General features: G+C 44.8%; 4 protein-coding genes across 7 annotated transcripts; all 4 read left to right on the forward strand.

The window, feature by feature from the left end:
• Positions 1–588: 588 nt before the first annotated feature.
• Positions 589–66,407, forward strand: PPP1R16B (protein phosphatase 1 regulatory subunit 16B). Its single transcript, XM_087750349.1, has 11 exons — positions 589–716; positions 20,259–20,661; positions 49,449–49,519; positions 51,572–51,717; positions 53,982–54,085; positions 54,403–54,527; positions 56,587–56,712; positions 57,059–57,134; positions 58,176–58,305; positions 58,824–58,992; positions 60,197–66,407. Exons 2-11 carry the CDS (start codon positions 20,415–20,417, stop codon positions 60,716–60,718), a joined length of 1,716 nt encoding a protein of 571 aa, XP_087606475.1. The 5' UTR covers positions 589–716; positions 20,259–20,414; the 3' UTR covers positions 60,719–66,407.
• Positions 66,408–67,166: 759 nt separating this feature from the next.
• Positions 67,167–75,252, forward strand: LOC104009587 (protein FAM83D). Its single transcript, XM_009461598.2, has 4 exons — positions 67,167–67,699; positions 70,588–70,755; positions 71,653–71,777; positions 72,144–75,252. Exons 1-4 carry the CDS (start codon positions 67,247–67,249, stop codon positions 73,096–73,098), a joined length of 1,701 nt encoding a protein of 566 aa, XP_009459873.2. The 5' UTR covers positions 67,167–67,246; the 3' UTR covers positions 73,099–75,252.
• A 312-nt stretch (positions 75,253–75,564) lies between these two features.
• LOC104009553 (protein FAM83D-B) lies at positions 75,565–81,365 on the forward strand. The gene is made up of 4 exons (XM_087750194.1): positions 75,565–76,237; positions 78,127–78,294; positions 78,884–79,008; positions 79,256–81,365. The coding sequence occupies exons 1-4, from the start codon at positions 75,785–75,787 to the stop codon at positions 79,644–79,646; spliced, it is 1,137 nt and encodes a 378-aa protein (XP_087606320.1). The 5' UTR covers positions 75,565–75,784; the 3' UTR covers positions 79,647–81,365.
• Positions 81,366–82,456: 1,091 nt separating this feature from the next.
• DHX35 (DEAH-box helicase 35) lies at positions 82,457–115,296 on the forward strand. 4 transcript variants are annotated; one of them, XR_015703073.1, is made up of 23 exons: positions 82,457–82,507; positions 84,764–84,897; positions 85,272–85,364; positions 86,185–86,262; positions 88,556–88,660; positions 89,924–89,985; positions 90,604–90,673; positions 91,238–91,297; positions 93,333–93,445; positions 93,796–93,892; positions 94,975–95,133; positions 96,417–96,627; positions 98,376–98,500; positions 99,268–99,322; positions 104,439–104,534; positions 104,946–105,040; positions 105,672–105,749; positions 106,924–107,053; positions 107,759–107,840; positions 108,389–108,460; positions 110,844–110,982; positions 113,519–115,057; positions 115,198–115,296. XR_015703073.1 is itself a non-coding variant. In XM_087750327.1 (22 exons), exons 1-22 carry the CDS (start codon positions 82,468–82,470, stop codon positions 113,561–113,563), a joined length of 2,139 nt encoding a protein of 712 aa, XP_087606453.1. In that variant the 5' UTR covers positions 82,457–82,467; the 3' UTR covers positions 113,564–115,296. The 4 variants fall into 4 exon arrangements, 3 of the variants coding, with proteins under 3 accessions (XP_087606453.1, XP_087606454.1, XP_087606455.1); XM_087750327.1 differs by having other exon boundaries at positions 113,519–115,296; XM_087750328.1 differs by having other exon boundaries at positions 110,844–110,955; positions 113,519–115,296.
• The last annotated feature ends 25,600 nt before the right edge of the window (positions 115,297–140,896 follow it).

Genomic DNA, 140,896 nt, shown 5'->3' on the forward strand with positions numbered 1-140,896 from the left:
CATTGAGTTGGGGGTGGCTTTTAGTTTCTCCTAAAAAATGCTCTGCGACCCCATCCCTAGCATCAACTCGCTCTGTGGCAAACAGGAACCTGCTGCCGGGCTTGGCTATTTATGCTGAAAAAAGGGCAAAACGGTTTCTAACCCGGATATCCTCCCCAGACGTCCAACTTCAGCGCAGGCAGCAGCAGCCCACATCTCGCCCCCAGCCAAAAGTCAGGGCAAATCTTGTCTACGGCCGCCGCGCTCGGCAGCCTCGGGAAGGCCGAGGTGCGACTGCACCCTTCCACCAAAACTTGAAGACCTTTCTTTTTTTAATATTATTTATTTTTATTACCCCCCAGCCACACAAACGGCCCCACCCGCCCGCATGCGGACGAGCCCTCGTTTCCCGCAGGCCCTCCCCGCACCGCGGGAGGGAGGACGCTCCGCACCAGCCGCTCCCGCAGCATCCCCGGGGATGCTCCTCGGCCCCGCGCCCTCCACCTGCCGGGGCGGCGGGGCGGGCTGCGGAGCGCCGGCTCCGCGCCTCCTCCGCGGCCGCGGCTCCACCTCGGGGCGGAGCTGCGGCCGCAGCCGGAGCCGGAGGCGGGCGGGGGCCGGGGCCGGGGCTGCGCGGCGCCGCTGCCTGCCTGCCTGCCTGCCTGCCTGCCTGCCTGCCTGCCGGGGCGGCGGGAGCGCGGCGGCCGGGCCCGCTGCGCCGGGCGGAGCTGCCGCGGGTGAGTGCGGGGCCGGCGGCGCGGGGCCGGGTGGGCGGCGGAGCGGGGAGCGGGGCCGGCGGGGGCAGCGGCCGGGAGGGAGGGATGCTGCGGGCGCGGCGCCGGGGCTCGCCGCTCTCCTCCCCCCGGAGCGGTGCGTGTCCTCCCCCGCGGGGTCCCCGCCGCGGCCGGGGCAGCGGCTGCAATCACGCCGCGGAGTTTCGGTAACTCCAGCCCTGTGCAATCCTAGACCGGGCTGGCGAGAGTCACTTAAATAATGTAGCCCGCTTCCTTCCCCGGGTAGCACCGGGCACCCGGCTAATCCCTCGATAAATTGGGCTAACCTTGTCTTGGACGCACCTAATGATGAGGACGTAATTACCCCTTTAAGGCAGTTTTTACTCCACTGAATGACTGGCGTTAGTGTTTAAGTACACATTCGTACGTGGGTCATCATGCAAAACCCAAGACACTGAAGATGTGAATTTCTTGCATTGTTCGTGGCTGGGTTTTGCTTATTGCGTTTAGAAATCTCGTCCCTTTTGGCACGATTTGGGTGGGGAAGAAATACACTGGAGGTAGCGTAAATATAAGCAACCGTAATTCCTGAAATGGCATCAGGATTGCAAGTGCTGGTTTCCGTGTGAGGTGAAGGTCTTTCTCAGAGAGAGTCTCCTTCAGATACAGGCAGACCAGGCGAACTTCGGCCCCTTCTCCAGCTCCAGGGTCTGAGGTGTCGGTGGTAGAGATGCTTTCGGTTGACTCTGTTGACAGGCCAACAAGTTCACGTTTATATCTTTGCTTACTTATTGTGAAAAGATCTCTTCTGTAATGTGATAACTGCTCAGGGAGGAGGAGTGTGCTTCAAGCTACAATGGAGTAGCAGAGAAAGTGGCTTCTCACAAATTGTCAAGCAGAGGGCTCACAAACCTGGGGGGCAAAAAAACCCCAACCCTCTCGGTTTGAGCCCTCCTGTGTTCCCTAACAAATGCTCAGGGAGCCCCGGGAGAAGCGGCTGCCCCAGCTTTCACCTTGACCCAGCCTTCCTTGACGCGGGTGTCCCGAGCCCTGCCGTTACTGTTAAGTGCTTTTTCACAGATGGAAGGGCCAAGCGCGGTTATGGTAGAAAGCAGAAGGGGTTTTTCTGGCTGGAACTGAATTTAATCTGGCGGGAGATCGTGTTCGTTGTGAAAGACGTAATGTATTAAATCCTGAATATGAAGAATACTTTTTCATTTATGTTTTTCCCTTCCTTGTTTCATCTCTACACTATGGGTTGGACGAAAAACTGCGGGTGATATTGAAAATACTCTTATTGCATTATTTTTATGGGTTTTGCTTCAGGTCCTGAGATCTCTCATGCAGTTAAAAGAAAAAAAAAAAAAGTGCTTATTTTCCTTCTGACTGGAAAACATAAGTGACTATTTCATAAGAAAAATAAGGTTTGAAGTATTGAACTTCAGATATCTGTGGTGGATGTGATGAAACGCTGAGATACCGCGTCTTCTTTTTGCCATCAAGACCACGTGTCCAGGCTGCCTGTTTCTAACAATGTCTTGTTGTTGAGTCCGTCGTTGCAGGAAAAATGACTCTGTGTGAGTGTGCTGGTACCAATTGTACCAGCTCCTTGGTGCTTCTGCAGCCACTTTGTTGGAACCTTATTTTCCCTTGGTTTAATAATTTATAAAATGCCTGTTGCCTCTAGGCACATTTCATCCAGTAAGAAGAAAAACATCAACCAGTGTTTACTGGTTACGGAGCCTGAGGTTGACAAATAATGAAGCTTTTGTGGATGAGGGGATGTCTCATTTTTATCTTATATAAACTCACGAAAATGCAGGGTTTGTGCTAAAAGTCTTCTGAGGATGTTACTCCTTTCTTATCCCCATCCTTAAAAAGGTCTCTTGCCTGCTAGTGGCCAAGTGGGTTTTAACTGTGACCTTCCTTAACCTGTTTTTGGGTCTGCTTCTCCTTTTCACTTTTACCTATGTCTGACTCAAGCTTGGTAGCTCTCAGGTATTTAATGGTTGTGAATTAAGATAGCAAAATCAGGTCCTACATCTTCACGGGCTTGGTTTCTTTGGCATGAAAGAGGTCAATCTCTTTTTGGGCAATAAATTGCCCTCTCAAATCCTCTGCCAGATACTTATGAACCACTATCATTAACTGCATTTTGAATCACTCATTGAGCTGGAGGGGGAAAATTGGCCTGCAGTTCATCTTGTCTCCTTTGAAACTGCTAAATGATGATTCAGTGACCTTAGTGGGCAAATTATATCACCAGCTAATTGGCCTAAGAAGAAAAACTTGCCTGATATCAGACAAACTGGCTGCTGCTGTTCTTCACTCTGAAACTCTCTGCTGCCTCAGGTGATACCTCCAGTTTCAAATACTTACGGGTTTTTTTTTTTGAGGCACTGGGAAGGAGGTGGAAACTCTTTCTGGTAGCCATACCTGTGCCTGGCATCCACTCCACTCCAGCAGGTTTTGAAGGTATCGTCCCTTAAAGTATAAAAATCTTAACATTTCAAGCTTGCCTTCTCCTGTGGATAGCCCTTTCCTCTTCCTCCTCAGAGGGTGAAACTGCTCACTGGGGCGTAATGTTTTTGGAGGACTTGGGATCCCCAGCAGAGCTGAATTTAGGAAGGAGGTGAAATCATGATGCGGGGTCTCCGCTCCTCACCTTGCTGTCCCCCTCCCTGCTTTGGCAAAGCCCTTTTCAGGAGCGATGTGCCTCTCCCCAGACGTGCCTGGCAGCTTTGTGGGCCGACGCTGGGAACGCGGGTCAGGATTAGACCCCGCATGGGCAACGAAATGTGCTGTATGGCTGGTCGGGGCCAGGGAGAGCGGGACGGTGTGCTCTGCCAGCGCTAATGGTCAGCCTGACCTCGCTGCTTGTTTGCTTGCTGAAAATAATTCAGGGCTGCAGCTTCTCTGCAAGGAGGGCTGTAATTGCAGGCGAGTGCTGGTGTAGAAGCATCCAGGCATGGCACGTTCAGCCCTCCTTGCTTAAAGAGCTGCGGGAGTGAGCCGGGATGTGTGAAAGGGGTCAGCTGTTGGCTTTTTACAAGGCTGTTAGTCGAGTTACACCACCTCCTAGGATGGCCTTGCCAGCTGGCTCATCCTTTAGGGAAGTTTAGAGGCTTATCGCAATCTTGCTAGAAATCTGTCGTCTTCTATTAATCTACTTGTCTCTCCTCATCTCCGTTCCACGTGCTCCCTCGCTCATTCATTTCGACAGCACCATTCTGCCTGCGCTGCTGCCGGTTGACACCAGCTGTGCTGCTCGCCGAAGTCTTGTTTAGGGCATGTTCATTTGTAGACTGTCGCTTTTTGCTGTCCAACGTGGTTTTTCTTCATATATATAAAAAGGTATTCTATTTTTAAATTTTTTTTTTTTTGAAAGGACAGCAGAGCCCAGGTGCTTTGCTGGCTGGTGTGGAGGTGCAGGGGAGCTGTGGTATCCAGCACAAATCAGGCTCCAGCTCTGAGTAACCCAAAGCCCACTCCTGCGCCAGGTCCTGCTTGGTGGCGGGCTCAGCGTGGAGCACAGCGTGCCTTGCCGCTGGCAGCAGCGTAAGGAACTGGTAATTGTGGATGCGAACCACCAGCTGCCTGCCCCTTCCCCTCTGAAATCAGGATAGTTCCCACTTCAGGGGGGTAGTGCTGCACTTTGCTTGCACAAAGAGCACAGATGAAGGGCAGTGGAAAAAACTGTTGGACTTTGGGAGGGAAAGGAGGTGAGAGGGGTGAACACTGTGCCCTGCGTTTCATAGCAAAGCGGGAAAGCATTCATCAGTGAGAACTGATGATACTGGACTGAGTCTGAACTTGGCGGCACCCCTCAGCACCTCTGCTGCCTGGGCCAAATGTTACTTTCAGAGTAATGCTTTTCTTCCTAATGGACCTTTTCCTTGCAAGTCTCACAGAAGCGTGTCGATACTGGGGTTAACAGCCACGTAGGCACCAAGGGAAAAAAAAAAAAAAGAATAGCTTGAGGAAGGCTAAGCCTTAATACCCATACAAAGCAAACAAATGGTGTATCGTTTGACGTGGATCAGGTGAGCTGCGAGATCTCTGGCTCTAGAGGCCCAGGTAGGAAACACAAAGCCTTTGACAAAGGTGGCTTGGCCGCCCCTGCTTCCAGAGACAGCATCCGCGTGCTGATGCAGGTATCGGTGCTGCCGGGAGCCACGTATCTGCCTCTCCCCTCACCTTTCACAGGGATGCTCCTTCTCCTGCACAACACGTTGTTTGCTATCCTTGAATGTTGCTAGCTGGCAGGGAGAGAGATCAGTGTGTTTTTCCAGAATAGTCAGCTGATTTCATCCCATGGGAAGTGGTTGAAAAGCAGGAGACAGGTGGGTTGGCATTCCTGCATTATGCCTTCCATAATTCCAGCAGGAGATGGATAAACTGAGGAGTGCAGTTGCTGGGTACTTTTCTATGTTTGCATTTGAAAAGGCTTGATAGGCTCTGATTAATGAGGCTAAATGGAAGCTTGGTAAACTCAAATGAACCTCAAACAAAAATGGCTTTATAAGAAGACTTTTGGTTGTGTGCAAAGTGCAGATTGTGGGTTTTGTCTAGTGCTGTTTGGTTTCCGCATGGGCTGTCCCCCTGCCGAGGTGTGTGCCTGTCGCCTGCTGCAGGAATAGTTGCTGTGCAGCAGCTCCTGCCCCAGCGGTGTCTGTGCAGACCCTCCTGCAAGCCGTTGTTTCTTTCCTCGTTTAGGTTAATATAATGTTTCCAAATTTGGACTATCACGGCTGCATCCTGGAGCCCCCCATGTCCCCATACCCAGGCTCTAATTAAGGATGCTCTAAAAGTGGCAGGCCAGCTACCATGGCCTTGCAGATCAAAACCATTGGCCTAATCTATTTTTAAAGTGAATTAAACTAGAAAAAGATACTGCCACTCTAGAATAAGAAGCCACCTGGGGAGTTAACCCAGAATAGTTGTTCTGCTTTGAATTCGCACCCTATCTCACTTCAGAATAACTTTTCTTTCCATACATGCAAGCTCCCTAAGTGCAAAATACAGGGCATGACTTAAGCAAGATCACCCAACAGAGCTAGGAAAACATCGTATTTTTCCCAAGGTCTTCTCTGCATCGCCTCCCAGCAATCCGCACAGCAATCCGCACACGCTCCTTAACTTAGGCATCCTTTTCTGTAATGAATCTGCCCTGTTTCTTGCTTGATCCCTTGCAGAGATCTGCGTTCCTTTCCCACCCTCACCTCTTTGGTTTGCTGTAACACCCTGACTGCCAGCTCCCTGCAACCACCTCTGCTCTCCTCCCCTGTCCTCGGTGCAGCTGTTGTGCTGGTCGCACACAGCGAAATAAGCATCCCGCGTCCTCATCCCTGCAGAGGTCCGTGGCAAGATTGCGCAAAGATCTTTTCTTAGGCTGGCTGGGACCTTATCACCTTTCTGGGTGAGTCAGTGTGAGCGCTGGGTAAGAGGCAGCATCAGGTCCCTTTTTCTAAGCTGGAGCTGATAACCTGAGCTGGGCAGAGGTGGCAGGCGTAAATTATTTGCAACGGCTGACCTAGGCGCTGCTCTCGTGCTGCTCTCATCTTGCGTTGGCTGGGAGGAGGAGTAGGGGTATTTGCATGTTTTGAGTTGTGCTGAGACACTCTGCTGTTACACTGCTCCTTCGGATTTGTCAAGCTGAAGTTAAATGTACATAATTTTAACATCTCATGATTCTTTGGGGGCTGACTCATGTTTTTTTGGCCTGAATGAATCATAGCTCTTGAACTCCATTGCTAAATTCATTATGCAACAATTACAGGGTTGGAAATGCCACCCTAAGTGCACACAAACAAGCTGGCATCAATTTTCCCCTCCTTTTCTCTCACCCTGTGTTGCCAAGAGACCTCCCTTGTGAGTTTACTCATTAGCTCTTGCTTCTGCTCCATAGGTGAGGGGCTGCTTGGCATCCTGTCTTGATGCTTTGCCCTTCAGCTGGAAGGGGCAGGAGTTGCAGGTTGGGTATTTCTGGAAGAGAAGAGAAGGGACAGCCTAGGAGGGAAGGCTGGAGATGCACAGCTTCACTCATCGGAGCCAGTTGCCTTAGTTTTGTCCCAACTGCTCCATGTGACGTTATGGTACCTCTAATGATCCGTATGGGAAAACCCCAAGTATGAGGCATTGCTCTACAGTGGCTCCGTGTGGCAATATTGGATGCTGGCTGTGAAAGTGTCCGGTAATACCCACCATAATTTTCCCTACTTTATGGTGCTAAGCTGAGATTTGGGGATTTGTGTAGGGCTTGGCTTTTTATTACTGAGGTCTTGAGCAAGAGTTCATCTGGTATGTGAAATTCAGAGGGGCTTTGTACTGGGTGGGCTTTGCTTGCTGACTTGCTTAACCCCCCAAAGCAGCCGGTGGGAGCTGTGCTGTAGATCTGTCAGCGGGATGCAGAAGGGCCATCTCCACCATCTGCAGGATCAGATTTCTGGCTTTAAGATGCCCCTGCTGCCTGAATTTGACTTTCACTACAAGACCACTGATTTTTCTGCCATCCAAATAAAACTGCTTCTCAGCACAAATATTCAGCCGAGGTACATACAGAATGGCAGGGTGGGTACCTGTGCCCAGGAAGCCATCCAGAAAGTCTTCCTTAGGAGCAGCTGATCATCCCAGCTGAAGTTCTGGCCCTTAAATCTCTGTATCTTTGGGAAGAGTCTCTCCCCTGGGCAGGTCTGGCTGTTTGCACACCCGGGCATGGCTGCACATCAAGACAGCAGAGGATGGCTAAAGCTTGTGCTCATGGGTGGACAAGCAGAGGGACCTTGGTTCTCCTTGGCCTGTGGCAGCCAAGCAGATGACAAGCCCTAGTGCTTGTAATCCCAGAAAAGGCAGAAGCAAAGTAAGAATTAGACTGATGAGGTGGAGAGCAGTACCAGCAATTCTGGTACCATGTTCATAGTCAAGTTAATGTAAAGTATCCAAATTCATATTTTCAAACTAAGGTGTGGTAAATATTTGATGAAACTGAATGTCAGAGCAGCAAGTCAAGCCAACGTACCATCTCTGACTGTGGCCAAGAGTAGATGCAGAAAACATAGAAAGTAGGGCATGTATGGTGATGTGTAGGTTGGTAACTGCGCCTAAAAATAAGGTACTTTAGAAACATAAAATCTGCCTTGCAAGCAAGGCAGTGGCAAGCTGCTCTGAGTGTCTGATTTAAGACTGAAACTGGTGATGTTGGCACTGCAGAAGGCTGTGCTAACATTTTGTTAGCATTTTGCTAGCAAAACATTTTGTTTCAATCTGGTGGTTTGCCTCTAAGATAAGGCAAGTTACTCTGGAGCTGCGCTTGGGCAGAGGTGGAAGCGAGAGGCGGTGGTGGGGCTGTTGGCGGAGATGCTTTTCCTCAGCCAGGCCCTGCCGGCAGCAGCCTGCTTCCCGTGCAGGCTTTCTGCTGATGCACATTTAAAGGAGCCTTTGTCCTCTTGAAGTATTATGGTTCAACTTTCTAGAAGATGCACTTATAGTATTCCTGCTGGCTTCAAGGGAAAACACTCTCGTTTGCCCTGCGGTAACAGTATCTGGTGGTGCTGATCTTTGCTACCTTTGTGGTGAATGGCCTGATACTGGTACCCTATAGCAACTATACAATGCTGCTTGTCGGCATGCTGCAGGGAAGCCTGACAGTGTGCTGTAGGTCTGTTAGTGTGAGATCAGCAGCCTCAGGACCCGCTTCTTGCATGCTGGTGGCTGACCTTGACCTGCAAAGGCTAGGTGGACAGGAGGATGAATTTTTTTGAGTGGAGGGGGGTGGCATGTCCGTGGTTTAGCAGTGGAATAAGTACGTCATTATGGAGTTCCCCAAGGTGTGAGGGCCATGCCTTAGATAACAAATCCAGATGTTCAACATGTATGGAGCAAAACATCCCACGCTGTAGTGTGGATAATTTATTTTTCCCAAAGTCTCACCTCTTTACTCTCCCAGCAGAGCCTGCGGGCACCCTGCTGGTCCCTGCACAGCAGAGGCAGGTGGTCAGCACCATCCCGAGTAGATGTATGGGCTCCCTGACGGATGCAGGATGGGTCAGAGGGCACCTTTTTGTGTTATTTGGTTAAGATCTTTTAAGGATTATTGGTATGGTTATAGATACGCTCAACAGTGTCCATAAGCATTAGAGTTGAAAGCATTTTGTTAGCAATAATTAAATACAACTGCTATTTAAAAAGGATGAATCAGATTGTTGGGAAAAGCATCCTCTCTTAAATCTCCCACAAAATCAATATTCCTCTTGTCAGGTGTGTAGCAGACACTTTCAAATCCTGCCAGTTATATCCAAGCCCACCACAAAGCACCACATCATCCTGGCAGCAGCGCTTCTTACCAGTCGCCCAAAACCTCTCTTCATGCTACGGCGAGCTGTTTGGCATGTTTGGCTCCGGGACCTGGATGCTCAGAGTCAAGTGGTGGTTGTGCCCAGCTGGTGACATCTGTCCCATGGCCAGGGACAAATGCCTAGTGCTAGTGGGCTCCAGTGGTGTTTACTCCTGTGGTCTTGCAGTCTGGGGACCTCTCCTACCTTCTGCACAAGCTAGTGCTTCCCGCTGGACCTGAGCGTGGGTCACTCTGTGCTACAGTCTAGATGTCCAGCTTGGAAATAGTTATTATCTCTTGATGTCAATGTCATTATAGCAAACTCTAGTATGGATGTGCAGGGACAAGTCTTTTCTTGCATACTAGCATCATCTCCCAGCGTGAACCGAACATGCGTTGTCCCTTCCTCCCATCTGATTGTTGTTGTGGTGGCTTTGTTGGCTGATGGCATTGTCACCGTGGTGCCATAAAGCTGGCAGAATCACGCCTTTGCCTTGGAAAGAGAAGAGCAAGGCAGGACGCTCTTCTGGTGGTAAAGAAACCAGAAAAAAATTAAAAATAGAGGAACGTAGTCCCATCGGATGGTAACTCCCTGGGGGGATGCTGTGTCCCCCAGCCTGCTGCAGAAAGGCACAGCCATGGTGGGCTGCATAGCTGTACGGGGGCAAGTGGGATGCTGCTCTCGCTGTCACCTCTGTGCGATGCACCGAGAGTGGGCATCCCCTGGGAAAAGCACATCCCTGTCAATAGCCGAGAGCCTGCGAAAGTCCTGCTGCTGAAACATCCCATGTTGGCACGGCTTGAGGTGCCTAGGAGCTGTAAATGGAAAATCCAGGCACTTATCTAGCTTATTGCTGGGCCAGAATAGGGCTGTTCCCAGGATTTTTTTTTTTACATGGGCCAAATTGTGTGTAAGTGGCTTTAAACAATGGAAGGATTTCTGTTAAAAAGACTGGGGTGCGGGCAAATAGGGCTTTAACTTGTATGTTAAGGGAAGGGTGTGGGCTCTTGCAATGGTGTTTTTGAGATTCTGTTGGAAATTAGCTTTGGTTTTTTCCCATGTCTTATTTTAAAGCCTGTTTTGGGGAAAAAATTGTTGTCGTTTTTCAAATTACAGATCTCTAAATGTGTAGTTTAAAATGTCAGGAAGGGGGATGCAGTTTTGGAAGACTCCACACATCTGTCTGTTGCCGGGCTGATAAAAAATGGAAGCTTTAACCAGAAAAACAAATAAAAGGAGGTAAAGCACTGTCACAGATGGGTCGGGCTGCTTTCCCTGCAGGTGTCTGAATTTCAACCCACACTCACATATAATGTGCTGTGGAAAAAATAAATGAAGAGCCGAATCGGAGACTTATGCCCTCAATTAATTTTCGTTCCACATAATCGGAGCTGCTGCATGCTTTTCCTTCAATATTTAACTGCCTAGCTCCGGAGATGGGGCTGCTCTCGTGCGAGGGAAGTTGGGATTCGGTTCATGTTTGCAGAGAAATCCTGTTCTGATCTTTCTTTCTTTGCCTAAGGGCAGGGATCCTGCTGCTCCTCTGATGCTAGAGATAAATTTTGTTAGCAGATACTTTTCTTTGGGAGAGCAAAGGGGAGAGGGGAGTGGTACGTAATGAATTCTTGAAGGAATAGAATTTCCTTGTCTTCAAGCATCGTCTTCTCTACAGGCCTCTGTGCTGCCTTGAGCCCGTGTCTGTGCTGTCCCGGGTACAGTCAGTGGGGAGCAGAGGGGAGAGCTTTGCTCATGGTTTGATGTGTACAGTCCTCAGCTGTGGTGGGGTGACCCTGGCTGGACGCCAGGTGCCCACCAAAGCCGCTCTGTCGCTGCCCTTCCTCAGCTGGGCAAGGGAGAGAAAAATACAACGAAAAGCTCGTGGGTTGAGATCACTCGCCAATTACTGTCACTGGCAAAACAGACTCGGCTTGGGGAAAAAAATTAATTTAATTTACTACCAATCAAATCAGAGTAGGATGACAAACAGAACCAAATCTTAAAACACCTCCCCCAGCCATCCCTTCTTCCTGGGCTTAACTTCACTCCCAATTTCTCCACCTCCTCCCCGCCAGCGGCGCAGGGGGACTGGGAATGGGGGTTGTGGTCAGTTCATCGCATGCTGTCTCTGCCGCTCCTTCCTCCCCAGGGGAGGACTCCTCACGCTCTGCCCCTGCTCCAGCGTGGGCTCCCTCCCACGGCAGACAGTCCTCCATGAACTGCTCCAACGTGGGTCCTTCCCACAGGCTGCAGCTCTTCACCAGCTGCTCCAGCGTGGGTCCCCCGCGGGGTCACAAGCCCTGCCAGCAAACCTCCTCCAGCCTGGGCTTCTCTCTCCACGGGGCCACAGGTCCTGCCAGGAGCCTGCTCCAGCACGGGCTTCCCACGGGGTCACAGCCTCCTTCGGGCACCCCCCTGCTCCGGCGTGGGGTCCTCCCCGGGCTGCAGGTGGAGATCTGCTCCACCATGGACCTCCATGGGCTGCAGGGCACAGCCTGCCTCACCATGGGCTTCCCCAGGGGCTGCAGGGGAATCTCTGCTCCGGCGCCTGGAGCAGCTCCTCCCCTCCTTCTGCACTGACCTGGGTGGCTGTGGGCTGTTCCTCTCACATATTCTCACTCCTCTCTTCCAACTGCTACTGGTGTTGCACAGGGTTTTTTGCCCTTTTTTAAATATGTCATCACAGAGGCGCTACCACCATTGCTGATGGGCTCGGCCTTGGCCAGCAGCGGGTCCATCTTGCAGCCGGCCGGCATCGGCTCTGTCAGACATGGGGGAAGCTTCTGGCAGCTTCTCACAGAAGCCACCACTGTAGCCCCCCCTGCTACCAAAACCTTGCTACGCAAACCCAATACATCATCTAAGGAAAAAACCGAATGGGTAAAATTAGTGTGTGCTCTCTGCAGATTTACAGGCTGCTGAATAGTTTTCTCTATTGCACTAGGTTAAAAGGGGACGGCTTGTTTTGGTGTGTAGTTTGAACTTGAGCCCCAAACTTAGTTTCTGACTTTTAACTTGATTCAAAATCACAGTTAAATTTTCAAGTTCAAAGTAACAGAAATGTCCCTCTCCCTTCTCTGCGGCAAGCTGATGGCCAAGAGCCCAGGGTGTCTGTTTTTACTGATTGACCGATCGACCTGAAAGCACGAGGCAAACCTGAGGTTTCACCTTCAGAAAGCACAAGGGGGTAGGTTCTGTAGCTCCAATGCACCCTCGAAGGTGCACCCAGCGCCCGGTCTGGAGCTACGCCTTGCCCCGGGGCTGGAAGAGCCCGCTCTGCCTGTGGATGTGGAGGGAGAGCCAGCAAGAGCAGAGCTTGGCTGCCTCGTCTCGGGAACCTGGGTGATAAGGACGCTAGGGAATAAAAATGGAGAGGGGGAGGAAGAACCGCAAACTTGTAGTGAACGTAAAAACTATCCACATAAAAGTTCTGGATTTGAAAATATACCCAGGCAAGGACAGTTTAATGCAGAAAAGTGGCAGCCTTAAGAGAGCTGTGTGGAGCAGACATAGAAAAGAGCATTTGCTTTATGGAGCTTCTAGATAAAGGTTTTCTAAAACACCTCCAAGTCCTGCTGCCTCGCACTGGGAATTGGGCTTAAGGAGTAGCTTTGCACAAGAACCACATGGAGGGAAGCAAGTGCTGGGCTGGTCTACCTCTAATGCTCTGCCTTGCTCTGAAATCATGCGTGTAAGCTCTGCTTGGGCTTGTGTCCTACTAAAGCAAAGCCCTTTGTGGCTGCAGCCGTGTCCACTGAACCCAAACACCCAGCTCTTCAGCTTAATGCTAATGATAGGAGCTTAATGACTGGCGTATACACGTCTGGGCACCATCACCAGAGTTGTTTTGCTCATCACTGGGGTGGCACTGGAAAGAGCAGCGTGTTTCCAAGCACGCTGATGTGGGGGAGGACTGCTTGGCACAGAAGGTCTTTTTTTAAGGAAGCCCACGTTGAAATATTGATAGGAAAAAGAATGTATATTGTGCTGTGTTGAGTGTTTACAGGAAATAATATAGTGAAAATACTGAGGGGCTTTCCTCAAACAACTGCCAATATTGTTAGGAGTGGAACAGTTGGGAGGAGAAAAGAATGAGGCACTTAAAATTTTCTATTATGAGCATTGGCTCCAAAGACATTTTTTTGACTTGCTGTTTTGCTTTTTTCTTCTTGCTTGTATTTCATTCCCACTGCTAGGAAGGAGCTCATTGAAGAGGGAGAGATTATCTGGAACTAGAGATAAAGCAGCCAAACCAAAATGATTTTAATTCTCTGGGGAAGAATTTAGCTTTAAATTTTGAGCTTTCTGTTAAACTAGAAAAATAACTTATGTTGATACACCTTCACCACCAAACTTACCTTTGCATCAAGCAGCAATGAAACTTCCTTTGCTGCAGATGGGTAAAACAATATCTTCACTTTAAAAAGGTAATTGGGGCACAGATTAAGTTACTTACTTTGCATACAAGAAACCTGTGGGAAAGCCAAGAATCTCTCCCGAAACTCCCAATTTCTGATGAGATCTTTCACCCAGAAGACTTCCGTACCTGCTCTTCCTCACCAGCACTCCAGGGTAGGCTGTAGGAGTTGTGTTCCCTAAGGGATCTTGGCTGAAATATATTTTTTTTTTTTAATCTTTTTTTTTAAAGTCGTGTTTCCTGCCACTTTCCCCCTTCATTCCTTCAGGAGGAACCATTCATTTGGTAGTGCTGAGCATCTGCTGCTTAAAATGCTGCAGAAGCCCTGAGTAAAGAAAGGAGCTATTTGCTTTTAAGACACCAGTGAAATTAAATCATGCAGCAACAATTTTCATAATTTTCACTCCTCCGTGTGGTTAACCTGCGGGTGCTGTGGGGCTCGCAGCATGGTGCAGGGAAAAGCACATGGTGCGTGCAGGAAGAATTTGGTACCAGAAGCAATAGCCAGAGCTGTTAGAGTGGTACCGAGGGACGAGCAGGGTTTCACCAGTACCTCACGGCTGGAGCACAGGACTAGAAATAATAATCCTGAGGTGGTGGTGTAGCTCTTACAATGAGTTTGCTGCCTGAAGTCAGGCAAGTGACCTTGTTCTATATTCATCTGTTCATCAGTGGATGCTCTTGAGTTCTGGAGAAGGCTTTGTTGCATGTTATTTTGAAAGTACTGGCTGAGGTGTATGTCAAGGTGTTGTTTAATGTGCTGCCTTGGGCTGCATTCAGGGTGCGTGTGTTACCACCGACAGGTTTCTGACTTCAGCTTTGCTATCAGCCCTGACATCCCGGAGGAGATGGTGGTCAGTGCCCACCTGCGTCGCAGTCATTGCACAGAGATCCAGAGAAGGGAGATGGTACACCAGACAAGGGTGTGATGTTAGAGAAATAAAAATTTCAGTTTCAGACAAGAAAGGAATCCCTTCAGGAAGCTGGAAATGCTGTGTTTTGAATTGCTGACCACTGCAGCCTTTCACTGCGGGTGTTCTCCCCTCCTCTTCCCCTGGGCTTTGTAGGAAATGTGGCTGTCCTGTAGCGTTGCAGGTGAAAACAAGTGTTTGGGGGCCGTGATTCCTCAGAGGGGCAGGTGTGTCTCTTGTGATTCAGACTGCCTTTTCCCAGTTTGCTGTATGGCTGCTATTGGTATCTGACCCTCTGTCTGCCTCCATTTGGAAGAGTCAGTGGCTGAGTCCCCTGTTATAGGTGTGTAAGGTTTATAGCGGTTTGAGTAGTTGGGTGGTAGGGCTTGATGCAGTGTCCTTGTTGACAATGCTCTCGTGAAATGGTTTTCCAAAAGGCAGGAGGTGAGAGAAGTAGTGAAAGAAACCCTGGTTCTAGGCTATGGTCTTTTTAGCATGAAAGACCCTCTTGTCTTGATGCAGTTAATTTAAAAAAAAAAGCAACCCTACAAACCCCAAGAGCTCTTGATCCAGAACAGGGCTCACTGTTCCCATCAGCAGGCCAGAAGAGGGGTTTGGTTTCCTATCTTCCCGAGGGTGTTGCAGATTGCTGCAGGGAGCAGCTTGTGTGACGGTGGTGGGGTAGGGAGCGCCTTGGCAGAGCCGGCAGGGTTACATGCTCGGCAGGGACACAGTTTAGGAAATGACTCGGAGCCTGTTCTTCTGGAGAGGGAGGAGGGGGACGCTGCTGTCCTCCTCACCCCTGGTCTGGGCTGCGGGGAGGGAATCGACCTCAGCTCTGTGTGTGGTCAGCCCCATGGCACATCCACACTTTGGGCAGCCCCCCCCCCCCCCATGTCCCCTGCCTTGTTCTCCCTCGGGGACAGTTGAACTCCTGTGCGTTTCTTTCCCTGCTGCTCCTGCCTGTCCCTTAATCTGTCACCTCCTTCTCTCGGTGGCTTTCTGGCTGTCTCTGGACGGTGTTATGGCTGCTGGGCTGCCACTAAGCTCTTCCTCCTCATCGGGCAGCAAGCAATGAAGAGCTGCTCTGCTGCTTCCTCCAGACCTTGGGGAGATCCTGGCCAACAGCAGAAACAGCAATACAGAACATGCGTCTTTGGCCGTTTTGTATCACCAAGCAGTGACAGGTGATGCCTGAAAGAGAAGCCTGTGAATTCTTCATTGGTGCTCGTTGCCAGAGGATGGGTTCAGCAAAAGGGCTGCGATGGGCAGCATCTAGCATTTCATGGGGCAGGAATAGCACAGATTGGCCTTGGCCCTCGTAGGAAGCAGAAGGGGTAAATTTGGCAAATCCTCACCTTGCCATGGTGCAGGAGTTGACTCTTGATGAAATAAATCAGTCAGCTACCTCCTCCGCAGGCTGCTTGTGCTCTCAGGTCCCTGCTGTAGGCTCTCAGGCTTGGTCTCCGATTCCAGCTGAGAGATTAGCTTGGGGTGGGGAGGACAGGGCTATTTCTGTCGCTCTTCATGCCACCAACTTGATTTTACGCCACAAACACAGACGCCTCACCTAATCAGCTGGGCCCAATCCTGCAGGTGCCTCCCCACAAGCGATCCAGTGAATGAGAACAACTTCAGCAGTAGCTGCTCACATACCTGGGTCTTGAATTTTAACTTTGCTTGAAAGATGCACAACTTAGAAGAATCTCTGGTTGCTGAACTGTTTCATTTCAAGGTGCCCCATTCAAGGGTTGCTCTTCCATGGTTTGTGTTGATTTTTGTTTTAAGTGGAATAAAACCGAAGTCAATTGATGACACTTAAGTGAAGGGCTCTTGTAAGTGTTTGTGTTCTGCTTCAGTGTCATGCTGTGCTTTAAGTAGTGCCTTGGGGAGATGTGATGGAGGATTTGCAGGTCTTAGCTCCAGCTTCATCATCTCGTGGGGAGACAAGCATGCTCTCCAGCATCACTCAGCTACGTGGCTGTTTTAATGGATCCAGCTCCAACCTCAGCAATATTTTGGCAAAGTGTCTGCAAGTTGAATGGTTGGTAGGAAGGTTGAGGCGGGCAGCTCTGAGTGTGCTGGAACAGGAAAATAAGCGCACTTGTTTTTCTCCTCTGTGGGATGCAAGTGCCACCCTCTATATGTGAAATGGGAAGAAGTGTGAGGAGACGAAGGACCCTCCCAGGCAGGGTTGGTGGTACGGGGTATGCAGCTTGTTGCAACCAGTGACTCAGTAAACTCTCACTTCATAGAATCACCGTCTCTTCTTGTATTGCAAGTGAGTAACCAGTGCCCTGAAAGTCCTTTTAAGCTTAGTGAGATGAATCTTGTACTAAGGCGAGACAAAATGCAACCTTTTTTTAAAAAAACTATCGTGTTTACCAACACTTGCATGCCCTTTCTGGGGACTGATCTTTGACATGGTTGGAGCAGGTCTTTCTCTGCCACAGTGCCGAGAGGACAGTGATGGCATGAGCACAATACAATAGCGAGCGTCTCGCCTTCCTTTCGGCCCCTGAAATAGGCGCCCGTTGTCCCCATGGGGCTGGGGGCCACGTGCGTCTGGCAGGATGCTCTTGTCATGGTGGCAGATCTGCCGAGGTCATGGAAACTCAGCTTGGTCGAACATGAGGAACGACACTTTTTTTTTTTCCCCTCTTCTTCTTTAAATAAAACAGAAACCAAAATGTGATGACTTGCAAACCACAGACACCCACACAGCTGGCTTCTGTGTCGCTTTGCAGGTAAACAAATGCTGGGGCCTGAAACTGTGCTATAGTTAGACTGACCAGTTTGTGCAATGAGAAGTCAATGTGCCATTTTTTTGGTACAGGGAAGAAACTAGGTCATTGGAAAACAGGCAGCCAGAGTGATGGAACCAAAGTCTTTCTGAGGCTCTGGGGTCCGTGGGGGGTGCTAGGGGACTTGTATCTAAGTCTGGGAGAAGTTGAGCCGTGTCCCCTTCAGGAAGACCTCTCAGGGTGACCTCTCTGCTTCTTTAGAGGTTCATTTGCTGGTTGGTTTGAGGAGATGCTGGTGTCTGGTACTTCCAGAAGATGTCTCTTGGTGTTTGTGGATCTCCCCTCTCCATTTCATTGCCCTCTGTAGGCCACTCAAATCTCCCTTCCGTTCTGTTGTGAGAGCAGAGGAGCTGTTGAACGACGAGGTGTGTGCAGGAAAGCTGAAACACGGGCAAGCAGAGCAAGCCACACGTCTCCTCTCCTTATAAATCAATGTCCTGTTGCTCTTTCCGAGGTGCGGTCCTAATACCACCAAGAAAGCTTCTAGCTTTTTTTGGGTAAACAGGGAAATGCTGAAATAAGGTTTCTTTGCTTTAATAAACTTGCAGAATAAGGTCCTTGTTTCTACTTCAGGTGTGTTTTGGAAAATATTTGTTCATCTTTCAGCAAACAATGGCAGAAATGGCCTGGAAAAGGAGCAGGGTGGGAGTGCCGTGTGTGGTATGCCGAGAGGCATTTCCTGCCCTTATCTCCCCTCCTTCGAGGTATTGTAAACGGGGCTTCAGATCTGCAGCCTGTGTTACTGGAGCAGAGATCGCCAAAAAAGATACCTTCCCAGGAATGCCTGCAAGAGGCAGGAACCGTGCTGTGTGGAGCCGAAAGGTGGTGAAGAGCTTTCCAGCCAAGTGCCTGTGCTTGGAAAATGCGTCTGCCCCAAAATGAAAGCTTTTTGGCAAGTGGGCTGCATTTACGCCGCTCTTGTTGGCAGGGTTTCTGGGGGCTGTGGTGAGTCCTGGCTTGTGGGGGCTGTGGGCAGGGGTCAGGGAGAGCTGCGCGGGGGTCTCATGCCATGGAGGAGCCGTGGCACGCTTCCCTCGCTTTCCAGTGGCATGCTAAAGTCATGAGTTGATATTTTCCATCTCAGGCAAGTGTTTGAATTTCTAGGTAGTATCTCTCTTATGAAAAACTTTGCAAGGATTTGGGCTTGTCCCTATGTGAGGCTAAAACATTTTTTTGCAATCTTAAGTTCTTATGGGATGGAACAGGGTTTTTAGGGTTTCACGATAGACCTGAACAAAAAAATAAGGTTTGCAGGTGCTGCTGAAGCTGCCCTTGGCCTTCTGTTGGCCATTTACTGGATAAAGCGACTGCCCGGGACCTGCCTGTGTGCTCAGGCTGAGTTTGTTTGTTTTCAGTTCTCAAACCAATTATCTCACGGAGGAAATGGCATGCTTCGCTGTCAGTCTGCTGAGATATTTATAGGTAAGGTCAAACCCCTGTGGAAGGTCTGTAGCAATGTTTGAAAGGAGTGGATGTCTCAACCTTGTGAAATTCACTGGGACGTGGTGGATGTGCTGCATGGCGTGGCCTTTTCCCTGCAGCTCCTCAGAGGAATGCCTCCCCAACTGGGCTGCTTTGCCCTCTGAAGAGGGATGAACGGTGGCTTTTCCTAGCTTGGCTGGATGGGGTAAGGTTTGGTATCCTCCCCACATCTCTCACCTCGGTCTAGCTACCTCTTTTCTGCTGCTATTTTTCCCATAGATGCTTTGCATCCATTGCTTACGAGACTGTTGCTTCGCTTTTGGAGCAGGAGAGTTGAGCAAGGAATAGTTTTAGCTGCCCTGTTGGGGCTTTCTCAGGTGCTTGTGAATACTTAAACACAGTCTCCTTTCCCCATCAACTTTTTTTTTTTTTTTTTTTCTTCTTTCTTTCTTTCTCCAAGCTGGCTGAACCATAAGAGCTCTCATCTCATACGTGTTTATTTGCAGCTTACCTCGATTTGGCATGCTCACCTTGCCATGCGATGTGTTTTGCATGGGTCTGTTTGGAAATGACTCATTCAGTTAGCTTGTGACATTGGCTTTATTTCAAATGCACCTTTCCCTGTTGGACTGCACCTTAAATCTGGGACGTTTCTGTGGAATAGATGATTGGGCGGCTGCCCGTGGGTCCCCCCGGTTGGTGGCTCTGCAGGTAGCGCTGCTCAGAGGTCTCCGATGTGGTCACACCGAGAGTCTGGGACTGTGATTTAACTGCTCTCGATGCTGTGCTTGTGGAGCCTGTACAGCAAAACCAGAATGAGCTAGTGTGTGGTGAAGAAAAAACCTAAAGGAAGAGAGAAATGAACACAAACCCCCATGTTTTTAAGTAGCTGAAGTGGTTTAAGTGGTAGTAATACCTCCATAGGAGCCACATCCTATCTGTCTGCCCTCAGCTAGGGCTGGGCTGAGAAGGGGCCAATGGATGAAGTAGAAGAGCACAGATAATGCTTCTGGTGTGTAGAGCTCCTCTGGGAAAACCTGCCTGGCCTTGGGGCACTGGACAGGTAGCCCATGCATCTCCAGCCTCTGCTTTCTGGGTTATTTGTGCTGGGGTGGCCTCATCTGGTGTCTGTGGCTGCCCTGGGCTCTGCCACTGCAGTCTTGGTCCCCTCTGCCCGTATTTTGCTGCTCAGACTGAAATGCTTCAGGGATGTGGCTGCTGGTGTGCATCAGTGCAGCGCGGTCCTGACTGCAGTGCTGGGGACACCTGTAAGGGGGGGTGATGGACTGGAAGGGGCCAGCTGGAGGGAAGGATGTGTCGTGTACTTGAATCTCTCCTGAGTTGTCTGAAGAATGATATCAAATAATACGGAAGATCTTTGCTCATTAAGACTTTCTTCTGCTCCTAAGAGAGGGCTGCCTTGAACTATAGATCTGAACGAATTGCACACTAAAACTACGGCTTAATCAAGAGGGTTTTGCTTGGGTGAAAGGTGGAATCATAAAGGCCAGTGAGAACAACCAAGCAGTTAAGCACAATTAAGTGAGCTGCCTTTTGAGATGGTAGGTGTTGCCTGTTGCGTTTTCCAATGGTCTGGTCTTGGTTGCTTGTCTGCACAGGATGATGAGACTTGATCCCTCACACTTTCTTCCTCGTTTCAGGTTTCTACCGTATTCTCATCAGACACTGCAATGGGTCCTTCCCAGCTCGGCCTCAAGATGCTGGTATAGCAGCAGGCGGCTGCAATCCAGAGGACCTGTGGTGGGACATCGTTTCCCGCTGGGACATCCTTCACCCCCCCTCTCTCGGCAGAAGCAATGGATGCCCATGTGGACCTCCTGACAGAGCTGCAGCTGCTGGATAAGGTGCCCACGCTGGAGAGACTGCGGGCAGCCCAGAAGCGGAGGGCTCAGCAGCTGAAGAAATGGGCGCAGTATGAGAAGGAGATGCAGCACAAGAAGCGAAAGCATGAAAAGAAGAGAAATGCTGTTAACCGAAAGAAAGTGTCTTTTGAAGCCAGCGTTGCTCTGCTGGAGGCTTCTCTGAGGAACGACTTGGAGGAAGGTATGGCACTTGTATCTGGCAATTTCTTCGCCTGGCTACGTGCAAGGTCTGTGGTGTGCAGAGGCATCTGTGTTGACACCCATGGACTGGACTACCCTTGACGTGGTGTCGGTCTCTAGAGTGTTACTATCTCTGATATAGCTATAGGGACCTCAAAGCACTGTGTGACACCAGCGTTACCTAGATTGACATCAGGAGTGGGCGCACGAGTGCCAGGATAGGGCAGGAGTTATGAACGAGATTTGGGGAAAGGGAGGTGGTTTTCGTCCCTTTCCTTTTCACACTTTCTACTTACAGAAGGTGTGAAACACTACTTTGCCCTCTGGGTGTGCCTCTTTTAGTGGTTTTATAAGTCTGTCACAGGGATTTACATGTCAGTGTAAATCTCTTCAGCTTCCTTGCTTGGGGGGATGGATTGAGAGCTACATGGATGTATGAATTTTTTCCCTATTCAAAATACTGAAAAGCATGGCTTTGCTTAATGCTTCCTATAGAAGAGAACTGCAAATTCTTCAGAAATTGGTTTCATTGCACTATTTCAAAGTGGATCAAAATGCTTTGCTTTTGCTTCAAAATCTGAAGGGAGGAAAAAAAAAAAAGTCTAAAAGTCAATGCCCATTAGCCTCAGCACAGCACGGGGGAAAGCCTGTAAGCTCTGGGGAGCCAGAGCTTACTTCTCTGCAGAGAAGTAAAAACATTTCTTGGAGGAGACCTGGAGCAGCCTTTGGGGTTGCTGCTCTGCCAGGTAGCAAAATCGATATGATCTTCTTCATCCCTTGGCATGGCAGAGACAAGGGAGATGCTTGGGAAACCTGGCCAGTTGAGCTGCATCTCTGCTAGTGAATGTTGCTCTAGTTTCCAGAATCTTTTGCAAGAAGCAGTATATACTTGCTGGGTATGTGGGTGGAAGGCAAGGACCTCATCTTGTCGTGTGAGGAATCTCCCCAAAGTCATGTCCCTCTTTCTGAGAAGGCCTTTTGTGCACCGTAACTTGTCCTCGTGTGTGTGTTTTGCACCTGTGTGGAAATGGAGCCCTTTGGTGGTGGACAGCGATGCCTGTCTGGGTGATGCGTTACAAGTGTTTGCCAAGCCCTGCTGTGTGTCTGTGATTTTGTGTGCATTTGTAGCCTCTCTGTGAGAGCGCAGACCTGTGATAGCGCCCTGGAAACTGCAGGCTTTTATTTGTTTCTTCCTTGCTTTAAAGGTTTGACAGTTACTTCCAGCACTTTGCTCCAGTGAACCTGTGTTTCTCTGAGCTGTTGTAGTCTTCTAAGAGAGCCCCAACAGTGAAGCCAACTAGAGCCCTACTGTGAAATTGTGTCTGTTGGCATTGCCTGAGATGACAGATCTATGACTTGTATTGCCTCTGCCTGTGCTGGCAGATACATGGCAGGGTATGGCTTTGGGTTTTGTACCCAGCTGCCCACCTGTGACAGGTCACAGCGTTGGGGTGGATAACCAGTGTTTCATCGTCCTCCTCTTAGTGCAGCGACGGTGCCTCCGCTCAGTGCTTGGGCTGGAGGGGGCGATGGGGCCAATGAGTCTGTGAGAGGCCCAGCCCTGTAGTTTGGCTTTCTGCACTTTCTGGCTTTGGATCTGGGCAGTTTGGAAGGAGGAAAGCTCCTTCACTCTCTCCCTTACAAACACTTTCTTATTTTGTGAGAGATGCACAAATGGCGGAGGTGTTTGCAAACACGGCACTGGTGGAGGGTAGTTGTGCACCCTGATGGCAGCAAGCAGGCAGGGCTGGCACGCGTTCGTGCAGCGGCATTAGCGCACTGGTGTCAGAGGTCCTGTGGATGACGGTCTTGCACCACATGGGGACAGGGATATTTTGCTGTTGGGGGTGCAGGAGTTGAGCTTTCAGCTCACGGCTTCGCTCTTTTCCCCCTGTAAAGGAAAATCCATTGCTGCAGGTCTCTTTTGGTACTACAGTCGTGTTGATGTCTTTCTGTAGGTGAGCCCAGGTAGCAGGCTTTAACCATTGGTTGCTCTTTCCAATGTGATGCTGGTTACACCAAATGTGATAAAGACACTTCCCTGCTTGGTAGAAAATCAACCTCTCCACTCACCGGAGAGGGCGGGGGCAGTATCCCCAGTGCCACAGGTGCTTGCCCTGTGTAGCTGCATTTTTCAGATGCCTCAAGGTTTTAAATTTGATTTGTTTTGTGTTCAATTAATTTAAGTCCTAAAAATAGTGTGTGGGCAGGTTCTGTCCCTGCTTTGCCCCCTCTGTAATGTGGGACCAGTATAAAAGGGAGGGGACAGTCAAACCCAGATGCCAAACTGGGAAAATTTCTTATCAAGTGCCCTATGCCAAAGTGAGGGAATTTGTGGGCTTTTGGAGGTCCCGGGTGATTATTTTGGTGTATGAATCATCTTTTGTTTCCATGTGGGAAGTGGAGGGGGAGGTGAAATACAAATGATCAAGAAGTTGAGAAGTTAGCATGAGGAAGGTTGGAGAGCTGGGGGTGCAGCTGGCATGTGTCACCTCTGAGCCATCTCTGAGCAGGCGTGCCATTTCCATTCTTTGTTACTTTTCTGTGCTTTTGTATTGTATTTTTAACGTTCTCACTCCTGAAGTGGGAGAGGGGATGGCAGTAGGCACTGTGCAATGAAACTGGGGAAAAGAAAGCGGAGGTGGCTAGTGAGTTGGCTCTTTGTCCGGAAGGTGTCTTGTGCTGTGGCGTAACCTCCTGATGGAGGCGGTGGGTTGAGCCCTGTAGGATGGAGGCTGGGGGTGCAAAACCCTGCCTTGCTCTTCAGGGAGCAGCCCCGTGTCCCTCAGGACCTGGACGTGCTGACTTCACTGTCCTTGCCTGCACCTTGCCCAGGTGTAATTGAAAGAGCAGCGCTAGTTTTGCTAGGTTCCCGTGTGCCCGTGGGCATCCGCAGCACTTTCCCTCATCCCCATTTCCTTCTGCCATCAATGGCGTGGCCACCAGGCTGAGCCACCCCGGCTTCCCACCTAGCCTGTGACCCCTCTGGCTTTGCAAATGTGACAGCCTTGGAGAAGAGGACTTCTTTCCCATATAAGCAATCCAGGTTTGTCTATGGTTGATGCGTCCATGGCCACTATGCGTGTTGCAGAATTGCTGTATCTCAGCATGGTGGTGAAGCAGGACTGATGGCAAGGGCTCCTAGGGAGCATCAGCCCCAGCGTGGGCAGGAGCTGCGAAAGGGTGATGGCTCCTGCCTGCTTGTTCCTTGCATCTTCTGCAACAGATCTGTCAAAATATCCCAGGTTTAACAAACAAGCTGCTATTAAAAGCTCCTTTGGATCTCTGCTGACAGAACCAGGGTAGGGAGCACACCGCAAACGCGCTGGTGGCAGATGTGAGCAGATGGTCACGCTGGGGAGAAGTAGGTGATGGGCAGTGACCCCAGACCGATGACAGCGGTCCCCCTGGGCTGCAGTGCGCTGGCCCGGACCTTCGGTTTGGAGAGCTGAAATGTCTACAGACAGTTCATGGGTGAGCTCTGAGGTGAGAGCAGAGCACTCCCAGTTGCCACACCGGACCCGCTCCGCTCTCCCCCGTGGAGGAGCTGGGAAGGGCCTGCTGTGGAGGGGCATCACGCACAATCACTGTTCTAAGTGGAAATATGTTCAAGCGCTCGCCCAGCTCTAGGCACAATCTGAGCTGGTTGCAGGGGGACGGTGCAAAGGGGAGGAGACTCGGTTCGTGCAGAGCTTACAGGGAGCGGCAGTGTTGTGTACAACCTCTGGGCTGTTCTAATGGCTGCGAAGGAGATTTGCTTTATAATGCAATAAAGCAATGCTTTATAAGCTACCATACTAATTGCGAAGAAATTGTGAGGGCTGCTGAAGGCTGTGGCCCTTTGAGGCCGCCCTGCAAGGTGATGGACTGAAACCGTGGGGATAAGGCTGGTCCCGCTGTTCCCAGGGCAGCCCCGTGTCCCTGAAAGCAGCCCCTGCTGCTGCAGGGCTGTCGTGTCCACATCTTTCTACATCACTGAGCTCCTATAAAAGCAGCCCCAGAGCACGGTGAGAGGAGCTGGTGTTCTGTAAATCGAAAAAAAGAGATCCCAGAGGTGGGTAAAGCGGCTGCCTGTACAGACGTGTGGCATTTGCTGCCTGGAAGTCGCTTTGCACACCCGGCCAGTTTGCAGGGGGAGCTTCCACTTGAATGACAGAAGCTGGAAGTGTTCGTGTTAGCTGGGGGGTGAGCTGTGTTCCCTTCAGTGAACCAACGGAGACATAAAGCCCCCGAAGGACCGATTCACCTTCCAGCAGTGCTGGAGGTGCCCTGGTTTCTCCTGCTCTTGGGTGAGAGCTGCCTCCCCGGCCGTGGCTCCAGGAACCATCGCTGCAAAGTCATTCAGCTCCCACCTTCTGGCACTTGATCCTGCAAGCAAAACTTTGTCAGAGCCAGAGTGCTGCATAAACCAGCGTTTCTGCAGAAGTTTAACCATGCAGATCCTTATGGCTGGTGAGCCAGCAAGTGAATGAAAACTCAGGTTTTATGACCTTGGACTTGGCATCCAGCAAAACAGTTCCCGTTAGCAGAGCAGCGGGTGCAAGCTTGGGGCTCGCTGGGTCCTGCGCCAGCATGGAGGAGATTTCCTCGGGGAAGGTATAAGTATTGCACAGCTCATTCATATATAAATACATCCCCCACGTTTCCCTTCATGCCAACCCTTAAATCTCCTGTAAGTGTGCAGTAATGCTGAGCGTGATAAACCCTTTTAGGAGCCATCCCCAGCCCCCTACTGTGCTCCCTTTGCACCTTTCTGGAATAAAACCAACCTTGTCATTTGCAAAGGCACTTTAAAAAGAGGCCCTAATTAGTGTCTATAAATTGCTTTCTTTAACCTTTCCAAGTTGATGTGATCTGTTCCCTTGTTACTAAAAACCTTTTATGAGGTGTCTTAATTTTCCACCCACATTATTAGTCTCCTGAAGTTTTTTACATGGGGTTCCTGTGTCCATGTCTATGAGCAAGTGTATTTATCTGTCTGAGAAGATTTTTCTCCTGGGTTTTGTGCCCTTTGAAGGGCTCTGAAAAAAAATCTCTTTTATTGTCAGCAGTCTGAGTGTATATCTGGGTATTTGGGGAATGACTCGAGTCAGAAATTAAAAGTTTCTATTCAATAATAAAGGTGTTTCTTGAGTTTTAAACTCCATAGGTGTGGAAATGAAAGCTGTCCTCTTCGGGAAGCTGGGCATGGGAGCTCTTGGCAATGATGGTTTTTGTTAATTTTTTTAATGGTAGTTGGTATGTCTTCCAAAAGCAGATTCACATATTTGGCCACATTTAACTTGGCTTTTTCATGCAATCTGGATGTGATGCCAATGTGGGGTGGCTTGCATATGGCAGCTAACTAGATGGCATCTGGGAGCACGAGCAATATTGAATATGCAACTTTCTCTGTTGTCATAACAAGTAAATAATCTTTTTTTTTCCTCTGACTTCTTGGAATTTCAGTCAAGTGGGAAAATTATTTCCATTTCCATAAGAGCTTGAAATGCCAAATTTCTGTTTGGAAATTAATGCTGAAAGTCCATCTCAGGTTTTCCTGGGATGAGGCCCTCTCCCTCCCCAAATCTGGAATCAGCTTAAACATTTTGTTTCAAACCCTTTCTTTAAACAAGAAAGTTTGATCAAAAATACTTTAAAAAAATTTAAATAACAAAATGTGATATTTCCTTAACTTCAGAGTGTATTTTATAAAATGTGACACCAGCTGTTGTAGAAGTGCTTTGGTTTCAGTGGGTCAAGCCTCCTCTTAATCCCTTTCAGAAGGATCAGGGTGTCTGTTCTTGAGGCGCTGGCTGGTGCATGCACTGAGCATCGCTGCTTGCTGTTTCAAGACGTGTGAGTTGGGAAACAGACTCTTTCCATACCTACAGACCAGAAATTCTGCATCTTTTGAGTTTCTCGATTACAGCAAGGCTCACAGCACAACCATTCTCCCTCCTGCACCCCGCGCAGTGAGCAATTGCTTTTCTTGACTAAAACAAGAACTGAAAGTGTGCACGCAAATGCGCTCTGACTGTCCTTGCTAAGAAATGGTGATGCAGGGATCCTGGCTGGAATTTTTTTGATCAAAATTTAAACAGCCCCCCCAACCTCTTGCAGGCCTGGCTGCCCACCCCTGCCTCTGTGGGCACATCTTTCCGCTTGCACTGTGTTTCGGCAGAGCGCACCTTCTCGTCTTGCCTGATGGAAATGGGTTGGCTTCACATCGTTTCGGTTTCTGGCTTTTACACATGTGCCAGCTTCCACTGTTTCCGATAGCACTGAAAATATTTCTTATGTATCTTGTAATAGTACTACAAGATAATGAATAAACATTGGATTCAAACTACTTGTCCCTCCAGTAAGGATGGTCTGTTTGGATTCAAGGTGTTTTAAATCAAACAGGGATTGGCCAATGACTGTTGCCAGTCCCAGATTTTGTTTATTACTAGAAGTGGCTTAAATCACTTAATTGGCTTCTAAAATTTGGCTACATTGTGTTTGGGAGGGGAAGCTCGGAACCGGTGTCTCCTTGGTTGCATGTACCCCTAAATGCAAACTGGGCATTTCTTTGGTTTATTAGTATTGTCGATGGATGCTTCTTAATGCAACTGTGAGTAAGGAGTGTTCCCTTTCGAAAGGAGATCTGGGCAATGGGGAGTAAAGGCTGAAACTCTTAGGGCTGTGCATGCAAGGTGCAGTAGGTAGGATATGTAAGGTCACCATCTGCTCCGCAAACCCTGCCCGGCCAAATCACAGCAGGGAGAGCTCAGGACGCAACGGCTGCCTTTGCCGAGAATGTCAGGACTTTTGTCAGCCGAAGGCAGATTATCAATGGGACCTTAATTAAACCAGGTACCTGGGGATGTTTGTGCTTGCAACCAAGTGCTAAGTCACTGGCGTTCAATGTTTCCCTTCCCTGTCCTGGGTGCTCTGCTTCCAATGACGTGGAGGCAGCCTTGGATGGCTGCTTGTGTTATGATACCTACAGGCTGCCAAATGTCGAAGCCAGAACTTCCCAATCTGAGCCTGATAATACTTGCTGATATATTGGTGGCTTTTTCTAGCCAGTAACTTCCCAGCTTGGTTGTCCTTGTGATTTCCCTGGGAGGATCACTGCCTGCTACCTGCACAAGGGGGACCAAGGTGTGGAAGTGCAGCGATGGCCATGGATATGGGGCAGATCAAGCACTGAAAGCAGCACGCCTGGCTGCCTGCTCGGTGGGATAACAGCATGGAAGGGCTGACACTACAGCCCAGCCAGCTGCTCGCTCCGGGGGGCTGTGACATGGGGTTTCTTGCAGGCAATGTGTTTCTTGCCTGCCTGGCTGCCTTCCAGGTGTGTGCTGTTTCCTCTGCTCCGATTAACTGTGTGTTTTGTCCCACTCCAATAACGAGAACCCAGAGAGCACAAATAGCAGCTCAGTGGGGGACTTCTGGTATCTTCTGGCAATAAGCAGTGGCAACCTGGAGTGAAATATCGTCTGTCCTCCCACCTTGGCCGTGATCTCCAATAGCCAAGGCTCTGCCTTGCTGCGGTGCTGTGTTGTGATATCTAATCCAGTTCTGCCAAAAGGACGTAAGATGTTAGCCTGATGACTCCCGAGAGCTCGCTGGTACCTGGAGTTTTGCAGCATCATTGTGTTTTCAAGTGTATTTTGAAAAAACCAAAAAACCCCAACCCAAAACCCCTCTCTTCTTTGCAAATGAATATTGGTGGGGAGATGAGTATTGTTGGAAGTGAAGCCTTCTTGCAGGGCTAAACCTCACGTGGCTGCTTTACCCTGATGCAGTTGAAAACGCAGTGCTTGGGTATAGTTTCCAGACAGGAAGAACTTGGCTGTAAGCTGTGGCTGCAGGCTCTGCTTTCTGCACCTTCTCCTGGTCAAGGAGAACTTGAAAAGTGGATTAAATCTATTTTTTTTCCAGATTTAAATTCCTGCCTTTCTGGATTCGGGTCAGCTCAGCTGGTGTAGATTTCTTCCTCCTAGAATCATGGAAAATAGAGGTTGAGCGGGCCTCGGGAGGTCATGTAATCCACCTCCTGCCCCAAGGCAGGATCAACTGTATCTAAAATGCTTGCTAATGAGGTTGGAGTTAGGTATCTTAGTGTATTTATAGGCATCTATGCAACACGAGAGCAGATACCTGTGCAAGCAGCCCTGCTTCTCATTCACTTCTATTTTTCCTGCTTTCTTATATTTATCCCCCTTTATTTTGCTTTGCGTCCCATCCTTACACTTACTGACTGCGAGTTTTCCTACTTCCGTGAAGAATGCTCTGATTCTTTCTTTAACAGCAGTTGCTATGGCAGCTGGTTCAGGCAGTGCCTTATAACCTAGTGCAGAGCTGCTTTTACATACACTTTCACTGCTTGTTTTTCCCCTGGAGCCTGGCCAGATCTTTGGGAAACCTTATCACCGGCTGCAAATGTCTTGACAAAAAATTAAAAAAAAATAAAAATTAATCAGACTCTGGCACAACTGTTAAAAATGTCTCCTAAGCCTTGCCTACCTTCTAACCTGTCACCTAAAGGATGCTAAATAGGCCAGGAAGCAAACTGTTTAATTCTGTCTGCTGATGCCTTTGTAATCAAAAGCCAAGATGCAATCAAGCACCCTGTACTCCTTGTAATTCGGGGAACAAGAGCCCACGTGCAGCTACTAGCAAGCGGATGCAGTTTCCACGGAGGTCCCTGCAATTTGCAACTGCTTATTGCTGAATTTGGACCGCGGATTCCCTAGATAGCGTGAGGTAGACTGGCTATAAATGTTACTCATGTAGAAAACTGGCTTTAGTTGCTTGGTTGTGTTTCTCGTGCTCCATATACGTTTTGTAACAGTTTGCAGCATCTGTCAGTTTGGCCAAGGATTTCAAGCTAGATCTCAGTTCCCTTTTTCCTGGTCTCGTCTGCTGTGCCTGGCTTTGATTTCAAGGTGGCATAGAGGAGTGGTCCCTGTCTTGAGTGTAAGAGCACCAAGCTTTGAATTGCAGTGGGAAACTTCCAAAGTCTCATTTCAATTTGTGCACCTTTACCTGGGCTGACAAGAGAGATCGTATTAGTAAAAAAAACAAACCCAAAACCCAAAACTAACCATGAAACAAAAAAAACCCACTTTTTTTTTTTCTCCTAAGGACTACTGCTATAGTGTCCACTCCTAAAAAGGGGAGACTAGAGCAGGAATTAACTTGAAAGTCACTCTCACACAGTTCTCATTGGTTGCACCAGCAACCTGGTTGGCAGCTGATGGTTTCCGTAGTAGAGAAGCGTTATCTGCACACAACTTATATTTTGTCCTGTGTTACACCTACATCTGTCTGGAAACATCCACATTTTGAGTGGGTGGGGAAGATTCTGGCACCCTCAAAGTATTTTCACTCTGGTCTGATTCAGAGCAGCAAAGGTTGGAGATCAAGTGCTGATACTTGCATGGTTCCGGTTGAAATGATAAGGCTTGAAAGTAGTGAGACATGATGGCTTGGCATATCCAAACAAAGCCTTTCAAATTACCCAATCTGAAGAATCCTCTGTGTAAAAAAAAAAAAAAAAAAAAAAAAAAAAAAAAAATCTATTGCAATAAAAGCAAAATTTTACCAGCAGAATATTCTTGAATGAAGCATGCAGTCCTTGCACAGGAATGGAGCAGCTCTGCTGCACCGAGGTTTCATTGCTGCAGGACATCTATGGTCTGCCCAGCGGCTGGGGAAAAGGAAGTCACCTGGAAATCCATGCCAGCTCTCAGCCTCTTGGAGCGGGGATGAGCAGTGCAGTAAAGGACAGCCATTTCACTCATGTTAAGGACATGGAGAGAAGAGCACTTTCTGCATCTGTCTACCAATGTTGGGTTCAATTCTCATGTGTTGTCAGTGGAGACAGGCGAGATCCAAACTGGGGTGGCTGTGATTAACCCTCTGGAGAGTCCATCAGCTCTACAGAGACCAGGACCTAACTTAGAAACCTGGGGCTGGATGACACGTGGCACTCCTGCGGAGAGCGAGTTTCAACCTACTTAGGAGCTCAGACTCTTTCTGTGACTCTCGAACTTTTCAGACCTGGTTTATTTTTTTCACTTCAGATCCTGTCAGTTTGTCTTTGATTAGCAAGGCCAGAGCAGGGCTCCTCAGGAACTTAAATGGGACTCGGCTTTTAATTAAAATTTTGGTTTGGTAGCCTGAAATAGCAGGCATTAGAAAGAGCCAGAGCTGCAGCGAAGGAGGGCAGTCCCCGTGGATCTGCAGTGACATCCTCCTGGCTGTCAGGCAGTTGATCACAGGGTTTTCTTTCCTCCTAAAGCTGATGCTGTCAAAACAATGATGCAAGTCCTGAACGTGATAGGAAGCTTCAGTCTAGGCTGTAACCAGTCAACTTCCAACCTGCTGCTGGATGCTGTGGCAAAACCACAACATATCTGGGCTGGTGGGTGACAGCAGGTCATGGAGAGATGCTGGAAGTCCATTTTGCTTTTATTAGAAGGGCCAGTGAGTTTAAAATTTCATCTGAAAGGGCATCTAAGCAGGATTCCCTGTGTGCTTTCGTAGTAAATTTATTCTTCCATAACTTTAATCATGCAGTTGTGAAATAGCTATGAACAAGCTGCCGCTCTGCCCCCTGACCCAAATTATTCTCATAGGTGGCAATTTTCCATCACTCTTCAGAGCAGGGAAAACTGTCATTTGAGTACTGGTCAGCATTGAATCTGTAGCATGGATTCAAGATTTGGGTCATCATTGCATTGTATCACTCAGTGCTCTGAGCTTCCCATGTGTTTAGTAGCAGGAATATTTGCAGCGTTGATCTGTCCAGTTACCCTAAGGGGAACAAGAGAACGGGAAATATTTCTTGCTTCACTTGCATTCAAAGACTTCTCTTCTAGCTGAAGGGCAATATTTGTTGACCGATTTCCTCCTGTGAAGTGGGATTGACAGCTTGAATTGCAGCTAGAGGTGGAAGGAGCCATGCCCGGAGCAGTGCAAGGGTGACGAGACAGAGGTCTGGCCGTCTGGCTTTGCTTGATCCTTGTATTAGTCTCTCAGGTTTGAAAGCTTCTAGAAACACGTTGCTCGTTCAGCCTTCCTGGACCAAGCTCTGATAGGAGCACATTCAGCTACCATTAACTGGGGGCTTCTTGTGAATCCCTGAGGATTTTGGCACAAATCTCTAAAGATATTTGGGTATTTTAGCTTCTACTGAAGTCAGTTTAGTTTGGTCACGTAGCGCATTTGTGCTCCCTAAGAATACAGAGTCCATCTGAAAAATGCTGACCTCCTTTCTGTCGCATGCCAGTATAAAGACCACCCGGTTAAGCACTCCTACCCCACACTATTAAAATATATTGACATGGCATTTTGTCCCCCTTGGGGATTGCCGGGATCAGCACCAGGAGTTCCCAGCAGCAGTGGAAACATCTCATCTCTTTGCTGTGGGGAGGAGTGGTTTCCTGTGGCAGCCATTACCCAGCTCTGGAAACAAACCCTGGTGCCCTGGGCTCCCCACCCTCCTCCTTCCCCTCCCAGAGGAAGGGGCTGTGGGTTTTCCAGCTGTGGAACAGGAAAGAAGCAGGGGATCCTGTTTACCTACCCACTGAGCTGCTCGCATCTATTTAAAGCTCCTCCTTGCAACGCGCTCCTTATCGCTGTGGCACCTTGTTCGCCAGCTGTCCTGTCTGCTGTGCCCTCTGGAAGGAGCTCTGTGGAGGTCCTGAGATGCCACAGCTGGGATGCTGGAGAGCATTTTGAAACCCAGCAGGCTGATTTGAGGGGTTAAGACAGCAACACTGATTGCTGTGTAACTGGGAGATGAAAGTAACAGCTTTGTCACCCACAGACCATGGGGTCTTGGCACTGGAGGGCAAGAGAAGGATGTTTATTCACACTGCAGTGGGCAAAGTTGGTCTTGCAGTTTTGCCCTGTCGCAAAGCAGTTTCTGTCTTAGATCCTAATAACATCCAACTCAATATCAGCTCCTTGGGAGGTGTCAGATAGTGTCTGACCTGTGCATGAACCTGCGGTTCTGGTGAGACTCATGCAAAACCTTGGCTACATTTATTATCTCTCTCTAAAATATGAGAGGACATTGGGCACTGGCTGTTTTGTTGTGGACATCCCTTTGCTCTTTTTGGGAGGTCTGAATTCTCCGCAGCTGGGGTAGAAGCCTGCAGTGTGGCAGACGTGCTGGGTGGGAGGCCACCTTTCCACAGCGGACAGGAGATGGCTTTGAAGCAGGAGAACCAGGAGTGCCTCCTGTGCACAGGACCTGGGAGCGCTCTGCATTTCTGCGTGCTCCTGATCCTACAGGATGGTCTCGCTTCTGCACCGGAGCAATTTGTCTCATCGTTACAGCTCCAAGGGCTTTAGCAAAGGCAAGCAGGGTGACAGAGCTGCGATTGGAGAGGGTTTGTTGGTGGAAATGCTTGTGGGGTAGGCGAAGGGAAGGCTGGAGGTCTCCTTGCCAGAGCAGGATGCACACAACGCAGGAGCAGGGGGAGCGGTGCAGCCTGCCCCTGGCTCTGGGGCAGGCTCCTGGAGCAACAAAGACCTCGTTAGGTTCGGCACAGTTTGTGGTGTACAGAGTGATCGCATAAAATGCTGACTTGTGGGCTTAGGCATTTAACCTGAGCAGAAGTGTCATGGGCTGGGGGGTATTTGCTTTGGAAAGAAAATGCGTGCCTGTGTTTGTGCATCCCCTGGGATGCGCACAGCTCCAGTAAGCAGTGGGACTGGCAGGAGTGTGCGGGGGATGCGGCCAGGGCAGCCTTTACCGAGACTGCTGGTAGGGGAGATTTTTGTGCTGTCATCAGCCCTGGGTTGATCAGTGAGTCGTTCCCATGGGGCTTGGGGAGAGTGGGTGCGCAAGGGGCTCCGTGGGGCGCTTTACCCTGCCAGCCTGCGTGCATCTCGCTGTGAAGGCCCTTGCACTGGTTGGCCCCAGTGTTAATGAGAAGCCCTATAGCTGTGCTGCGCATGGCAGAGGGTTTGCAGCTAGTGGTTAGAAAGTGACCGGTGGAGCAGGAGCCCAGGTGCCCAGCAAGTCACTGAGTGGCTGCATTTAACTAAAATTAGCCCCTTGTAAGCGGTGGTGGCAGCTGTGCATAATAGTGAGCTGATCTTGCGGGGGAGAGGATTTGCTGGAGGAGGTGATGGCTCCCAGGTGCCCTGGCAGCACCACAGCTGATGCAGGTACTGGGAGTTGTATTGGGCTTCCCTTGGGAAGGCGGGCACAGTGCCCCTGGGGCGTGCATGCATAGTGTTCCCAGAAGATTCAGCGCTGTGAGCATCCCTGAGGGGAGCACCGACATGCCCTGCCTTAGTCCGAATGCCGGCTTGTATCAAGGACCATGCAACCACACTGGCGTGCATCCTTGGAGCGGGATGCTTGGGGACCCACTCATGGGCACAGCCAGTGCTTGAACAAAATCCCTCTTGCGTGGCCCTTCCTGCTGTCTGAAATGGGTTGAGCCAGAAGCCTTGGTCTGGCAACGCGGCTTCGACCTGCCCATAATCAGGACAAGCTGCCTGGTGCAGGGACAATGGCACTGCCAACAGGCAATGAGCATCACTTACTCTAATTAAATTTTGGGGGGCTTTGTTTAATGACCTATTTTGTTTTTTGGACAGCTGCTTAACTGGCCAAGTAAGCTGGGGGGATGGAAGCTGTCCTTATTTAAAAGGGTCTACCCTTAGCCTGTAAATCTGGGCCAGATCCACTGGTACACGCTGGCTGCTTTGTACGACCCTGGTAAGGAAAACAACCATAAATGTCACTTTGTAGCTGTTCTGTTTTGCTCGATGAATCTGGATCAGTGTCTTTCTCCTTCCTAATCGGGTTAGTTTTCTTTTGATCTACCCCTGTTAGGGAAACCTAAACTGATTTAGCTATTCCCATCCATTTTCCATTTGCCTGATTTCCATTCCACAAGGCCATCTCGGCTCTACCCTAATTACTGTTGAGTTGTCTGATGCTGTAGAAGGTGATGCTCGGGTGTATAACTTTGTAAATCTTAGCTAATATTCACTGGGAATTTTTTGCCAGATGTTTTGTTTTATTTTTGGGCAGATTAGTTTCAAATTGGCAAATGCACTAGATTTAAGGAGAAGACAATTGCTACTAGCTGTCAAAAAGAAAACACTAATTATCAATCATGTTTTATTGAGTCTCTGTTGAACTGATTTGCTGTCGAAAACATCATTTTCTTGTACTCTGTCTTCAGGAAATCTGATTTTTGTGAGTTCTGCTCTCTTGATAACGGTGATGTATGCTAGAGCATCGAAGAGAAGGAAAATAAGCTTAGGATTAAAATCTGTGACACCCTGGAATTTAAATCACCTGTTTTTAGGAGCATAAAACTGTTATCTGTGCCGTGTGCCATAAAATCATTGCAGATGCGCGTTCCTTGTCGCTTCTGCATGTAAATCCTGTCTATGCACGTGATTTGCAGCGCTTTCCTGGACGCAGCAGGGTTTAGTGAATGCGGTGGCTTGTTTGTTTGCTCTGAATAGGCCCCGGTTTTGAAAACGAGCCTCGAGTTACTGTGAGACAAGATAAGAATAGCTGGGGGAAATTTCAGTGTTCCTGCCTCAATCCGGGGCTTGGCTGTGGCCCTGCGCTTCCCGTGACTCAGAGCGGCAGCAAGGCAGCGGCTTCCTCTGAAATCATCCGGGTTTTGCAAAGCTGCTGGTACAGTCGTTAAGTGAATCAGGTTTTTAGTGAGTTATTCTCTGCTGCAGTTGCGTGTGATGTCTAAAATATATCTTGCTGTGCTCCTGTTGTCTTTAACGCGCTCCAGTAGACTGCCTGGAAAGGCAGGTGGAGGCGAAGGGGCATCTTCCAAAGAGGCTCACGTAGCCCTTTCCTGACTCCACACTGATTTCGTTTATCTCTTGTGATAAGTTGAGCAGGGGTCAGCAGTTTTTATCAAGCTATTTTTCTTGTGAAAGGGAAGCGTTATCTGTGAGGGGAGATATGGTACCCTGTGTGACGTGGACACATGGGGGCTGATCCAGAAATGTGGCCAAATAGGATGTGTCAGCGGGTCAGCATAGCCTAGCCCCTGTCTCTCGCTGCTGGTTTAGTCCTGGGGGATGTGCTTCATCAACAGCAAATTTCTCCTTACTTCCAGCAAGAATATCGGAAAGGAAGGGATTGCCAGCCAAGAAGCTGGGCAAACCTTGTCTTTCAAATCTAGTCCACTGTCTGAAGAAACTCCTTGATTTAAATACTCTGGGTGGAGGAAGGAGGGACCAGACTGTTGCAAAGCATCTCAAAACTGCTGACAATGTAAGGACCTCCTTATAAGAGCTCCTGCTCCTCCTGCAGTTCCTTGAAGAACCTCTTTCTAATGCTCTTGGAATTTTACTGCAGAATAGAAATCCAAGGGAGGCTTTGCGCATCTTGCCCAGCTGCTCTGGGGCTCAGGTCTATCTGAATTCCCATCTGACCAGGGCTCTCGTGACTGGTGCTGGTGGGCTGCTGCTGGGGTGGAGGAGATGGCTTTGCCTTACGTCTTGTCCCCTTCCCATGGTGGCTCTGCAGATCACAGCTGCTGTGATTTGTTCCTCTCCACCTGTGGTGGGGATGGCCTTGCCTGAACCTCACTTATGTGTGCTGAATGTTCATCTCTGCTTTTATGGGTGTTTTATTTACTAGAAATCCCTGGTACGTATGTTCTCCTTTTTAATCTCTTTAATACTGTTGTGCATTACAGGCGCAAAACACCTCAAACCAGTTTGGTTTCTTGGGTCTGTCTAGAGAAACAACCCTCTTGAGGAACAGCCCCACTGGGGAGCAAGGCTTCAGCAGTGAAGAGGTTAATGCGGTCTGTCCTGAAAACTATCTGTGCCTCATGCCAAGCCTGATTGTCATCTTGCTCCTTTTAGCCCCCACAGTTGTTCTGTCCCCAGAGCACTGTATGTGGCCATTTGATCTATGAGGGATGCATGTTTGTTGGGAAACTGTCCCTTGCTTCAGCGCTCCTGGTGCCCTGTTAGGTGGAAGAGGTAGTGACAGAGCCTGCTGTTCCTTCTTGTGTCCTTCAACCAAAACTACGTGGTGGTGCGTGGAGATCTTGGCCAGCAAAATGTGCTCTGTCCCCTAGTAATAGGTTGCACAGATTGTGCAATTTATGCAATCAGGGCCCACTTTAACTCGCTTTTTGCTGGTGATCCCCTTCTTCCCAGGTGTGCTGGATGGAGGAAAGGTAATGGTCCTGTCGGGGTGTGGAGCCAAGCCAGATGTTACAGCTCTAGAGCTGGCAGCAGCCAGGGCAGAAGAAGCGTGCAGCCTTCATGCAGTCGCTTTTCAAAGGGGAACAGCTAGAATTTGGTTCAAGGTTTGTAGGTCAGGTTTCCATTATACAACTGTACTGGTTGCAGCTGCTTGTGTGAGATCCAGACCTCGTTGGATGCTCCTGGTCTGGCAGGCTCCTTTCCCCGGGCATTATTCTTTATGATGAGATGTACAGAAAGAAACAGGATTTCTCTGTTGTAGCACTAACTGAGGTGGTAATGGGGGCTTGGAGTGGGATTTGCTTCAGTCTGTGAAATGTGGGAAACATCTCAGCAGCATTTGTTACAAACAGCTGCTTGGAAAGCAATTTTTTTAAGACTGTTTTTTCCAGACAAAGATAGGACCAAAACCAGTTGAGGAGGGATCTTATAATTGATCACAGCTCTGGTAATGAGGATCAGATCTCCTGCATCTCCCAAAACAGGTACAAGTGCTCTTGGCACAAGTCACACTGAGCATGTGGATCCCTGCCAGTGTTTGAAGGACAGGACTGCTTGTGTGAGGAAGGTTATACCCCTGGTTCAGTGAGTGAGAGTGCAACCCTCCCATTTCATTTCACAAGGGATAAAATGGTCCATGGTGTCTCCAGGAACCAGAGCACTTTGATTCCTGTCCTCACGACGGTCTGTAAGGGCCCTGTCACCCTGGCTAAGCAGCCCCGCTCCTGTTCCTGAAGGACTTGCTCTCGAAAAGGGTATTGAGTAAGACGCTACGGACCTCTTCTGCTGGATGTTGGTCAGCAGAAAAATATGTGTTCTTTCACCAGAAGCTGCCAAAGTTGCTCAGTTACACTCAATGCTGGAGATACTGAATTTTGGTTTTAGTAGCAGGAAAAAGTAGGGGAGTGCTGAATCTGGCCCAAGCGGTTGCATGGGACTACACGTCTTCCCAGGATCGTGCATGAGCCTCAAACCAACTCCTGGTTCCCTGCGCTGCTACTGGGATCCACCTCTGCAACCTGTAATTAGTACTGTCAGCAGAGCAGTGTAAGCAGCCACTTAGGCATGAATTACTTCAATGAACTTACTAAGGTGGGTTTAGCTACTAAAGCATTTTGTTGTTACTATAAATTTTTAAGTCAAAATATTAGACTGTGGAATCGATGGGAGATGACGCAAAGCTGGAGCCTGGCTTTCCTCTTGTCTTAATGTTGAAAGTGTGGGGTTTTTTTAGGTAATTTAATCACACAGTCTTTTCCCCTCCATTGCACAGAAGCAGTGATAGCCGGCAGCGTGGCAGGAGAGCATAAGGAGGCTCTCTCCCTGTTTGCTCGTACGTAGGTGTAAGCGATGCGGTGAGTGCAGGGCAATCTGCCATTCAAGCCCAGAAGATGGATGTCACCTTTCTTGCATTGTGACAGCTAAAAGGTGGCCCATGATGCTTGGGCTCTTGTAGTGTTAAATATGTAATGAAAAACTCCCTGATGTGAGGGATCTGCTGGTGAGGGAGCTCTGTTGGAAGAAAACAGGATGGAATAAATTGGTTCATTAACAAAACTGGTTTTAATACAGAAGTAAGCAGAGTTTTCACCACTGTGGAGAGGAGAATGGTCCTGCCATTGCTAATGGCAAAACTTAATGGGGAATTTTAATGACTGTTAATTATTTTGAAAACTGCAGTTTTCTTGGGAAATGCAATATGCTTCGGCAAACTGAAGCTGTTCTCCAGTGTTGCAGAAAGGAAAACTACAACTCCTCTGAGCTGACTCTTGCTGGAGGAAGTATGGGAAGCATTTGACTTGCAATACTAACATGGAGAGTTGGACAGGGTCTTTCATCCCAGGACAGGAGACCTCCTGAAGGGACGAAGGGAGAAAAGTGGGTTATGTTGTGCTCTCTCTGCTCCCGGCTGTTGCCTGTAACTCCTTGTTCCCAGCATCGAGGAGTTATATCTTCAATGTTCAGAGATACTGCTCTGATTAGTGGGATGCTTTAAACCTGCATAAGAGCTGTAGGAGTTACGTATTTTTTAATTTGGTGGTTTAAACTATGTATTTTGTTAGTATTAATAAGCTCAGTGTGTAAATACAAAGCAAAATAAATAAAAGTCACCGTATGCACTGAGACTAAAGCGCTCATCTCAGAAACAGGATGAAACATCAGTGGCCTGGTCTGAGGCGCTAAGACAAAGCACTTTCTGGAGGACAATTTCAGCTATTATCTTCTTTAAGTTAAGTAAAAGACTCCTAGATTGACCCCGAAGGCTGTTAGAGCAGTCTTGTAAGTGTTGGGAGTCCAAAGCTCGCATCCCCGGTGTGAGCTGTGCCCGTGGGTTTGGACCCCACACCTCCCCTCTGCTGAAGGAGCATCCTTGTTCCTCTGCCACGATGTACACAACTCCTTAGCAGTTTGTGAGATGGAGCTGATCTTTTCTCTCTGCCCAGCTCTGATCTGAAGGGTTTTGCTGAATTCAAGCCATATTCTGCAGATGAAAGTTTTAAGCTGACTGAGGTGGCTTTTGAAAATGCAGGAGCCGCGCAGTAAAAAGGAAAGTGCTCCCGACCCTGTGCCCAGTTTGTTTCTTTACTGCATCAAAGTGCAGGAAGCTCAGCAGAGCTGCCAGCAAAAGCTGTCTTGCTTTGAGTTTGCATGAGGCTGGCACTTTGGTGTCTGTGGATATGTCAGGGATGGGTGAAGGCAACAAGTTGGACTTTTTTTTTCCTTTCTGAGAAATCTAAATGACCTGTCGAGCTCCCAAGCTGCTTCCCCATGGGCTAACCTCTCAGCAACCACGGAGCTATATTGCATCATCCAGCCTGGGAACACTCATCTTCTACTGCTTGATGTGGTGGGAAGCAGAAATCACATAGAACTTGTGACAGAACAAGTTGGAGAGAGTTTTCAACTTTGTGTGATGCGGCAGGTGAAATAACTATTAAAACAAGGTGGTCTGTATGCAAAGCCCTTGACAGTCAGGTTATAGACCAACCCAGGTTGTATCATGGCGTGCCCACTTGTTTTGACCTAATTTAAAGGTCTTTTATGCAGTCTCTGTGGAGTCATAGAAGGGGATTTCAAACCTTTTTCAATGAAATTAGGAAATGTTAAGGAAATTAACTTTTTGTCTACTATTATTCTTTTTTTTTTTTTTTTTTTTAACTTGGATGCTCAAGTTAACGGGTCTTAAATTTGGATTGCACGACTAGCAAGCTGCAGAAAGTCTATGCCATGGCCTTTACTGAGCAGACCGTCCTCAACTGGATCAGGCCCAGGGCCCACGAGGTGGATGGTCTCCAGCTTCAGCCCCTGGCTGGGACGACAAGTGTCCTCTGTGCACAGCAGCCGTCACCCAGATTTCTTTATATACCTTCTGTCAGGCCTGGCTCATTGATTATAAATATTACTGTAGTTGTGAAAAACTTGCATTTCTGCCAAGCTCAGCTGCTAACTTCTGATTCAACTCCTAAATGTATGAACCGATTTGCACACAGTGCTGAATACCTTTGATGATGATGTTGATGGATAAACTCTCTTGACTTCTCTGACAAGGGTTCGTTGGTTGCCGAGGGCTGGGAGAGCTGTCCCTGTGGCTCTCTAATCTGTTTGGTTATGTTGAAAACAAATTTGCAGCATGGAGAGTTGGGGTGCACAGGTATTTCTTGGAAATGCCCCTACTTGGTATGCGGTGGTACAAGGATCACCTGCACCCCCAGGCCAGGTCCCGCCAAGGGGCAGTGTGCCGCTAGCTGTGGGACTTTGTGCAGTTGCTCAGTGGCCCGTGACAGCTGCCCGCTGCCTCTGCGCCTTGTGCCGGCGTCGCGCTGTCGCGGGCGCTGCGAGGCAGCAGCTGCGCGGGGGTGACGCTCAACGTCGGGGGTTGCTTTGGGATTGGAGGTGTTTGACCTGGAGAGCAAATTGAATGTGCTTTTTTGTTAATACAAAGAAGAAGTTCTAGACTGTGTGATTTGGCTGTGTGTGATAGGTGCTGAAATGAAAATTGAAAGAGAAGTGGTTTGAAACTCTGGGGGAATAGTGGGATTTGATCAGCCCCAAAAACTTGCATGCTTCTGGGACCTGGGCTTGGGAGAGGGGGGATAAAAAAGAGGTTGTCCTGGATGGGTTGCTGGTGAAGATCAGGGATGGTTGTCAAATGTAGGCTTGGCGACCAAACGTGCTTCGTTCTCCACCTTGGTGATGGCATCATTCCTGATTCGTAATTAAATGAATCGTGCTGCCACACTGCAAGCCCTTCGGATGACCTTGCTCCCCCATCTCTTGCAACTCGCTCTCCTCGTCCAACTCAGGTCCTCAACGTGGTCAGCAAACAGGTCTGAGCCAAGCAGTGGAGACCTTCCCGAGGGAGCGATACCAGCCAAGAGCTGCTGCCGAGCCACAGCTTTAGTTTCTCTTTTTAAAATACCCATGGACACAATTACAGAACACTGTCAAATACAAGGTTCACCTTGGGGTCTGGTTGCCGTTGAAGCTGTTAGCATTGAGACTTCAGCTGCTTTGCTCAATTCCTCTTGGCAACAACCGAGAGGACGGGGGAGAGGAAAGGAGAGTTTTCTGGTGCTTAAGGGATGGAGCTGGGACCTGGTGCTCGAGGGCGCTGTCACAGCTGTGCCATGGACTGTCACTGTGACCTTGGCAAAGAAACCTGAGCCTCCAGAGTCTTGGTCTAACTCGGGCTGCGATGTCACATCTGTGAAACGAGGCAAATACCGATTGTAAAATCCCGGGAGGCAGCCTGGAGCTTGCTCTGCTAACGGCAGCAGCGCTTTCAAAGATCTCCGGATGAAAGGCTCTGTTGAAATTCAAATCTCTGAATCGTGTAGAATTTGCTGCTGAATAATTACAGGTTGCAAAAACAGAAGGGCTGCTAAGGATCAGCTGATCCTTTTCTGGTAAAGTTCAGGTTGCTGCTAAATTTGTGTGAAAGTTTTTTCTCTAGCGTTTGCTTTTTAAAAGGAAACCACAATCTCTCTTTATTTGACCAAAAAAAAGAAAGAGGAGGACTTTCTGCTTTTATAGACATTTCCCTTCCAGCACTGTGTGGCAATGCAGTGTTTCCAGTAAGAAATGGTGCTGTTGAGCAGGGGGTGATGTTTTAGCAGATTACACTTTAACTCCTGGCGTGCCCCCTGCAGTATCCCGCGTGGGGTAATGGTGTGAGACACATCTGGGCTGGGTGTGACCTGGGGCTGGCACCGGCTCCTGCTGCTGCCGTGTCACACAGAGCTGGTTCTGAGAGGGCTGCATTGCAGAGCGTGTCCCGGCACACCGCACTTCTGCCTTACGCAGGCTACGTGGCACCCTGTTTCATGAATGCAGTGATCCATGGGAGCTGACCTAAGGATGTGATTTGGTCCTGTATCTCTTAAAGATCTTCATCCTAAACTTAAGGGAGACAAAGTTGGAGGAGAAAAAAAAAAAACCCAAAACATGCTGATCAACGTTAGAGTGGATGCTGCTGAGAGTGGAGAAGGTACCGAAACAGCCAAAGCAGTTGGAGCTTCTCTAAAGACCAGGGCAAGGTTAGAGATGCACAACAGAGAAAAAGGGTCTCTGAAGTGGGGCAGGCTGAGGAGCAGAGAAGGGGGAGAGCCCGGTCTGCCGGCGAGCTCCTGGGCTGCAGTCAGCAGGCTGTCACTGCAGGGAATGGTTTGCTATTAATTCAGGGCAGCTTGAAAAGCAGATATGTATTTCCCCACCCCTCCACCAAAACCTCTTTTCCGTTACTCTAAATAGAAAGTTTCCTGTTTTATAATTGAGACTCTTAAAAAAACATTCATATGGTTCAGGTCAACATACAGCTGCTTAGCTGAGGCCATAGGATGCTTGAAATACGAGCTGGGGCAGAGGCTGTTGACTCTGGAACCTAATAACACTTTCAAATGGCAATATGAACTATTTCCTGCTACACAGAGTGTATTAGAGTATCCTCTTGCAAATACTGGCAGGCTGGCTCTGCGTGGAGCTTGGCGGGCTATTGCAATTCTGCTCCTCAGATCACCTGTTATGTTATTGTGTTAATGTAACTGGGGAAGCTCTTCATGCACTCGGACAGCTGCAAAAGTTTACTTCCTGACACCATCGCTCCTTTTTATCTAAACACTTCTTAAGCTGTAATTTCTATTAAAGCCAATTAATTTTTTTTTTTCTGCATTTCCTTTTTGATACCATGACAGATTTATTTTCTAATAATAAGCTTAGTATAGACATCACAGGTGATGACTGCTGCATGTCTCAGTAGATAGGTTTTGGTCCAATACATCAAAAGTGGTTTCTGAACAGGTATATAAGTGGGATTCTCTGTGCTGCTCAGATAAAAGGCTTTGATGTTGTGTTGTCTGAATGGATTTGCATGTGTTGTCATGACTTCCAAGAAGAGCTTTTTGTAGGAAGAAAGCTGGAAGTAGCCACAGCAGTAAGAGAACAGGAGGTCCTGGTTGAGCGTTTGCTGACTCTGTAGGTGCCCTTCATCTAAATGCCTGAAACACGAAGGGAAGTGAGATGTGTTGCTTGCCTGCTTGCATGCGCCAAACCCAGTGTTTCAGGTGTGAACTCAAGAGATGGGGGATGCAGGTTCCTGTCGAGCTGCTGCTGGAGGACGTGGCTGTCCCCCATCCCTCACTTTCTGTTGGTGTTCCCTGCTCAGGCCGCTGGCTCGTGTGACTCTGACCGCAGTGGGATGATTCCCTCTACACGTTGTTGGTGCCTTCTGCTGAGCACCATCGCACCCTAAAAACCAGCATTGCTCTGCTCATTGCTACAGGTTCTGAGTCATCCTTGGGAAGCTTGGCCTTGGTCTCCTTGATCCATACCATTTTTTTTCTATTACTCTTTAAATTGGCACCATTCAAATACCAAGAAAACAAGAAAAACGTGGGATGCAGTAGGGTTTGGGTGCCTGGCTGTGGCCCATTCAGCCAAGCTGCAGCTGTAAGCAGCTGTCCCCTTACAGTATTCTTCTTGGTGCTCTGGTACTACAGTGCTGGATAGGTGTCAAAGCATAAAGCAAAAATTGATGGAAATAGACACAAAGAGGGGGAGAAAGAATTGGACCCTATGCATGAAATAAATGTATGAGTTGTTGACAACTTTCACTTGCTGTCAGAATAAGATTTGTGTGCGAACCGGGCCCCAAGCTCTGCAGGAAGAGCCTGCCACGTGAAGCTGGCTCCCTGGGGCTAAGGAAGGGTATGCCCTCTTAAGCAAGAAGCATCAAATCAGAAATCGATTTTCCTTGAGAGAAGCAGCACCTGGGCTGAGTGTAGCTGCATGAAATGTCCCTGCCCGTGTGAATATGGCACGAAGCAGATGAGGCTCTGCTGACCTCTTTCCAAACTTCCCAGATTTTGTGGGTATATTAGAAGGAATGTGTGTGCCCAGTTATAAACTCGGTGGGAAGTGTCTTAACAGGCTTTAAACCTTCCCAAGAAAGCTTGGTGATCAATCATGATGGGATGTCTCAGTTGCTAGCTCAGCAGGCAAACTGGGCCATATTTATTTTTAGGTGTACTGAAGCTGTGTTTTTGGTTTTTTCCCTGTGGGTTTTTTTGTCTTTCAGAAAGCGTTAGGGAGGTGCAGAGCTTATCAATGGACCAGGATGGGCTATCAGTTGTATGTTGCAGGGAGTGGAGGATAAGGCTCAGTAAGTTCATCCTGTGATTGCTGAGGGTTTAGATATTCTCTTAAATATCAATATCATAGTATGCTGTGTTAGGAAGCTGGATGCTTTGCTGGCAGAGTGCTCATAGCTGCAATGCTGTTTTCCTGGCAACATTTCTCCTTTGTAATAAATATCCCTGCAAAACCATAGCAATAAAAATGCAGCTTTGAGTAGCTGAGTCCATCCATCGGACCATGCCTGGCAGGCGGGGGATCAGTCTTTCTAGACCTTTGCCAACACACCTATGTGGCACAGACACCAAGTAATGCTGGGCAGAGTTTCTTCCGCTACGCTGGGTTTTTGACTAAAGCTGCATTTGGCTGCCAGTGACTTCTAGCAATGTGTAAAAGTGTGCATCTTAATCCAAGTGAAACTTCTCTTCATTTTATTCAGTGAAATCAGATATAAGCATACAGGAATTATTCTACTGCCATAGAGACCTCAGTGCAATAGTAGCTTTTAAAGGTGGCCTGAGAACCAGAAAGTGAACTAGAAGAGTTTAAATATTTTCAAAAACAAATCGTTGAGTGCAAAGGATCAAGATAAACCTGGATTTGTAAAAACTAATGGCCTGTGTGTGTATGTAAACTTGGAGTACACAGATAAGCCTGCTTGTCAGTATGGACAGTTTGCCACTATATATTTTTGGGAAGAATCAGGACCTGCTATCAGAAAGGTGTCTGGGGTTTTTTTCCCTCCCTGGTATCCATATCCGTTTCAGTTGGCTTTTTCTCTTATGAGTTATTGAGGTATGCAAACACTGGGTATAGATGGGAGTGTAATAGTATCCAGAATTTTATGGTGTAGCTTATTGACTTAGGGGGAACTGCACTGACAAAGGCATTTTTTCTCCATGGAAAACTCTTCATCTGGTTTAGGAACTCTTCTGGAAAAGCTGTTTCTAGTGTAAACTCAGTGGGAAGGAACACTGATGAAAAACGATAGTGCTGTAATCTCTTCAGGTGAGAGAGCTCATTACCCCGCATTGAATTTTCCTTAGGGCCTTTGCCGTGTTTTTTTTGTCTTCCCTCTGATTTATAGGTTTTAGGAATAATAAGCGAGGTTTGGACATGCTTGGTAGGAGAGGGAGCTCCTGAGAAGTGGGTTTGTTGTGTTTGGGGAGGAGAATCTGTCTGAGGCTGCCCCAGGACATGTGATGGAGGGTGACTTAAAACCTAGGATGTATTTTCACAGCTGTTGTGGGAGCTTTTTCCATTTAACACAGTACAGATGTGAATGATAAAATATAAATTGAAGATTAATGTACACCATCTTGGCGTGTGAGAGGTTCAATTATAGGCAGGGCAAGCAGAATAATGGAAAATACATCTGAGTGATTGTTCAGTTAATATAATTTGCAATGAATTATTCACAACCATTTGTTCACCCAGCTCTTATTGTAATAATTTTCATTCCTTCATTTGCTATGCGTTTGGAACTGCTTCCCACAACTTGCGCTTGACATGTAATGAAGTATATCCGCGCATCCAGCCCCTTCTCCCCACCTGCCCCCCGCCTACATGCAAAGGACAACAGATTTCAAAGAGCTCAGCGTTTTAGGCACTGAGCTCTCCTTAAGAAGTTAATCGTAAGTGTTAAAGTGGAGGCTGCTGCCTGCTGAACCTGCCGATGTGACCCATAAAACCCCATTCTGTTGGGCTCCAAGTGACCTGAGCTCGTAGAGGGGCTTGCAGAGGACCCATTTCCGTGCTATGCCTTGTGCGTATGGGGGGGATCTTCCTCGCATGGGTGGTGTGCTGAGCCTTGAGCCAACAGAACACTAGCTGGCGTCGAGTGATTAATCTGTGTCCTTGCGAGCTGAAGCATACGCTTCTTACCTGTATGGCATCATTCGTGCCTGGAGGCGGGAGGAGAAGGCGTTGGGCTTTGCAGTGAGGCGTGCAGCACCGGCAGGCTTAAAGAGAAGCACTTTGCTTGCTCAGGTCCCTGTCCCTTATGTTGTGCATTAAGCAGCGGAGTGGGTCGGTGGCAGTGCCACAGCCCTGGGAGCTGAGGGTCTGGCTTCCAGCACTGCAAAGCATCGCAGTTGTGCTCCCCGCCCCTTTCTTATTCTTAAGGCACTGGAAAACTCACAAATGCACATTTCTCCTGAAGTTTGTCAGAAAGGAGGACTTGGTCTTCCTGGCCATGTGGGAGGGGCTGTTCCTGGGCACTGGGCATGGGGAAGATGTCCATGTCCTCCCTCCACATCCCTCTGCAGGTCTGCCTGCAGGGAGCATGGGCTGATGAAGCTGCTCTTTGCCACCCCATGCCCTGCTGCGGGGGGTGATGGGTAGGAATTGGGGCTGCATTCTGCTACGAGCTTGGTGGGACGCTGGGTAAATCCCCTCACTTGTAAAAGGGGGCATATGTAATAGGAAATCGCAGTTCTTAGAGACTTCTACCTAGCTGTTGGGATTTGTTGTCTGGAGCGTGAGGAATACTGAAGGCAACATCCCTCTGACTTTAGAGAAAAGGGCCAGGAGTTGTTGCTGCCCAGCCCTGTGCTCCCCTGCCAAACCCTGAGCTGCAAACTTCAGCTTAGGACTGGTTGGAAAGGAGTTTGATCTCTTCTTCAAGCCATGTTTGCCTGGACTCACTGGTACCACATCCATACCTAGCTTCATTACCTGATTTCTCTGTGCTCTTTTCTGGTGTCTTGTGGTTGTCAGTCTTCGGCATGTTGGGAGATACTGGGAAATGTTTTGAGGGCTGTGGTGAGCTGGTCCTGAGGGCGGATGGGAGCCAAGGGGAGGTGCACTGCGAACGTGAGGGCTGCTGCACGGGTTAATGGAGAATTCAAAGCTGCTTTAGGGTAAGATAAATCCTTCTCTGAATCTTAACCCTTCAAGGACTCTTACAAGCTCTGTCAAGCCACGATTGCAGAGCCTTCAACACAAAACCCCATACTCCATAACAAGCTGGGATTTATCCTACTGCTTCCCGTGGAGGGACAGCACTTGTAAGGTTAATCTGACAGCATCTACTTGTCCAAGTCTGCATAATCAGGCAAAACATGATTATGGAGCTGCATGTCATTAGTACACAATGGCTTTTAAATGACTGAGATTGAATTAAAACCCTAATGGCAGAGCATCCAAAGTAAATAAGAGACAACCAGATCCACTGGTGAATGACTCGCCTATCACTCAGCTTGGATTAGGAGAGCAGGAGCTTGGGGCTGGCCAGAAACAGTAGAAGCACAGTCATTAAATTGGATATACTGGCTGGGGTTCAGCGCTCTTATTACTGTCAAGCATGCAAGTGTCGGGGGGTGTGAGCTGAGTGTAGGCGTGGGCTTCCTGCACTGGCCTTTGAGCTGGAAAAACTCAGGCTCTTTGGACTCACCGCGGTGGGGGGATGAGTTTTGTTCTTTGTTGTATTCTGCTTTTTTGTATCGGTTTCATCAAGCAGGTGTCAGTGCCTTGAAATTATTTCCAGCAAACGTAAATTCCAGCATTCGTTTTGAGTTGGGCGAAACAATCCTGTGATATAAAGTGTTTTATTTCACTTCTATTTTGTTTTGCCTTCCTTTTAGATAACATCAGACCAGTGGCTTCCAAACAAAATCTCACTTTGGTTTCGATTTGCCTTTCTTGCAAGTGCATTTTCCAGATCTTTTAGACAAAGCTTCATAAATCAACATTGATGTCATTGTGGACATGTTTTCCGTGTTCTACGTCGGATGCCAGAAGTGCTCTGTCCCCAGGGACAGCCCTGATGTGCTGGGGAAAGAGCTCCCCTCTAACAGTGGGACAGCAGTCGGTCAAAAGCAGCAGAAGCAGAGGCTGCAGGATGCTTTGGGAGTGACCAGCCTTGCAGTCTGTTTGACTGCCAGCTCTGAAGATGGTTATTGCCCTTTTAGCTTTGTTATCGTTCCTTATTTTGCAGCTCTGGTTATGCTTAATTGTTGCATCTTTGCAAACAAATAAGATGGGACTTGAATATCTGTTCCCACCCTGGCCCCAGGGAGATGGTTATGAACCTCTGGCTTGTGCCTGTGCTGTCAATGACATTTGAGGTGGGAAAAGCATTAAGGAGTGAAATCTCTGGAGAAAAAGCAGGGAATGAGCAAGTAAACAACAGAAGACGGGTATAGATCATCAAGATCTGTCAGCAGTGTTGAATTTGAAGAGTTCCTGGTGTTGCTATTAATGTACTTCCTCTGCCAGCCTTATTGCTATTACCCCGTGCGAGATCTGTACCTCAGAGCAAACTTTATCTTTTACCTAGGGGCTAATGGCTTTTCATGTGTTTCAGAAATTTGCATTTTAATGGAATAAATGTTATCCTTTCCCCCTAAAGCAGAAATAAAAAAAAAATAAAGCCTCTGGGAAGCTTTCTTCAAATACCCAAGAGCTCATGTGAAGCGTCCAAAGCAACCCTGGTGTATTTTCGATGTGGCAGGCCCCTGAATATATTGGGCTTCTCGTCCCAGATGGATAACTTCGTGAGGGAAGACCTCATCCCTCCCACAGTGAGATCTCTCTTACGGTTTTAACTCAGGACCCAAAAATCACTGATTGCCTTAGAGCTCTCCTGGGCTGCAGTGTGCAGATGTTGCACTCAGAGGCTGCAAAGCACAAGATAGAAATGTAGATTGTTCCAGCACAACCGTATGTAAATGATAGCTGTAATAGCAAAGTCTCCTTTGGAAGGAAGTTGGGGGAAAATTGTATGCTGGTGCTCTCTGCTGGATAGAACCAAGAAGGCTTTTTCCTCACCAGCACTGCGGTGACTGCGGGTTCACATTGGGCTCTTGGCTGCGAGGTCTCCTGCAGCTCTGCCTGCACTGGGACACCCTGATGTGTGCGTTGCCTTTGTCTTGAACTGGCCAGGGCTAGCTGAGAGCAAGTGATGTGTTAGGATTACTGATCTGATTCCTTTCCTCCTGTCTCTTTCCCTTACAGTGTGTTACTTGCTGAAGAGCAACATCAGCCCGGACCTGTGCAATGAAGATGGATTAACTGCACTGCATCAGGTGAGGCATGGGAGCAGCTCGCAGCTCCCTGCCGCTCTGCACCGTCGCGTTTTCCCGCTGCCCTCTGAGCAGACCTGCCAGGGGGAATGGAGAAAGCTCTTGTATTTCATTTTGTTGCTCAGTTAAAGCAGTGAAACTTCACCATGTTGTGCTGGTGATCCTGTTTCTTGGGGAGCAAACTGAGATCAAGTCCTTCTCTTGCTGTATCCTAGACTTCGTTCAGTGATAATAAAAGCTCAGGAATTGGGACTGGGTTTCAGACGTGAACAACGTTTCTCCCACCCTTTAATCTTTGCATGGATGGGCTCTAAACTCTTAAAGCAGGTTAACTCAAATTTAGAGACTTTGGCAACCCATGAGTTTTGAAACTGGTTTAAATAAATGATGCACAGGATGTTTGGAGAGCCTGCTGCTGCTCTCTGTAGGCTCAGGGACTTCCAAAATCCTGCATGAGATGGCAGCAGCTGATCGCCAGTAAAGTACAGACTTGCCATAGTGGTGTGTAAGTCTGTGTCCTTCCTCAGAGCCTCTGCACTGATGCCATGAGGGTTTTTCTATTCTTCTTCCCAAGGCTCCCATTCCCACCCCTCCTCGTGAGTCCTGATTTTCAGTGCGAAAGCGTCAGGAGAGACAGCCTGCAGAAGGCCCGTGGGACTTGCCGTGCCTGGCAGCTGCCGCCTCCGCTGCCGCGAAACAGTGGCACGGTTGTCACGCTCGCTCCGAGGGCGGAACGGGGACTCGTGGTTTTCTCTCCATTAGTCCTTGCTGTAAATGCTCCCATTGACTTGGGATTTTGGATTCTTCTGCAAGTCACTTGCTCTCTTCAAAGCTGGATGGATGTTTGCTTAAAAATGCAAACTGGCTTCTACAAGAATAAAAAGTCCCCACCACCACCTCTCCAAAGAGATGTTATTCTGCATACAGAGAAATGCTGACAGCCTCAGTGCGTTCCCCACTAGGTACTGAAGCCACGGAGAACCCCACCTTGCCCACTGAAGGATCAGTTATTGTAAAGGTGCATTTGGGAGTTGAGGTGGGAACTTTGCACCCACTAGAATTAACTGAATCCCTGAACTCTGAAGTGAACACTATTGCCCATTAGCAGTGGCTTCCAGTGAAGGATGCAGTTACAGTTCTGTGATAACTTGGCTGTGTGACAGGCGTGATTTTAACCTCACTTCCATATGCAAATGGTAAACAGAAATAGAAATACATAAAAGGTCCTTGTCACTCAGCTGCTAAAATGCTTGTTGTGGGGTGTAATTCAGCCCCATTACAAGCCCATACTGCAGTGCTGAGCTGTGAGTCTCCCATGTGGGTCTGCAGTAATGCATAGACCATGAACAGGCTTCTTGCACAAGAATGAATCTTATTTTAGTGTCTTTATCACACATGTGTTCACGTCAAGAAGCGAGCACGAGGTAGATCAAAGAGCAAATTCCACCTTCCCCAAAGGAAAGCGGTTGCAGGCTGCCTCTGGGACTGTGGTGTAAGTGTGTCGAGGATGCTGATTTTTTTCTCAGATGAAAGGTGCCCTGTGAAATACCCCATAATTCTGGGAATCCAACTTGCATTTGTGCAGATAACTGTGGTAGGTAGCGTGAGCTGCTGGGAAGACTTTTACTCATCACATGCCAGTGTGTGGGATTTTCCCTAAGAAAAGCGAATGTCAGCTTGTCAGCTCATCCCTTGGTATGTGGTTATACCGGTTACGTTGAATTTCTGCTGTTTGCTCTTGAATATGGAAGACCCAGTGGAACAGAAGTTGTGTGCATATTTGCTATTGTTCCCTACTGGTACTGCCCCCAAACCAGAAGGCCCTGTAAAACACCAGTGACCTTCAGTCTGTCCAGTGTAGGTGTTCTGCATGTTGCCTTTCTGACCTGGTTGTGCTCAATTTAGTGTTTAACTCTGTTGGAGATGCTTGTTGCCAAACACTGCAGGATAAAGTAGGTCTCCGTGTCTGGGTACCCTGGTAAAACCGAGCAGGTATGAGCCCTCATCTTCCAAAAGTTTAAAAAAAACAATCTGTCTGCATCTCTTCCTCACCAGTGCTGCATAGACAACTATGAAGAGATAGTCAAGCTTCTCCTCAACCATGGGGCCAATGTCAACGCAAAGGACAATGAGCTGTGGACTCCGTTGCATGCAGCGGCTACATGCGGTCATATCAACCTGGTGAAGATCCTCATCCAGCAGTAGGTGGCTTTTTGTGTCTGTCCCTTCCTGCAGATCTGATTCTACCCACAGCTTCTGTGGATGGAAACCGAGACTGCTTAGTACCTTGCGAGATTGCAGCGGTGGTGATTATTCCCTGCTTTCAGGCTATTCATGGGACTCCTTCCTGCTTGGGGGAGAAGAGGGTGGAGGAGGAAGAGCAGTAAGGCTGAGGAGACACAGTAAAACCATAGGTGACTTGACTCAGTTTCATGAAGCTTCCAGAGACTGGGCCAAAATTTGCCACTGTTTGCCTGTATTCTGGTGTGTACGTGTCTGTGTTTGTGCTTGTTGAACCATGCTCACTGGATGGGTAGAAATCGGAGCAGCCAGCAGGATCCACCCTCAAGCTCTTAAAGGTCAGCTTCAGGTCTTCTAGCCACAGACAGAGAGACACTGATGTAGGAGGACAGCAGCATGTTTGTGTAGCTCAAGTACTTGGGTGAACTTTGTGGCCTGTCTTACTGGCTCTTAATTAGTAACCAGTTAGCTTCCTGTAATGCATTTGTTCCCCAGCAGTGTGACACAGGGTACTTGCACTGGACCTTCCACTTGACTTTGTCAAGGCCTTAAAGCTCAAGTCTTTTCTAGACTTGCCAGCAAGGAGGAGGAAGCCAGATGTGTTTTGATCTGTACCATGTGCAGGATTTAATGAGCACCTGCTGTGAATCCTGTCTGGAGCAGATAGTCCTGACTCTGGATGGAGCCCTCTCCTCCATTTCCCAGAGTGATGGTGTAGAGAGCAGAGTGTGCTTTGGGAGCGTTAACAGGCTGCCTTGCACAGCAGTGCCTGCTGCTTCTCCCTTGGGGAGGGAGACTTCTTCCTGTGATGCTGTCATCTGGGAGACTAGCACTGAAAATCTGGCCCTTTTTCTTTGGTCATATAATGAAGGAAGTGGAGCTGAGGATGCAAACAATCATCCCTTGGAGGATGTTCCCAGTTGGGTTAGGAAATTTTTGGATGGGGGGCATAAAAATGGAGCAAACAAATGTGGAACAATATAGCGCATTCCTGACTCTTAATTGAAGATAAGGGAGTGTCATGGGGATGGGTGGCAAGGTGAGGAGCTGGAGTTTATGGCCCTAGTTGTCATAGACTGCCCTGTGTTGAGTAGTTGCCAGCAGATTTGGACTTTAGTAGCCTAATGTCATGATCCCATGCTCAGAAACAGTCTTCCCCTGGACTTTTGAGGAATGGGGTGATTTAATTTGTTTGCTGCAATCACAGTTGTCCTTTATAGGAGGTGTCACATATCAAATGACTGGTTAAACACTGCCTTTGAAGGCTACGCTACTGGTGATGGGTCCTGGAACCCTTGGAGACCACCAGAGGAAGTAGCCCACAAAAGATGTCCAGTTCCTTGCTTTTTTTATTTGCTGATTAAACTAACGCTGGTACTTTGCAAATGTGAATTTCAATGTAGTTTGCTCTGCTCAGGCAGAGGGGAAAAAATAAATAAAGAAACAGGAATCTAAACGCAAGTGGATACTGTCTGCTGTCCTTCCATGGCTGGTAACTGTCAAGGTAGATCAGAATTCAGCTGAGACTATTTAACAGCTAGCTAAAATGGCACAGTTCAGAAGGCGCTGGAAATTTTCTACTATGTAGGAATATGGGGACAGCGATCAGTTTAGCTGGCAATTTTACTTCCAAATAGTGACCTCCCAGAGGTCACTAAAGCACTTAAAGAAGTGCTTTTGGACAATCAGAAAGAAAAACTCACCAGTTGACAGGATATTTTTTTTATTACTATTTTTTGCCAATGTGCCCTTGGCTAGACAGAAGGCGCCCTCCACCATTCAGCCCCTATCTTTCCCAACTTTTCTGGTCCTTGTGAACTTTTCATTGAAGGACTGCCAGATGCCCAGATACCAAGCACCTGGTAGTTGCTTGGCATTGTTATCCAGAAATTGAGCAAATAAATGACTTTCATCATTGAGAAGCTGCCAGTGTGTCCAGTGCCAGGATCAGGAGAGGACAGGAATGGCTCAGTGGCTCGTGCGCACCGCAGCCCATGAAGGAGGCGTAGCGTGCTGCCTTTCATCCACTTCTGGAATTTATTTTCCCCATTCATAGCTCCATGGCTTTGCTTCAAATCTTTCTTCTCTGACACAAATCTTGGTGACATTTGGGCAACTATTAAATCCCAGTTAGTTTTTTCTAAGCGTTTATCCTAGCGTTTGGCACTGTCTGCTCTAGGATGTCTGAGGTCCTTTCTTGTGTAACGCCGCTTTCTCCTTGCAGTGGAGCAGATTTGTTGGCAGTGAATGCAGATGGCAACATGCCGTACGACCTCTGTGAAGATGAGCCAACTCTGGATGTCATTGAGACTTGCATGGCCTATCAAGGTAAGGAGACCGAGTTCATGTGAAATATAAAAACGGGCCAGTGTAGTACTAAAAATTACCTTGTTTCTCAGCTCTTGATTTGCCTCTGGAGAAAAGCAGAGAGCTGCTGCCTGGCATAATTTCTTGGAACCTGACTCTGTGTAGTTTCTCTGATTCCTAAATAATGATGAGGGTGAAGGACAGCTGTCAGTCCCCTCAGCTACATAGCCTCTGAAAAGGATGTGAGGTCATATCAACCAGGAATTATTAAGTCTAATTTTACTCAACCAGTGGAGACAAAGACCCTTTCCAACTCTTCTCTAACTGAATTTTAACAGGAATTACACAGGAGAGGATCAATGAGATGCGGGCTGCTCCAGAGCAGGTCATGATCTGTGACATTCATGACATACTTGCGACTGGACAAGACCTGAACAGGACTGATGCCCAAGGTGCTACGCTGGTGAGTGAAACTGCTGCGCCTTCACTTTTACCTTCCTTCAGCCTGTAGGTTATGAAACCTGCCCTGTGGTAGGAGACAAAATCAACACATACAAGTCACTGAGAGGAGTGAGGAAGCTATTTTGATCTTTTTCCCTGTTTTAGTTTATTGTCCTGTAGGAACAGACTCTGTCCATGAGTACAGCTGACATAACTTAGTGTCCAACACTGTGCTTTTTGAAGCGAAGCCCTTGTTACGTGAGCTCTGTCAGTTGTCCAGCAGCTCAGGCCCTGCAGCAAGGCTACTGAGCTCCTGGGTCCTGTCTGACAGTGGCTGGTACCAGCAGCTTCCAAAGAAAGGTGCAAGAAATCCCACAATGAGGAGCTGCAGAACATAGCACTTCTGCTGACCTCCGTGGAAATGGGGCTGAATGACCTCCCAGTAATCTCTTGCTTCTCATGAATCTCATAGTCTGATCTGACTCCCACGGAGGAGACGTGAGAGTCCTCTGGTTTTCATGGGAGCAGGATCTGGTGTTGGGCTCTTTGGAGACTTTCTGCCTCTTCTTTCTGCTTTGCATAGCATCTGGCTTGTACAGAGTCAATGGAGTGCTGTGTTTATTCACGTAGGATGGCATCTGCCCCTGGGCAGAGGAGAGGACCCAGGACAAATGTACAGCACAAAGCAAGCTGGCACTTGATTTCACTGGACAGGGACCAAGAAGGCTGAACAATCCTAGTCCTGTTCCCTTCTTTTTCACCTGCAAACACGTGTCTTAAACCCTGGCTTACAGCAGTTGCAACTTAAGGAAAGTTCACTAATGCTGTCATATGTGTTGGGACGTTCATACAACCTTGGTCATTTGATGCTTGGGTCAAGACATAACTGATATCCAGGCCACTTGGTGTCATTTGTTTGATGGCCAGACCATGGCAGTGCATTCAGGTTTCTTAATCTAAATTGTCACCTATAGCATATACCAGAAGCGTAAGGGGAGGGCAGGATTGCTCCCAGATAAACTCGGGTGACTGAAGGTTTTATCGCAACCTGTTTTTTTTTTAACACGTTTTTCCCTTTAACAAGGATTATATACATAAATTTAAGCAGACCTCTTGCCTTCCCTTTTTGTATCACCCCCAAGTGATTCCTTGTTAATTCATATGGCCTCTAGAGGGTATGACCCAGTGCCATAATATTTATGTAGAAATTAATTGAATTGCCAGAAAGCATCAGGATTTATTTCCAGCTGAGGGTTTAACTTTGTGTGCTGGAATCCACGTGGAAATTTTTGAAAAGAAGCTTTAATTCTCCTCTTCAGCACAGTTGAAATAGGATGAGCTCTGAGTGGAGTTCATACCTTCAGAGTAGTGCATAAGTCAGTGTTTTGCTCAGAGGTGCAACAGCAGACCGCAGTTATGAAAATCTTCAGAGACGTGAAGTGTCATGGGGGACTAAAGGAGACTATTATTGATGCCTCCAAAGTGATGGTTGTAGTTGGAAGCCAATAGCTGAAAAATCGTATTCCCTTAACTAAAAGTAGCCAAAGATTAAAATGTTTTTGATTTTCAAATGGTGAAAACAATTATAGCGTAAGTGGTAGTGCAATTGCATGAAAGGAGTCCTGACTAAAGCAGGCTGAAAATTTGATCAAAAAATCACATCCATAGCACTTAAGTGGGGAAGAGGAGACATTCTTCTGGCATGAGGAACGCAGAGTTTACAGTGGATGACGTTCTCCATTGCAGGCTCGCGTTTTGATGATGCTGTTTCTGTACAGATTGGGAAGCACTTCAGAGCCCTTGATTTAAAATGTGAAAACATTATTTTTCTAACCCGTATATGTAAGTTATTCTAAGAACTGTTAAGTAGTTTCCTCTCCAAACAGAATTCTGTGCAGGTAATACTGAGTCTTAGTAACAGGAACAACCTGCTTTTGACCTGATGGCATCTGCCAAAAGTGAAATGTGCTGCCTGTCCAGATCTAGACTCAGATGTTATCCAAGAAATTCCACTGAAACTTGGTGTATAAAACCATTCGTGGTCCTTGCAGGTGGTTCATGCTCTGTTCCTTGTCTCCTAGCTGCATATAGCTGCAGCCAATGGTTATCTGCATGCAGCTGAAGTCCTTCTTGACCAAGGGGCAAGCCTGGATGTTAAGGACTGGGATGGCTGGGAACCTCTTCATGCTGCTGCTTTCTGGGGACAGGTAATGATTTTGTTGCAGATGTCATGTGTGAGGGTGACATTTCTTTCTGCCTGGACAAATTGTGGAGTACTCTGCAAATGGAAGAAATCTGTACTAGGGCTGGACTCACTGGACAGTGTCAGATGAGGTCCTTGGGGCTCCGAAAAGAACCTGTTGCTGAGAAAGTTCAAGGAGAGTATGTCTGTGCAGTTGAATGGTAGGAACAACGCTTAACATCACACACTTACTAGAATAATTTGAGGCAAGTTAATGCCATTGCTTATCTTATTCCAGCTTTTCAGCTTTGAGGAGGAAAGCTATTGCCTAGAATACCTCTATCAACTTGGCTTTCTTTCCCTTTCTTTAGATGCAGATGGCTGAGTTGCTTGTGTCCCATGGGGCTAGTTTGAGTGCCAGGACATCTTTGGATGAGATGCCAATAGGTGAGTTTACTAAGCTTAAAAAAGATTGCTAAGAAAAGCTTTTCCCCCTAAGCATGCTAGAGTCTTCACATGGTGCTTTCAGAAGCATTAATGTTATTTTTCAGGTGCCTTTAGAATCAAAGTTGCAGTTACTTTAACTGGGACTGAAGTTTTAAAGTGTCTACTTTGTTACTTCTGAAAACACTTCTTCCTGCTCATAAAAACAAGGGAGAAGGAATTTCTCAAGCACCACGTCTTTCTCCTGTGTGTTTCCACTCACGTTATCCCTCTGTACACGTGCTTGGGAGTCTCCCTGCTCTTATATTGTAGTCTTGGACCTGAGCAGCTGTTGAGTGCAGCCCTAAGACTGGGGTGTCTAACTTTGCTTTGATGCACCAAAGTGCGTGGTAAGCTATAAGGGGTTGGAGAGGAAAGAGAAAGCACACACAAGTCTTGGAACAGATTAGAAGTACAATGCCAAAGTGCTAGCATCTGACCAAGGGTATTATAACCTTGTGCCACATTTTCTTTTGGCAAAAGGTTTTCTGAGCCTTAATTGAAAAATCTGTGCATCCTTGTTTTGAAAGTTGAAAGTTCTTGTTTTCTACCCTGATCTGCTTTACTTTTGTCTATATTCTTTTTCATTTTGGAGGCTTAAGTAAAAATACTATATTCAGGGGAGCCGCAATCTGGTAATTATAGAAATTTCTTTTCCTCCCATCTTGAAGCGTTGATACGGTGGTCAATATCTTTCTCACCCTTTCCTGGCTAAAGGCACAGCATGCTGCAGAGATGGGGCAAAACCTAGCTGAACAGCTGGATCATCGCAAAGCTGAGCCCCTGTCACAATCAGCAGCTCGTTTTCTGCTTCTGTTTAGGTGTCCAAACCGTTCCGCCTCCCCTAATTTGTTTAATGTGCCTAAGCATATTCTGCTTAAATTTCCCTTCTCTTCGTCCCAGCATTTGTAGTTGTATATACTAGGAAGGTGCAGTTAGTAACATGGTGTTAATGGTACCACATTTGAACCGTCTGATTAACGGCTTGGTTTGTGTGTGCCATAGATCTGTGTGAAGAAGAGGAATTCAAAGTATTACTTCTGGAGTTGAAACACAAACACGATGTCATCATGAAGTCTCAGATGAGGCATAAATCCTCCCTGAGTCGAAGGACCTCCAGCACTGGCAGCCGGGGGTAAGTGCATTGTGCGAACAGAGAACCAAGTGGTGAGAATTTACCCTGGTAAACCACTGATACTGGTGTCTGAGAATCAGTGCTTCAAATGGATTAACTTCAGCTTCTCAATAATATGTCTCATGGCCAAGATACTGTGTTCAGAGGCAGTTTGCACAGGTCTTTATAAGATGTTTACTAGACACCAAAGCAGTCCTGCAGACCGCAAAACTCCCTAAACAGCCCGTGGGCCCTTTCCCTCTGCCTTTGCTCCACTGGTTGTAGAGTAGATCCATTAGGTGAGCTGTACGAGATCTAATGCAGATTTGCAGTGCTACTTTAAAACTCCTTAAAATTCCTCCCACCTTTAATATCCACACTAGTGTCTTTGATTTGTGTGGGTGCCAGGAAGGTAAATTCACGTTCCATTCCAGTGGGAGAGGCTGTGAAGCGTGAGGAGGAGGTGAGAAGAGCTTCAGGGTAAGAGGAAAAGTCACGTCCTGCTCACAGCTTCGATGCCCCTTCTCCCTGTCCCGCAGGAAGGTGGTGAGGAGGGCCAGCCTTTCGGACCGAACAAACCTCTACAGGAAGGAGTGCGAGAAAGAGGCCATCGTCTGGCAGCAGCTGGGGGCGGCAGAAGAAGGAAGAAACTCGGGACTTATTGGAGAAATTGGGGAGACTCGGTCTGACCAGGAGAATACAGACCCCGTAAGGAATCTCTCCTGTATTGTGGGAGTCACGGAGGAGGGCTGGTAGCGCAGGTTCAATAGCAGCAGGTGCCCTGGGATGGAAGGTGGCTGAAAAATTCGTAAACCTCATCCACCAGATGTAAGCAAAAGACCAAATTCTCATTTGGTATAAACTGGGATATCCCACTCACATGAAAGACTGTTGTGGATTTACAGCTGCATAGTTTTGAGATATGGCCCTAGTGAACCAGGAAGTTCAGAAAAAATATCGTGTGCATTTCTCTTTACAGCTAACAAACTGGTAATCACAAAATAATTGTAATCTTGTTTTGCAGTTAGTTGTTTTTAATTCAGTTATTGTCATGTTATATTAATATGCTGTTGTGGTTTAACCCCAGCCAGCAACTAAGCACCACCCAGCCACTCGCTCACTCCCCCCCACCGGTGGGATGGGGGAGAGAATTGGAAGGGTGAAAGTCAGAAAACTCATGGGTTGAGATAAGAAGAGTTTAATAATTGAAGTAAAATAAAATGGAATAGTAGTAATAGTAGTAGTAATAATAATAATAATAAAAACAAATTATAATAATACAATAATAATATACAAAGCAACTGATAACTGTATAATTGCTCACCACCTGCCGACCGATGCCCAGCCCGTCCCCGAGCAGCGATCGCTGCCCCCCGGCCAACTCCCCCAGTTTATATACTGGGCATGATGTCATACGGTATGGAATAGCCCTTGGGCCAGTCTGGGTCAGCTGTCCTGGCTGTGCCCCCTCCCAGCTTCTTGTGCACCTGGCAGAGCACGGGAAGCTGAAAAGTCCTTGACTGGAGTAAGCACTACTGAGCCATAACTAAAACATCAGTGTGTTATCGACATCATTCTCATGCTAAATCCAAAACACAGCACTATACCAGCTACTAGAAAGAAAATTAACTCTATCCCAGCTGAAACCAGGACATATGCTTATCTAGCTATCATTTTTTTTTGTAAGTGAGTGAGTCCTTCTGAGTTAACGTTCCATATTCCTGGTTGGGAACCAGCTCCTGGTTGGGGCTCACAGCATTATAGGGTCCTGTGAGTGGGTGAATTCAATATTTGTGCTGCATTACCTGTCTGGTGGAAGGGCTTAGTGCAAGCAGGCTTAGGAAGCTGTCACAGGGATGAACTGTGTTATGAAGAACAGGGGAAGATGCTCTTTCCTGTCTTCTTCTTACAGAATTCAGTGCTGGAGAACTCTTCCCTCCTTCCGGAGTTGGCAAACAAAAGCACCCAGTGTGACTCTGAAATGCCCCTCCAGAATGGACTCATGGCATCTGCCAGCACTTACCAGTACACCTTTTCCAACGGGGACATTTGGAGTATGCACGCTGACCCTGACAGTAATCCAGGCCACATGCTGCCCTACGGCAACCCCGGGCTCCCTGACACACAGCAGTTCTGGGGTGCCTACAAGGAGCATAACCATCAAACGCTCTCCGAACTTAAGCGGCAGCGGGCTGCAGCCAAACTCCTCAATCACCCTTTCCTCAGCACCCACTTCGGCAGTGGCATGGGAGGAGTTGCCGAGAATGGGGGTGAGGCCAAGTCACACCTAATCGGATCCAGGACTTCTCCCTACAGCTCCAATGGGACCTCAGTGTATTACACAGTGTCCAGCGGTGATCCACCCCTCTTGAAATTCAAAGCTCCCATGGAGGAAATGGAAGAGAAGGTGCATGGGTGCTGCAGAATTTCCTAGTCTCATCTGTTTCTCACCCCAGAGCAAACAAGACGTGGGTGGGCTGGTTGGATCCATCGCAGTGGCCAGGTTGTTTGCATTCCAAAGGGAGAATTTGGTTATGGACATCCTGACTGCGGCGGCCTTGTTCATCTTGAATTGTACTTTACCCTGCCAATTACTTCCACTGTAGTTGAATGAGTAACGCAGGTGGAGCAAGGCTCTTAGGAGAGGAAGGGATGCACATCAGTATGATGTAAAAAGAGTCGCCCTAGTCTTGCTCCCTGGGGAAGAAGGTATGGCGCGCTGCTTCCCCGTCCTTGGGAAGTCATGAGATGCCTTGGAATGAAGAAAGGATCTGAATTAAAATCTTTGCATCTGAGCCTCTTGCTGTAAGTCACCAAGCTTCTGGAAGGTGACAGTTCAGACCTGAAGTTTCACTCTTGGGTGATGCATATGTCCTGGAGGGGAGATCAACCCCCACACAGGGTTTACAAGAGTGGACAGAGCTGTTTTCCACCCAGCTGGATCCTGCATTTACAGGGCCTGAGCAACAAGCAAGCGTAGATGCTGCGCTTGCTTTAGGAAGTTTGCAAGGTGTTCTCTCCTTGCAGTGACAGCTCACCATCAACAACTGTGCACTGGTTGGGTCCTGTTCTGCTCATGTAAACTCGTCACTGCAGACTGCCATCAGGTTTTAAGCAGAACTTTTCCTGGAACAGGCTTCACTCAATAGGCTTTAAAACTGATGTTGCAATAAGGGGCCCTGGCAATAGAATTTTACTGCAATAAAATACTGACAAAGGTCTATATTGGGATAAGTAATTTAAACACTTTATTTGTACTATTTAGACTCTTAATTTGTTAAAACTGAAAAGACTTTCGCTGATCTCACTTTCCTATTGATTCTGTTTATTTACTCTGTATGCTCAACACAGATACTAGGGGCAGTATGCTTTGTGTTCTGATTTTTCTGGATTTCCAGAACCACAGGGCTCGGGAGGGTGGAGGAGGAAATGTTTGCCGACACTAATCTAGAAACGTCATGAAAGTGTTTCTGATCACCCTAGATGTTACGGCACTTGCGTTAACCTGCAGTCTTTGGCTGATAAATAAATGTTAAATCGTTGCTTTGGTAGTTGAACATTGCAGCAGGGCAAGGTATTATTTTTTTTTTGTCTATTTTTCCAGCTTCCATGCTGAAGTCGCCAGCAGTGGTTAGTAGCTGTCAGAAGACTTAAATGACTCTACGCATAAGGGAGTCACCTAGCGCCATGCAGTGCTTAGCAAAGCCTCTCCGCTGTGGGGCGGTTGGCACACCAACACCTGTGTTTTAGCGTAGTTCATGTTAGCTCTGACAGACTACCTGACAAACACCAGCATGGTATAACCTGGGGGTTTGGCACTGGCTCTGCAGCAAGTTAAGGCTTTGTGTACCTGGGGGAGACGAAAGGAGAGTGCCCCGTGGGAGGAACTGGCCACAGTTGAGTTAACAAGTTGTATCTACAGAAGTAACTGTAAATCTTCAACGCTTTTTCTGCACAGAGGGGCTATTGGACACATAACTATTTGCCTGCATGAATATGTGTTTTCTTGGGCAGTTTAAATTCCAGACTCTGAAAACATAAGCCTGTTTGGGTCTCTGTAAGCCATCAGTGGATTAAATCCAGCTCATGTAGTTGTGCTTCAGCCAAGCAACAGCAAATGCAGCTTCCACCAATCTTCCTTTTAGCTGGCGGCTGTTAGACATCAATATTACACTTCACACGTACACTCCCCCTCTGGGAATCCTCACAGCCTTTCCTTTTTTCTAGGCTATAAAAAGTTGACTTAGGCTGCCAGTCACTGTTAAGTGCTACCCTCTGCTCCCCATCAAATCTAGCCCATCGCTGGAGCTGGATATTTTATGATACGGGGCTCTGGGCTCCTCATTCTCGGCTCCTCGAGGCAGCAGAGGTGACTGTGTGTCACCACCACAACCACGCTGTGCAGGAAACACTCTTGGACCTGTGAGGTTGTTACCAGGCTGACAGTTTACTCTGAAGATATAATCCTCTTCCCTCACCAGTTTTGGGAACAAATTAGGAAATGGTAGCAGTTGATCTGATTTTTTTAAAACCTCAGTTCAGGTAAAGGCAGGGGGTTTCTTTGTATGTTTTGCAACATTCAGAGAAGTTAGGCTTCCTCCACGATTGAAACACATATGCTAAATATAAGACTAGAAAATACTATTGTGCTTGACTTAACCTTAAGGGATTTTAAAAGTCATTCTGTAGTAGAAAGAAGATGATTTGGTAACTGGACAGACTTTACCGCATCTGTGTGTGGTTAACGGTGGGTTTTCTGACTACCTCGAGAAAATTCTTCTGGCGTAACACCAAGTGTAGCCTGGGTATTACTGAACGGGGAGAGATGATCTTCCAGATGCCCCTCTTCTCCCATGGTGGTGGGGGTTGTCTCTCCACATGCATCCTAATGAGAATTCTGGACTCAGTGTAACAAATTTGGGTGCTGCTATCCACTAGGTTGTAAGTGGTGCAAAATTCGGGCCCAGCTGATGTCTTCCCTCCCAGGGAAGGAGGAGTCGGGCCCTTTTCCTTCTCAGAGCAATTTTGTGCTATCAAGTGTATTGAATCCTACCTAGCTCCAAGCAAATGAAAAGGAGACTGTTGAATGCAATAGTGTTAAGCAGTTTGAGGCTTGCTTTCACTGAGAGTTGTTAATACATTAAAACTGTAGGAAGCCAGTCCATTATAGACAAACAGCTTTTAGTCCGTTGGTATTTCACTCTGCTTATATGTAGAACTCCAGGAACTTATCACTCTAGCTGTGATCTTGAGCAAACCAACAATTGATTTACTATCAGGCAAAAGATATTACAGATTCTAGATTACAAAACATTCCCCTAATTAGACTTTGTATTGTAATTGTAAAATTGGCTGTAATACAGCTCTTCTGGCTTTATTGCTGTAAGCTAACATGCTCGCTGAACTCTAGTGGCATCTGATCAAATGTAATCAATCCTTATTCAGACGAGGGAGTCGGTGATCAATAAATGTTTCAGGATCTGTTTCACATCCATGCCAAGTATTTATCTACTACTAGCTTTGGGTTGAAGTTGCAACAGAGTGGGACTTGCGAAGGCTGTTGAATAGTGACCTAGAATGGATTTGTGCTTATGTATTGGTGACGTTCTGGATAGAACGGTCCCTGCCTGTGGGGCACTGGCAAATACGCTCAGGGAAGGAACTGGCAGTTCATGCTGCGTGCGGAGTTGTTGGTTGTAGGTCTGGGATGAGCAGTTCTGTGAAGTGGGTATTTAACCTGCTTCTGGTAAGCTATTTTGTAGAGACAAACAGGCTTTTGGGGGAATAATAAACACATAGATACTCTTATATGTGCGTTGTAGGAGCCTACCTCTAGGAATAGGGCTTTTTATTATAAAATTTAGCGGTGTTACAACAATAGTGGTTTTTTATATCTATGTGTTTTAAAGGCCATCCCAGTGGAAAGCTCTGAGGTACATAGCAGAAGGCGCTTGGTTACTTCATTGGATCTTACTATTGCTAAAAAGCTGTAGAAACTAGAAATCATATTGTGATTGGCATATCTAGCACTTGGCTTATTAGAGGAAGATTTGGGTTTTTTTCTGCTATACTCAGTGTTCTTGGGCTCAATAAACATCTAAGTACAGACTCAAGGTCAGATTAGAATCCCACTTTTGTTAGCCGTAAGCCAAAGGTTGTAGTTGTTCACACAGACTAAGCAAAGATTTGAGAATGTGGATGTATTGACGGGTCCACTGTAGGCAGAGCTGCACATGAGAATAACCTTCTGCTTGCAAAATCTTCCTGCGTGCTGAAGTCATACTGTTTCTAGCAAACTAACTGGTTGATGAGAGCAGCTTTACTTTCCATGTTGAAACTTTTTTTAGATGGGGGAAAAAAGATGTCTCTCGAAAGAGTGGCTCTGCTTTACTGAGCTCAGCCAAGAAAGTCCCAGCACTGAAATGTTAGATAAGGGCTTAAGTACCATTGCTGGGATCTGTTTGACATCAGACCTGGATCTGTATTTCACGTACCAAGTGATGCAATTTTAGCCCACGTAGTCTCACTTCTGTGGTGTTCCAGAATCTTAAAACCCTCCCAATGTTGGGAAGAACTGACTCTAGCTGATGTGATTCTGTACCATCTTGCAGGCGTGGTTGAAGAACCACATGGATGAGGAACTCCTGGTCGGGAAGGAGAAGAGCATGGCAGCAAAACAGCAATAATGAATCAGTGCGATACTCAGTGGAGGCAGTGAATTCTCTAGTTTATTGAGCAGGGTCTTATTTCATGGGGTTGAAAGCACTTACAAGCTTCCAAATGGCATTACAACTTCTGTTTAGTGTCCTTTTGCTTTAATCTTGGAGCTCTGTTTACCCAAATCTTCTCTGCTGAAACTAAATCAGCAACATAATGAAATAGGAATATCTTAACCAAGAAAGCAATAGCACTGGTCTCCAGTGAGCCATAGATGAACTGTTGTCCATCTGCTGGAAGGTGTTCTCCCTACGGCTGGATATTTCTGTGCCTTATCATACTTGCTAGAGGTAACTCGGTAACTAGTCTCTGGAAGGTTTGTGGAGACTATACAGTGCTGTTCTTTAGCTTGGAGACTATTTTGCAAGGGGATAGCAGTTCAGAGCATACCAGATTTTGAAGTTTTTATTTGCTCTTTCAGTTTCTCTCATGGTCACCATTTCTGTCTTCCTAAAGACACAGAAAGGAAATGCGCAGGGTCTTCATTCCAGTTTAACAAATCACGTTGACCTACTTTGTTATAGCAGTTCTCTACAGGCAGAGTCCAGAACACGCCTGTAGTAGCAAGGTCTAGTCTCTTACTACAGAACACAGCTACTATTTACATTTTTGTTTTGGTTTGCCTGTGGCTGTACAACAGAAATTGTCGTCCCTGGTTGTGGTTCAGCTTTATTCTGCTGTTTTCATGTTGCCCAAGCTGCTAATGGACTTCTCGGTTCCCCCACACAATTCGAGTACCACTGGGTTCTTCAGGCAACATCTGCCATGGCACGATTATGACCTCGAATATTTTGCTATATCTCAACTGCGGAAGCTGTAGTAGCGGAGACTCTGCTCAAGATACCTGTTCCCAAACCTACACCAATGCAATTATCTCCACCCACAGCTGGAGGGGACATACGGGTTTTAAACCAGTGCAGATTCAGCCTTAAGTGTTGCCACCTCTACGTCTTCAGCTGATAGATTGCAGTGTGAGAACAGACTACAGTGGTGTCGGTAACCCTGGTACAGCTCGGTGCGACTGCTGCATGTACAGGATATTAACAAATGATGGCAAGCCTTCTGCAATAATTCGTAATTCCATCGATCAGTAGTAAACGATGTACAAATAAAACTTGATGAAATGTATTTTATGTGAAAAAAATAATGTAAGAAGTGTATATTGTATTAGCAGCTTTGTGTATAAAATGGCATTTTGGCAATCAGAGTCTAATATATTTAAAACTTTTTTTAAAAAAAAGGATATTTGATATTGTACGGAATTGACTTTATTGCTACTGTAAGTATGAAAAGATGGTTTCTTAACATGTTGAAGCAATGCATAAAATCTTAAATTGTGTGTAAAACTCATGCCAAAAGGGTATGACTGACAGTATTAGCATCTGACTCAGTGTCTTTAATAGAGAGATTGAATTTTTTTAATTTAAAAATTATATTAAATTTCTTTTAATAATACAAAAAATGCCACTGAGTTTTATTCAATGGGTTTACATTTTGGGACTTCACCTAAATGTGTCTGCCTCTCCTACAACCGTTAGTACTGCCAGGAATTGCCGAGAAGAGTAAATCTAGGCAGTGGGTTGGTGGAACTTTTTATTTTTCTGCTGGTGGCAGTAATTCCTTTTGGGGACAAGCAGGAAGGCCAAAATCATAACAGCCTTTCCCGGATTTTGCAGTGTTCGAGGTGTTAGGCCAGGTGTGCGTTAGCGTGCGTCGTGGAGGGCCCTTCCCAGGGAGGTTTGGTTCGGGCGAAGGTGGAAGCACCCTCACCCTGCCGGCCCTGCCTGATGGGAGGGCGGGACGTGGTGGGTGAGAGGAACGGGGCCGGTTTTGCCGGGAGGCCTCCGGCGGGGCCGGCCATGGGGCAGGCCTGCGTCAGGCCCCGGGGCCGCACGGATGGGGTTCGGTGTGGAGGCCCGGCAGCGCGAAACGGGCGCCGCGGCCTGAGGAGGGGAGCGCCGTGGCGTGCGGCCTCCAGGGCCGGGCACTAACGGGGCTGCGCGATCCCTTGGCCCCAAGGCGGCGGGCAACGGCTTCCCCGGCCCCGCTGCTTCCCCGCGGCCCGCCCCGGCTGAGGCGGGCCCGGACTGAAGGCGCCGGCGGGGCCGGGCCGCCTTCGCCGCAGCCAACCGGGGCGCGGGGCGGGGCGCGGCTCCCCCACTGGCGGCGGCGGCGCGGCGCTGTTTGGATTCAAAGCCGCTATAAAGGCGCCGCCGAGCGTGGCCGGGCCGCATCCCACCGCGCCATGGCCAACGCGTCGCAGTGCCTGGAGGAGGGCGCCGGGCGCTGGCCGCCGCGGCCGCCCGGGCCCTACAGCGAGGCGCAGCGGCTGGCGCTGGAGGAGCTGGTGGCGGGCGGCCCCGAGGCGCTGCGGGCCTTCCTGCGGCGGGAGCAGCTGCCGCCGTTCCTCTCGGAGCCCGAGGTGCAGGCCATCGCGCGGGGCGCCCTGCCGCCCGCCGCGGCCCCGGAGCCGGCGGGCGAGGCCTCGCTCGGCGCCTCGCTCGACGCCTCCTCGCTCACCTACTTCCCCGAGCGCTCGGACCTGGAGCCGCCGGCGCTGGAGCTGGGCTGGCCGGGCTTCGCCAGCGGCGCCTTCCGCGGGCTGACGCGGGTGGAGGCCCACTTCCAGCCCGGCTGCGGGGAGAGCATCTACGGCTGCAAGGAGGCGGTGCGGCGGCAGATCCGCTCCGCCCGGCAGGTGAGTGGGGGTCCCGGGGGTGCGGGCTCTGCCCGCAGCGCCCAGCCCGGGGCCCGTCTCCAGTGGGCCAGCGAACCGGAGCGAAAATCAGCAACGGTGTCAGTGAGTATCTCCTTCCCGCGACACTAAGCAGGGCCAAGTGGCTTTAAACTCCCTGTCGAGTAAAGAAAGCCTTGTTAGGAGGACAAGGTCGTAAATACACAGTGACGGGTACTCATCCGAACAGCGTCCGTCTGTATGCTACACCCGTGAAATCTCACCTTCCTGTTAACGTTGCTCTGGAGGCAGTGGGTCGAGAGTTCCTCGTCCCCCAGTACCACATGCAGAACTGCTGCTGCTGTTCATGGCCAAACCACCCGCTGGTTTCAAGCTCATCTTGCTGTTATTCATCAAAGTGGAAGGTTTCTTCTTCGAGGTCCTTACTGATGTGCTCTGCAAGACAGATTTGCTTGCAGAAACCTACTGGCCCTTAGAGGCCTTTCTTGTGTCATATCCTTTCTTATAAAAGAATGATATCTACAGAGGTAACCCTATGATTATATCTCCCTTCTTCACTGCTTTCTCCTCGTTAATTGCCCATAAGTAATGTGCAGACCTGCTCTTAGCAGGACTTCCCTCCTGCAGGAATGGATGGTTTTGATCTGATGCTGAGTATGGCTTAAAAAAAAAAATCATGCAGAGTAGTAATTTCTAACTGTTGTCTGTAACTCATTATGTTACCTGAGTTTAGAGCCTCTAACTGTAATCCCCAGGAGGGAACCACCCTTCTCGCTAGCAGCCACTCAATTGGCTTAGCTAAAATTTAAATGTATAGCTTCCTCTTCTGGTGGCCAGGTGAAGCAACCTCTGGCTGTCTGTAACTTGTGCTCGCACATGGCACACCCTGAATTAGCAACTGAGCTTCCACCCTGCCCACTTCTGAGCGCAGAAGCTTGGGGCGTGCGTGAGGATGAGATGAACGATGGGCTTCTTGCCAGAAACGGTCACAGAGGAAGCTCTGTTCTCATCTACCTGAAAAGGACCAGTCTGATCATTCGAGTAAACTCCATGAAAACATCTGTTTCTCCAGAAAGCTGTACTTGTTTGTGATGTTCTTCCTTGTAGCATCCTGCCAAATGCCTTCCCTCGCACCGAGCCAAAAGCCAGGCAGGCTGTTCCTGCATTGCTGTGTACATGCCTGATCCAGGGAGTGTTTTTATGGACACGGATAAATTTTGACCTCCTATAATTTACTGAATATCAGATGCTGTGCGATGTTGCTCAATCATGGCTGAGTTCTTTGGGTTAATGTGAGGAACAGGAAAACATCAGATGCTGTGTGGTATCTTCTCAGTTTGCTCAAAGGTGGTTAGCTTGACTGGCTAAAGGGGACGTCGTTGCTGTCTTGCCTCCGCTCTCCTGAATGGATCAGTGTAGAGAAAAGGGTTTTCTCTCTCTCCTCTAAACATAACTGTACTTTTGCTCATTTTGAGTAAAAGTGTATTTCTCTTTCAGCTAATTCTGGGATTAAAACTCAAATGAGCTGGTAATTGAGTAGTCATTTGAAGGCACCAGTGTTTCCAAGGGGTTTAGTGTGAATTGTTCTGTCTTCAGGGGTTATTTTCTTATTCAGCTGTTCTTGTCGAAAGCATCTTATTTTTCTTTATCTTCCTTTGACACTTAGACAAATGATAGGGTGGAGAAAAGCACAGGAGACGCATAAGAAGCACAAGCATAAACTAACTTTTATCTAGAAATATCAATGCACCTGTGTGTGTTTATACATAAGCACTCATCCATATGGAGCCAGTCCCTTAGGGAGCAGGGCACAGGTGTGAACGCAAAGCTTAGCCTGTTCTTGTGGGAAACGTTTCCTCTGAGTACAGGCAATGCCACACACAGAGCAGCTCTGTTGCATGCATATACGCCTTGGGTGTGTTGCAGCAGTGTGTGGATGCCTTATGTATCTGGGCAGGTGCCAGGAACCTGCAGCAGTTGTATAACCGTTGTTGATTATGCGATATACCTTGATGCTTGTCTAAGAGAAAGAGAATAGAAAAGTAAGTCATGAAGCCAAATCCTTTATGCCTTTGTCCGCACACAGATGTGTGTTTCTGGTTTTGAAGGGTGAGAACTCCAGCACTGAAAAGGTGTGTGATGCGGCTGCGAATTAGCTGGAGAGATTGTTCATAAATGTAGGACTGTTGTCTTGTCTTTGGCCTATTGAGAGAAAATATTCCCATTTTAGGACTTGCCTTCTGTAAAGACCTGTTCAGTTGAGTGAGTGGAAGGATTTCTTGTGAATGTATGGGATGGAAAGTCAGAATACTTCTAGTAAGAGCCTGGAAATAGTGAATAACGTTGCCACAGAGCTAGTTTATCTTTTGGTAACTAATATAGGGACAGTATTGCCTTCCTACCACACAAAGAGAAAGCAATCGGGGTTTGTGAGATGTTCAGCTGTGACAGTGAGGAGGCCATTCGAGCTAATTCTCCTGCAGGCAATGGCTATCTGTAGCAGGTATGCCATGCTGGGAGCGCAGGAGTGGGGATGGCTTGTCCGGATTCCCGATTCTGCTGTGATAGCTTCCCTGATGTTACCAAAAGGCCAGATTACAGGAGATTACGTAGGAAAGCAGGCTGTGAAAATGTACAAAAGCAGCAGACGTGAGGGGAAAACCTCTTCGGGCTTATGCTTTGCGCTCCAGGGCACGGTGAATTTACAGAAACATTGTGGGAATATAGAAATATTTTATAACTTGCCAGGGCCTGTGCAGCAGGACAAAGAAATGTGCATCTGGCCTTGATGATGGCAGCAGGAGAGAATGGCTGGGGGAGGCAGTAATCAGGCCTTGAGTAAAATAAAGCTCTTAAATGAGTGTTGTTGCTTTTTTTTTTTTTTTTTGCAGGTGATTGCCCTTGTGATGGATGCCTTCACGGATATTGATATCTTTGGTGACCTTCAGGATGCCCATAAAAACCGCAAAGTCCCTGTCTATATCCTTCTTGACCAGGACTTTCTACCCCATTTTTTGGAAATGTGCAAGAATTTGGGAGTTTGTCCTGAGCAGGAAAGTGTAAGTACTAAATGTGAGTGGGTGTGGTTTGTTTTCATTTTTTTGTGGTACAGTTATGGTTATGGATGCCAAAGATACCTTCTATAAAACATCAGACTCCCTTGAAAGACTAAAGCATCCTGGCTGATAACTGATATAAAAGGGGATTTTCTGAAATGTTACTCAGCTCCTGAAGATCAAGGCTCAATATCACGTGGTTTCAGTACAGTCTCTAATCCAACATGTGAAACTGCTCACAAACTCAGCGAAAACCATGCAGAAAAGGCGCATCTACTACCATACGCTACCCGTATGTGGGAGCTACAGCCATGCTATGCAACAACCTGCTGTGCTGGGTGGAGTGCGCACTGTGATCCCTGTCCTGAGGAAGCAACAATTTTTAAGCATTTAATTTTGTAAGATCTAAGTAGCTTTATTCTTTGGCTCAAGGAACTGCTTGCTAAGGAAAACAAACACGGGAAGCTCAAGGGTGGTATAGCTCTGGCAACATCTCGTTTCTTTCCTAATACATAGTTGCTTTCATTTAAAAGGGTTTGGATGATGTGAACCAGGTGATTTAGTTGATTCCTCTGAATATAAGCTGACATGACTGTGTTATGGCTTGGCTTGGACAGGCTTATGTTCACCCCAGTGAGAGTTTCTCTGGACAGGGAAACACTTCTAGCTTCGTGGGCAGTAATGAATTAGAACTGGCTGTTCTCTCCACAGACTCTCCTAATCTAACAGAAATTTAGCACTGTGTAACTAATAACACTTGCATGCAGACAATGTAAGGAAGCTAATTTCATTCCTATCTTCCATAGTGTGCGTAGCTGCTTTTAGGTAGAATTGCTAATCAAAACTTTCTGGAAGTTAACTTAAATCTGATGTTACTTTTTACCTTCTTTTCTGAAACAGCTGATGCGAGTCCGAACTCTCACGGGGAACACATACTACCTGAGGTCAGGTGCCAAAATTGTTGGGAAAGTCCATGAGAAGTTCATGTTAATTGATGGCATTAGAGTGACAACAGGCTCCTACAGGCAAGTATTGGGGTCTGCTGGTGCCTGATGAACTTATAGAAAGGGGGAGTTTCTGCGAGAAGGATGCATTAACTTTGCTGTTTGCCTGGTATTAATGACTCAGCTAGTCGACTTGCCATTGCCATTCTAAGTGGGACTAACACAAAACTGCAAACAGCTTTGGAAAACTGGTTTACACAACTTGTTGCTAGCAAAGCACTTGGCCATGGCTAAATAGAGCTCTTCCTGAAGAAGAAGAGAGTGAATAGTCTATTGACTTTATACCTTCCTTATGCACAGCACTTCTAGGCTGAGTCTTGCTATCTGTAACTGTATGTGTTGAAATGCACTGGAGATTAACTGTGAATCTTGGTTTGTTTTCAATAGTTTCACGTGGTCCGATGGGAAGCTGAACAGCAGTAACCTGCTGCTATTGTCAGGGCAAGTGGTTGAACATTTTGACCTCCAGTTCAGGATTCTTTATGCCCAGTCGATGCCCATCAGCCCAAAGTGGTTGTCCAGCTGCAGGAACAGTGGGATATTTGATCACCTGGTGAACAGAACAGAGTCCCCTGAAGAATATACTGTGGAAGGCAACTTGAGAGCAGAATTTGCCAGATTGTCTAGTACTCCAAAGAAATTGTTGAAAGAACTAGAGCAGGCTGAAGATAGTCCTGGAGGCAAACCTTGTAACCTGGGGCATTCTTGCCTCTGTGAAGAGGAGTCGTTCAGTGATCAAGAGGCCATAGTGGAACGGAAAAGCGCATCGACTCAAACTGGCCGATGGGAAGAGAAGCCTCTAGTGACCATGTGTAATGTTGCCACGCAGACCAGTGCTGTAACGGCAGAAACTGGCACTCAGACTTCTGTTGCTGCTAGAATGACAGGCACTCAGACTTCACTTTTGCTGAAGACTGCAGTGACACAGACAAAGGAAGATGAGTACACAGAAACACCCCTGCTTCACAGAAAGCTGTCAAAAGAAGGATCTGCTCTGTCTGGAAAGGCTGTATCAAGTTCTAGTCTGCGATCACTGTCTTCATCGTCGTCCCAGTGCTCGCTTGCAAGCTCTACCGGCTCACTATCTTCTCTCCGGTCCTTTGAATATTCTAGCAGTCACAGGGCAGAATATTTCCAAAAACTGCATAAAGAGAGGCAATTCCACTACTCCACTATCAGGTCGAAGCTTAGCCACATGGTGGATATCCTGTCCCGGAGGGGACGTGTGCCTGGAAACTACGTGACCCAATACACTGGAAGATGCAATCTGAAGCAGAGGCGTGACATCAGTGCCAGCCTGCGCAGCCTCCGGGACGTTTCACTCTTTTCTATGAATAAATGATTACTGTACTGAATACAGAACACAAGCTCCAGTCTCAAATTGCAGTCACTTTGTATCTGCTGGTTCTTCCACTTCCTTACAGCACTTTTACTTTCTTAATATGTGTGTACATCACTCTCCAGCACTTTGTTTTATACTATGCAATTTAAGCGATAAAAAAAGGGGTTTATTTATACTGTAACTGCTTACATGTTCCTTTTACATGCATTAGTGGTGGTGGTTCATTTTAATTCTGGATGTTTAACCTGAAAAGTAAACTTACTACTGCCTTCTAGGGTTGCTAATGCTCTGGCTTTAACTTATGTAAATTTGGAAAAATCTGAGTCAGACTGATCTTGCTCAGAGTGGCTTTGGCGATTTAGCTTACATCAAGGTATACTCAATTTCTTAAAATTCTTTTTAATATTGGCTTTTATTTCTACTTTATCTTTGGCATGAGGGGAAACAGCTAATTTTATTCTAAGTCTGACTTCAGAGATACATACATTACTCTTCCTAAGGTTGTGAAGGGTCTGTTGGAGCAGTTGCAGGTTCTTATTTTCAACTGTATCCTTTTTCCACTGTTTAAGCCTTCTGAAATGGGCTGAGCTAACTAGCTCTTCAGTTTGATCATCCTCTCATGCCTTTGTGTAGATACATACATATATATGTGTGTGTGTATATATATATATACATCCTCAGAAGAGCATCTTTTTAAAACCAAGACCAGGAAGTAGCAACTCTCCGAGATAGCTGTACACATTTTAGGTACAGCCCTGATGTAAATGTTTCTAGTATTTGGAACTAAAAGCTAGATCTATTGGACCTGTAAGACTATTAATGGGAATGGATTGCTGAAGTGTTGTGGTTTTGTGCTTGTGAGTGGGAGATGAGGTGATATTTGGAGTTCAGTGTCTTGCTGCAGCATGCCTGTTGTACTTTTCTTTTGGGATGACTTCAGAGAACTTTGTCTCTTGTGCAACTTGTTACACAGAATTAAGACTTTTAGTCTTAGCACTGTGAAATGACCTTCCAGTTCTGGCTTGGTCTAGGAATGTCTGAGCTGTCTTGCTTCTGTTAAGAGACCTGTAAACAGCTTCCTTCTTTGGAGTGAACTTAGAGGCGAGACAGTCACTGGGGGCACATGACAAAGCCCCTGTTCAACAAAATAAACTGACAAATGCACTACAAAATGTTATGGGTTGTTTGCTAATATTATACTACCAGGAAGTGTGAGAGTGAAAAAAGTTTCTCTTTAGACTGTCCTGTCTGAAATATTCTATGTTTCCTGCTCTGTTTATTCTTTATCCACTACTAACTTAGTTTGAAGAGCTGAAGTGCCACTCTAGTTTTTGAAAATACTCTACTTTCAATATTAAATGGATCTTAGGTTAAGTTGCTCTGCAGAGACATTATCTGAATATTTGTTAGCAGTATTTTGTGTGTGTGTGTGTGTGTCTGTGCAGGTCTTGCTGATCACTTATCTGAGCAGCTTGTGGATTCTCTCTCTGAGCTCTGACCTGTACTGTTATTCCTTAGACCTGCATCCCAGTACTTTAGTGAGGCAAATCAATCTGGGTTATGCATTTTCTTATTTATGGGCATGTGTCTCCAGTAGATGGCACATTTCAGCTGTTATCATGAATATTCCCATAAGTAGCAATGAATGGGTAAATAAACACAAAAATATCCAAAACTAAACAAGGCTGCAACTTAAGTGTAGAGAGGAACACTTTATTCTACTAACTTTGCCATTTCTGTCTCTGAAATCCATATAGACAAAGAGGCTTAGCTACTTTTTTTGCTTGGATTTCGAAGCAGCCACTCCTTCCCTGCAGCTGTAAGGCAGATGTACGAGGCGGTCCAAGTGGGGGGAAAAGCAGCACTGTCCGCACTTCTTTAAAAAGATGAGACACTCTCTTGCCTGGTCCCCGGAGCTGGAACACCTGGAGCGCAGCAAATTGCAGTGAGAGAGCTGAGATACACCTTCAAAGCCACTCTTAAGTTGTATTTTTTAAGAGCTCATATTCAGCAGTGCTTGAACGTATGTAAAATCAACTTCTTTGTTCTATGTGCTTTTTAACTTTATTACACTGTGCGGCTGTTATGGTACTCTCACCGGAACAAGAAACAGTTTACAAATAAACTCCTTTTGCCATGGGGGTTTTCACCTGATCATTGCCGAGCTTTGTTTTCTATTTGTTTGGCATTTTGAATCCGAGTGACTAATGCGGCTCTTCCCCTGTTGTTGGTGCTTTCCTGCTGCTCCGGGTGAGCAGAGCAGCCTGTAATGAAGCCGCCTGGCCGGGAGGGCCGTCTGCCCTCTCTAACCTTAGGAGCAGCCTTTTGATCAGGGGCTGGGGAGCAGGTCGAGGGCTGTACTCACTCTCCCTGCTTAATTCAAGGCTCGCTTTCCTGCGGATGCTTCCCTGGGCGGGGGGGAAGCCAGCCGGCTCTGCCGCCCGTGACTTTCCCGGGGGCGGCGCTGCTCCGGCGCCCCTTTCCTTCCCCCGCTGCCGGCGGCTGCGAGAGGACGGGCGGAGCGGGCCCCTCGCCTGCGGAGCAGCCTCCCGGCGCGGCCACGCCGCCGGCCCGGTCCCGCTCCCCGGGGCCGGGCGGGAGGCGGGGAAGGGCCTCCCGCGGCGTGGGGCCCGCCCGCGGAGCCGCTATAAAGGCGCGGGGCGGCGGGGCGCCGGCCGGCCGCGCCATGGCCAACGCGTCGCAGTGCCTGGAGGAGGGCGCCGGGCGCTGGCCGCCGCGGCCGCCCGGGCCCTACAGCGAGGCGCAGCGGCTGGCGCTGGAGGAGCTGGTGGCGGGCGGCCCCGAGGCGCTGCGGGCCTTCCTGCGGCGGGAGCAGCTGCCGCCGTTCCTCTCGGAGCCCGAGGTGCAGGCCATCGCGCGGGGCGCCCTGCCGCCCGCCGCGGCCCCGGAGCCGGCGGGCGAGGCCTCGCTCGGCGCCTCGCTCGACGCCTCCTCGCTCACCTACTTCCCCGAGCGCTCGGACCTGGAGCCGCCGGCGCTGGAGCTGGGCTGGCCGGGCTTCGCCAGCGGCGCCTTCCGCGGGCTGACGCGGGTGGAGGCCCACTTCCAGCCCGGCTGCGGGGAGAGCATCTACGGCTGCAAGGAGGCGGTGCGGCGGCAGATCCGCTCCGCCCGGCAGGTGAGTGGGGGCGCCGGCGGCGGAGGGACCCCGCTCCCCTCCCTCCCCGCCGCTCCCGCACGGCTTCCCGGGATCCACCTTCCCCCTTCCTTTACTTTTAAATAAACTCCCGATTTCAGTTACTATGTTATTTTGTTATTGCTTTATTTTTTCCCCTCTGTCTCTACTATTTATTTTTTAATAGGTTCGTTATTTGCAAGCTTTTTTCCCCCATATTGATGAAAACCGAGTCCGTGCTCTCCGGGCCTCGCTAAGCTCACTCAGGGAGTTGGCACCTGTGAGCGATACGTTCTAAACGCATCCCTCCCCAGCTCTTTTCGGTAGCCATTGCTTCCTTTTCAGTAGCCGTTGCTTCCACGTTGTACGACGGACACGCAGCAAACCTTGGGGGCTCAGTGCATGGGACAGGTCTGCAAGGGCAGTAGCTGGCTCTCAAGGGAGGTTTTACTCAAGGAGCTTGGGCGAATAATCAGATCTTGGCTTGAAATATCATAAGAATCTGAATAATAAGTTGAAGAGAAACCTCATTTTGTCTTAAACAGAGAGGTGAGATGTAAAGATCAGTCGGAGACCAGTGAATTTTTTTACTGTTTCTTTTCATATTTGAAAAGTTTGAAAGACCCTGGAAAACTTAAGTTTTGGAAATAAGCTCACCTTTTTCTTCAGGCGGTGCTTTGAAGGAAAAGACATCTGTTCTCAGGAGAAAAACCTCTTGCCTAGGAATCGGAGACCAAATTTGTCTAACACAGAACTAGACCCCTGTTTTTGCCGTATCTCAAGGTGAGGAAGAAACCTGAAGCAATACTTTTTTTTCCCACTGTTCTGGTTCTTCCAAGATGTTCTCAGCACCCCCAAACATCTCCACGATCAACTCGGTGCTTCTGTTGCACTGGAAGTTACTGACGTACCTGAAGAAGACTGACAGCAAAATGTCTGTCTTTTCCTTGTGCAAAATACTTTTTTTATCAGCTCACTTAGGTTTTTGGAGAGGTGTCAAGTCTCTCTCTGCCTTTGTAGGTCTTGGCACTGCTCTGGAGGTGGGGGGGAAGGAAACAATGCTCAGATTTCTGTAATTTTTTCTTAAAGGTGAAGTTATGTAGTAAAAAAGGGAAGGGTTTAGTACAACCTTAATTAAAAACCATGAGCAGTGTGCTACTGAACAGATGCAGGAGCTATCATTGCTGCTAATTAGTGATGAACTGTGATTTTTAAATAGAGAAAAGGTGTCTTTCCACAATAGGCTTTCAGGCTAGATTGCTTGTACCTGGCAAAAGAAGCTTCAATGTCTGCTGCTGAAATTATAGTAGAAACCAAAATTCTACAATGCGATAATAAAAAATCTTAAATTATGTTATCTGCTATAAGTCAGTCAAGTGACAACAAAATTGGGGCAAATAATCCTTAACAACAATTTCTGTTCATAAATTCAATTTTTTTTTCTATTTAACTGTACAGGGAAATGAATAAGTGATGATAGTGAAGGGGCGATTGTATATTGTGTCTCCTGTACCTCAGCATACTGCACTTGGTAATTGCTTTTACCAAAATACCATTCTTTTCTCAGAACTTTACTCTATTAGAGTTATTTTTTCCTTTCTCTTCTCCTTCTCCCCTTCTCCTTCTCCCCTTCTCCTTCTCCCCTTCTCCTTCTCCCCTTCTCCTTCTCCCCTTCTTCTTCTCTTCCTTATATGTCTGTTAAATGTTTCGGCAGTCCTGTGAACAACAGAAGAATATACCGTATCACAGAAGACCATACCATGTTCCATAACCACAAGGGAAAAAAAATAAAGGGGGGGGAATATTTAGTTTGAAAGTCAAACCCCTCATGTGCTGTCTACCTTGGGATGCTGTGGACACAGCCTAATGATTTCTTCTGAAACTTATTGCAGATGATTGCCCTGGTTATGGATTCCTTCACAGATACCGATATCTTCAAAGACCTCTTGGAAGCTTGTAGCCAGCGGCAAGTTAAAGCATATATCCTTCTAGATCAGTCTTCATTTTCCCACTTCCTAAAGATGTGCAAGGATCTGGGAGTTGACCTGGAACAGGAAAAGGTGAGCCTTGTCCTATTTATAGGCATAGAGAGTTGATCCTCTTGTGACTGTAATCTTTGAGCTATCAAAAGAAGAAACTATTTTGCCTGCTGCCACAACTTGAAATGGGTTTTATGTAGCTCTAGCTCTTTCTTGGAAGATTTAACCATTCTTCCATAAGAAGGCAATTAATAGAAAAACTTAAATCTTTATGAGTGGCTGCTACAGTTGCTTTCTGAGCACAAATATTGAATATTCAAGGAAATGTAGGAGGAATGTCCAGTTCCTAAAGCATGACTGGGGTTGCTCAGGCTTGCTTTGAAGGCTGATGGGGAAGCAGGTTCTCAGGCGCCTGTGGAGTTCGAGTCCCTCCAAGATTTGGCGACAGGAGTTTTTAGAGTCACGTTCTGCACCATTGGCTTATGGGTCTGCCCCTTAATGCCACCTCTTTGCCTACTAAAACAAGACAAAATGATCATTTGGGTGAATCTTGTGCCACTGCGCAGCAACCTTTGCTAGTTCATCAGTGATAATTATTGTTGTCTGTTACTCCTTTAAATACAATCGTTTAACTTTGAAACCCGCATGACGCTTGCTGTATCTTTGACAGTCGATGAGAATTCGAAATATCACTGGGAAGACATACTACACGAGGTCGGGTGCCAAAATTGTTGGAAAAGTCCGTGAAAAGTTCATGTTAGTTGATGGCATTAGAGTGACAACAGGCTCCTACAGGCAAGTGCCAGTTTCTTTCTGTTGCTTTACGTGATTTCTTTACATGGAAAGGAAAAACAGCCATGTTGCAAAACTGCTTTCCTTATCACAGTTTATTTGCAACGTTTGTCCTAAAAAGAGCACACTGCTCATCACTGGGACTATAAGAACAATCTGACTAAATGTGATGAAAGAGAATTTTCAGTTAATACTTTGTTTACTATTTATTTTCAATCAACTCGGAATTTTCTCATTCTTCCTTTGCTAGTTTTACGTGGACAGATGGGAAGCTGAACAGCAGCAACATTTTGATCCTGTCAGGCCCCGCAGTTGCACACTTTGACCTGGAATTTCGGATTCTTTATGCACGGTCAAAGCCTATCAACCTCAGAGAGTTCTCCAGCTGCAAGAAGAATAAGGTGTTGGACCAGCTGGTCAGGATAACAGTGGCTTCCAGAGACTTGACCAGGGAAAACTTCCTGAGAATGGAGTTTTTGTATCTTAGAGCATTTGTAGGAAATCTAAAAAGGAAGCGAAGCTGGCTGCATGCCTCAAGGGAGGCCGTCTACGTGTCAAATAACGCAATGCTTGCCTCTCCTCCACTGACTAAGAGGAATGGCTCTCTAGTTATGAGGCCACACTGGATCATAGAGAGATGAATTGCGTGTTCACTCAGAGCGAGAAGCAGAACCTCAGGAACCACGTCCAGCCGTCCATGTCCAGTACTGTCCTACAGTATGTTTGTGAGAGTGGCTGGGAAACAAACCTCGAACTGAGAGAAAGTGATACTGGAATTGTGGTTTTGTTTGAAGACCACTATAATGCAGGTCAACAGATACAATTATGGTATTGTCTTAGGCTCAGATGTGTTTTTTAAAAAAACAAACACCACCTTGAAAGCCATTAATGACTTCTAGTATTCTGTCAGATTTTGATTTCTCCACCTATTCTTACATGTTTTAAGCTGATGGGTTAGCAGTGTCTTAGCTCAGTAGCTCAAACCTTTTTTTTTTTTTTTTAGGGAATCTAGTTATAGAAAATAATATTGCTTAAAACTCTTCCAGAGATGAATAGCAGGACTGCTGTACAGCTCTGAAATCAGTCTTAGTCTTGTGTCCCATGAACTCTCCACAAACTGTTTCATGACACAGAACTGGAGTAACCATAATGTAGAAACTAGTAGATCAGTACCATGGTACTAGTCCTCAAATGTTACATTTTCTTTACATGAAGCTGTGCTGCTAGTCAGAATGAGCTAACAGGGCAGGCGAACAAGACTTCTGCAATGATTGAATTTCAAATGACCTTTTCTTTATAAGAGTACTTGGATTGTTGGACATCATGCAATAAATGCATGCAAGGGATAGTATTCCTAAGAACCTACTATGTTTGTAGTAGAGCCAAATGAGACCATTTTCTTGGCATTACTATATATACTTTTTGGTTTCTTTATGGTTGCTACTGCTTTCTGATCTTATGGGAAAAGTTGAGTAGATCTGAAATCTATGAAGCTGCTGCTACTTCTCAAAAGCCTTCCTTCCACCAGACATGCAATAACACGCAAAGCAGAAACAGAACCATTTATTTTTAAGGTTTTATGCAAGCTCGATTTTAAAAAACAATAAAAAAAAAATCCACCCATTTCTGGAGAAAAACAAAAAAATCCAAATGAATAAACTATCCTCCCCAGCAGTCGTACATTGAGGCAGCAAAGTTCCGGCAGCCTGCCAGTGCAGAAACTCTTGTTAGTCCAACCATGGCAGCTGCGGCAAAAGCCAAGGTACACCATTTCTCAGGTTGTTCTTGAGGCTCTTGCTATTGCAAAGAACTCGGGTGTGTGCTTGTGTAAGTGTCTTGGGGGTTCAGGGCTTCAAAGGGGAAGGTTGAAACTTATCCGGGGAATTTCATACGGGGCTCTGCTAAACGTCGGCAGGATAACGTTAAATTGGACGTGTGGAGCTTACAGAAATGGTCTTTATGGACAACGCAATAATGTACTGATTAGGATACAACTAATCTGTGCCCTTTTTCTTCTACGCTTACAATCATGTGAAATGTAATAGTGCTGACTCTCCTAATCTGTAAATGTTCAATAGTTTAATAGTCTTAACTTTCATCCAGATGTAAAGAAGTTTGAAATATATATTTTTATTCTTAACTATATTTTCCATAAACAAAACCCATACGTTGTTGGACTCTATGCAAAATATTGTTTGTGCAATCTTATTTTCACAATAATTATCTGTATATGTTTTCTCAAATATAGGTTTTTAACTTTGTGATTCATCTCATTACTTTAATAGGCAAGTCTTTCCATGTGCCACTAGTAGGACTTTTTCTCAACAGTTGCTAATATATTGATGATACAAAATACTGTGCTGAGTTGTGCTTATTTTTGATAGAGTGGACTTAATCTGAAAAGTACATTGAAATAAATAGCTAGAATTTTAAGAATGTCTTTAATTAGAACTGAATAACCTCTTTTTCGAGTGGTTACCTAGAGACTTTTAGCGTAACAAGTGACCACGGAGGTGCAGCGTTCTGAAGTGCAGTCTCTGTTAATCACCACAACCGCACTGTTAGCGAGTCAAGTTATTAATGAAGAATGAGAATGATTAATAAGAATATAAAATATGATTAGATTTTTTTTCCGTAAGCATGGATTTTTGACAGCATTGCTAAACTTATTAGAAGCTGGTTTTTTTTCTTTCTTTTTTTTTTTTTTTTTTTTACTCCAGCCTGTACTTAATTAAGTCAAAGTCTACATTAAATTTGATTCAGTAATAACTTTCATGGGCTGTAATGAGCCTGTGGTAGCGCACCGCTGGATCTAATAACTATTACTATAATTGTTTTCTTTCTAGTCCTTCAGCTCTCTGGTGTAAAAGTGCAACAGCTGTGGTGCACGTAGCATGGAGGCACCCCTCATGTGGAGAAGGGAGGTGATTAGCTTTACTTAATTAATGAGACAAGGACTTTTTGGAGGTGATCTTTCAATCCCGTTGAATCCTAGCTTCTCCCCCAGGTTACACACTTCATTTTAGTACAGGAATGGTATCTGGAGGGCTGCGTTACACACATTGCACTCTTTTTCTTTTGGCTTGGAGGTGAAGGGTGGGTTTCAGTCACACTTAAAGACTACGTTATCAGCTGGGTTTCCTCAGCAGCGTTGCTTCTGTGTGTCTGAGCAACAGCACGGGTCTTACACTCGGCATTAGGAACTGGGAACCACTTTTGCCGTTAAAATCAGGAAATGTCCAAAGCTTCAGCACCTAACACTTTGCTCCAACAGCTACGGTGTCGGTACCAGGCGGGGCCTTTTGCCTGCCTTCAGAGGAGGGGAGGCGGCTTCCCTCGGCGAAGGCCGCGGGGCCGCCTCAGGCCCGGGAGAGCCCCTCGGGGCACCATGGCAACGGGCGGAGCGTCACGTGGGCTCCGCCGGCGGGGCCCCGCCGCTTCCGTTTGCCCTCTCACCCCAAGATGGCGGCGCCCGTGGGACCGGTGAAGTTTTGGAAGCCGGGTGAGGGGGCGCACCCGGTGCGGGGAGCCGCGGTCCCGGGGCGGCGGGGGGTGCGTGTGAGAGCCCCTTCCCGGGCTGTCTGTGGCGGGCCTCGGGGTTCCCTCCTCCCCGGTGAAAGCCGCGGCGCTGCCCCCGGCAGCCGTCCGTTGTTGGGGGTCGCACCGATTTTAGAGGCCGAGGGCAGCGGAGAAGCGTGCTGTCCCTCCGCCGCCGGGGCCTGGGGGGCGCCGAGGTCTCTGTGGCTCCAGCCAGGCGCTGCCCGGTACTGGGGGTGGCAGGGGAGGGGACGGAGGCCTCGTCTGGCTGGAGAAACGTGCAGGGGACCCCCAAGAAGTTTGACAGAGGGAGGTGGGAAGTCCTGCCCCTGAGGGGGAGTCACCCCAGGTGCCACACACCGGGGAGAGCAGCTCAGTAGAGCTGGGGGGACCTTGGGGTACTGTGGGTAACGAGCTGAGCACGAGCCATTGAGGAGCCTTGGCAGCAAAGAAGGTCACACGTGTCTGGGCTGCGTGAGGAAGAGCATTGCTGTTCGGTTGAGGGAGGTGATCCTTCGCCTCAGCACCTCTGAGAAGGCCATCTCTGGGGTGATTTGTGGGCTCCCCAGCACCAGGAAGACATGATCTTGCTGAAGCAGGTCCACAAAGTGAAGGGCCACGAAGATGATTGAGAGATTGGAGCATGCGACGTGCAAGGGGGTGCTGAGAGAGCTGGGATGGTGCAGCCTGGGGAAGAGGAGCCTCAGGAGGATCTTTTTGATGTATATAAATACCTGAAAGGGGGGGTGTAAAGAAGATGGAGCCAGACTCTTCTTGGTAGTGCCTACTGACAGTACAAGAGGCAATGGGCGTGAGCTGAAATATGAGAAAGCCAGCTTAAACATAAAACCTTTTCTGCTGTGGGAGTGATCAGTTTTGGAACAAGCAGTCAGGCAGGTTGTGGGGTCTCCAACCCGACTGAACGAGGACCTGAGCAGCCCACTGTAAGTGACCCTGTGGTAAGCAGGTTGTTGACCAGAAGGTCTCCAGGGGTTCCTCCCAGCCTCCGCTGTGCTGTGACTCTGTGGTTGTTCCCTCAGGCTTTGGGCAGTTGTATACCTTCCCATTTGCTTATCCCAAAGGGAAGCTTGGTGGGTCTGAGTTTGTTAATTTTTTTTTTTTTTAATTGGTCACTGCATTGTGGTATGCTGTGGTTTGCAAAGCTATTCCAGAGTCAAGATTAGTTGAGCAAACAGCTTCCTAATCATCTGAGTATTATAGTAATATATGTGTATATACTATATATATATAGTAATATATTCACAGTTGTGTATTAAAAAAAAAAACCATAGAAAATGCCGTGAAAGAAAATCAGTGGGTGATGACAAGCAATATCTGTTAACTTTGTTGACTTGTCAAGATCCAGATATTCAAGTCCCTGGTTCTTAACTTCCCCATCTGTCCTGGGGAGTGAATAATTATTGGAATAATTGCTAATCACTCTTAAAATTGGATCAATTTGCTATCATACTTGCTTGGCAGTTTTGAATAGGGACTCGCTGTTTTTAAACAGTGGAAAAACTGGGAAAAGCCCAGACAAGCAAATCCTACAAAACAGGGGAATCCTTCTCTTTGCTCTCAGACTTTCCCCATTGAATCTGCAGCTGGAGATGATACATTCTGTTATTGAGATGAGGTTTTGTTTCTAGTTCATTTGCATGATTCAGCATTTTCAGTTGTCAGTAGTTTTATGGTAACCTGCAGCAGGAATAAATCAAGTTTCAGTTACTGAGTTAAATTCAGATCTGACGCGAGTGGCATATCTCATGAACAGGCAAGGTTGAATGTTTATACAGTTGATTTTAGTCAAGGGAAGTTCTGTGACATGTCTGACTGGCTGGCTTAAAATCCATGGACATACTTCTGAGAAAGATATTGAAGATATATCTGAACTGTTGCACAGAAAAAGAAGAAAATTCCCAAGAACTTGCTGTATGTTTTTCCTATGTGCTTTTTTTCTCCTTTATCTTAAAAATTCAAATACTTATTTATATTAGTTTTTTTTTTTTTTTAGCCAGCAGGAGACACACATTTCATTTGAAAGAATTTCTGTGTGTTTACTGTTAGTTAATATTTTGATTATTTTCATAAAAAAGTTAGGCTTTTTATATATGCTGCTACCCATGATTCTTCCTTGTAAGGAACATGCTTATTTTGCTTGTATTGTGATACACTAGCCAGAAGTGTATTCTCCCAGTTAAAATTAACAAATGTCATCTAGGCACGGAAGGTCCTGGTGTCAGTGTCTCAGAGGAGAGACAGAGTCCTGCTGAGAGTAGTGGCATAACCGTCATCTATAATCCTTATGCTTCCCTTTCTATTGAACAACAAAGACAAAAGCTGCCTGTTTTTAAGGTACAGAAGTTCTTTTTAGTATATTAAATCTGTTGCATGATGTCTGGCTCTTATGTCTTTTTTTGAAAGAGCAGTATAGAATCACTTTATGGCATAAAACAATAATTTTATGACCTTGCTCTCTATTTGTTAGAATTGATTGTCCCGTTCGACAACTGTTACTGACAGTTTTACAGGCTTTGTAGTTTTGTGTTAATTACTATATGTTGTGCATGTCATTTATAGATTTTAAAGAACTGTTTAGCTTTTGGCAGTAAACTCCATGTAAAATGAATTTATTGTGTCTGTTAGATATGTAAATATAGTCATTTTAATTATTTTCTTGTTTTTGTACACATCTGGTTTTGGTGCTTAAATGTCATCTTCTCTTTCAGCTAAGAAATCACATACTTTATCTAGTGGAGAACTATCAAACTCTGGTGATTGTTGGGGAAACAGGTTGTGGGAAATCAACGCAGATTCCACAAGTAAGGCTCTGTTTAACTTGGTAAAATCAGGTATTCCTTCAGGGGATTTTAAACCAGCAACCCAGAATTGCTGTGTGAGAATGGAATCCCGCTGTGCTCGTGTGTGTGACCAAAAGGAGAGAAATATAATATTAGATAGCAGGAGTTGGTATATCTGTAATATATACAGATATATATGTATTCTTCCACTACAGGAAAGGACCGTACACAACAAATAAGTTTGTGCTGGTACAAATAGTAGTCACTGTGCTATAGCAGGTGTTTATTCATCTATCAGAATCATGTTTAAAATTTTGTTGAGAATATGTTTTTAAGAAGGAAAAAAGGTACTTGGATATTTTTGGGATATTGTATATTTTTGTGGTTTTGTAAAATTTTCTCTTTCGTGACAGGAATAAGAAAAGCCTGAGCATGTTTCAAAGTTCGTTCTTGATTTTAACTTAAAAAATGGCAGACTAATGATGAAAGTCATCTGCTTCACTGTAAGTGCAGGACTTACACTGCTTAGCTTCTTTTCTTAAAGGGGTGATAAAATAAAGGAAAGAAGAGAAAAGAATGAAGTAGTTCAAAAATACTTGAGACCCAAGGAACTGCTCTTAGATGCTTTCAGAAAGCATCTGTGCTTAGGAAGTAGGTATTGTACTATGTTAGTTTTAATGGTGAGATTAATAATGCACAAAATCTCTGAGTAACTGATTTGCCTAAGGTCGTGCATCAGTTAGCGTCAGAAATAGGAAAAAGCACATGGGGTGGAGAACTAACACCTTGGTGTAATCACAGCATGACCAATTCATTTCTTATCCTCAATATTTGTTTGCAGTACCTAGCAGAAGCTGGCTGGACAGCCGAAGGAAGAGTTGTCGGAGTGACACAGCCTCGTCGGGTTGCTGCTGTTTCAGTGAGTTTCTTCATGTCCAAGTTTTCCTGGCTTGTTGTCGTTATAACCTCCAGTTTATTAGCAGGTTTTGCTGAATAGCAGGAATCACAACTGCATGAGCTCCTGAATGAATAGACATTTCTGCTTATCTTCCTCACAGAATTGCTGGTACTATACGCTGAATTCAGCCTGATTAGTAGGTCTTGACAAAGATTCCAAGTCCAGAATTGCAGATGTAGAAGCTTTGAAATAAAATTGAGCAGTATCAGCAGAACTGTGTACGGAAGTTAGGGCTGCGCAGGGTTGAGCTGTGATTGACTCTGGACTAGAACTGTGCTTGTGTGACCCTTAGCTTCTTTCACAAAGTAAAGTAATGATGTAAATCTGTGCATAGTAACATAGCCAGTGGCAGAAAGAGGAGGTTGTGCACCTCTTTCTGGCAATTCATACCTAGATTTCTCAAATTTTTTTGTGTTGTTTTTTGTTGTTGTTGTGTGGTTTTGTTTGTTTGTTTGTTTCCCCTTGTAAGAGTGTCAGGGAAAAGAAGAAACAATTTTATTGTGAGAAATCTTTTCATATACATAGTATGTCTAGGAGAGCATAACGTCAGCTAGATGTACTATGAGAGGAAGAAGAGGGGATGCTGAGGCAACAACTTGTAATCTCTGGTTATAGTCTGCACAGAAAGCATCCAGTGCTCCTTGTCTTCATAACTGCTGCCAAACACTGATTTGGTGGGCTGAAGTTTCTGCTGCAGCATTCTTTTTGTATAGAAAACTGAGGTGTCATTTTGTAACCCTCATTTGCCTGTTCTTTTTAGTGTATTAATCTGTACCTGCAACAAATCAGTTTATGCCTCTGGTACAAATGTAGTAGAGTGAGCAGCTGTAGAACTTACTGTTTCATCTCATCCAGCATTCTTTGACCAGATCCAGCACGGTTAAGGAAATAGTCTCTAGCAGTGATCTGCATCTTGTGCTTCGGGCAGTCTGCCTGCAGTGTCCTCCCTTTTCTCCTTCACAGGACAGCTGACAGCACACGGTTCTACAGGAGAAGTTGTGTACACTGCAATGATTTCTCACGACAAATTTACTTCTCTTTTCTTTTTGATGTCTTAACACGTTATTTTTAAGCCTAAAAAGATTACTCAATTAGGGCTTTGGATATAGATACAGTAGGATTTTTCTTCAAGAATGTTGTTGCAACCTGCCGGGACTGTATGGCTGTTGCAGGGAGATGAGAGATACCGTTGATGATTTATTGCTTTGTCTTGAACTGAAAGTGATCTTTTATTTCAATCAGTGTGCTTATCTGCTTTCCCATCTAGAGTATGGTGGTTGTCAGAAGTAAAGATAGGTAGTTGCAGAGGCATAGTTTAGAGTTTAGTTGCATAGTTTAGAAATTCCTGAACTTCTGCTTGTGTTACCCAGGCTGACAATTTTCCTGAATGCTTGGGCTGAAAGTGCTGGAGTGATAAGATCCCAAGTGAAATAATGAATTCACTGCCTGTCAGTATGGTTTAGAATGTCACTCGAATGACTGAAAGTAGCTTGCTCTTGGAATTCTACTAGGACTAATGTATGTATTGTGGAGTTTTATTGTGTCTTTACCTATTAAATGTCTTTGTAGCTTGCTGAAACCATGGCCTGATAATTTGTAATATTCTGTAGAGTAAGTGAATAACTCAAGATTTTTAGCTAAAGGAGCTATTGACTTAAAACTGGCCCAAGGTAGTGCTGTTCCAAAAATTGTTGCTGCTTTTAATTATTCTGCCAGTTGTCTGTCTGTTTTCTGGATAGAAGGTTCTGTATTATGAAAAGTACGGTAGCATCTTTATTTAAAAGAAAAAGTCTGTATAAGTTCAGGGACAGATCAGCTTAACTGATAACTTTTTTTCTGTATGCCATATACCCGTACTCTTTCCCTTTTTGCATGCCAACTGTGTTCTTAAATTGCACTCCCGCAATTGCTGGTAGGTGGTCCTTCCCCAGCGTTGTGACTGGTTGCGTGGCTGCCTTTGTAGGTCTGTCAGAGTACTTACTACAGAAAGGTACCTCTGTAGCTTTCCTGGGTAGAAGCAGTGTGAAACAGATTTATTAAGTTACACTAAAACATTTTAAAAGTATTTACAACTTGTATGTTAGGTATGCGCTGTTATGTCGAACAGGATTTTGTGTTTGAATGAGAACAAATAATTCTTTGGAAGCACTAGCTCTGTTCCTGTTTTGATGCCAGTCCTCTATGGACAAAATAATGGCACAATGAAGAAGTGTGCTGTGAGCTGTCTCTCGTTTATACGAATCTCTTTTCTCAGGTTGCAGGCCGAGTTGCTGATGAAAGAGGTGCAGTGTTGGGGCATGAAGTTGGATATTGTATTCGGTTTGATGACTGCACGGATCCACAGGCTACAAGAATTAAGGTGAAACACGAACAGTATGTGGCTACTCTGAAGGGGTTAGCTGAAACTCTTCAAGTACTTTTGCAACATTAATGAGAACCTTGTGATGTCTAGTAAGGAGAATAGGTAGCATTTCATTTTTCCAGGTGGGTACCTCAAAAGTGTGCTTGAAATGGCTGTGACTATCCAAACCTTAATAAAACGAGTATGTGTTCTATTCTGCTAGTCTGGCAGCCATCATTTTAAAACTAAAGGAGATTTGCAGGGTAGGTATGGCCAGATATTGGTACAGTGCTAGTGTGACCTGATGTGTCACTCAAAGTCATAGTGAAAGGCTGCAGTGAATCACAGCTAAAGTATCCTCACCACACTAAAAATAGATTTTGATTAAAAGCGCAGATAAAACATAAGATGAGTAGGCTAACTGAGAGTAATTTGATGTGGATTAAATAGCAAGCTTTGCAGCTGTTCTTTAGTGCTGTGAGCAATATTAATGTTGCTTGTGTTGGTACAGATGAGAGCTTGCTTTAGTTATGCTAGAATAGCAATGATGATGAATGAGACAATTTACTTTTTTTTTCTGAGGCTAGTAGCCCTTTTAAAGAAGTGGAGATGTTTGTTCATTAAATGCAGCTGAAATCTTTTTTTTTTTTTTTTTTTTGACTGTGATGATTAATCATTTGGAGATGAAAATTTGGAGGTTTTTACCTTGCACACCAGTTCTTGCCTAGTTCAAGGCCACAGCTGGAGTCCCAGGTCAAACTACTGTGATGTCTACATAAAGCTGGTGGGTTTCCACTAGCTAGTAGGAAGAAAGTATTAAATTAAAATGTTGCATTTTGTTGAAATGTTAAGGTTTGTGTTCTGCTCAGAAGTGTGTGATAGATATTAAGTAGCTTACTTTGAGAGGGTCAAGACTGAATTGATACACAGGATGTTATTGGTAGGGCAGATTTAGCCATGTTACAGACAAGAGTGAAGAAACTTCCGTTGCTATGTTACAGTGCTGCCAATCAGTTACTTTTTTTTTAAAACAAAAATAACTACTTTTAAAAAGTTCAATACTGATTAAAAAGCAATCACTCTGCTTATCTCTGGGCTGGCACTCAGAAATACATGTTTGGCTTCCATAGCCGAAAATAGATCAATTTAGTAGATCATTAGAAAATTAAAGGCAAAGAAAAATCTAGGCAAAAGCCTAGAAAATAATCTTTAAAAATCACATCGGTAATCAAAACTACCTTTTAGAGGTTTTTTTACATTTTTCTGTGTGTTCACTTTTAGTTTCTAACTGATGGTATGCTGGTGAGGGAGATGATGGCTGATCCTTTATTAACAAGGTACAGGTAAGGAAACATGGAATGAATCCTTGCTGAAGTGTAATTTGGTAAACAACTGCATTTTCTTAGACCAAGGTGTGGTTATTATAAATTAAATACCAAAAGTTATGAAAATTATTTTAGGAGTTTGATGACTTTATGTTGTAAAGACTGTTAGAAAATCAACTGATCATTGCAACACCAAACCTGGCAGGATTTGGTGCTGTGGCTTTAGAACAAAAGGTAAATGGGCCTCATGGAGTCTGAATCGTTTCATTTACTAGTTTTAAATGAACTTTTTCTTCCTATTGCTAATCAAATAAAAAAAAAAAATCAACAACAAACACAGGCTATTCTGTTATCCACAAAACCTATGCAGTACAGTAAAGACAGACCTTTTTTTCTTCCACCCCTTTCCAAAAGCTAGCCTGAATAAAGAACAGTAGGTATGTACCGCGTCATGTTATCTACATTTTTCTCCCCGCTTCGTCATTGTGCTTTTTTTAACTTCCACAGTTTTCTAAGTGAATGTAAACAGTAATAGTCCAGCAGCAGATTTCAAATAATGATATTTCTAGAAGAGAGGAAGACACTGATTCTAGTGTCAATCAAACCATTTCTGAAATCTTTCTGCTTTATTCACAGTGTCCTCATGCTGGATGAAGCCCATGAAAGGACTCTTTATACAGATATTGCCATTGGCTTACTAAAAAAGGTTATTTTTTTTTAATGTTCTCTGTAACTGTTTTCATTTTCATCCTTTTCATTAAACTTCTGATCCTGACGGCTGATTAGTGAACCCATTTGAGAGAGGGTGATTTCTAGTTCCTTGTTTATCCTACAGCCTATTGTACATACCCAAATATTTACTTTAGATATGTGATGCTCAGGATCCTCTATTTCCTCCCCCCCGATACTGAAATTTCTCCTTAGATGACATTAGCAAAAAGGTAGTCTTCCTTGTGCTGCTGCTGATCATGTGAAGTGATCTGATAGGGGACTGTTGTTGACTTTCAACCTACAAAAGATCTGATTCACAGCAGAAATTGAGTAAGTTGTAATGGTTACAGACTGAATGCCCTTAAAATGAATATATAAAACAGTCACCAGGTTGTTAGATCTGTGGGGTGATATGAGTGCTTCAGTTCATCAGCTGTCTTGTAGCATCAAAGTATTTTTAAAGAGAAGTTACTGGTAACCTGGATGCTTTAAAATTTGATTCTAGCCTTATATCTCAGAAAATAGTTTTTACTCTGGATGTTCTTGGTCTCTATCCTAGGTTCAGAAGAAGCGTGGGGATCTTCGACTGATTGTGGCTTCAGCCACCTTGGATGCAGAGGTACAGCTCACAGATTTGGTTTGAAATGAAGTGACCTTAAGTGGCAGCTCCACTTCTATTTATATACAGCTTATCCTCTGTGCTGCTTGCTTCTTGTGAAGCATTACTGCTGTTTGAGTGGTGAAGAAGAGAGGAAGGAGTGCAGGAAAAAAAATCTGCTGTAGTTAGTTTGCTGTGTTTGGTTTTCATTTTCTATTAGCAAACTTTTTTGGAAGTGAATTTAAATATGAATCTGCTTTTCATATATTTATGCCTTTTTTTCCTCTTATTGGTGTTGTATAGAAAGATGTTCTCTTGGTTAATCTATTCTAGTAAGAGACATTGGTTTAGCTCTGTTTTGCTGATAGCAATAATTTGAGACACCCGTAGACCAGTAAAAATAAGTGATAAATGAGTAGATTTAATTTCATTAAGATCTTACTAGTTCCCTGATTGACGTGTGGCCTGTGGAAACTTATGTAACTTACTAAAAACGTCAATAACTTAATTTTAAGTAGGAACGGAAGAAATGCTCTCCTAGATCAGAGCAGTGTTTCATCCAGCCTGGTGTTCTGTCTGTAGCAGCAGCAGCAAAAGGAGATGCTGCTTAGGGAGAGCACGTGAGCCTGTCCACCTGCTGTGGGTCTGTTCTCTTTGAGCTGCTTCAGCATCTGCAATGGCTGTAATAGAGATATTGGACAGTACGTTCCCGCTGTTTCCTTCTAGTATGTGTTTATGGACCTGCTGTTTGTTAATTTGTCTTTAAATCTGCTTGATGAAACTGTAAGTCTCCAGGGCATCATGTGAAAGCACTTTTCAGAAGTTTGCCACGTGCTATATAAGGAAGTACTTTATTTAATTTCTTTTAAACCTGCTAGTTTCATCAAGGACCTCCTAGTTCTAGTAGTGTGGGATTTTTTTTTTTTTTAGAAAAAAAACCCAAACAAAAAACCCCCAAACCAGTTTTACATTTACTTTATCTGTCACCTTTGATTCTGTAAACCTCAGCTGTGTGTCTTCTCAACCTTCTGCTCCCCAAGAAGAGCCCCAGCCTTTTCAGACTCTCCTCACAAGGCAGCTACTCCATCTCCTTTATCATGTTCATTGCTTTTCTCTGTACTTTTCTGAACTCCACCGTGTCCTTCATGAGATACGGTGGTGAGAGCTTACATGTAGCTCTGAAGATGTAGGTGTACTGAGACTTCCCTTAGTAGCAAATAACATATGCCAAGAATCTTGGTAGTATGCTGTGCTTCCACTACTTCCACTACTATGTATTCTGTACATTATTTTAGGTAACCTTACAACACTTTGCCTTTGCAAAATTTTAACTGCCAGAAATCACATGTTTCAAATAGCTTACAGTTCGTGTAAAAATAAGTTAATAGGAGCAAAATGATTAGTATGACTATATAAGCATTTGTTTAAATACAGAAAGTTTATGGTATCTCTGTAATGGTCATAAAAGTTGAGATGGATTATTTGGGTTCTTAATGTTCATTCTTTTGCTATTACATATTTAAAATACTTCATGGCAATAGATCTAAATTTATGAAGGTGTCTCATAACGCATAAATCAAAAACTTACATAAATCAGCCTAACTCTGCTTTTACAAAGTGAGAACTCGGTGTTCAGTTAGAGCTGTAAAATTTACTTACTCATCCAAAAATGGATGAGAATGTGCAAGTCCTACCCAAAACTTTTAGGACCAATCATTTCTAAGTTCTTCTTAGCTTTGACTTTGCTACTCCAATAAAAAGTTTATATATCTGCTTTTTCCAACTGTATCAGCTGATCTAATTAATTTTGCTACCTCTTTTTGATCTTTGCTTCTCAAAGTAATAAACATGTAAGACAGTGTATTTGTGCTAAATGCCTGAACCCCAGACAGAATAGAAGGCAAGAAAATCAAACTTTAAAATTTTTAAATTGGCACTGTCAAATTTATGAAGAAAACGTCCAAGTTAGTAGTAACTTAGCCTCTTCATGTCTTTAGGTTTCTTCTTCAATTTTTTAAGTATCAAACTGAAAATGTTTGTTTTTATTTTAATGTAGAAATTCAGGGATTTCTTTAATCAAAATGATACCGGTGACACCAGCAAAGATACCAGTGTGATCCTTACTGTTGAGGGGAGAACGTTTCCAGTGGACATCTTTTACATACAGAGGTGTGTTCCTGTTTGATCTTGCCAGTGGTGATTAGGAGAGTGTGCAACTGTGGTATCATTTTGTCTAGGTTAGAGCTCAGAAATTCCCAGACCAATGGTAAGGAGGTGTAACATTCAATTTGGGAAACATTTGGATATTGCTTATAGCAGCAGACATGTTTTTAAGCTTACTGTAGTGTAAAGGAAACAAATTAATTGCTGTAGGCTGATTCCCAAGGGTGCATCATGAACTAAATGTGGTATGGCTGATGTATAGTGTCCAAAAGCTAGCTCTCTATTTGTTCCTCATGGAAGTGAGGAGTCTGTACCTATTTTTCTGCTAATGTCTCTGCTATTTTCTCTCCCCGTAGTCCTGTTCCAGACTATATAAAATCAACTGTGGAAACTGCAATGAAAATTCACCAGATGGAGAATGATGGTGATATACTGGCATTTTTAACTGGCCAGGTATAGACATAAGCAATTTTTTTGCTTTACAGCACTGTATTGTGGGCTTTGCAAAGCCGCCTCAGTCTCCTGCTTTCCTTAGCTGTGCTTACTTTAATCTTATTAACGATGACAAATATTTCTGCATTGATGGGAGCAGAATTAAGCCAGTCTGAAAGACTTTTAGAAAATGTAATTATGGTCTGATTTATCAAAGCTAGTGATGGATGATAGTTTTTCTCATTTAATGCTATATGCTTTTGGCCTTGTCGATAGGTGGAACAGTATGTGGTTTTTTGGCGCTAGTCACACCTACAAAGTTGGCAGTGAGTCATCATTAATAGTTAAGGCAAATGAAATTTACATTTGTTAGGCTTAACATCTGAAGTCTTTGACAGGAAAACAAATTGCTGTGAGACAAAAATTTACTAGTCTCTTCTGCTCTATTTATACCTGTCAGCTCACTTTGCAGCCAAGAAGAGTAAATGGAAGGTAGCTTATACTTTTTCCAGTGTGGAGCTACTTTGAAGAGCTTCAGTAACATCTTGCATATTTTCAAGATAAATTCGTCATCCCCATTATTGATTTGACTTTGAAAGAGTGAATTGGGTATCTGACAAGACAGTGTCTGAACACTTTGTGGTCTGTGTTTTTTAAGAGTAAGACGCCACAGTTGATCTCTGACATTAAATGTGAAGTTGAGAAATAAGTGTTAATACTGTTACTGTGTCATTCCTGATCAAGACCCACACTATTGTGCACAGTCAAAATAGATTGGCCTCCCATTTTGCTCTCACAAGTTGAGATACACGGGAAAATATGCCTGCTTCCTCCTGAACTTTGTTCAGTCATTGTGATTTTTTGTATTTGTGACATTGTCTCCAGTAACAATGAACATAAATATTTACATGGATATTTATTATGAATAGCAATTTATGTAAGAATATTGCAAAATGGAGGGAGCTAGTCAAAAGATCCTGGAGTTTGAACAACTAAAATTATATTGGGACTATTTTGGTGCATTTTTTTATATATAGGTGACAGCTATGCGATATTAAAGTGAAACCTCTCTCATTCTGTTCCCTGCCTTGCGCTGGCTGTAGGAGGAAGTGGAGACTGTTGTTTCTATGCTCATAGAACAGGCTCGGGCCCTTTCTCGCACTGGAATGAAAAGGCACCTCCGTGTTCTCCCCATGTATGCTGGGCTGCCTTCTCCTGAGCAAATGAAAGTGTTTGAGAGAGTTTCTCACAGTGTCAGGAAGGTAAGGCTGTTGTGTATGTCTCAATTCCTACCACCCAGAAGGGTGTCTGCGTTACACAGATTGTATATATCAGGTTCACATGAAACTATTGCAAACACTTACCAAGGAAGACTTTCTGCATTTCCTAACACTGCCTGTCGGTTTTCAGACTGTGAACCAAGAACATGTTCTCTGGTTTCCCTTTTCATCTTTGATCAGTCCTAGACATGTCAGGTCTAACTCTCCTGTCTACCTCATCAACTTCTCAATTTTTAAGAGTCATTGTACAGCCTTGTATTTGTCTACATCCAGTCGCAGCTTCTGATACTCAGAAGTCCTCTACTTTTACTTGGTTTTATTTCTTTTTATGGTGTAAGTATATATGGCTGTTTTCCACCAGTAGTGGAAAAATTAGTGAAAGAGTGGCTGTGCTGTATTTTCACCTAAGAAACAAGTTAAAACTTGCTTGGTTTTAGTAGAAAAAAGCTGTGTTTTCACTTCTGCAAGTCTTGTTTGGATATTTAACGTCACAGAACTATGTAATTGGTCATGATGAGTGCTTTCTGTGTAGGCAGAGCTTGTGCTGGGGCTGAGATAAGCTGACACAATTACACAGGGGTGACTTGTTATAATTCTTGTACCTGCTGGAGTCTAACAAGTAAAATTGTTCATCTGGCATTGGAGAACATTGAGTATAAATACTTCTTTTCTCTCCAGGATATGACATTAGTCAATTAACTTCCAAGATTTACTGTTTTAATTTCAGGTGAAATGAGGATTAAATTTCCCTCTGTCATCTGTGAGCAATTATTTTTTAATATTTTAGGACATATATATAAGTGTATCTCTGCCAGAATACCGAACATGGAAAGATTAATCAACTCTGTTCCTCTCCTATTCCCTGCCTCACTCCAGTGTTACAAGTAACAGTTCAATGTAACTGAGAAACAGAAAGAAAATATTTTTAGTTTGCCACATAAGAACACTTGATTTGCAGTGAGTTAAATGTTTTTCTCTGCAAACGCTGCCAATGATTTTCACTGCGAAGTTCTTGTATGAAGAGAGAATAAATTTGAATAAGAAAGTGACTGTGAAGCTGTAAAAACTGGGCTTATTTCAAGCTGACAGCTCTTTCTGCTGCATGTACTGTATCCTTTTGTACTCTGGAGTGTGTTTACTGGAACTGTCATATCTGAGATCTTTGACGTGGCTTGTATGGGAATCCTGGTGCACTGATGCTAGGGCTTGATAGTGTAATTGAGATTGGGGAGTTCACAGTATCCTCATTGTGTCTGTATCTCTAGGTGATAGTAGCCACCAACATTGCTGAGACCTCCATCACAGTTCATGGAATTGCATTCGTAATTGATTGTGGTTTTGTGAAGCTTCGGGCCTATAACCCCAAAACTGCCATCGAATGCCTTGTGGTGGTACCAGTATCTAAAGCTTCAGCTAATCAGAGAGCAGGGCGTGCAGGACGGAACCGCTCTGGAAAATGTTACAGACTTTATACAGGTCAGTAATTTGATGTGTAGGGAAAGTGAACTTGCTGGTGTGACTTCCATTTTGTTTTACAGGTTTTTTTAGTGTTAGATTAAGGAGGACAAAACCGTGTTTTTTCTTTCAGCGAGAGACAGAAATTTCCCTTCGTTATTCCTCTGGCTTATTTAGAAATACATTCTTCATATATGCTAAGCATTGGAAACTGAATCCTTTTATGAATCAGAAATGCCAATTGAGCAGGGTAGGTACTATGAGATTGTCAGCAATTGCAAACCTGTAATGTTAATACATCTCGTAGAGTGGCAAGTCTACCAAGAAGTTTATTTTTTAATGATTTTGGTTTCTGAGCAGTTGCTTCAATTTGTAATACCCACTTATGATGCTCTCTTCTGTGACTAAAGTCTCCTTTAGGCTGTGTGTCTAACAAAGGACTCTGGAAATCCTTCAGAAAACTGAGGGAAGACTTCTTTTTGTGGCCCGTTTTTCACAGGAATAGGTGCCAACCCCAAATGCATCTCAGAAATTAATGATCCTGGCACTGTACAAAAATTACAAATAAATCTGTTGGCTACCTAGCAGTGTTCAGAAAGCTGCAATCTAACTGTCTCGGTTATCAGCTGTTTAATGAGAAAAGGCTTTGCAGTTGGGCACTGCCACTGCTTATGTGTCTCAGGTTCCCTCTAGTTTTACTGGAGCTTTAAGACTTAGATCTAGCGTATCTTTTAAAATGTGTGTGTGCTTGCCAGCAGTTGCCATGTTAAACAAAGACATGATTTATTCTCTAAACTTTTGTGTCCAGTGAAGAATCAAGAGTGAACGTCTGCTGCATAATATACCAAGCTTACATAGCTTCTTAAGTGTTTTACTGGAGAAACCATGACTACACTGAAGTTACTTTTCTGTGCCCAAGAGCTGGCCTAATGGCTGCTTTAAGAAACATTTTTAAGTCCCTTTTAAAGTGCACTGAATAGACAGAAGTAGAGGAAAGGTACACTATCTTTGTCTTAGTGAAGGTCTGAGATAGATAGAACAGATAAAGAAGAGGGTTCTGTCTAGCAATTCAAATAATTCAGGTAAAAATAATATATTTCTTGTCTTGATTTGGAGTTTTAGGTAAACATAAGGATGTGTGTGTGTGTCTGTCTTTGTCTTTACTGCAGAAGAGTTGGTTAATGAAAGGTACAGGAATTTTGACCTTACATGAAGTATTTTTCTAGATTTAGACTTTTCAGTGAATGCATTTTATAAAAGGCATTGCCAAATAAATTGTTTTTCAATCCTTAATCATTATTCTAAATATGCTTTTTAAAACCTCATTTAGTTTGAATAGTTACTAAAAATAGTATTTTTATACTGAAAGCATGCTGGTTTTGAACTTTTCCTTGTCCCTTCTTTAAAAAAACCGTTTTTTTTGTAGTATTGCACACTGCCTTTTATTTTCTGATGAAAAATATTAAACAGAAGAGAAATAAAGCATTGCCAGATTTCTGTGAAGAACATATATTTCAAATTTGAAAAGTGGGTGGGTCAGCTACAGAACCAGTAATGTAGCCAAAACCATTGAATTTTCTATTTAAATTAAGGTATCTTAAAATACAGTAATTGGGGAAAGATCATCTTTGTGTTAGAGTTCTTTTAACACGTGTTAAGTATTCATACTTGGTAATTTTAACTTGAAATGGGTACGATTCCATCATGTTGACTACATACAGTAGGAGTTGAAACTCCGTCTCAAATCGCTTTGTTTTCTTCCGCAACAGAGGAGGACTTTGAGAAGCTGCCGAAGTCCACCGTTCCTGAGATGCAGCGCAGTAACCTCGCGCCTGTCATCTTGCAGCTGAAGGCTTTGGGAATTGACAATGTGCTCAGGTTCCCCTTTCTTTCGGTGAGTCCTAGCCTGTGAAGTCTGTCATCTTTACTTGGTGTGAAGAAAGATCACTAGATGATGTTGATAACCCACAAAACCATTAACCAGTAACCATTGCCCTGTTAACTTGGAAAGCATAACTCATTGTCCACTATCGGGCAGCAAAGTATGTTTTTGGGAATCAAGTAGTGCAAGTAACGTGACAACTTTGACTGTTTGTATTCTAGAGTTTGCTGTTAGAAGTGTTGAGAAGTTGAGAGAGGCCGAGAAAGACAAACTCTGAAATTCTGCAAAACTGTAACTGTAGTCACTTTGCACTGAATTTATGAAGAAAAAGGGAAAAAAAATATTTATGGAACTAAACCTGTGCTTGTCTGTCTTGTTAAAAAGAGCAGTACCAATTTTTAGATTTGCTTTCTGTAAAGTTTCTAGCTACTGTTGTATCGATGCGAAAAACTAACATGGTAGCATTAGAAAGCAAGTTAAGTAATTGTTCTGATCACCGGGGGCATCACTGTTGGACAAAGCAAGTACGCCTTTTCTAGCTCGGATCTTGAGAGCATCATAGTGATGATGCTGAGCCTGTTGAGATGGTTTTGACTCACAGCACTGGTGGTCAGTGGGTGACAGGAGGAGTCCGAGACCTCTTTCTTCGTTTTGGATAAGTAGAAAGGTAGGTAGTTAGAACTTAAGAATTTTGCAAAAGAGGAAGATCTAAGAATTTTTGTGAAAACTCATGTGTTCTATGACGATAACTTTAAACAATGCACATTTTTTCTTCACAGCCACCTCCTGCACAGTCAATGGTGCAAGCTTTAGAATTGCTGTATGCTTTAGGAGGTGAGAATATTATGCTTTGCTTTATTTATGGTTACGTTACAGGAGTTATGAAAAAATTTGTTAATTTGGATGTGGTGATTAGAGGGACATTAATCAAACTTGTATTTGAGAACTGTGCTTTGAGAAAGAGAAAATGCAGCCTTGACCAGTGGAAGCTTTTTGTTGCTGTGTTTTTAAGGTGTACCTCAGTCTTCTCTGAATTTACTTTCTTTTCCTCTGGTTATTTCAGACAGGTAAGCAAGCAAAAGGCAGCAATAACTTTCTGGGAGGAACTAGAAATCTACTGCGTAGAGTATAAACTAGAATTTAACTGTTTAGATGGGGGTAACACGTATTTTATGGCTATCTTCTGTGTATTTCCTTCCACCTTCATGGGAGGAACCAGCTATTTGTCCTTTCTAGGAACAGGGCTCTGAGCTGATGAGGGTGTTGGCTTGATTCTCTCGGGCAGATCCTCTGTTTGTGTTTCTTCAGTCCTTACAGAGGGGTATGAAGATACAGAGTTTGGACGCTAATTAGACCAGTACACGAGTTAGACTCTAAATTTACCTGCATCCAATTAGATAAGTTGTTAGATACTCAAGATCTTAGCCTGGTGATCTTTCATTTTGTGTTACTGTGCCAGTGATGGAAACATGTAGCACTTGCAAGTATAAACAAAAAAAGTTGAAAGTAAAGGTTTGACATCCCTGTAGCAATCAAACTGATTGTAATAACCTAGAATTTAGCAAGTTTAATGTAATTGTTACTTTGTTTATTCCTTGGTCAAACCTCAAAAAGCATAGTGTATCTATTTTAAATTTTTCTGTTAGCATGTTACATTCATTATCTGATCTTGATGTGTGTGCAGGAACTCTGCCTAAGCACTGTAAGTAAAATCTGATGCTTGAATTTGGGAGAGGTCAGGCGCTGGACACTAGAATTAAACCCGATAGCGTGCTTCCTGATGGCTCAGGAAAGCAAGTGTCACATGTTAGTTTTCAGACCTTCTCATTGATACAATTTTGAAGGTATGACTGGCAAAAGTTATTAAGAGCTAATCTAGTTATAATTTTAAAAATGAGTTCTAGTCTGTGTCTCTGCTCTGAATGTAGTATGGCTTATGGCTAAAAGACTATAGCTTATGTAGGGTAGTGCTGTTGAAGTTAGTGGTGTTGGTCCTGCAGCTGAGACAAAGTTCAAACCTGTAGCAAGTCAAACTGTTCTGATTCTGTTAGCTGTGAATACATGAGGCAACCACAAAAAAAAACCAACCCTGATCATTCCTAAAGCCAGCACATTTCCTCCTGGATGAATTGGAGCTACGTTTCTCACACTCAGTGTCTGTGTTTCAGTGCACAGCCTGCTTGCCTTTCATGCTTTAAAATGTATAGGAGCTCATTTGCACGCAGCTCGCAAAGAAAGTCTGCTCTAGTTTTAGTATTGAACTTTCTGGTTATGGACAAATGAACAGATACACACAAACTTCTAATGAAAAGCAGAAAAAGCTCGGCTAACAGACCGTGAGAGCATAATTCAAAGTACTTTTCTACTATTTAGCTACTTAACAGAATATCTTTCTTTATTATGCTCTCTGAGTTACTAATCACAGCCTGGTCTCAAATTCAGTAGAGAGTCTGAACAATGCTCTTAGTCATATGGCTTAGTTTTAGGTAGTCCTGCAAGGAGCAGGGAGTTGGACTCTATGATCTTTATGGGTGGGTCCCTTCCAACTTGAGATATTCTATGATTCTAAATGCGTTCCTTTTGGTTTTATTCATTTTGCTGCTGTTGCATACCTATAACACTCAAATCACACTGTAGTAATATTTTTATACATAGTTTTCAATTCCTTTTTGTTGTGGTGAGTGGAATGTATGCTGTCTAATTTTGTTTATAGGAAGAACTGTTATATTGCTGGTTTTTCTGACAGCTGTTTAATCTTTTTGAATGCAACAAACTTAAACAAAACAAACTCAACACAAGAACAAGTAATCAAAATGAAACTCTGTTTGACTTTAACTCAGTGTTTGTAGTTAATTCAAAGTTAACAATATTTGCTCCATAATGTAAACATGAGGAAAAGGGTAGTGTAAAGGAGATCGTGTGAGTTTTGGAAGCTTCCAGAGGTTTGTGGCTGTTTTTACATCACTTACAAATGCTGTGTTGTAACTTGTGGCAGTCTGCTCTCTTCTTGTTCTCGTGGAGCTGCAACTCTCTGCTTGGCCGTGATTTTGCTCTGTGCTGATTCAGTTCCATCTCGCAAAGGAGGGTTTCACTTAAGGCACTTGGTTCGTGGCAACCTTTTCAAGCTTGGAACAAGGACCTTCACAGTGGCTCAGAAGCATGTTGCAAGGATGAATTCACAGCCAAAACCACCTTAGGGAAATGGAGAGGAAAGGTCAATAAACTCACTGATTAGCTGTTTGATGTTTTGGCAAAAGTGTTATGCTCATGGTAGCTTCACAGAAAAGTACGGAGCTGTAACTCTCTTGGCTGCCCAGCTTTTGTAGCAAAGCAGAGAAGTGCTGATGTTGGTGTTAAAGATGGAAAGAAATGCTTGTGCATGTGTGTGTGATGTACGGGTCCGCTCTTCAATTTTTGCTGAAGTTTAAGGTTTTAGGTGGTTGATTATAGAGATTTTATGTAAGTTGCAGAGGTGAAGCTGCCCAAGTGTTTGCAGGTGCAGTAAAGATTAAATTTCTCTTATGCAAGTATGAACACGTATTTCATCATTTGCATTGTAACAGCATGCAAATGTGCAGTTTAGGGTCAGGACCCTGTTGTGCCAATGCAGTGCCAACAGAGTAACTTGTGCAGAGCAGACGCTCTTAAGGCTGAGATAGTTCTGTTGAATAAACACATCACTGTTTTTAGACTGATTATTTTTACAGTGATGCAAACTGATTACATCAGGAGTATCTCTTCTCAGCCTTCTCCTTTGATGCCCCTTTGAAAGTCTGAGTTGTCAGTTGGAGTTTGTTGGTTTTAAGCATAATTTAGGAGGTAAATAGGCAGGTAAAAAGTGGCTTTATTTTTAGCTTTATTTCAGATCCAAGATTTTGTTGAAGATTTGTTTGTAAGTTGTCGCCTATCAGAAACAACCACTCTACCTAAGTTTAAAATAGAGTGTTTTAGTCCTTCAGCCTGTCACATACTAGTGGTTGTTACTTGAAACTTTTTAGTGCCACAGCACTTGAATAATCTCTCCTGAGCATGTTCAGTAAAAATCGTTGCAGTATCTTTTTCTAAGATTTCCAGTTTCCTATATATATATGGATACAGTGGTTGCTTTCAAGATTATTTCAAGAAAACTTTTACCTATTCCAAACTAGTATCTTTTGTGTATATTCAGGCTTACTGCTACAAAGACATCTGTGCACAAGTATATCTATATGTCTATCTCTCCATGCAAAATTGCATTGAGATTTGTAGGATTCAGCAGAAGCCAAAGGATTTTGGCTTGATGCACCTGTAGAAAGTTAAAAAGATGGTAATTTCTCCTTTTTCCTACTTGGGAATTCAGTTATCTTTCCGTAGATGAAAGGCAGCGTATTCTAAGCTATTAATTGTGGCACCACTTAAAATTCTCTTATTGCACTGGTCAAATGAAAGCTATCATACCTTAATTTTTGCAGTTTCTGTGACTTTGTGTTTAAATATATTACTTCATCATTTCACATAAGCTGCTTTTTGTACCTGTTTCTGAGGAAAATACTGTGATGTTACGTCAAACGCCTATTAGGTTTTGTCAAAGACTGTAGGGGTGTGGTGAGTGAATTACTACGTTGTCATAATAAGTGAGATGATAGCATATCAAATAATAGAGGAAAGTAAACACTGGTAGAGGTATCTGTGGGTTTAGATATGCTGACATGAGTTATAGGAGATCTCATTCCTTGACTTGATTTATGGTTTTGCTTTTCTCTGTGAAACATAGCTGAAGTACAACTGTGGTTTTTTTCTACCACATAGTTTGACAAATAATATGTTTATGTATTGCATGGGCCACAGTTGTGTTTCCTCCGTCCACTCTGCTGTGGTTATTTATGCAATCTACAGTGCCCCAAAGTCCTATTATTGGGCTCTTGTTAGTCCCTCCTTGTGTAGCTTTTCTTTTGAGCTCTGCCTCCTTGTCGTACCTCATACAACTTGGCTTACTTGCAGTTTTCTTTTCTCTTTCAATTCTCACTCTTTGCTGCCTTTCTTAGTGATTTCTTTTCTTTTTATTGTTTCCTGTGTCTGTATTCTTTTTATTTATTCTATTTCCTATGTCTTCTTGCAAAGGAAATACTTTTCCATTTAAATCGTTCCCTGAAGTTCCAGCATAGCGCTCTGGATTAGAATATGACCGGGTGATTTGTATGGGTAAACCTTACTGCAGGTATTTGACTGTAGGAAGCCATACAACTGAAATGGTAAACGTGCAGGGTTGCTCAGTGATAACTGGGAGTCAGAAAGCAAGCTGTCGTGCCTACCTCCTGTACCATCTCCAGTAAAAAGGTTACAGTTGGAACATGGCTGACAGTTTAGTTATTGATGTATGAGGCAGACTAAACTGTAGAGAATCTTCATCAGCTGTACATCTCTAGCTTAGATTATATTAAAGTCCAATTATTTTTCTCCGTGATCTAAGCAGATGTGACTCAGAAAAATGACACCCTGCCCCACCGGCTCCAGCACTGCTTCCTGTTTCTACAGTTAAACCTGTTCCATAATTATGCCCTTTTTTAATTCTCATCGAGACCCCTGCTTCCCGTCACCATGAACAAAGATGTTGCTAAATACTTAAAAAGGAGATGCATGAGTCTAACAGCTAATAGGCACTCTGGCCATTGCATTGACTTTGACTGCAGGTTTTCTAAATCATTGGCAGTAGCAATCAAACTTGGCCAAAATGAAGAAACTTGTGTGTTCAAGTATGTTTAAAAAAAAATAAAATACCAGTGACCCATAGGAGAGTAAATGTATATTAAGGAGCACCTTTAAGCTTAGTTTAATATACATTCAGCAATTCTTAGGGGTATTTGCTATATTTCAGCTCTTAATTCTGCTCTTTAGTACACATTACATTCCTAAACAAGACTTCTGTGCTATTTCTGCCTGTATCACAGCTACATTTATTAATATGCTGTAGGTTTGGATATGCACTGCCGTTTAACAGAGCCTCTTGGAATAAGAATAGCAGAGTTTCCTTTGAATCCTATGTTTGCAAAGATGCTTCTGGAATCAGGTAGGAGGAAAAAAAGTCAGATTTTTATTCATGGTCTTGTGTTGAGCAGAGGATATTGCCTCTAGAGATTACAGTGTAGTATTAGACTTTTGCTCAACTTTAAACAAACTATATGCTTCATCTTGGTATGGTGTTTAGTGAAAAAAATTGATTAAACTCATGGACCTCTGTAATAAATAATATGTCTAACACATTTAACACACTAATTAATAAGTGTAACACATTTGTCTTTTAAGTTTTGCATTAAAAACATTCACTGTTATACTCAAGAAAAAAAAATCCATGAGTTTAGGTATTTTGGTTTTATATGCTATAAAAATATATTCCGCTTCTTTTTCTCTTTATTCTGTATGGGGGTGAGTTGAATGGAGGAAGTATTTCCTTTACTGAATTTCTCCACTTACTCCTCAGGAAATTTTGGCTGCTCCCAGGAGATTTTGACAATTGCTGCCATGATGCAGATTCAAAACATCTTTGTGATCCCTCCAAATCAAAAAGCTCAGGCTGTAAGTTTGGTCATGTCCCATTTTCTTTTTGTTAGTTCCACACTTCTGGGTTTCTGCCAAGTATTTTATCATTACAGACTGCAGGTTTGTATGAAAATGAAACAAGGTCTTGAACTGTACCTATTGGTTATAGGTAAAAGAAGAAACTGAGTAACAGTGGGAACCTTGGAGTCCTTTACTGGTGTTAAAAGCCTCCTTTTGAGAACCAGAAACACGAACGGTTATAAACTAATATTGCTCAGCATAAGGGTTTGGGGGGAATAAAAAACCCCAAACAAAAAAAAAAACCAACCCTCCAAACCTCCCCAAACACCACTTCCTTTCAATAGGAACAAAAAAGAAAGTATTAGGACATAGGAAATTCTTAATAGGTAGCAGGAGCCTAATTTTAATGCATTCATCTCTTGGATTTTGGGGGTTTGTTTTCAGTTCATTTTTCTAATTCCAGTTTTAAAAGTGCTCCTGAATGTAGGTGGGCTAGTAAAATATTGCTGTTGCCTAGAGGAACTACCCTATATGGTAACAGTTTTGATAGTCACCAGGAAATACACAGATGAGAGGAACTGAGTGTATTGGGCATGATTTTTGCAAAAATCAATCTGCCTATAAAAATATATTTCTTCTTCTCCAGGCCAGGCAACACAGAAAGTTTGCTGTGGAAGAAGGTGATCATCTCACTATGCTTAATGTTTATGAAGCCTTTGTGAAAGTAAGTCAGTTCAAGCGTATGTGGATTTGCAGGAATGGGAAGAACTTGAGGTCTTCAGTTCTGATTCTGGAACTTCTGGATATAGCATCCTCAAAGCTGAGGACAAGTCTATTGAGTGATAATTCTGCTTTAGAAGATATTCTGGTCATATTTTGCCACAGACCTTCTGCAGTTCCTCTGAACAGAGAATAGAAAGAATTTGGTTTGGGTACAGCATGGAAGTCTTATGGGTAGACATCTGTATTTTCAAGGAAACTGGGATTTCTGAAAGGGCCTGGGAAAAACAGATATCCAATTTCCAAATGAAATTCATATTCTCTCATCTTTTCTATTGATGTATCTGAGTTTTACTGATGATAAACTGCATCTAAATCTAGCAGTCTTTTTTTTTTTTTTAAATTGCCTCATTGAGCATCATATCCTCTTTTTCATTGACCTTATGGATTTACCCTAAGGTTTAATACCAATCTTAATACTTCTCTGTAAGCTGAGGTTTTAGTTAACAGTTTTCAAGCGCTATACGTATTTGGGAGAAGTATATTTTGCTGGTATATAGCACTTCTGTAATAATTTATTTGCAACAGTGTTGACTTGAAGCAGTATAACCACTCAAGTGTTTAAAAGACGACTTCCCTCTCCCCAACCCCAAAGCAATTGGTCAGGCACCAACTGAAATTTTGCCGTTTAAATTTTACATCTGCCTAATTCTCTTGGAAACAGCCAAATGCAGAGGCTCTTGGAGTAAGTGCTGGGTTCTGGAGAAGTAGCTCTTTGCATAGAGAAGACCAGTGAGAACAGTTTACAGAGAAGGTTGTTTACACTTTGAGATTGAAAACAGACTAGTTTATGATATGATGCAATTGTGTGTGAGAACGGAATGACTGATGCTATTCTCTTTCACCACATATGAAGAAATGAAGCACATCTGTTTGAAAATACCCCATGGCATTTGTTCTGCTGCTATTTAGATGTTGTTTAAACATGTTTTGTAGTTACTGGTGTTATGTACCCTTGTTAGTTGCTATGTAAATAGGTAATTTTCAGGGAAAACTACAATAAATATGTTGTAGGAGACAGAAGAAAACAGAAGAAGACTATGCGATCCAAGAGAGATTAGTTTTTGTTTTGCTGATGGTATTTCATTGTAGTTTTTTCTATTCTTCTCACTGTACAGCACAGCAAGAGCTCTCAGTGGTGTCAAGAACACTTTCTGAACTACAAAGGGCTTGTTAGAGCTTCTGTTGTAAGAGAGCAGCTGAAAAAGCTTCTCGTCCGCTTTAAAGTGCCAAAGAAGTCCAGTGAAGGTGAATTTTTTTTTTTAAACTGTTGTCCAATACATATTGAAGGTAGTCTCCAAATTGCCAGTCTGCTTCCTGCTTTTCTTGTAACTTTTGAAGTATTTTCTCCCTGGCCTAAAAATAGTGTTAATTCAAACCAAATTTTTTTCCTAAAAATGACTGTAGAGGAGCATTTTAGCCCACTTTTACAATTAATGTTTAGTTCAGTCTTCATTAGTTAAGTTTTCCAGCAAGAGATTTTCACCATTGAGTATATATTTAATGGACAGATTTACCAAGAGTCATAAATAGGTCACCCCGTTCCCTCTTTTGACTTTTCAAAAAGCCATTTTCCTTATATGTTCAAAATGATGTACAGTCATTGGGAACTGATTTCCAGCAGTGCTGTGTGTGCATGGATGCCATGAGTAGTTATCAGCACTTATCTCTAACTGCTCTGCAAAATCAGACTTCAATGCTTAGCTGTCACACAAGGTTGCTCTAAGGACTGTGAAACTATCTTCATGGAGACACCAGTAGCAACAGTAGTTTTTTATGTAGTAATTTTGATTTGCTGTGAAATTGAAGTCAAAAGAGATTGCAGGGTTTGTCTGCCTTCAAGCCTTTGCTCTCAAAGCCTGATGCAGTGTGAAAAGTTGAGATGATTAAGTGATATTTTAGGGACTTTGCCCTTCCATTGACTCATTTTACATAAAAAATTCTTTTCTTCAGGTGATCCAGATCCCGTATTGAGATGCATAGTTTCTGGATTCTTTGCTAATGCAGCTAAATTCCACTCTACTGGAGCTTACAGGTAAATATGTATAGCTTCATTACAACTGTTGCTTAGTTTAAAAGCTCCTTTGACTGGATATGTCTAAGTATAACCAACAAACAGATGCTTCTCTAGACACCTGCAAAAAGAAACAAATAGTGTTTGATTTACTAAATATTTGAAGTTTTGTATCTTCAGACTGCTTCGATGTTTATCTCTTCTCTTTGGCAAATATAAATAGTTATTGATGGTGGGAAGCTGTTACTGATAGTAATTAGCTTGTGTTAATACAAGTAAGTACAGTGTCTCTGTTGTCACGCTCCCAGTGCACTGAAAAAGAGGCTGAAACACTACTTTTAGATTTAATGTAGATAGAACTCTTTTAGGACATTAAATTATTATTTCTTCCTTTGGCCAAGATTTAAGCCTCGTTTCATCTGAAAGCCTGTTCATTAAATGCAAATGTTTTTAATTTGCTCCAGCTCTTTCATTGTTGCCTTTTATTAAACATTCTTACTGGGGATGAAAGGAACCAAATGTTAAGCAATAAATAGACGCACGGTCTGAAATAGTATCTTGCTTTCAAGGACTATCCGTGATGACCATGAACTTCATATCCACCCCACTTCAGTGTTGTATGCAGAGAAACCTCCACGCTGGTAAGTTAAAACTGCTTTCACTTGCTTTGTGGTCTTTACAAGACATTCTCAGCATCCATACATTTTCATGAATAACTTTTCTTCGTCAGTGGAGGAATAGATGTAGAAGGTCATGGTTCCCACAGAGAGAATTCAATTGGTATTTCCTTTGTGTCTTTTTGTAGGCAGTATCCAAATAAATCAGGGAAACAGAGCGACGTTCAACTGTCAAAAAACCCTGCAAAAGTTGGAAAGCAGAGTCAGGTGACCCTTTTTTAATAGGCACCATATTTTGCCCTGCAAATTGCTCTCTGAGTGGTCTCTGTAGCTAGACAGAACTAGGATTAATTTACTTTTATTAAGCCTATTAAGTAAATGTCCTGTCAAATAGGTGCTGCAGTAATTGCAAATGGCTTGCTAGGAAAGGGCATACATGTCAAATGCATGATGCAAAAAGTTTGAGAGACGTTATGGCTGTCTAGCAGATTGAGGAAAGAAGTGGTTGTACTTCCGTATTCGCTGGGATATTACAATTCCATTTGTGTGTTAGAGATGCTCAGATAACAATTAGAAATGTGTTTCTAACTACCAGGTCAGCATGATCAACCTGAAGTATTTGGACTCTTGTCCTTCTTTGCCTGTTGCTGAGACTTTGAAGGATAAACTTGGCCAGCGTCATCTGTTATCTTTGAATTTGGGCTCCTACACCTGTTGTGTAGGGTTTGCAGAAGTGTAACTGATTGGAACTCAGCCATCAATTACATTGGCTCACAAAATAAAAATGACTCTAGCTCACTTGTTCTTCACTGTACCAATTCTTCATGGCTGAGTTGAGCAGACTGTAGCTAAAGTAATTCTTGCCACTGAAACCAGCCTCATTCGTTGCTGTTTTGCCAGCTTTTTTAACCTCCTGTCACTGCTATTAAAAATAAAACACGATTTGTTTGAAATCGTAATTGAAGTAAAAAGAATACTTTGCAGATATGCTTCTGAAATTTTCTAGCTTATAGTAGAACCTCCTGAAAGAGGTTGGGTTATGGGAGAGTGACAGACAGTAAGAAGAATAAGTTGAGAAGAAAATAATCTGGAAAGAAAGCGTAGTGGTAGGCGAGTACTGGAAGAATTCTTCGCTTCAGCACACACCTCCTTCAGGGCTCAGCTTTTAGATGATGAGCCCTCAGTGTGGAACTTCCATCCCAGCCTTGGGTACTTCCAGACATATAGAAAAGCAGAACTGTAGGCAGTTAGCTGGAAGTCTTAACTGACAAAACCTTAAGACTGCTCTTTGCTTCACAGTTTGCTGTTGGTGGCAGCAGTATTGCTGGAGTTTTTGGGAATACTGATTCTGGGCTTAAATCCCTTTTTGGGTCCCTGTGTTGCAGAACGGGCATGGAGCTGTCTTCCAAGGCTATGTGGTATTGCCACCACCAGCCTAAACATGCTGTTGTCTCATGGCATCCTCTAAGACAGGAGTTTGACTTACTCAGCAAGCCTAGTTTCAGTGTTACTGCTGCCTGGGCACCCATCCTATATTGAGGGCTTCAATTCCCTGTCTGTTACAGGTGTATATAAAATGTGTTCTTTCTTGTTTGTTTTCCTCAGATTTCTCTTTAGTTGTATTAGTTGGTATGTCTCAGGCGGCATTTGACAGAGAAGAGAATTTTGGACTCTTTCCTCTTTGCTTTTGAGACCAAAATACCAATTAATGAAGAGACCACAAACCTTGTGGGTTTGCAGCTCTACTGTGTATAGAAGGCAGATAATGGCTTATGGTTTTGGTGACTAACCCCTCAGTGCGTGGGTTTGTGCTTCCTTGGTAAAAATGACTTTTCCTATTGATGGGTGACTTCAGAAATAGGTTGCCCATGCTGGATTGAGTCCACGTGCCTGGCTATTTCTAAATCTTTTACCAGGAGATGTTGTGGCAGCAGTTAAAGCTGATTTCTTCCTCTAATCCTTATCTTGCTTGTCTGCAGAAAGGCACCAGGGATAGTTATGCTGTGATTTGTGCCCTACTTGTTATGGGTCCAGGGTCTTGGTGCTTTTGACATCCTTTCTCATGATATCACAGAGTAACTAATCTTCTCGCTTCCAGAACATCTGTTATGAATCCCCCTTGGCCCCATTATAAGAAATATTCTTTCTTTTATACCTTGCATCCATTTGTCCTGGTAGTATGTGAAGGTGTTTTTAATGGCAGTCTAAAGGTTTTCTTAACGTAGAGTACTCTGAACAACCAGAGGGAAAGAGGTAAGAGCTGTATTATAACTTAAAGACACTCTTGTCACTCTGTAAATACTACCTCTGGCAGCATGTATGTGAAACTGTCTAAATATGCTGTTAATCAACTCTCTCCCTCATTGCTTTATAGCAAACACTTTTTTTCTTTTTTCCTTTCTCCTAGGGTAGTCTACAATGAAGTCATACAGACTGCTAAATATTACATGAGAGATGTGACTGCCGTTGAATCTGCATGGCTCTTGGAACTGGCTCCTCATTTTTACCAGCAAGGAACGGTACGGAATCAGCATAAAGCCCAAACGGTACCATTGCTGTATTAGCAGCTCTTGTATCTGAACTTTTTAAGTGTTTATGTTTTGTTGTTGTCTATTTAATGGTACAAAAATGAATTTATTTTTGTTCATTGTGGTGGTTTTAATATAAAGAAAGAAGATAATAAATTGATGCATGAAAGCTTTTTCCCTGTTATCCAGACAACAGACATGATGTCAAAGTTACAAAATAACGTATTATTCTGGTAAATGAAGCCTTCAACCATTTTACACTTGAATATAGACACTTGGTAGCACTTCTCTGAACAGCACTGTAGCTAGGCAGTGGTCGTAGTTTGCACAATAATTTTGCGGAGTCTTTGCAGGCTTCGCAAGTTTTTGTGCAAATTCTGAGCCTTTTTTTGAGCATTAGTTATGTTTACTGCAAAAAAAATCAGCTCTGATCTGTTCAAACTTCCAATGGAAAAGAACAGCTGCTATTTGTTGCTAACCTTTATTGCAGATTCTGTTGTGTGTGATATACATACCTTTTCTTTACAAGTATCTTTTAATAGTTGTCACCATCCTTTATCAGCTCTGTCCCATGTGAATCTGTCAATATAGACTTATTCACTGGTCATTCTGAGAACTGGATTGGTATTAAATATTATCTAAATGTTAGTTATGCTGGAGCTGTTGATACCACATTGCATATAAACATTGTACAGGCAAGACTGCCAAATTGATCTTGCATGTGCATTTCCTATGGGAGATTAATAACTACTGAGCTTTATATTCTAAATTAGTGAAGTATATCCAAAATACTGCGTGAAAAAAATGTACTTGCATATCAGACCTACGCAAAACAAGAGATCTGTTTGTGCATGTGAGCAACCATGTTGCAAAAATGGCTGCTTCTGAGTTATATATCTGCTACGCTATTTGACTTTTCTGAGAATCTGGTGGTTTTTTCTTTCACTTCCTGGGGTTTTTGGAAAAAAGAAAAACACTGTGGTGCATGGCGCACCTTCAGACATGCCTCTGTGGTTACAGTGTACAGCAGCATGGGCATCTGTCCATGTAATTGACTGGAGAGGGTTGGTTTTTTTTATGTTGAGCTTGGATAATTCATTTCAGTTATCCAGACACTTACCATCTATAAATCCACTTACTAAGTAGCTGAATATTTCCTGCCTTTTTTTCTATAACGCATTTGACAAAGGCAGTAATGACCCCTGCAGGGTAGACCCCCGAGTCTTTAGCTGCTGTTAGACATTCTGCAAGCATGGTGTAAAAAGGAGATAAGCCAATGTTCCAGCTGGATCAAATCTGCTCCTGGAGTAATTAGTCCTTTTGACTCACATATTTATGTGTTGTAATGTCCCATACACAACACAACATCCCATTATGATATGAATTCTCCATGGGCTCAGTTTTGGGGTGAGGTTTTCCTTTAGGTAGGTGCTGTTGGGGAATGTGACTCAATGACTTGTTCAGGCAAAACTTGAGTTGCTTTTTGTAAGTGAAGAAGGCTTGTTTTGAATAGTACTACCTACCTGACTGAGAGAACATGTTTTTCAAGGTAGTACTACTACTGTTGTAGTTATTCTATGAAATTACATCAGAACCTAATTTCTACCATTGCTATCCTTTTGATTTGATAGAGATGAACTCAATTTGCAGCATGACTTAAGCATTGCTTTCATCCTAAAATAAATGGAAGCTCTGGAGGATAGTGCTAGTTTTGAGGAATATTATCTTTTCCAGTTTGGTCAGTTATCCTTATCAGCCAAAAGGCTTGGGTGTCTTTATAAAATGTTTAAAAATTAGAAATATTCTTGTGTTGTCAAGCTTTGAATTATACATGTAAATTTTGAATAAGCAAGCCATTGCAAGGCACACAAATTTATGCTCATTTATAAACATTCAGACACTTTTTCTACTGAAGGATACATCTTCGTGCTAGTAAGAGATTTGTGAAATATGAGAATTTTTATTCCTCTATCAAGTTAAAAACAAATTACAACTGAATAGGATTCCGTGTGAAAAGATTTTCTTCTACAGCTTGATCATGGTCTCAGTCAATTATGTCTCATTCCAAATTTTGCAGGACTTTCTTCATGTTTTCATTCCACATTTTTGTAGGCCTTTTTCTTTAGTGTTTTAAAGGTCCAATGCAACTACAGCTGCAGTGTTAATACATTAGTTAAAACCTTGTACATGTACGTACTCATAGTGTTTATGTGCCTGTGTTGTTGGGAGCACATGTCCTTTTCTGTGCATTTTTACAGGCTGGCAACTTGCTTCCAGTGGGAAATTGTTCCTATACTTGCAGTTAGTACAGAAGTACTAGAAGATGATATTTTTATACCGAGCCAGAATACCACTTTGGGATGCATGTGGGTTTTCTATTTCATGAGTTTATTTTAGCTATATCAGTAACAAGCAGAGCTTGGGCAGGGTGGTCTTTGATATTTGTATAAGAATTTATTTAATTTGGGATTAAAGACTGAAAGCATTCTAGTTGAACATTTTTCTAATTGTGTATATGCTAAGCAATTTTTCTTTTCTTTTTCTTTTCTTGCAGCATCTTTCCTTGAAAGCGAAAAGGGTTAAAGTAGATGACCACTGATTTGATGTGACTTAAGTCTTGTGACATCAGATGCAGAACCTACCAGTGATTTCAAGCTGGCTACAGTCCATTCAGCAGTTAGTTCATCAGCAATTTGATCTTACATCAACTTAAATGTTTAAATGCCTGCCAGGATCTGTAGGGGTTTATGCATGACCAGTACATTGTAAACCTATGTAGCGCTTGCATTGTGGACATTTTATTCTTTGCCTACTTGACCACTGTTGTTAATCTGGGCATGTTGCTCCTTTTAAATAGGTAGAAAAACAATTTAAAAAGTAAGAGGACATACAGGACCACAAAAAAACTGAAGCCTTCAAGAAGGAAACTGATTTCCTGGTGTGGTACGGCTGCCTTATGAGAGTGGGGAATAGGGTACCCTGCCTCCTGTTACCTAGAGCACTGTGACTACTACCGGCCAAACTGAGCCTGACTCCTGACAGCAGGAGCTCAGGGCAATGAACTAGCCCTTGAAATGCAAGGGGCTGCCATGGAAACATTGATTTCATGTTGGACCATCCCAAACTGGTGCAGCTTGTGCTCCCAAGCAATAAAAGTCTCCTGCCTGAGGTCGACCTGCCCCTGGCTCCCTATGCTGTGACAGTCCTTCTGTAGGCAGCATTGTATAAAAAAGTCTTGTTTCCGTACATGAGAGTTCCTGTTTGGGGAGGGGGAGGAAGAGTAGCTCAGTATTTTTAAGAAGAATTAATTTTTTGCTCAGTCAGGGGACTATACACATATATTCACAAACAATCAAATTCATAGATGGGACTTTTTTTTTTTTTTTTTTTTCTCCTAACAAGAGAAAAGATGTTAGCTTCTCACTGCTTGGAAATACCAGAAAATTTCAGCAGGGGTATATCATGGAACGCTGTTTTTTAGCCTCTGTCATTCAGCAAAGATGAAAATGTTCTGTAATTTCCTATAAGGAACACAGTCCTATATATTTCTTTTATTAAGAATCTGTTCTTTGCTGCTTGGGACTCTTCTTCATGTGTTACTGTAAGAGAAGGATGCTCTGAACAGTTGCTTTTTTACTCGGGACTCCATGGCTACTTTTCAGTAAGGAACTGTACCTTTTTGTGTTTTAACAAGATAGCTTGGATACATGTATTTATTTTTTCCAACCCTATTGATATTTATTTTAGAAACACATTGCTTGAAAATTTTATTTTTGTAAGACAACTGATTTGATGAATGTGTTTTTGGCATGTTAACTATAATTTTATTTTCTTTAAAAAAGAAGTATGTAAATAGGCAAAAATTTCTACATAGAACAAATGCCTTCCTCGTCACAGGACTGCCTTGAAAACTTTATTGAGAGCTTCTTTACCTTCTCCCTTCCAAACACCTGCAGAGAGAACATGTTCTGTCATGTGCAGTGTAGTCTATTCAGTGTCTACGTACTGACTGCCAGCACAAAAAGATGTATCCCTCTCCATGTATGGCACCAGCAGCATGACAAACCGTGTCACCTTCCTTCTTGTTTTCCCTGTGAGTCTCACCTTTGTATTACTCTTTCTCCTAGAATGGAAGCTCTTTGGGGCAGGGACTGTCTCCTAGCCAGTGCTGAGAGCAGTGTTGGCACTTACTAAAAAGATTCAATTTGCATTTTTTTTTTTTTTCTCTTAAAGGATCAGAGAAAGAGCTGAATATGAAGACTTGTGAAATATCCGTGTCTCTCTGTCCTCTGGAAATATTCTTAAGAAAAATAAAACCATTGAATCAAGGCAGCTTGAGTAGTGGGTGATTTCCCAACACACTGGGTGGTTGTACTGTGCTGGTCTGAATTGTGATGGGCTGTCAGGGGATGACCACTTCATTTGCCAGTTCTGAGCATTTCAGGTGGTTCTGGAGAACGCTCTCCTCCAGATGTACTTTTTCCTGGCTGTACATCTGCAAAATTTTGTCTTGGAATGATTGTGACTCCTGCTAAGTTAAGAACCCAGCGATGTGAAAGCTTTGGAACATGCTGCAAGCAATTGTACTTTTCTAAGACTGAGTGCAATAGGTCTTTGTAAACAAAAACAGAAATTGAGACTTGTTTTTTAGTTGTTTTACGAACTATTGAGGTATTGCCAGAGGTGTGTAACAGGCAGACTTTATACTAGAGATGCAGGCTAAGAATAAGTGGTTTCAGTATCCAGATTCAGGTTACCTTTAGAGAGAAAGCACTGCTTTCATCGGAAATGTGGACCCTTTGAAGGTGTTTGAAGACGGAGACTCAAAACTTGAAAGACCTGAAAATCTCTTTACTTTGTAACATTTTGGCCTACAGCTCTCTGCTAGATTTGTACATAGCATTATGCTTTAAATAACTTTGTTTAAGGAGATGGGCAACTGTGCCTTGTTGTTGGCTCTTTGCTGCATAAACAGTCTGTGTGCTATTTTGGGGAGGCTGGAGTCATTTGAAGATGTTTGTAAAGGAGTTTATAGAACAGTTTAAGGATTTTAAACCTGGCTTTTAGAGAATGAGGTTAAAATATTAGGCTCTTGAATTAAAATGTTACTTGAAATAGAAGTCATGCCACCACTGGCAAGGAGATAGATATTTATAAAAAAAGTAAATTTACAATCCATTAATGTCAAATTACTGTGGGTAAAAAAAGAAGCTATACTCCTGAAGTCCATCAGAAAGTGCTCTCAGTGTTTCTACTCATGACTTTAGTATTGTCAGTTACAGAATAAGATGAAGCTAAACTGGAATAAAAATTCAGCCAAGACAATATTGAAATATATTTCTCATCTTGTAGATTAAAAGTAATTCAGATAAGCTAATGAGAAAACAGTCACAACTCTTCCTGGTTAATCTGAAGAAAGAGACCAGTAATTAAAAGACTAAAATGAAAAAAGGGAAATAAATAAGGCAGATGTTACTGCCTTTTCTTCTCAGTGCTTTATGATAAAATACTGATATAATAGGATATATAACTGAGCCATGCACACAGCAATATTCTCTAAAGTTTAAGGTAATGCAATGTAACTTATTTTTAAGCTGTGAGTTACTTTTGTACGTTTTACAATAAGCACATTAGAGACAGGCATCGGGGAAAAAAGTGGTAAGTCAGGTTGCATGCGTTTTTAAACCAAAAAAAAGTAGTTTACCAGAATCAGCTATCTGCGTGACTCTTTCTAGATCTGGTGGTTCAGATCTTTTCTGGCTCGTGGGCAAGTGCAAGCAGTGAATAATTTCCCATTCCAGCAAATGGAAAAACAGGACAGAGTTGCTAACATGGGGAGAGCGTGGAGCAGGCGTTCTGCGCGAGGGAAGACGGGACTGTAAGACACTAGAAATGTTTCAGTAATTCCAGCCGTATTCTGCAAAGACTCTTCTGATTACGAGGGAGGGCTGGGCTTCTCCGATTCTGTTGGGAGCCTCGGTTGTAGGACAGGAGGGAGAGAAAAGAGCAGAGAAGCAGAGAGGTATCTGCAGGGAAGGTGCAAATGGGTGCAGGGTTTCTTCATCCTCTGTTCACATGGTGACTCATGGCAGTGCTTTGCTTGTTTACTGCTCCGATTGCTGCTGAGCAGGTGGTTACTGAGCTGCTGGCTTGGCTGGTGGGAAACTGAACTTCCAGAGGCTGATGGGGAATTAATTAGCTGAGCCAGTTTTACTGTGCTTGTCCCTCTGTGTGACAAAGTTTGTGACAAAACCCCTGACCAGCAGTCCTGGGATGAGGACCGGACTGCTTATTCGTGGGGCAGGCAGCTGCTGATGCAGGAGCAGAGGCACTGACTTCAGTGCTGTGCAGGCTGTATGAGGCTGGGCTGAGCCATTCGCCTTGCCATGCTGGAGGTGAAAACCGCCTAGACAATACACCATCTTTGGATTTGAAAGGTGGTTCTATTCTGAAATGCAGTGGTCAAAATCATTCCTTATGTTTCAGCTGCTGTCTTTACCAAGGGAAAGTAGCTGTGTCTGTTTTTTTTCCACCAGCCCTTCAGAACCCCCTCATTTGGGAGCATCAGTGTGCATCGGTACCTGTTGTCATCCCGTCATTCTGGTAAGCGTCACTTACCGGACTAGTCCATCACTTTTGAGCAATTCCATTGAAGGCAACTTGGAACCACTGTTTATTACTGTAATTTCATAACTTTATATTATTCTCTATCAAGTGGTCATACTATCAACAATTGGCAAAGAAAGTCAACAATACAACTCAGCGTTTAGGGTAAGTTCCTCTACTGGGGCCTCGAACAAACAAGTTGCAAGATGAACATAAGTGGCATATGGAAAAACTGTCTTTATATCCAGTTTCTGGTCTGTTCTTAGACTTGCAGAGCTTTTGTCCTTGAGAGCTGGTATGGGGTTTTTCTTCTGTCAATTAATAACTTCATCTTTCCCTGTAAGCTTTCTCAAAGATGTGCATTTTTGGCTTAAAACTGCCTGCATTTTGAGAAAGGTGCCAGTAGATGGCAGGCATCAGTTTCGAGCAGCAGTATCTTGGGGAACAAATAACTGGCCAATTCTTAAAAAGTTTTTCTTGTTCTTCAGTTTTAGCATTAAATTAGTTCAGTGATAAGTGGGATGAGGAAGGGTAAAGGAAAAAGCTGTCAGTGGCTGTGGGATAAAGTCAGTATTTGAAGTGCAGAAATTAGTGAAAAAGCCCAGAGTGCTGTGTGCCCCACCGGTTTAAAAACAAATAAAATGCCCTAAAAAATCAAAAAATCCCAACCAATAAATTCTATGGCAGTTCTTTCAACTACACACCGAGTCATAAAAATGGCACCTTTACAGTAAACCGTAGCTGGAGGTCTGGCAGAGTGTGCTGGGTGGGAGTGTGTTAATGCTGCACGGAGACTGACAGCGTTTGTTACTGGCTTTTATACTTTTTTTTTCCACTTTTTGGTAACTACTTCCAGCTATAACTCTCAGTTTTTCAGTAAACTAAATTTTGCAGCCGCCTTGGCTGATAGAAATACTTCCGTAATAAGAAAATGAAGAGTTAACAGAATCCTTCAAGTTCAAAATTCCTGCACGTGGGCTTTGTACATCCACAGAGTTCCTCCCGTGGAGTCAAAGCCTAAGGCTGGAGCAATGGGCCCCGTTAATAACAGGTATTCCCTGGAGGTTCACTGAAACATCAGTCTAAGGCTACAAGTCATCTTGGTTACTTAGACCTTTCTTCTTTCCCCACGCTGGTGTTATTTTCATATCTCACTTTGTTAACTAAGTAAGGTGTGCTGAAATGCTCTTCTAGTGTTCAATTGGTGAAGCTGTCTTGGTTGAAAGCCGGCATTAACCGTGTTGATTTTCCTCTGTGAAATACAAGTAAACTAGAAAAGTGCCTCCTTCCAGCAAGATTTTGTAAAATTGAAAACCTGGGAGGGAAGCCACCCAAGCAGCGGGGCCAGTTCTGCTTACAGATGGACACGGGGCACTCTGGAGACGTGAACAAGGCTCAGAGCAGCACAAGGACCAGAAGTCCATGGTCTGTAGTTTGCAAATATCAGTCTGTGTCCCAAATGTGGCCAGCCCAGTGGAGCGTGTGAAGGGTTGCACGTATGGGGAAGGGACGCATGTATGGGGTAGGGACACACTGCATTTCTTTCCATAAGCGTCTGCTGCTGGCTCTGCTCAGACAGGGTGAAGGTGAAGGCTGTGAGGTGCCCTGGTGTGGCAGTCCTTAGGTGTGTGTCTGCCTGATGGTGGTGGATCCTGTCCACCCTCCTGCTTGGCTTCTGTCGTCTTCCCATTCATGCTTCAGAGCAGCAGCTGTCATATCCACTACAAAGAAATTTCTGATCTGTGTTGGATTCTAGCCACTACTGTAATAAACAAAATTAACAGTTTATAGCAAAAAAAATCCATTCTGTTCATGGCAGCAGGGTAGATGTGATTTCTCTCAGAGGATGCAAAAATGGCTGCCTGCTCCGTTCCAAAATTGTCTTTTGCAGAGCTGCACTTCTGCATGGCTGCGAGATGCAGAGGTTGTATTTAGCTGTGTCGCCGATTATGAGAGATCAAAAATTGCCTAGAAAACCTCCCCTTTTCCACCTTTCTAGAATCATAATAAGAATTTAAAATAAATATATATATTTAATTTGTCTTTCAATTTTATTTTAATTCTCCTCAGCAGTTCCCAGAATAGACAGCAGCACAAGGAGCACCATGTGAGGAAACCCCTGATTGCTGTTTACGGTGTAAGCGCAAGAGATGGTTTTAGCTGGTTGCAGCTGCAGATCTCACCCTCACTGTTTCCACGATGGCTCCCAGGTCTGGGGGAGAGGCAGGAGGGGAAAAGGACTTAGAAGGAAGAACTTTGCAGGTGGAAGAAGTCAGGGGAGGATGTTTCCTATCCTTGGAGTGAGTGTTGGATGGCACAGAGTTTCTGACTGCCTCTCACAGATGCCCTGGAAGTGGGCAGGTTTCTCTGCAGTGTAGACGTATGAGTCCTGCTTTGCTTGTGTGGCCTCTGCCTGCAAGCATCCCTTCAAGGTCAGCGGGTCTCAGACCTGACTGCGGGATCACCCACCAGTTCCCTGTAGGCTTTCCATCCCGTACTACTTTGCTGGGCAAAGTCAAAATTTACAGGAGAAAGAGCAGGACAGAGAACGAAAAAATTGCAACGGCTTCTTGGCTCCCTTCAGGCCAAGAAAGAGGTTGTTTATTGCAGATGCCTGTCGGCAGAAAGATAATCCCGTTGGGCAGGTTGTGTTTGGATGCCAGGAAACATCTTTCGTGAGCCAGGTTTTATGGAACTTCTGCTGTTTCTCTTTTCGGTGTCTGGTGAGATACCAGGGTTTCGTAAGCAACCCGTGAGCTGTGCGACAGCCCCGCTGAAGCGAGAGAGAAGGAGCCCTTTCAGATGAGTTAGGACCTGAAAGAGCCGGGGTCATGTTCAGTCCTGCTACCAAGTGCAGGTTCTGTTTGTAAGGCAGAATTAATGCTTCCTCCTTCCTATTCTTCCCCTTGCCTATTAATGTTTTGGGAGGCCGAAGACTGTTTCCAAGTGTGTGGGTATGCACATGGGTGTTCGGTGTCTGGAGCAACAGGGCATAGACCTTAGCAGATGCCTTCAGGCACTGCAGGGATGGGAACGTGTCGGGGCTTAGAAGGAGAGTGGAGAAGCAAGAGATGCACTTTATCTAGAAAAATAAAAGATCAGCAAAACTGTGCCCCAAAAGATGCTTGTCACCGAAGGGAATGCCCTTCCCCTGCTGCAGCCCAGACGTCCGCTATAATGTCAGAGACGGCCGCTAGCAGGGGAGGGGGGTCCCACACACAGACATCCAGTCTGGCTCTGCTGCTACGCGGGCACAGGCTGGGGTAGTGCTTGTGTGAGGCATTGATCACAGCGGCTGCTCTGACATGTAAATACAGACTGAGACAGTATGAAATACCGATGCCCATTAGGAGCTGTCAGACCAGTCAGGATACCAAAAAGGGCTCTTTGCAGCTCCCTGGGAGGGTGGAGTGCTGGGCAGTCTGGCACATTGAGAGGGGGTTCAGAGCTGCATCAGAGCTGAGCAAGGCACCTCGTCTTGCTCAAAAGTTCTCTGGTTTCTTGGAAACTGCAGCTGATGCTGATTTAACCCTTTGCACTGCAGGAAGAGGCACTGATGAGAAAGCGGTGTGTTACAGTGGCGAGGGATTGACTGGAGAAGCCTTGGAGCCTCCTGTTTTAGATGGAGAAGCAGAAAGCAATTCCTCTCGCAGCTATGTGTGTGGGACCTGCTGCACTGGAGCACTGCTGGAGGTAGTCATTCCTGGCTCTGTTACAAAATCTGCCTTCACAACCGGCTTGTCAGTCTGAGCACCTACATGATAGGGAGTCAGCCTGGGATTTGGCCGCATGATCTAGCTGATGAGGCTCACTGAAGTCCATATAGCAACGGAGCCAGTCATTAGAGCTCGTGTACGTGCTTCTTGTTTGCAGCAGTGCGCACATCTCGCTGTGGTGAGAGTAAACAGGCTATTGTTCCCCCTTCATTTGGCTAAGGGTGCCAACAAAGTCATGGTGAAATTGTAAAGAGTTCACATCCCTGAGCCTGGAGAACACAGATGAGGTGGATGATTTTCCATGCAGCTGCACAGACTCACATTATGTTCTTGTTCTCATCCTGTCGACAAAATATCTATGGAAAAAGCTACTTTTTAGTAAATTCTTTAAATGCCGAATTGCAGCACTCAAGCCTCTCGGGAACCCCTACGATAACACTGTTCAAAATATCCCCACTGGTGCTATTTTGTGAGCAGGATTTGTGGCACGTGAGCCCGTGTGTAACGCACACTGTGCAGGTTACCGTGTGGGTAGATGTGTGTATCGTGGGTGTTATTCATCTTTGCACCTTTCAATTTAAGTGCCATTTGGAGGCCTCCTGAGGATGTGCTGTACCACAAGGAAGACTTATGCAGACGAGGGAGGAGGTCCAAGTGGAAAACGCTCATCATTAAATGAAGAATGAAGGGAGCAATGGTCAGAGCAGGGTTGCAGGTACACAGTTGGTAAGAATACCTGCTGCTCTGGATCTGCTCTATGTCCTCCTGCTGTTCTCCATCTGAAAGCCTTTTACAGATGCCTCTTAATTCCTGTCCCTTTGTCATCAAGTCCTTTTAAGTCTATTTAAGGGTGTCCTTGTCAGTGTGAGGAGTGGTATACAGAGGGAAGATGTCTTGTAGGAGGAGATCCCGGGGACTAGGAAAACTGAAATATATGGGAACCCACTACTCATTTCTTAGTCATTTGAGTGAAGTTTCCATTAGGGTTTGGAAGTTTTCCAGGAGCCCTTGTACCTAAGCCAGCAATAATTTCTGGCAAGACAGGTATTTTAGGCTTTACCAGAATTCCTGCATCAGGTGCAGTGAGAGGAGAGTTGAGCTGAGCCTAACAGAGCTTTGACCAGGGCAAAGCCATGCTGACGGCACCCAGCGAAGCTGTGGAGGCAGGCACAGCGCGAGTGCCTGTCACCATCACAGGTCTTCCCGAGGTGGGTTCTCCAGGGAGAAACACCTTCAAGGAGTCCAGGGGTAATATAGACTGCTTTAGAGTGGGCTGGTTTGTGTATTTTTACAAAAGTTAGAGGATAAACATTGTGTATCAGCCTCCTCCCTCCATAATTTTATTCTGGTATGATTTTTTGGTTGGAGACAGAAACAACTGCAACATCTGAATTTTGCTGTTGACTTTGTCTCTCACTGGGTAAATCCATTTGTAGTTCATTTTACTGAAGTGTAAATATGGGTGAAATTTTATCTCCTGTGGCAGTAGGAGACTGTAACGTCTGTCAGATATATTGACACCCACAAACACGATGCTTTCTGGAAGGCAAAAATGGTTTTGGCAAGTGGGTTTGCATGTTGGGAGTTTTCTCGCCAAAGCTAGCTGAAACATTCTGAGAGAAAACTCTTCTTTCTAAAACTGGAATTAGCAGATTGCTGACATCTGATATTTCTCAGTGCTGACTGATCTTTAAATGCTACGCTTGATTTGAGTTACACTTTTTTCCTTCAATTTCTCTTCTAGATTTTTGGGTTTATTTATGTCACTTGTCTCTCTCCCATTCCTCCTTTGTGGTCACTGGAGGAAAACTAGTAGAGAAAGTAAGTCTTCCATCTCTCCCTTCTCCTACTATAGTTGAGTGGCAGAAAGTAATTTGCCACGTATCTCTCCTCCTCGTGCTTTTCCACTGCAGAAAGATGCAGACTTGCAAGTGAGGGTTGCTCCCCCTCCTTTTCTAGTTGAAAAAAAGCAGTAGAAGCAGGGTAAAACTTCAAAGCATGGATAAAGTTTTAGAATCTTCCTTGGAAAAAAGATCAAAATCTTTTTAATGAAAAGTTTTCTGCAAAAACAATTTCAGGTTATGGCCTCCTCTGCAACTGCCCAGCCATTTAGGATTCATCTCTGCCAACTGCGCTCCATGCACACACACGTGCAGACTCACAGCCCCCCAACTCACTGGGCCTTTATACCGAAATGAAAGTGCCGTTCTTGAGACTTCCAACTTTTCTCATTTGCTTCCGTGTGCCTGCGTTGTTTTGGCTGAAGTGTTGGTGTGACACAATCAAGGTGGGACGTATTGCGAAAGCTCCTGCTGTCAGCAGGTTGCTGTTAAAATCTTGGTGCTTACGTGATGCTGAATAGGCAATATGGAACTCCTAAGTGGAGAAATACATGGCAAATACGTAATGAAAAATGGCAAGTGGATCAAAATTAATGATTATAAGGAGCAGCTTTTCTAGGTAGCTTCTTGTCTGAGTAGCCAGTATGGTTCAGTGGTTTGGAAGCTCTTTTAACATCTTTCAAGATTAAATCCCTCCATCGCTGTAGTGTAAACTTGCATTAGTTATTTACAGCTACATGCATGAAAGGGCTCTGGACGTGAGTCAGGGACCTGCGAGGTCTAACTCCTGGACGTCTGGCTCCTGCAGTGGACACCACAGCCTTGTGTAGGTGTCTAATCTTCCATGCAATGCAAAGGGACTGTTGATGCCAAAGGATAATGTTCATGGCATTCAGCTTGCTTAGTGGGAAACCCACCTGAGATAGCCAGGGAAAAGTGACTTTAAGGTGGTAATCCTGGTGGGAGCTTAGCTCTTTGGGGTACTGTGAAAACTCTCCTGGAACTGAGTTTCTAAAAGCCTCTCTGTAAGGTGATGTAGACACACGCGAACCAGTTCCAAAACTGGAAACCCAGAACTCGGGCACCAGCGGGATGCTGATGGCCAACAGTGATAGAGCTCTGCACGAGTTGCATGCCCTTCTGAGGGAGATGGACAGAGTTACACCATTTCATTGACCTTTGCTAATCAGTATGCAAAGAGCTGCAAGGATGCCGAGTTCCTGGCTTTAGCTCTTGGGACCTCAGCACCCCACTCTGCTGCAAAACAGTCAAAATTATAACCATAGGATTAGATAGATAAGCGGTAAATTCCTACTCTGTGATGGCTCAGTGTTTGATGCACTCACTTAGGAGACTACAGTGGGGTTTCTAAGGCCTCTTCAGTCAAAGGTGGTAAAACTCACCACCTCCAGGAGAGAGTCTGAGGGTGAAAAAGGGGGCACACTGCACCCTCCGAGTACAGATCAGCTACCCCTTGTAAAAGGTAACCAGCATCGCATTGGCTTGGGGGAAGGAGTGTGGCTGCAGCTCTGCAAGCAGCTCCCCAGGGAGCAGAGACCCAAATCCTTGTACAAGTACTGTTTGCTTATTCGGTGTGAGAGGGGCATTGGGCAAAACACCTTGCTGGGGCTTTGGGACATGGCAGTAGCTGGGACCATATAGTTACTGCAAATGGAGAGCCCATCCCCATGAGCTGGGCAGAGTGGGCAATGCAGCTGCGCTGGGCTGGACCCGGGGTCTGGGCAGTCTGGCACAGGCAGTTGGCTTAATGGTGAAGACTGGGGAGTCTGCCATGCTGACAGCAGGGACAGCCAGGCTCAGAGGCACTCAAGTAACAAATTGAACGGTGAATATCTTAAGATGACTCTGGTTTATTGTCCAGATCAGGTCAGCGGAAAAAATATTGCGAGGCTGAACAAAAAGACAGGCTGCTTTAGCAGATAAATGGACTGATCATTTCGTATTGAGGAACAATCTCTAAAACATAGTTTACTGCGCAGCTGAGGGCTGAAGCATTTGCTGATGCCAAGAGCTCCTTCTTTGACCCTAGGCACGCGTGGAATTAAATAGCGCGGTGTTTTTTGATGGTTAAACTCCCCGAAGAAGACACTCCATTTGTTACCAGGGCTCTGATGAAGTAAAGTGTGGTTTATATGTACAAGGCCGGCCTTCAACTCATCTCAGAATGAATGGAGAGGTAAAATTGAATTTTACACTCCTGCTGCTATGATTAATGTACAGGCTCTCCGATCCAGTGGCCGGCCGCAGGAGGGCAATGCAGGCTCGCTCTGCGGGCTGCCGCGCAGGAGCCTGCCTGCCTGCCTCCACTTATGCACAGAGATGCCAAATGGAGGGGAGTCTGCATAAATGAATAGCTGTTGTAAGAATAAACCTGTTACAGCAATAAATTCCCCATGTATTCATCTCAGCACGGCCCTCTGATATGAGGCCGCACCTGACAAAGGAATAAACTTGTTAGATGAATAAAAGAGCACACGTACATTAAATCAGAGAGTCTAATGCCAGGAGACTTGAGAGGGTTGTGCAGCTCTGGCCATGCAACGTTTGTGTTGCACCTCACTGAGGAATGGGAAAATGGGTAAAGCTGCTTGAGCAAAATGCTCAGCGTTCGGCAGGGATGTGCAGGGCTGGAGAGCTTCTGGTGGCCCTTCAGCCCTGTTGCTCCATCCTCTAGGATGGCTTGGAGGAAGGCACAGTAAGACCTAGGGGTTCTGAAAGCTTTTCACAGGCAGGAGAGGGACAAGCTCCCCAGGGGCCCCAGAAATGTGTATTGTCCTCATCCACTTCAGGAGCAAAGGAGTGGGTGAGACCTGTTCATAACTACATTTGGGACTCAGTGGCTTCAGCAGAAGCAAGTTGGGAGGCCAGGATCTATGAAGCATCCTTGCACTGAGGAGAGGTACTCTCTGCAGCGCTTGCCATTACACTCTTGCACTCCCTGGGACTCTGGTTTTCCTGCTGGGCAGAGAGGGTTGATTGCCCCTGATTCCTTTCCCACTAGTCCTGGTGGGGAAACAAGCTTCTGTGAAACCCTTCAATGCTAAAAATTGTTCCCTGGCCCTCCTGCGTGTTTGCTGTTCTGGGAGAAGTCCTGCTGCTTCATCTACAGAGTGGTGATCATCTCCTTCACCTCAATCCCCAGCTTCCTTAGTGAGAGTTCAATTGGATGGCCTACAAATAAATCCTCCCTTCTGGTTTATCCCCAGGTGTAGGGGATAAGTTGGCCCTACTCGTTAGTCAGTGCACCACCTTCCTTTTGCAGTATTTGAACAAGTTTTAAGTCCCTTCGACCTACACAGCAGGACAGCAGCATTTGCCCAAACACACACTCCTACAGCAACATTAATGCTCACAGCGCCAAAGGGCAAAATGCAGTGGGAAGTCAACCAGAGAGAATTGGTTCACTCTGACTCCCAAGGTAGAAGGAATTTCCTAGAACAAGCAGGACCTCAGGCCTGATAAAGGAAGGAGTTGGTGTTTTTTTTCTGCTGATAAGATTTTATATTCCCCCTCCGGTGTTATTTATTAGCTATAAGAACCAATCCTCTGAATGTTTATAAATGATTTGCAGCACTTGCTATGGTTAGATGGAGAAGAGGCCCTGTAGTAAATAGTTGCAAGACTAAACTGTATAATCTTAGTTTAGGTAGGAAGACACTCAACTGCTAAAGGGTGATGTGTTTATTGAAAATAAACATTTAAAAAGATATAAATCAGGAAAACGTTGGGCTAAGTACCACAGAGTATGTTAAGGAAATATGTTAAGTAGTGGAATGGTTTCCCTAAAATTCACTGTATTATTTGCCTATAAATGGAGCAATTCAAGCCAATGATGTACAGTAAAAGCAGAACAAGGTAAGCAATTTCCTTTCACTGTCTCTGCATCCCTGATCTCAGGACTTCTAAAAGCTAAAGATCAGAGTTGGTAGCAGGAAAACAATATGGAAACCTGTTAGATCTGGTCCGCTGAAATCAATGGACTCCCACCTATATGGCTCTAACGGGACTGAAAGTAGAACTGTGTAAATAATTCATTTTTTTTAATGTGTTTTTTTTTCTTGGTAAACTTAAATTTTAAATGTCAAGTATCAGGTGAAACATCTTTTTACTTTTTATTTTTCTGTTGGAATGCAAAATCAGAAATACTGTTTTGGATCCTATGAAATTTTTTATTCCAAACGAATTATTTTGTTTTGCTCTTAGTTAATTTAAAATTTAGGTACATCTGTAAGATTCGCTCACTAGAAAACACTTCTCGGCTAAAGCTGTGAACAGTACTCTGCCCTTACCAACTGCTGGGTGAAGCGCATAGGGTAGAGAACTTAAAGCTCTGGAAATGAGCCTGGTTGGAGGAGCAGCTGTTTCTGTACCTGGGGGTTTCTCAGATGTTGAGCATGGAATTAGCTGATTTTCCTTGGTCAGTGCCTTGCTAGTCTTAAAACCAGCTACCTACTGCCAGGGATGTGGCTGGAAAGGCTTCTTTATCCTCCAGCTGTTTCAGAGCAAGGTATGACGTGATTACACACCCTGTGCCTTGAGGAGGGCTGTGCTTTGCAGGGTTCCCCAGAAACACCCTTGGTCTTTTAAGTTGACATCATTTTACAGAGAGACATTTGGAAGCCGTTGACAGCGCTGTTCATTTTTCCATGCCACATGAAAATCATTTTGTTTTGCTTTCTGAGCTACTGAGGTGGGAGGAAAAGTTTTACTGTTGGTGAGGAAGACAGACTTTCTGCTTATGAGCCTTTTTGCTCAACTAGTGGGAAGGTGTGTGACTGTAGGGGACAGCGTTTGCATAGAGGGTTCTTTTGATCTTTTTTGGTGTCAGGAAAAATCCACAAAGAAACCATTTCTTCATTCTTACTGGTGTAAAACCTGCAGCACTCATTTCTCTGCTCTTCCACCCAGCCCAGCGTAAGCCCAGGGATGGGATGTCTACTCCATTTGTGGCCCTTTCCACTAGCAAAGGCATCTGTATCAGGTATGACTGAGTTACGACCAGCAGTATTAAAACCATCACTCCATTATAAATGGGAGCTTTTCGTAGCCGTCGGTCACTTCTCGCCTCTCAAGAGGTACAAAATATGACAAGCTGCTTTCTGGAGCCTACAACAGACTGTTGCTTGCTCCAAATCCAGGCTGGGCTGAAATGCATGGCAGTGGTGGAGGGCTGAGGGTCCCTGTTACCTGGCCACATCGCTCCCATAGTAAATCTGAGCCTGTCCATCCTGGGTAGGGTGGTACGGCTCGGGGTCAGGTGGCTTTTGAACGTCTGCTTCAACTTAGCACCTCTCCTCTGCTCATCCCAGCGTGGAGCTGCGGGTGCGGCGGGCGCCTGGCTGACAAACAATAAACGGCTGAAGGATAACAATGAGTCAGGTGAAAAAAGGAAATTGTTTTTTTGACAATCTGCTGTTGGGGAAAGGGGGGGGGCAAAAGACCCTCTAAGAATGAGGAGCCTGGGAGAAAGGGGATAAGTTAACATTAAATGGGCATGTGGTGACAGGGGGGGAAATGGTGGGACAGCTGGAAATGCAGCAGGAGGCTGGAGAAAATCGATACGAGATAAGCGTTCCAGGGGTAGTGCTGTTCATCAGGTGACAAAGTTAAAGGCAGCGAGACACTAAAAGTGAGAAAATATCACTGACCCCCTGCAGTATTGATCAAACAGCTGAGACACTCAAGGCCAAAGTCACTAATAAAGTGAGACGTATCAGCAACAAGCCCATGAGAGCAGATGAGTTGGCTTCCGAAGGTCTTAAAAATAAAAATAAAATGTATCTGCAAAAGTTCTTGTTAACCATATTCTTTTTCTTGTTAAGTGCAAAGGGGACAAAGCAGCTTTGTGGAGAGGCACGGACAGGGAACTGAGATGCATGAAGGTTTGCTATGTTATTAAAAGGGGGTTTGAAAACTGAATGGATTTTGTAGTGGAAAGAAAAGAGGAGCTAGTAATGCTGGGGAGGGACAGCAATTCTGCAAGCTGCTGCTGACAGCTCTGCCAGGACACCTGCAGGAGCTGACCTAGCTCTGTTCAGAAATCTCAGACTGGAGTCACGTCCCAAAATTCAGGCTGCAAAACTAAATGGGTGCTCCTGTTTCAGCCTGCCTATCTGAACTCTTGTGGTGATCCCATTGCACATCTGTTAACGATGTCCCACAAAGCTGAACCCTTAAATCTGGCCTTGAATCAGTTTACATAGGGAAGACAGGGCTATTTGTATTGCTTGGTTTCCTCTAATTGCACATGGCTGAGGGATGCAGGTAATGGCAGGTCTCTCACAAGACACAGACATTTCAAATGGGACCAATAATTCAATTAATGGATGTTTACTCCCTGCCTCCTTCCCTTTGAAATGCCTGAAGTTGTGCCTGGAAGATTCGATGCCCTCATTTCTTTTGCTTTTTGAAATAGGTTCAGGTCAGCTCGGTGTGTTGGTGTGGCTACAACCCTCAGCTATCCTTGACCACCTCATGTACCAAAACTTGCCCCAGAGCTGGACGAGAGCATGCTCGTGGCGCTGCTGTGCATCGGAACCGTTCCTGCTGCTGTGGAGCCTGGGCTCACAGAAGCAGAGGTCTGTGGGGCAGGGAGCAAGCCTTGCCTGGGGGGGAAGACCCCTGTTCCAACTCCCAGTCACTTCAAAATGACTGTTTATGGTGCATGGACAGTGAGAGAGAGAAAAGTAGTTGCAAAGAGAGTAAATGTGGTTTAAAGTGTTGTCTGGGAAAGGTAACAGTAGAGAGACAAATAAGGCTGTGTGGTAGGCTACAGTGGGAAGTGTAATAACTCCATTTTTGGTTCTTGATGATGCATACAAGTAAAAAAGAAGAAAAAAATCCTCCTTTTCTTAGAATTAAAGGGATCAGGAGAGTCTTTTCACCTCCTCTGTTTTTTAATGAGAGAAGTTCCTGGATGATTGTTCTGTGCTGGGAAATATCTAAGCTGAACTCAAATGGAAAATCCACCACACCTTGCTAGGAGCCATTTCCAGCCTGTAGGCAGCCTCCTAGGGTCTCTTCTCAGCCACTGCTGAATGGCCCACAGGGGTTGCTGAGAGAAGGCAGCTCATTGTAGCAAGCTCATTATAAGAGGCTCGTTGGTACATCTCAGGTCACACCTCTGCTGAAAAAATTTCAGGGGTCTTCAATCTGAGTAAGTGCAGAAACTGCCATCTGTCAAGAGATGTAGGTGCTAAGAAAAAATAAAAGAGCCTAAATAAGAACTTTACTGTGATCTGAAATCAATGCAGCTATTTTAGAATAAAGTACTCTGCAGTTGCTTTGTCCTACTATAGGAGTGACTTTTATTCATTATACTTGTTCTTTTGTCCCAATGAAAAAAATAAGACTGCATGGTGAATTTTTTTTCTAGAATCATGGGATTAAAGACATAATTTGGAGCAATTATATGGGAATTGCTGGGCTAGATAGTTTTCCCCCACAGATTAGACCTACATACAGCGTCACTTGAAATCAAACCTCCCTAGTTTCATTTATAGGTTCTTCTAGAGCAGGTTTTTTAGCTGAATTGCTAGTGTAACATCTAGCAGGAAACTTGAATTCTGATATTTCAGGCTTTTGGCTGCTATAAAGTACAATGCATTCCCTACACAACTGCAGAGTGGTTAAAATATTCAAATTGGTGGCTGTCTAAATTCTCCAGTGCTGTTAGCTGCACCTCAGAGTCACACTGTCTTGCACCTTAGCAGACAAAGTGTTGCGTTCGTTACCATCCATCCATGGATATATTGCTATGGTCAGAGATTCACAGAGGGGTTGAGGTTGGAAGGCAGCTCTGGAGATCATCTTAGTCCAACCCTCTGCAAAGCAGGGTGAAGTAGAGCATTAAGTTCATTCCCTGCTTGTATTCCAGTAATATAGAGTCATATAACTTGTATTCTTGTAAGATCTTGTCTGGTAATACCTGAAGTGAGCTGTGTACTGAACTAGTGCCGCAAGTAAAGGGAAGGAGCAATAGATAGGAGGAAGGCTTTTGCTTCAACTTGCAATAGAAACAGTGCGGGGAAAAAATGTAAGATGCAAGTGAAGTGCTTGAAACGAGGTTAGACACAGGTCCAGCTAGTTCCTTGCAGGTATGTGGATTTTAAGTGAATAATTCATGGATATGTTCATCTGTACTGTGAAAAAGCAGCAAATTAGAAAAACTCCTTCTGTTTAATATTTGTATCTTCTAGCAAAATCTTTGCTGTTTCACATACTTTAGAAGTTAGTGTGAGGCAGGAACTAAATGATCTGCTTGACCTCTTTGTTGCTAAAATGCCCTTTTATTCCAGTTCTTAGTGTGTCTAGGAACAGGAGTGTTCCAGAACTAGCCAGAAATAGCAGAGAGGGTCTGTTTAGGCTATTTTGTTGAGCTATTTTATAATTATCCTAGCACTTGCGTCGTTAGCTGTTCACACGAACTGTTGTCTTCGTGCACTTTCTTTTACCTGCCTTTATTGTGGTTGTTAAGATCCTGAATATGGGGAAAGCAGAGCTGCATGGGACTTGTTGGTCTTTTGGCTCAGAAAGAAAAGGAAAAAACGCACCCTTTTGTTAGTTTTTTTGAAAGATATCTTCCACTGGCTCCTGTCTTTCCTCTGGCTTTTGCCCACCTCCCTTGTGGCGTAAAAAAGGAAAGATGAAACAAATACTAACTTACTAACTGAAGGTATACATGAGATCCCTATTGTAATGATGATGTAGCATCCTAAAAGCATGTGTACCATGAATAATTTTAGCACAGGAACTGACAGGTCCTCCCAAGGAGGTTTTTGGAGGGGGGAAGAGAAGAGTCCACAAAGGAAGCTGACAGAGGAGAAGGGAATTTATGTAGCTCAGCTATAGGGAAGAGAGGTTAAAGCAATTGCTGGCTTCATCAGGTTTCTATATGATAGTAAAAACAACTGCACCTTAAATTTGTATCTGAAGACCCTAAAACCAGAAGACAGTGTTTGTTTTGATGGATAGGGTTACCATTGGAAGTGAATTGCAAATTTTAACTGGGACATTGGCTGTTTTATATGCAGCAAGGACAGATCAGCGAACAAAGACAGATTAATTTAATTAAATCAATATGCGGTTGCTAAGCCTCATAATAAAAACTTAAATAAAAACTTTGGGGAGAAAAATTGATTACCTTTGCAGAGTATGAGATGGAACAACTGTTTGTCATGAAATACTTTTTCAAAAGTTGAAAAAATGATTGACTTATTCCTCTCCCCATTTCCCCATCCCATCACAGGACAGAAAAACTGGTAACCGGTACTTCAGAGTTTTGGTTTTTTTTTCTTTTGCTGTTAGCTCTTCCAGCGGTGAAGGTTTAAACATGTAGCAGCAAAAGGAGGAAACCCCACTGCAACCTTTTGCACCTCTGTCTCTTCAGAAAGGTACAGTTGTGCCTCTCTTGGTGTTTGAAGACATGTTCTTTCAACCAGATTTCATTACCTAAATTAGGAGCAATGATCAAGATTTTTTAAAAGGTCAGCGATCTTGGGCATGCAGCTACTGGGTGCACAAGTATTTCTTGCACACCCTGTTGGGTTTTACACTCTGCTGAGCCTGTTAAGTCTTATGCTGTTACTTCCTAGGAAATCATCAGCTGAGATGCTTGGGCAGACAGGAAAAATTATGAAGGAGATCGAATGTCTGCCAGGATCACCCTGCAGCTGCACACGTGCAGGAAGGTGTGTGCTGCTGACCTTCAAAGAGCATCACTCCTCTGCGACAGGCTTTCCCCAAAAATAGCTGAACTTGACTTGTTAACTTTGCTGGCAGGATCACAGAGGGTGTTTGTTATGTCTACTCTTAAAGCAAAGAAGCTTTCCTTTCCTTTCAAGCATCCACATATTCATGCAGCTGGGTTGTTGCTGTAAGCATGTTGCGTCAGAAGACTGTTTACAGTTATAAGGACTCAGAGCCTCACCTGACTGGTGATCTCTCTTTAAGTGATGTCTCCTGTCTGTGTCCTGTGACATAACCAAGCATTTTAGGCTTTCAGCAAGATCACCTTGCTGGACCTGTGTCACTGGACACATGAGTAATCCAGCAGATCTCCTGCTGTTGCAAGAACCAAGGCCATCAAACCCTCTCCAGCTTTCTCCCTTCCAGTTCATCAGTGTTCCTATAATTTCTGTCTTTTTATACAAGACACCCGAATTAGACAGTTTGTCTACAGGTATTGAGAAGTGCAGGTGAGAGTGTGGATGTTGCATGCACCCTTCTGGACCTGAAGTCCATCCCCTCTCCATAAGTGCTTACTCCATCCCTGTCCCCCCTCCCAAAGCAAAGCTGAGCCACTGCCTAGTTTCCTGCTAACGCAGAGGCTTTCCCAGCGCTCCCTCGTGAGAAACACTGGTTCCTCCTGACTTAAACTGATGGGGCGTGAGGACCTGGGCAGCACCTCGTGCCTCGGCGAGGCCAGCCCAAGCAGTGGGATAACAGATGATGTGCCAGCGCTGGAGCGCATGTGAGTGCCGTTAGACCAGTGCTTGTCCCACCCGTTGGTATGGTAACGGCCCGTTATTTAGTGGAAGGCGCCATCCATAGCACCGTCCGGCTATTTGTACTTGTCTAATTATTATTACTCTTTGCATTTTCTTCCAGTGGATGAGTAATGGAAGAGGGTTAGAGGGAAAGGAAGGTGCAGGGGGAAGAGAGCAGTGATTTGTGGGATAGGTATCTCATCTCGGAGAGGAGGACATTCATCTTGCTGAGCATCCATGGGCAGCCCTGGCTGCCGGCGTGCGGCGTTCACACGCGGATGCCTGCGTGGGTTGTCAGCTCGTGGTGACTGACAGGGCTTGGGTGGGGACTGCAGTGTTATTTAAGGTTGTTTTGATCTATGAGCTCCAGTTATTCATGTTTTGATTTTTAAATATTCACCAACAAGCCAGTTGTTTTGAAAGCAAGCCATCTGCCAATGAGACCTGAAGAGATGTAAAAAATACTTCTCAGATCTTGATCCAAGCTGTTGTGCTCATCCTTGATAACTAAAATCTCCGCTTTGCGTAAGAGTTAGTTTAATGAATTGAACTAGATTAAACAGTCACTTGCTCTTCCTAGGGCCAAAGACAATTCTAGAGTTCTCAGGGCAGAAATCTTTATCCAAATTGGGACAGCAGATGTAGCTTTATCCCAAGCCTTCCTTCGGTCAAGCATGTTGGTGACTGTAGCAAAGCACAGTTGCTCCTTGGGGCACAGTGGTTTTGTTAGGACATTTCATGGTCTTGTCTAGGCTGGGTGTAATGATGGGTCTTTGATGCATCTTTTTTTTTTTTTTTTTTTTTGTGTGTGTGTGTATACATTTACCTGCCTCCTGATGGTCTCGCTTGTTCTTTTTCCCTTGACCTAAAAGTTCCCAGAATAGTGCTGCTGACCTCCCAGAGGGATCCTCTCTGTGTTTTTCTACGGTCTAATTTGGAGTCAGTTATCCTGTCCCAGCGGAGTGCAAAGTATTTTGGCCTCCTGGAGATTTACAGGGGTGGGGAGAGAACAGAATGTTTTGTGAGGGTGGAGAATGGGGTATTAATTCCTACTACATAGAGAAATGCATAAATGAGAAATCTGGATGTGTCAAAATAGAAGATACAGTCCAGTATCAGCTTGACTAAGCTTTTGTTAGTTGAGCATTTTTATTTGTGTTTCACACAGCTCATCTGTGATGTCTTTAAATGCTGCACACTTGCAACAAATAGTCTAAATCACCGTACCCATAAGTGGGTTGGATTTCTTTGGCCACAGCCATGTGGCAAAAAGCAGCTTGTACCTTCTGTAGTAGAGCTTGTATTTGATGCAATATATCTTCCCCTTGTTTTGAGGGGGGAACCCTCAAAGAACATCTAGAACCAAGAAAGCTCAACAATATATTGTCTGGCTCTTGTTGTTTCACGGATGTGAGTTACACGTGGAATATTTATAGATGCAATGAAGGAATTCTATGGAATATTTACAGATGCAATGCAGGAATTTTGTCAAGGGTCACTGCTATTCCATGGAGCATATGCTTTTATGCAGCTATGCAGAAAGCTCTATGCTGATTTTTTTTTTTTTTATTTTTCTATCTATTTTTTTGCCAACTTATTCCTGAGAGGAGGTTTCTTGAAGTCTGCACAAGGTCATATCATGCCCTAACCTGTCATTATAGAGAATTTCATGCTTATATTGCTCTCTGCGGATGTGGGGAATCTTCGGGCTGTTCTGGTAGCGAAGGCTTCCACTGTTGATGCAGAGCCATGTTCAGCAAGGTGAGGCCTTTGCAAGACAGTCTTACTCTACTCCAGAGAGAGCAGAAGGTAAAACCAGCAGCTGATGTGTTACCATTCAGCATGCTCCTGGTTTCTATGAAAGAGCAGTAAGTATTTCCTTTCAGTATATAAACAGTTGTACGAGAAGGAAGATGCTGGGCCTGGACTGAAAACAGAGGGGTTCCTACCTAGGGGTAACACCAGCTTTCTGTTTGTACTAATGGTATCTCATGTAGGCACTTTGGAGGATGTTTGGAAATCAGTACAGCCAAAACCCAACGTGATCCAATACAGGTCTTCCACAGTGAAAGCAAAACCCCTCAAAGTCCTTTTCCTGACTCCCCTCTCTTCTGCAGGTGTGCACCATGTTCCCCGTAACACCCTGATCTCTCAGGACCCTATATCCACCCTGGGGAAGGCCACCAAGGCACTGTGCTGGGAATTTGCTGGGGTGGGGATGGGAAGCAGTTTTGTTCTTTGTCCTTTGACAGAATAGTCCAAAATTATTGAAATTCATGCTGGGTAGACACCAAATCAGGATTTTTTTTCCCTTGGGTAGTCCGTTCTGTTGACTGCCAACAGCCTTGTAAACCAAAGCCATCCTTTCTTTTGGGGACAGGAAGAGTTTTGGAGCCCCAGAACAGTAATGGCACAGTGTCTGTCTCAGTCAAAAATCAACGTGCTTGACCATAAGATCTGCTTGTGCTCGAACATTTCTTTGTAAATGAATTAGAAGATGCTTGTTGGCTGAATTTTCCAGTGGTTTCAGCTCATGGCCGAGCATGCCTGTTCTCCCCTTGCCCTGGTGCACAGGCAGGGCCTGATTCGGAAAATGCCGGGGTCACGTTTAACCTGCCCCTTCAGTTATGTGATCTGGGAAAGGAAGAAACAAAAGACTTCGGCTATAAAAGGCTCCAGCACAAGCCAATCTGAGGGCACACGATGGTAACAGCCAATTATGATAGTATTATAAAAGATGGCATTACCGCACTGAAAGTATTGATTGAACCTTTAGCCATTGCAGACATTGAAAGAGAGAGAAAGAATGAGTGCGAGATCAATATATGCATCTTTAGACCTATTTATCTCTGGGTGGTTTTTCTATTCCCCTTCCTGTTCGATATGGCATAATTTACCTTCATAAAGTGTTCAGCGTCAGGGGTCCATTATCAGAGTAATCAGTTTTGATTAGTAGAGAAAGGGTACAAAATTGTTTAGCCTCTAGATAGAACTGTGAAGAGTGAGTAAACTATGCTTGACAGCACCTAATGCAGTTAGAATGTAGACTTAATTTGATTCCAATTCTTTATGGCTTTCCGTGATTTCAAGCATCTATTGGTTTGTTAGAAAAATATAATAGGAAATGGGCCGTGGCAGGTGGGAGGGGAGAGGGAGGAGAGAGATAATTTAAGTTTGCAGGATGCAATTTTCCTCAATATAAACATTCTAATGCAATTTGATGCCCGTTGTGTTTTGGTGCGCCAGGCGGGAGCTTTTATTTTGCAGATTTATTTTTAGCACTTTGAGTATATACAGGGGGTAACCCAAGCTGGGTGGTTGGCTGTTTATTCTCAATGCCATGAGCTGAGCTTCAGAAATTCTGACGTGCAGTATGGAGCTGGGAGTCAAGGCTCTTGTCTTTCCTTCCCAGTTCTTTCCCTCGTACTGCGCTACAGCGCTAGCATCCTCCCAACTTGTTTTTGCTCTTTTTAAAACGGAGTGGAGAATCAGGTAAAATCCATTAATGGTGGCAGAGCTCTTGGAGATCCTCCCGTGAAGTCAGCGTCCTGCTTTGAAGTCAATCATTAATCAGGATGTGATTAATGCTACTGAGTATACCATCAGTGTAAAAGAAAAACTAATTAAGATTTTACTAGGCAATGACTTCACTCTGCCCCGATTCTCAGGACAACTAGCAGAACAGCAGTACGGTATGCTGGAAAGTATTAGCTGATTTCCCAAAATTCCGTAATTAGTTGGTTTGAATCCTCAGCCCCATCTCAGTTATGCCTAAGGCAGCTGCTTCACAAGCAATGTCTCTACCTCTCCCAGCTGGAAACAGAGGTGAGTCAGTTAACAACATGACTCAGTTTTTTCCATCTCTGATTTAGCTTAATGATGTTTGGGGAAGGACTGTGAATCTGCAGCCTGTATTGCTCCTTTTGGACTGGGGAGACTGATGTCGCAACTTAGATTAACCCTACTGCAAATGCGAGCATCGTTACTTAAGGACTTTGTTTAAGGACCAGATGTGCCTTGGTGTTAAAGTTTTTAAAATTAACAAGTATTCCAATAATTAAATGGAATATTTCTGTGTATCAGTGTAAGGTGAGGAAGGGACCTCTGTACAGCACTGCAGATTTGGGACCACGGAGAGGTTTCTTTTCTGTATTCTTTTGAGAGGCCAAAGACAAGAGACTAGATTTTACGGACACACCTTTGAGACACTGAGATAAAAGAACTTTACCCAGCATTTATCCATGATAAATTCTGTAGGAACACCTCTTATCTCCTGCTTGTTTTGGTGCTCTGTCTTTACTAGACAAATTTAAGTGGCATACTGTTTAAATGCAGGAAGAGCTGAGATGAAGGGAGAAAAGCCTCTGTACTTGTGCAATGTGTTTCTTCATCTACCTCATTTTAAAGCCCTGTAGGGCTCCTGGCCAGCCCCTTCTCCCCGCTCCACAGCCGCAGGAGGTGGATGTTGTCTCAGTGCTGCCCTGCCCCGGCCCTGTGCTCTGTCCTCCTCTCTTGTCCTGGACCCTCCAGTCTTGCATGTTTTTTCCCTCAAATTATACTAAAGAGCACGCTGCAAGGAGAGCTCTCTCCTTCTACAGTTGGGTGTAACAAGGTGTCAGGGAAGGGGTGAAAGCTGTGTGAATGACTGCGTATTAATTTTTCAGCTTACTGTGGTGGCTTTGGGAGTTAAAGGATTTAGGATTGACCAAAAAAAAAAAAAATCAACATTCTTGGCCAGACTGGGCAGAAGAACAGTTTATTTTTGACCATTTTAAACCCCCAGCATCTAATGTAATCTTCAAAATATTTTGTTAGTTCACATGAAAATACTGTGTTCTGCAAACGTCAAGATGAAACTTTGCTTCCCTCCCCCCCCCGCCCGAATTTATTGATAGGATTTTTGATGGAACAAATTAAGAGAAAACAATATGAATTCACGAAACACTTTGGTTAACCTGAATTTGTGTTTATTTAAAAAAAAAAAGAGGAAAAAAAAAAGAGAGAGAGAAAAAACCAAAAGAAAAATGTTTGATGCTTTTTCTTTGTTTGCTTCTGTGTAAGCCCATTCCTCCAGTGCTCTGCCCTTGCTGCTGGTATAACATAGCTCCTCTCAGTTTTCCCCTTCCATCTGGAGTTGCTTCCACAAGCAGGTAACTCGAGTGGGCTCTGTAGCTTTCAGGACCTCCCCAAACTCACCTTTCTCACTACTGTTTCTCAGACTTTGCTCAAGTGCAACAGGAGAGGATCCCGAGGTGGTGGAGCGGGGCCAGCCCCTGCACATGGTTGCCTCCCGCCTCATCCCCGCATCCCTGATTGCACTGGGAAACGATGTGCCAGGGCCATTATCAGTCATGTCAGGGTTCAGAGATTAGCACGTGCCAAATGGGGAAATCCACATTTTATTAGATGTGTTCCAATCCCCGCCGCCCCCTGCTCTCCTCTTACAGTAAACTGACACGAGGATTTCATTTCAGCCCTGCATTAGATAAATAATCAATTAGGGAGAGAGGTGAGGAGATGAAGGAGCAGAGCAGGGGCAGCTGGTAGGTCACCGCCAGCACGCCTGCGGCAAGAGGCATAGCGAGGCACACGGCGGTATGCTGGGTCATCTGCAGCTGTAAAATTTTATGTGAATGTAAAATTGATGATAAAACCTGAGTGTGCCAACTCCCACCATATTTAACTGAAGCTTTTAAACTCTTCTCAGATACCCATCTGGTTCTAAATCCTCCCCACGTTTTTTTTCCCCTCTCCGTCTCCCTCTCTTTTTGTCTGCCAAGAGAAGTTGAGTAGTTAGAGGAAAACCAGACAGATTTCTTGAAGCTGGTCATTAAAGTCCAACAAGGGACCTGCCTGGATCTTGCATCTGCAAAGCCAAGCTGAGCCACTGGAGCTCGCACCGAGTTGGCACACAGCTTTTGATATCACATCTGCCTCTGCCCATCGATGTGAGGGTTACTTGCCCCGGGTGAATTGATCAATAACCTTCTTTTTACAGAGCATACTTATTTTTTGAGCTTTATCTATAAAATTAGAGCTGGGCAAATCAATTTGTGTAATAGGATCTCTAGTCACAGATCCTTTAGTATTTGGTTTATACCCTTTAGTGACCAGAGCTTTTAATACCTTTTAATGCTTTGAAACGGAGACAGCGTTGCCTGTTCTTGTGCTTTTACTGAGTCTTGAGATATTTGGTCTTGTGTTTATAGTCGCAGCTCCTGGAGGCAAATGACGGCAGGAGAATCTTGGCTTTTGTTTTAAAGCGTTTCTAGTAATTGTGGTTTGAGAGAATGGTTTTAAAATGTGATCTGGCTCCACTGTAAAGACTCAGGAACTAGAAGGCAAATAAAAACTTAAGTTAAAAAAACCCCACAACCCCTATTATTTTTTGAGCTACTTGTGCTTTTTCTTTTGGGGTGAACAACTTATACTCACGACACATGTCCATATATCTAAATCTATCTATCTGGAGATGTTCACTTGTATTTTTATCATTTGGAAACTCAGGTCTAAGTAAGGAATTGGCAAGCAGCTACCATCAACTACAACAAAAATATTTGAAACTGCTCTTCTCCTGTGTTGCTTTGCTTGCTGCAAATCCAATGCAAGCAAAAGTGGCACAATGCTGGGCTCTAAAAGTGGCTTTTCATCGTGAATTTATTTCCACTTTGAAAAGCTGGAAGTGCCTGTAGGAACTTCTGCAACCGGAATCAAGGAAATGCTCTTCAGGGTCTAAAGGGGTGGGCAAGAGGTGATGTGACACTGAGTGGTTTGCATGGTGGTGGTGGTTTATCGGTCAAAAAAGGGGAGGAAATGACTGTCATTATATGAAAAGTCTTAACTGTGCCTGTGTTGTGTTTTTTTTTTTTTTTTTAAGCATGAAAATAGTATAAATTTATTTTTATTTCTATATTTTTGTGGTCAAGCCAACATGTTACACTTTGTACAGACAAGCAGAGCTAGCTGAAGGTTTGCTGTGTGTCAGAGTAGCCTGCTGGAGTGTATATAGTTGTGAAGAAAATGGAATTGGTGCAATTAACTGCTCACAGAAACTTCTCTGTGAGCTTTTTCTGTGCGCAGAAATGCCATTGTCCTCTTTCACTGGGCGAGGAAGCTGCAGTGCCCGCTCTCCCTCGCTGTGTGCCTGCGAGGATGGCCACTGCTCTCAGCCCACGTCGGGAGTCCGAGTTGTCCGAGTTATCTCTTCAAAACAGTATGTTGAAAGCAGTTTTTGATCTCTAAAGTACAGTTTTTGATTTCT

This window comes from Nipponia nippon, unplaced genomic scaffold (assembly GCF_047370975.1).
Source record: "Nipponia nippon isolate SJK-2023a ecotype South Korea unplaced genomic scaffold, ASM4737097v1 scaffold_13, whole genome shotgun sequence".
NCBI lineage: Eukaryota > Metazoa > Chordata > Aves > Pelecaniformes > Threskiornithidae > Nipponia > Nipponia nippon.

Bases quoted from the DNA above. Each gene is read 5' to 3' on its own strand.
- PPP1R16B (XM_087750349.1), top strand. From the start codon at position 20,415: ATGGATGCCCATGTGGACCTCCTGACAGAGCTGCAGCTGCTGGATAAG. The intron at 51,718-53,981 runs GTAGGTGGCTTT...TTCTCCTTGCAG, and splicing joins GTGAAGATCCTCATCCAGCA to TGGAGCAGATTTGTTGGCAG. The intron at 54,086-54,402 runs GTAAGGAGACCG...GAATTTTAACAG, and splicing joins GACTTGCATGGCCTATCAAG to GAATTACACAGGAGAGGATC.
- LOC104009587 (XM_009461598.2), top strand. From the start codon at position 67,247: ATGGCCAACGCGTCGCAGTGCCTGGAGGAGGGCGCCGGGCGCTGGCCG. The intron at 70,756-71,652 runs GTAAGTACTAAA...TTTCTGAAACAG, and splicing joins TTTGTCCTGAGCAGGAAAGT to CTGATGCGAGTCCGAACTCT. The intron at 71,778-72,143 runs GCAAGTATTGGG...TGTTTTCAATAG, and splicing joins GTGACAACAGGCTCCTACAG to TTTCACGTGGTCCGATGGGA.
- LOC104009553 (XM_087750194.1), top strand. From the start codon at position 75,785: ATGGCCAACGCGTCGCAGTGCCTGGAGGAGGGCGCCGGGCGCTGGCCG. The intron at 76,238-78,126 runs GTGAGTGGGGGC...AACTTATTGCAG, and splicing joins AGATCCGCTCCGCCCGGCAG to ATGATTGCCCTGGTTATGGA. The intron at 78,295-78,883 runs GTGAGCCTTGTC...TATCTTTGACAG, and splicing joins TTGACCTGGAACAGGAAAAG to TCGATGAGAATTCGAAATAT.
- DHX35 (XM_087750327.1), top strand. From the start codon at position 82,468: ATGGCGGCGCCCGTGGGACCGGTGAAGTTTTGGAAGCCGG. The intron at 93,446-93,795 runs GTGTGTTCCTGT...CTCTCCCCGTAG, and splicing joins GACATCTTTTACATACAGAG to TCCTGTTCCAGACTATATAA. The intron at 107,841-108,388 runs GTAAATATGTAT...CTTGCTTTCAAG, and splicing joins CACTCTACTGGAGCTTACAG to GACTATCCGTGATGACCATG.